This window comes from Cyprinus carpio, chromosome A21 (genome assembly GCF_018340385.1).
Source record: "Cyprinus carpio isolate SPL01 chromosome A21, ASM1834038v1, whole genome shotgun sequence".
In the NCBI taxonomy this organism is placed as follows: domain Eukaryota; kingdom Metazoa; phylum Chordata; class Actinopteri; order Cypriniformes; family Cyprinidae; genus Cyprinus; species Cyprinus carpio.
In genome coordinates, this window is record NC_056592.1 from 11,310,833 (window position 1) to 11,442,546 (window position 131,714).

At 36.0% G+C, this 131,714-nt stretch overlaps 11 protein-coding genes and 1 pseudogene across 14 annotated transcripts; 6 read left to right on the plus strand and 6 right to left on the minus strand.

The window, feature by feature from the left end:
- Positions 1–5,219: 5,219 nt before the first annotated feature.
- capn5b (calpain 5b) lies at positions 5,220–27,522 on the plus strand. 2 transcript variants are annotated; one of them, XM_042710848.1, is made up of 12 exons: positions 5,220–5,412; positions 12,413–12,544; positions 16,198–16,406; positions 16,518–16,710; positions 20,289–20,482; positions 22,890–22,967; positions 23,955–24,150; positions 24,249–24,371; positions 24,555–24,751; positions 25,250–25,371; positions 26,905–27,041; positions 27,215–27,522. In XM_042710848.1, the coding sequence occupies exons 1-12, from the start codon at positions 5,248–5,250 to the stop codon at positions 27,395–27,397; spliced, it is 1,929 nt and encodes a 642-aa protein (XP_042566782.1). In that variant the 5' UTR covers positions 5,220–5,247; the 3' UTR covers positions 27,398–27,522. The 2 variants fall into 2 exon arrangements, with proteins under 2 accessions (XP_042566782.1, XP_042566783.1); XM_042710849.1 differs by having other exon boundaries at positions 16,198–16,405; positions 16,517–16,710; positions 26,905–27,052; positions 27,215–27,377.
- On the minus strand, positions 14,229–15,224 carry ompb (olfactory marker protein b). Its single transcript, XM_019092117.2, has one exon. The coding sequence runs from the start codon at positions 15,216–15,218 to the stop codon at positions 14,757–14,759; it is 462 nt and encodes a 153-aa protein (XP_018947662.2). The 5' UTR covers positions 15,219–15,224; the 3' UTR covers positions 14,229–14,756.
- A 12,995-nt stretch (positions 27,523–40,517) lies between the features above and the next one.
- myo7ab (myosin VIIAb) lies at positions 40,518–66,849 on the plus strand. The gene is given in 47 exon segments (XM_042711447.1): positions 40,518–40,532; positions 40,956–41,069; positions 41,233–41,385; positions 43,520–43,704; positions 43,834–43,955; positions 45,060–45,202; positions 45,291–45,404; positions 46,056–46,209; positions 46,310–46,386; positions 48,049–48,168; positions 48,268–48,410; positions 48,542–48,752; positions 48,881–49,016; positions 49,413–49,519; positions 49,889–49,930; positions 52,684–52,821; positions 53,294–53,452; positions 53,647–53,739; positions 53,828–53,922; positions 54,010–54,094; positions 54,180–54,398; positions 54,468–54,785; positions 54,872–55,072; positions 55,208–55,387; positions 55,947–56,074; positions 56,173–56,326; positions 56,459–56,578; positions 56,679–56,852; positions 57,262–57,487; positions 57,579–57,751; positions 58,973–59,090; positions 59,964–60,090; positions 60,188–60,357; positions 60,532–60,722; positions 61,088–61,209; positions 61,571–61,615; positions 61,617–61,723; positions 61,828–61,981; positions 62,642–63,023; positions 64,097–64,210; positions 64,396–64,483; positions 64,567–64,673; positions 64,765–64,950; positions 65,028–65,135; positions 65,263–65,367; positions 65,503–65,622; positions 65,766–66,849. Coding segments are annotated over 47 exon segments (6,636 nt in total). The 3' UTR covers positions 65,859–66,849.
- A 121-nt stretch (positions 66,850–66,970) lies between these two features.
- Positions 66,971–75,044, minus strand: gdpd4b (glycerophosphodiester phosphodiesterase domain containing 4b). Its single transcript, XM_042710851.1, is given in 16 exon segments — positions 66,971–67,738; positions 68,788–68,867; positions 68,997–69,079; positions 69,161–69,308; positions 70,118–70,275; positions 70,431–70,655; positions 70,742–70,892; positions 71,001–71,083; positions 71,938–72,083; positions 72,214–72,307; positions 72,383–72,481; positions 72,574–72,633; positions 72,835–72,928; positions 73,150–73,219; positions 73,483–73,749; positions 74,439–75,044. Coding segments are annotated over 15 exon segments (1,803 nt in total). The 5' UTR covers positions 73,730–73,749; positions 74,439–75,044; the 3' UTR covers positions 66,971–67,673.
- A 1,282-nt stretch (positions 75,045–76,326) lies between these two features.
- On the plus strand, positions 76,327–81,737 carry nadk2 (NAD kinase 2, mitochondrial). Of its 2 annotated transcripts, none has more exons than XM_019092113.2 (12): positions 76,327–76,580; positions 78,142–78,230; positions 78,321–78,409; positions 78,532–78,613; positions 78,691–78,774; positions 79,274–79,410; positions 80,218–80,305; positions 80,452–80,595; positions 80,695–80,750; positions 80,873–80,926; positions 81,182–81,305; positions 81,584–81,737. In XM_019092113.2, the coding sequence occupies exons 1-12, from the start codon at positions 76,341–76,343 to the stop codon at positions 81,717–81,719; spliced, it is 1,323 nt and encodes a 440-aa protein (XP_018947658.2). In that variant the 5' UTR covers positions 76,327–76,340; the 3' UTR covers positions 81,720–81,737. The 2 variants fall into 2 exon arrangements, with proteins under 2 accessions (XP_018947658.2, XP_018947659.2); XM_019092114.2 differs by having other exon boundaries at positions 80,500–80,595.
- A 1,187-nt stretch (positions 81,738–82,924) lies between these two features.
- skp2 (S-phase kinase-associated protein 2, E3 ubiquitin protein ligase) lies at positions 82,925–88,883 on the minus strand. Of its 2 annotated transcripts, none has more exons than XM_019092116.2 (10): positions 88,726–88,883; positions 87,717–87,952; positions 86,567–86,678; positions 86,317–86,460; positions 86,078–86,212; positions 85,669–85,767; positions 83,658–83,785; positions 83,519–83,570; positions 83,318–83,425; positions 82,925–83,230 (listed from the first exon to the last, which is right to left on the minus strand). In XM_019092116.2, exons 1-10 carry the CDS (start codon positions 88,737–88,739, stop codon positions 83,029–83,031), a joined length of 1,230 nt encoding a protein of 409 aa, XP_018947661.2. In that variant the 5' UTR covers positions 88,740–88,883; the 3' UTR covers positions 82,925–83,028. The 2 variants fall into 2 exon arrangements, with proteins under 2 accessions (XP_018947661.2, XP_018947660.2); XM_019092115.2 differs by having other exon boundaries at positions 86,567–86,681.
- Positions 88,884–96,706: 7,823 nt separating this feature from the next.
- si:ch73-112l6.1 lies at positions 96,707–99,483 on the plus strand. Its single transcript, XM_042711448.1, has 8 exons — positions 96,707–97,118; positions 97,214–97,423; positions 97,511–97,643; positions 97,718–97,805; positions 97,987–98,246; positions 98,408–98,653; positions 98,750–99,385; positions 99,480–99,483. The coding sequence occupies exons 1-8, from the start codon at positions 96,707–96,709 to the stop codon at positions 99,481–99,483; spliced, it is 1,989 nt and encodes a 662-aa protein (XP_042567382.1).
- Positions 99,484–100,622: 1,139 nt separating this feature from the next.
- On the minus strand, positions 100,623–102,158 carry LOC122134757 (polyadenylate-binding protein 1-A-like). The gene is made up of 5 exons (XM_042711449.1): positions 102,078–102,158; positions 101,516–101,618; positions 101,143–101,273; positions 100,982–101,060; positions 100,623–100,872 (listed from the first exon to the last, which is right to left on the minus strand). The coding sequence occupies exons 1-5, from the start codon at positions 102,156–102,158 to the stop codon at positions 100,850–100,852; spliced, it is 417 nt and encodes a 138-aa protein (XP_042567383.1). The 3' UTR covers positions 100,623–100,849.
- A 58-nt stretch (positions 102,159–102,216) lies between these two features.
- LOC122134808 lies at positions 102,217–102,290 on the minus strand (annotated as a pseudogene).
- A 5,958-nt stretch (positions 102,291–108,248) lies between these two features.
- On the plus strand, positions 108,249–117,429 carry lmbrd2b (LMBR1 domain containing 2b). Its single transcript, XM_042710852.1, is given in 18 exon segments — positions 108,249–108,351; positions 109,533–109,726; positions 109,810–109,918; positions 110,032–110,134; positions 111,881–112,048; positions 112,127–112,337; positions 112,482–112,556; positions 112,663–112,776; positions 112,835–113,018; positions 113,109–113,290; positions 114,185–114,318; positions 114,431–114,536; positions 114,704–114,806; positions 114,888–114,984; positions 116,021–116,069; positions 116,154–116,268; positions 116,379–116,505; positions 117,310–117,429. Coding segments are annotated over 17 exon segments (2,115 nt in total). The 5' UTR covers positions 108,249–108,351; positions 109,533–109,552; the 3' UTR covers positions 117,374–117,429.
- Positions 117,430–119,302: 1,873 nt separating this feature from the next.
- On the plus strand, positions 119,303–121,111 carry capslb (calcyphosine-like b). Its single transcript, XM_042710853.1, has 5 exons — positions 119,303–119,379; positions 120,074–120,226; positions 120,301–120,481; positions 120,572–120,781; positions 120,982–121,111. Exons 2-5 carry the CDS (start codon positions 120,090–120,092, stop codon positions 121,084–121,086), a joined length of 633 nt encoding a protein of 210 aa, XP_042566787.1. The 5' UTR covers positions 119,303–119,379; positions 120,074–120,089; the 3' UTR covers positions 121,087–121,111.
- Positions 121,112–122,752: 1,641 nt separating this feature from the next.
- On the minus strand, positions 122,753–125,365 carry il7r (interleukin 7 receptor). The gene is made up of 8 exons (XM_019092105.2): positions 124,927–125,365; positions 124,492–124,600; positions 124,217–124,356; positions 123,999–124,138; positions 123,726–123,882; positions 123,420–123,516; positions 123,268–123,331; positions 122,753–123,171 (listed from the first exon to the last, which is right to left on the minus strand). Exons 1-8 carry the CDS (start codon positions 124,976–124,978, stop codon positions 122,833–122,835), a joined length of 1,098 nt encoding a protein of 365 aa, XP_018947650.2. The 5' UTR covers positions 124,979–125,365; the 3' UTR covers positions 122,753–122,832.
- Between the last annotated feature and the right edge of the window lie 6,349 nt (positions 125,366–131,714).

Sequence of the window (131,714 nt, forward strand, 5' to 3'; positions counted from 1 at the left end):
AGGAAAGCACTTTCCATTGTATGTCGTTAATTAGTTGTCCCCACGCCTTGCGTTTCTTATTAAGATAAGTTTGACCACCGGGATGACAGGAGCGGGCAGTCTCTTGTTCCTTAACCTTACTGTGCTTTAACCCAAAGCAGTTCATACAACATTCATCTGATGACATGTTTGTGTTTGAATGGTGAAACCTTATGGTGTAGAGCCGTCAGTGATGGGCAGTAATTTAATCTTGTTGACCTAATCAGATCAAGCATTTGTAATTAGTCTACATTACATTTTAAACTGTATTTTTTATGAATTAGCTACACATTGATGACGGTTTTGATTACTAATCTATCATTCAGGTAGCAGTAATAAATTCGTTTGTTAAATAATTTATTAATATCTTTAAGGGAGACACACAATCTATCACTGTTCAAAGCAATTTATGCTTTCCAAGAAATATACCTCCAGATTATATATAAATGTCAAAAGACCATTGTAAGTTAACTCCCTGTTATAAAATTCAACTGGTTGCTGTGTTTTAAGAAATTCTACCTGGTTGCTGTGTTTTAAGACATTCTACCTGTGGTATCTAGATGATTATTAGCTGGTCAGGTGGTTGACCAGACACCATGTTCGAAACAGCTTGACCACCTTAAACTGACCAATTAAGTTGCAAAGCCAAGTTGTTTTACCAGAATGAAAATCTGACTAGAGACCAGCAACCACCTTAAGACTTGATTTTTACTAGTCTGTCGAGTTCATTAATAATATTTCACAACATTCATCATATCCTAAAAAACATCTTCACCATCCTAAACCATTCTGGTCATTAGCTTGTTGACCAGCATGTTCTAAAAGCCAGCTTGACCATCTTAAACCGGTGTGACCAGTTGGTAGCTGGTGTGGTGTGTTTGAATTCAATTAGTTAGATGGCTTACCAGCTAATGACGATTTTTAGACCAGGTAGAAACCTGCTACTTATTTTTGTCCCAAAATAAAGCTACCATCTAAAGAGTGATCCAGCGGGGCTAATGAACTTTACTAATTTACTAATCTAACTAGTTCTATTCTGGATGACCAGCCACAGTGTTCCATAAACCAGCTTGACCAACTAGTCGCTGGTTTGTTAGTGGTCCAAATCTGTTCTCCAACTAATGGGGATCATCTTTAACTAGCTAGAAACCAGCCACCATCTTAAACTGTATTTTCTAGCATGGCTAGTAAACATTATCAGATAATTAGTCAAACTAGTTCACAATTGTTTATTGAAATGAGTGTTAATTAGATCCTAATGTATACAAATTGGTAATTTTTTTATCAAAACTTGCAATTAGTTATATAATCATAGACTGATGATGATATATATGTATATTTCTGTCGAAATAGTTCAAAATGTTTCTTGTTAGTGACACTAAAGAAAAAAACGTGTTGAGATTATATAACCTGAAGTGTAATATAAAATATTATGGTATTGATAAACGTTTTAGTCATGCAATTTGTAGCCAGTAGTAAGCTGCATTTCAGAAAGAACTCATCCAACACTGACTGCAGTGCATTTTAAATTTAGCATATTTTGTAATAGTGATGGATTCAGCAATGCATGTTTTGAGTGTTCATTGTATGTCATGGAGTGTGAGGGGTAATTCTAGGCATACTGTATGGTTGGTGAGATGACATGCTACATGTATTAATGAGGCGGCTGCAGTGACGAAGCTGGGATACCCTGAAATGGTGATTGTCAGAAAGGGGAGGGGGTTTTCATCAAACTCTTTGGTGCACTGCCTCTCTGCCTGCTTTCCAGTGCAGCTTCCTCTGTAGCACTCTCACGTTTTTCTCCATCTACTCTACCCTACTTTCTACTACCACAGTAGGAGTTTCTATAGGTAGTGCACCACAGTGGCCCTGCTATCCCGTGGGATTCATACAGTGCATTTTATTCAGGAACTCAATTTTCTGGGTCTCACTCTGTTTTTTCACATTAAGCATAATGCTTAATAGAGCAGAGACAAGAGATCATAAATTCCATCATTCCATTACAGTGCTTGTGACCTTTTATGAGCTAGTGGTATATAATTTGACTGTGAGGGAGAGTCAAAAGGCCGCTATCTGTCTGTCAACTGGCACATTACATCCGTCATTAGGCTAAAGGCATTCCACATTCATAAAACCTTATGAACAGATGCATATGGTAATCACATAATATTCTTGCTGCTTTGATCCCTCAGTTCTACTCTTTGGTTCCCTGAAGTGTGAATTCCACTTGCAAGCCTCAGCACTTCCTACCTGCTTCCTCCCATCAGGAGGTAGAGGAGAGACCAGTTTGCCTGTGTGGTGGTCTCACTGATGTCACGAATCAGTCACGAGATGAGGCCAGGCACCATCTGCCGTGCTGGCTGTCCAACTGCAGTGTTTTCATTTCCTCAGGTGCTCCAGTCAAGTGTACTCCAGTTAACCAAACCAGTCCCATACACAAGTTCTCTGTTTAAAAAGCGAGATACTATAAAGCATTTTAAAGGGAAATTACTGTTTCAGTACACATTAAGCTCAATCATGTACATTTGTGGCTTAATGTTGATTACCACAAAAATAGATTTTCACTTTTCTTAAAAAAAAAAAAGCAAAGACCTTGTTTACAATGTGGCACTTAAAATAGAAGTGAATGAGGCCAATTTGTGAACTTTTATAATCCTCACTATTTCAGTAGTATAGCCACGATTTGTGAACAATGTACATGTTAAGATGATTTTATTGTTTGTCACCATGAAAACTAAACACCATAAACCCTAAAAAAAACAACTGTAAAAATGATAACTTAACCAGCTTTTATAGCTCAAATAATATGCAAGTTTTAACACTTTCATAGGTAAGTGGCTGACCATAAGCTTTTTTTTTTTGTAATAATCATTGTTATTTTAGTATTATTTATATGTAGTATTTATTAATATTTTGAATTAACTTTTATTTTCATATTTTCTGTTTTCATTTTAATTTTCGTTTGTTTTAGTTCTTTGTACTCTTGTCATTTGTGATATTTTTTATTTCAATTTTGCTTTTATTTATAATTTTAGTACTTAATCTTTTATTTCTGTTAGTTGCCATGGCAACATTTTGTTTCATCTAATATTTATATATATATATTTTTTTTATTTCAGCTTTATTTTAATAAAGAAAACCATTTTAACAGTTTTAGTTAACTGTAACAACACTGGTGTTAATCAATGTTGTCACAAATGCTTTCAAGCTTACATTACTTACATTGAATCCAGAATATTAATAATGTATATATTATAACATCTTTATAACATAAAGACATAAACATAAACATATCGCCAATAAATGAGATGTGCAAGAATCTTCAACCCACATTTGATAACTTGATATTGCTTGACGAAATGATGAAGCGGTTATTATCTATGATTCCAATATTTACATTTTCACTGCAGAGCTGGCCGTAGAATGATATAAGCTAGAGTTTTCTGTCATTAGTGCAGAGAGAATGGACAGAAAGCTGAAGACATAATTAATCTTTCTGAAGGCCTGTGGAGATTGATAATTCACCACAGCTTAACTTGCTCAGTTCTCAAAACTAGCCTCTAAGAGATCTGTGATTGACAGACTGCCCATGCATTTCAGAAAACACGTCGGAAATGAGCAGAGAAATAGACAGAAAGATCCTTTTCTGTAGATCTGGACAGATACATAGTGCTGTAAGCAGCATCTCTGGATAAGATGTTCTCAAGTTTCGCTCATCTGAACTACTTTCAAACTCTTGAATAGCTCTTATAGACTCATTCAGTCAAAAAAAGGTATTCCCAAGTCAATTGAAGAGGGGTGCTAAACCGACACACTCATCCCAGTAGGCATTGCTTTTACACTACCAGTCTCTGAGATGAATAAAGCCCTGTAATGATATGTTCCACTTCAATCTGGATTTGAAGCAAAGTGTCACAGCAGCGCCGAGTCACAGTGACATGGTTGGTCTGCAGGTACGGTTCCTGCCGCGTGACTTCATCTCCTCCTGCCAGGCAGAGTAAATGTGTGCTATAGATTATCAATACTAGAGGGACGCGTTCCTTCCGATATCTAAAAGAAAGCAGTTGTATTGTGATTATATATCTTTTGTTTGTCTATTCTAATTGCATTTTTAGACTCTCTGTCTCATGGAGTCTGGCCAGGTGCACACTTTTGACTTTGTTTGGTCCATTTTGTAGCTTACACTGACCTAGAAATGCCCACTTAGACAGGAAAAAACAAAACAACATCTGACCGAAATGCAAAGTGACCAGCTAAAGTTTGTTTTATTTTATTTGACATTTAGGGTATACATTAATGTCCAAAATTTTGAAGATTTTTTTTTAAGAATATACTCACCAAGGCTGCATTTATATGATCAAATATTAAATTAAATTAAATTAAATTTATGCATTTAGCAGACGCTTTTATCCAAAGCGACTTACAGTGCATTCAGACTATCAATTTTTACCATGTGTATCAATTTATCATGTGTTCCCGGGGAATCGAACCCCCAACCTTGCGCTTCGTAATGCAATGCTCTACCACTTGAGCTACAGGAACACTATATGCAGTAAAAACAATAATATTGTAAAATATGATCACAATTTTCAATAGTTGTTTAACATAGTATAAAATTTTATTTATTTCTGATATGGAAAAGCTCAATTTTCAGCTGTCATTCCTTTAGTTTTCAGTGTCATATGATCCTTCAGAAATCATTCTAATATAGTGATTTGGTGATCAGTTGAATAATAATTTGGGGATCAATTAAATAACAAACCAACATGGGAAAATGAATGCAAATAATGTCACTGCAGTCAACTTTTTTTTTTTCGATTGTAAATATCTACTTAGCTTAGCCACTAAGTACCCCAAACAAAATATTTGATGCGGCATATCTATCAAACATTTCCATCTTAATAAAACTTTCGCTCCCACATCTCCAGAAATCATTTCATTTTGGAACTGGTTGTATTTCACGTTTTTATGAGCAATATGCTTGAATCAAATAATGAACGAACACAAAGTTAGAAAGTCATGCACGCATGCACACAAATGTTCCTGTTGAAGAAGGTGATGAGATCTTTACCTGAGTTGACAGGAGCAAGAGAGCCTTGTACTGTGTCTGCACTGCATCTGTCTCACATTGTCAAATCTCTCTCTCTCTCTCTCTCTCTCTCTCTCTCTCTCTCTCTCTCTCTCTCTCTCTCTCTCTCTCACTCTCGTTGTCCCTCTGTAGGTTGAAAGATGTTCTCCTCTGTGAAGGCCTATGAGGGGCAGCATTACTCCAACCTCAAGAGGCAGTGTCTACAGAGTGGACGTCTGTTTGAGGACCCACTGTTCCCAGCCATAGATGACACCCTCTTCTACCAGGGTAACAGGATCGGCCGTGTGCACTGGAAAAGACCCGGGGTCAGTGCTCAGAACTAAAGTCTCACGGTTCTTCATTTAGCAGATGGCATAGAGAATGGGATATGCAGTAGGTCTGCACTGCTTGATTGGAAAGAGGTTGATTTTACTTTGTTAAACCTTTAAAACAGAACCTTAAAGATTAACACATTCAGTTTCTTTTAAAGTTAATCTATTTACATTTCATGTTAAGTCAGCTGTGTTTGTATAGTGGTTTATACAATGCATATTGTTTCAAAGAAACTTTACAGAAAATCGTTTCTTTGAAAAACCCTCAATACAAATAATTTCTATTACAAATAAATGCTGTTCTTTTGAACTTTCTGTTCATCAAAGTATCCTGAAAACAAGTTGAGAAATGCTAGTACTGCTTAAAGATTGCTGAAATAACTAATAATTACTTATAAATGGCCATCCATACCAATAAATATAGGTCCTTTAGTTTTGTCTTATAGTCTAGATGCTCAGCAAGATGCTGAGAAATTTGATGTATATATCAATATATATATATTAGCACAATAGATGTGCTAAAAATTGGATCCTGCTTGTTACCAATCAATATATACGTTGATCAGTAACATAGTGTTGGTAATTCATCATTAGTCTAATCAATAATCAGTGTTACTGTCAAGCCAAGACATACGGAAAGGTCAGTCTAAAGCATTCATCCATCACTGGATGACACCCCTTACCAAAAAGAAGTATACTTCAAGTTTATTTTATTAAGTATACTTAGGTTTACTTTTTTTATTAGGTATACTTTATGTAGTAAGTATACAAATATCAGTGTACTAGTAGTATACTTGTAAGTGTACTATTTCAATACTCCTTGGGACTAAATTGGCCCAATTTCTAGTATAAAAAAGCATACTTTTAAGTACACTTTAAGTATAACAGTAGTAAACTTTAAGTACACAACTAGTTTACATTTATGTTTTTAGTTTGTACTGCAACTATACTAAAAGTGAACTTATAGGTATACTTAAAAATTAAGAAATAAACAACATTTTGAACAAAAAGCTGAGAAGACTATGAATTGGATTCAGAATGATACTCAAAACGTAAATAGAGTCGATCAACACCCCAAAGCTCTTCATGGGTCGACAGTTTATTCCATAACATTACACAGTTTTGATGCTGTTTTATGTCTGATGATCTTGTTAGATTACACGTGGAAGCATCTGATGTTTTAGTTTCTTCTTCGCTTGTGTTTTGGAAATTCTGTACAGAAGATGTGTAATAACAATAAAAACATGGATTCCCGGAGCACATGATTAGCTCAAATATATTTAGACTTTTTCTAAGTATAAGTCAAGTATACTTAAATGTAATTTTAAATATATATTTCTGAGAAGTATACAAAGCACATTTCTGAAATGTACATTAAAAGTAGACTGAAAGTATAATAATAGAAATAGTAATAGTGCACTACAATAAATGGCTTTTTCGTAAGGGACAGAAATTCCAAAATAAATTAAATCATCAGACATGTTTTTCCGCTTTTTTGACTTTGTTTTTCTGAAAATCATTAGACAGGGTTGTCCGCGTACTTTTTTGGCCATATAATGTCAATGTTAGTTCACAAGGACACATTAGATTTGTGAAACCTCATTGGCTGAGGGGAAAAAGACATCAACAGACATCTTGAAGCATCATGATGGTTTCCTGCACTTCATTACTCTTTTCTGAGTTAATGATACATTGCAGCTTCCTAAAAACTATCTGTAACAATTCAAATCCCAGGGATGCTGTGTGATACTTTCCCCCTCCGAGCCCGTCTCGCCCAGGGGCATACTAAGTGTCAAGCCTGTCCAAATCAATTATTCCTTTCTTTCTCTCACTCACTCACTCACTCACTCCTGGAACAATGCCCGACCCAGAATCTCATTCGCACACACTTGTTCAAACACACCAGTGAAGTGTTCCAGTCCGGGCCACCTGAATTGCAAACACAGCAGCTCCTGTCGTCATTAATTCATGCTATAATTGAGGTGGACACTACAATTGGTTCTGTCTGTACTGCAGTTCAACACTGCAAAGCTAAAATCACCACCTTCTTAATGCTCACAGGAGCAGCAGCGGAGAATGTGGGAATATAGGGATCAAGTGCAGACAGTGCTAATACACATTCATTGTGTTGTAGAGATAATTAAGACTATAGAGACTGAATAATGATGCCCAGGCTGTCTCTTCTATCTGAATTCATGCTTTTTTAGATTGCTAAATGGGATTGTGAGGAATATTTAGGACTTTTAAGATTTGATGAGCTTGTTTTTATCTGATTGCTTTAGTTTATTATAGTTTTAAGTTTTGTTTTTCTAGCTATCCCTGCACTATCTATCTATCATGCTTTTTTTTTCATTTCTGTTCCTGACACTTTTAATTTTATTATTATCCCATTGCTGGACTTTAATGTCAACATAAAATATTATTCACAGCCCATTATGTGATGTGATGTATTTCAGAGTTTATATGCTATTATTACTGTAACCATTAATAAATTAATGTTAACAAACATTAAATTACTGCATAAAATACTACCATACAAAAGTTTGGGGTTAGTAAAATTGTTTCATATTTCTGAAAGAATACTGTCATTTTACCAAGTACAGTAAACTGTGATACTGTGAAATATTACAATTAAAAAAAAATATATAAATATATATATATATATATATATATATATATATATATATATATATATATATATATATATATTAAATATACTTTAAAATGTAATTTATTCCTGTGATGCAAAGTTACATTTTCAGAAGCCATTACTTCAGTTCTTATATGCTGATTTGCTGCTAAAGATACATTTCTTATTATCAATGTTGAAAACCTTTGTGCTGCCTAATATTTATGTGGAAATCATGATCAATTTTTTCTAGGATTCTTTGAAAGAAATTTCAAAGGAGCAGCATTTTACAGATGTCTTTACTATCACTTTTGATCAATTTAATGCATCTCTGCTTTATAAGAGTATTCAAAAAAATTATACTGACCCAAAAACGTCTGAACAATAGAAAGACTTCATAGCTATTTGACATAAACTAATAGCCTGCATGGGCTATGTGTATTAAAGTGGTTCCACAGAGGGGGTTGTTACATTTTGATAAAAGATTTCAAAAAATAGCATTATTTTTCTTTGGAAAAACATACACTGATGAATCAGCAGGAACATGAATTATGAAAGTAAGCGGGGCCAATTTTGATTCATTGTTGGCTTTAAATCACTCACCATCAAAGAGATCCTGATTTGGCACATTGACATGTCGTTTGTTGTACCTGAACTGTAAAAATGAAATGCTCCTGACTCCATCCATGTTTGACGTGAATGAAGACATTGCCACAAATCACTCTGACTGAGTGAACGCCATTATGAGCTTTAATGCAGTTCACTGCAGCTGCTTCATATTTCACTGCCCCCCACCCCCCCCCCCCCCCAACTTGGGTCCTTGGTCGTGCTTTTTTAACCACTTACCATCCCTCACTCCCACCCACTTCCTTCCATTTCTTGCCACCTCTGCTCTCCAAAGAGAAGAAAGACTGTGTTTTATGAGTTGAAGCTGCTGGAATGGGGTGATAGACTGTCATTTATCCAGACTGTGGGCTCATTGGTGTCTGGACTGAGCTGAGTTTGTGTTCAATGATTCTGTGATTGGTGTGGTGGTCTGATCTGTCTTATCTGTCAAAGCCGGCCAAGACAGACTCATATTAGCCTGTGAACCCTCAATACATGAGATAATGCGAAAGAAACACATACACATGAAAGCTTCTAGCCCCAGGAGAGGGTTGCCCCTTGGATTCCATTTTGGGCTGTGATTAAAAAGTGTGTGTTTGTGTGTGTGTGTGTGTGTGTGTGTGTGTGTGTGTGTGTGTGTGTGTGTGTGTGTGTGTGTGTGTGTGTGTGTGTGTGTGTGTGTGTGTGTGTGTGTGTCTGTGTGAGTGTCTGTGTGTGTGTTCACAGAGGTAGCTGGAATGCTGAGCGTCTCCAGCTGGATCTTCTGCAGTGAGGGGCTGCTGGTGAATTCTGGCTCCAGCCCCTAGATGTGGCTCCAGCTGGATCTTCTGCAGTGAGGGGCTGCTGCTCAAACACACACACACACACAATACTCCATAGTAGTGACTAACCCACAAATTCTGCTTTGAAGACAGCATTCACACACAAACAATATATTTTCTTTCTCTGTGTCATCGTCTTTGTCTCAGCGTCCTTTGTTCCATGAGCGAACAGGGTAGACAATGGACTTGTGAAGGATGTTAAGATATTATGTCCACTTTCAGGCTTTCTAGCTGTGAAGGTAATCACAAAAACCTTTAAATGCTCATCAAATATAGGTTGATGTATTGCACTCTGGAGACAAACGGTAGTGTTTTTCCTGCTCCTGAGACAAGAGGAGCCCATTAAGGTTTTTTATCGTTTAGTCTTATTTGAAGTAGCCTTTGGTGAGCTGCCTATATAGGAACAATTTAAAAGCATCATACCCTGTTTTTGAACCCTGTTTATTATTTAAATAAAATATTTTGAATTAGATTTATATATATATATATATATATATATATATATATATTATATATATATATATATATATATATATATATATATATAGTCAATTTTTATTTTATTTTTAGTAATTTTGTTTTGTCTAATTTTTATAAGGTTTTGTTTTTTTAATATTCCTTTTTAACTTTCATAGATTTTTGTTTCAGTTTTAATTAATTAAAACTAATTTGAGTACTTAAACTTTATTTCATTTATTTGCTAATGCAACATTAGAAATTTTTCTAATGTTTTTCATCAAATTTTTATATTTTATTTTATTTCAGCTTTATTTCAATTACCAATAATAATTTTAGTTAGATTTTTAGTTAACAACAATGTATTCAGAATCATTATGTTGCCTTCTATTTTTGGACAAGTGAGCATTATATGTATAATGTATGGATGAGCTTGGTGGGAAAAAAAAATCTGTCCAATCAAAATCGATATAAAATGTTGAAAAAAATTGTTATAAATCATTCAGTACTGGAAAAATTGATGAAAACAGTAAGAATGATTAATGAGTCTTATTTTTTATTTTTATTTTTTTACCTGGTATTTATGTCAGTCATGTATTTTTATGCCTTTTGTGAAGCCAATGATGGCATTAGCTTAGCAGCTAAATATGACTAAATATGTCATATCGTGTTTTATGAGGTTTATTTTAGTTTGGATGTTTCCTTAGAAAACAGCAGTCTATGTAGAGAGTAGACAGCAAGGCAGCTCATTTGGTTTAGAGCTGTATACATTTGCACTCATGCTTTTTGTTTGTGTCTCTTTCTTTATGAGTTTTGCTCAGCTGCACACACAAATGCCATCTTATCAGACAAGTGTTTTATTGATTAAACTGATGTCAGAGCGCTTTTGAAGCTTTTAAATAGATTTGCTAGATTCGTTGCTGCTCACTTGTAAATCAAAAATCTAAATCATAAAGAACTGTCAGAAATGAGAAGGCAGCAATGAATCACGTTACCGTGGATTGATATTTAATCCCAATCAATGAAACCCAAAATGACCTGGCATTGCTCTTAGAGGGACGACGGCGCCTTCAGCCAACTCACCACACCGAACCAAATCTGTATTCCTGTCTGTTTGAGTCAAACTATGACTGAATAACATAATGTAATGAATGACAGAGTGGTAATATCAAAGCGTCCTGTGATTGTAGAAAGGTTTTTATGCAGACCACAAACAAAAACAGAGTTGTAGTGTCACCATCTGGGTTTCCTGGCTCTGGAATAGAAAAGAGTGTCTACCGTATGCTGTGTTTGTACGTGTTTCACCTCGTGAATTTGACATCATTGCACTCCGTTCTCACACACCGTGGGAGCAAGATGAAATATCTCATCTCTAGTGGTATGTGTGAGTTGTTGAAAGGGTGAAAGATGCCCAGCGCTGAAAGAATGAAATGTAGCGCGTGTGAGTGCAGGGCTGGATGTGTGCCGGATAGCAAGGAGAGTCCTCGCCTGCTGAGCTGTGGAAAGGATTTCGGATAGCACAATGTGAAAGACAAATGAGTGTTGTGAGAGCGAGTAAATTCGGACTGTGAGAACATGTATTTTATACCTCCAGAGACTAACTGAACCAGCAGGGGTGTCGTGCTCAAATGGTTTTCAAGGGGATCTTGGCTCAATTTGTACCATAGGCGAGATGAGACATGACCACTAGAAACACACACACACAAAAACACTTTTTAATAACTTTGTAATTCTTAAAGTGTGAGACTTGTTAGACTAGCAGCTATGTTTAGGTAAAAATGTAGATTTCAATTACACTCTTAATGGTGATTCTTAAAATCCAAGACCAAAATAAATTATCAGGTTTCTGAACTGCATGCAAGAAGAAAAATCAATGTGTCTACTGCAAAATAATGGCAAGAAGACAAGTCTTTCTATTAAGCATTTAGCCTTTTCCAGGGCTCATTTGTGGCGACTCCTTTGAGAGATGAAAATGAGCTATAGTCTGTGAGTCGCTACAATCCCCTCAGCTTCTGTCACTGTGCCCAGTGTATGTCAGCTGTTTAAAGAGACCCAGACTTTTATGTTTAGGTCACTCAAAATCTCTGGCTACCCATTGTTTCTGGGCTATGTGGTTTTGACAAGGTCGGTGTAGAGGTGTGCTAGATGCTGTCAGAGCAAAGGAGAGTCATTTGATTTATAACAGCTTTCAGAACTGTACTGCTTCATCTAGATTCATAACTATTATTAAATTAATTAAAGAGCCTGTGCCCTGCTTCTGTCTCTAACACTTTTTCAAGTACTGTGTTTTTCTCCTCATTTCATTAATCAAAATAAAGCAAAATGTACTATATATTTTGATCAAAGTACTATGTTTTTGGACATGTTTGCTGCAGTCTTTCATAAAAGCTGTATTTGTTTATCCCAGGTGCTTTGCCGTTCACACTGTGCTTTTCTTCTCACCAGTTTCTTACTCTTAATTCTCTCTCTATTTCTCCATCAGGAGCTGTGTGATGATCCTCACTTGTTTGTGGATGGGATCAGTGCCCATGACCTGCACCAAGGGCAGCTGGGAAACTGCTGGTTTGTGGCGGCCTGCACCAGCCTAGCTTCCCGAGAGTCACTGTGGCAGAAAGTAAGTTATTATAGATTCCAAACATATATAAAAAAAAAATAAAATCATAACTCAAATACAAAGTACAAAACACTGCGTAGATGGAAAGAATTCAGTGCAGAAGGCAGATACCATAATATCCGTTGAAATACTCAGCACTGATTAATATGCAAGATAAAGAGAGCGTCCTTGAATTTGGAGGCTATTATTAGTCTTGTGATCTTGACAAAACAGAAAATATCAAAAACATGATCAATATCATTATTTTGTTATTATAATATAATTATATGTATGTAATAATAATAATGCTATATGATATACCAAGATAATACATTTACATTATTTACATTATTGTACCATACATATCATTCAATTAATATTTAATTAACTGTACAAAATAAATGTGTATATGTAATTTATTTTATTATTTGTTTGATCGACAACCAAAATTTGTTTATCATATATGTCAAACTAATAATAAAATGAATTACAAACGTACCTTTTATGTTTAATTGATGAATTTTGAATAAAATTCAATAGTGATATTTCAAATTGGTTTTAAATGACTATTCCTTGATATTATTAATTTGATTTTTATATTTTTCAGTATTTATTTATTAATGTATTTTTATAAAATATCAATTAGTGTACATTTTGTACACTTTAGTGTAAGTTTTATTTTTTACTGTTGATTCAAAATTTATAATTATATTGTATACTGTATAATTCTAGCATATATAAATATAGAATAGTTATAGAATTCATTAAATTATATACTATGTCATTTTATGGCTGAATGATCTGTCCAATAGGAATAGGTTTTGCACAAAAAAAAGTTTTGCCTACATACTTTTCCCTTGCTACTCTAAGCTTGCAGACGTCTCCCACAAGTCCTGCGTTGTGGGATTTAAACCTGCATATTCTTGCATATTTTGTCAGAATATCTTTTTGTTATCTTACATATTGAGTGTGTTAAAGTGTGAGGATGAGCTAAGCGGTCTCTCTGAGCTCTATTAGCAGCTGTGAGTGGCATCCTACCATAGAATCTGTGTGCTCTACTAGGAACCATACCTGATGATGGTTAAACAGGGGAGAGGTCCACTCATGCATGTACACTCGCATACCTTGAAAGCCTTTATTTAGCTTAAATTTTAAGCTTTGTTCCCCCTGCACGGTTAATGGTTTCTGAGCTGTTATTTAGCATAAATGTTAAGCTTCTGTCTCCCTGCATCCTCCCCAGGGTGTGAAGTGTTTTCCCCTGCCTGGGGAAACATTTCCTCTCCCATAGAAACACACATCATCATGTAGGGCTTTCCCATGTGACTCCTCTCCCCCATCCTATCATTTGTTTTCCTGACAAGGTCGGGCATTGATAAATGAAGGTGTGCGTGCTACTATCCTTGCCCCATGTCTTTGCAGCAACATTTTATCACACCCAATCACATGCACCCAGCATAGATACATACACAAGGGCAGTGGTTATCAACCAGGGGGTCACAAAATGACTTATCAAAATGAATCATTTAAAATAAGACAAACCATGCATTCAAATAAGCTAAAACAACTAACAACCCCAACTGTTTTTTCTTTGAAGAACCAGAATTCCTAAAGTTTACAAAAACCTGGATATATGAGCTAGTCTGATTTTAAAAATGTGATTTCCAGACCTGGAAAGTCATGAAAAAAAAAAAACTCCATGGGCATTTGTATATATTTTATTAATATACATTGTTGTATTTATTACCAAGCTCAAAAATAGTTTATCAGGTAGAAATTGTGAGTAAAATATATATTTTTTTCAATTTCTATTTGTATTCCTCATCCATAAAATCAACATGGGCTTCGAATATTATTGTGGATATTAAGGAGCCTTGAAATGAAAAAGATTGAGAACCACTGCTCAAGGGCACTGCCATCACACCTCAGTACAGTTATTTGCATCAGTTATTTAAAGAATTAATAACTACAACCACTAAAAGCACAAGTTTGCATTATTCATGAATCATTTTGATCTTAATTAATAGTATGATTTATGTGGGTTAGCTCCATTAAAGTCTCATCACTGTCAGAAAAACAGCTAAACATGAACAATCAGACAAATAAATCTCATCAAATTGCATAAACCATTTAAGACTTGGTCATAACTTTACAAAATCTAATTTTATAGGTCTTTAGGAACATAATTTTAAACTACTAGGACTGAACAGAAAGCCGTCGTACCCTTCAGGTTCTCTCACTTCTGGAACTCTATGGAGCACTCAATGTTCTCCGGACTCAAGCCGTCTTCAAAGGCGAACACAAAATACATCACCTTGCGAACCTTGGCCAGCTCGGCTATCCTCTCGCCGAACTCCTGAGCATCAGCCTCGTAGCAGTGAATAAAATCATCATCTGTGCTTTTCCAGAAGAACCCGGTTGGTTCGAGGAGCTGGCGGGTCATGAGGTGGGTGAGGTCGGGCGTCCAGAGCTGGGAGGTGGCGATGATGTTGAGGCGCCCAGGTGCGGACATACGGATGTTCCAGCGGGTGAAATGCAGGTCCTGTTCGGAGAAGTCCAGACGGTAGACATGCTCATTGGACTTCAGTAGACGCTCTCCATCTTGGCGTTTCTGGCCTCGCTGCTGCAGAAACTGTACTCGCAGACGCATCATCTCTGTCATCTGTATATCTGGGTTGAACGTCAGCTCAAGAGACATGTTCCTAACTAATATGTCCTGAAAACTCACATCATACACCTTCTTACCTCCTTTTTCTTCTCTTGTCTGAACGGATTAGGGTTGTTATTTATCGTGTGACCTACTCTTGGCTCTGCTGATGTCTTCTGCGGTATGAGTGCCACAGTGAGACCTTGTGCTCTGAAACCAACTTATTTCACAGTGGGGATTTCTGTTTAGATGTTTGTTGCTCTGGGCAACAGCAGTGCTGGGCTCTCCAAGAGGGAATTTGAGACATCTGTGTTTGCTACATGTGTTTGTTTCACATTCACCTGTCAATAGAGTTTACTCACAACTGATTCTGTTAGAGGTGAACAGAACTGTGGGTCGGCTCGTCACCTGCAGTCAGCATCACAATGTGTACCTGAGCCCAGATAATGGACCTGCTCATCTTGGAACAATTACCACAGAGGTGTACTTGAAATCTAATCTCTGTTCTATCCCAGAGGACTCGCTCAGGATAAAAGAGATGTAGTTGTTCTATACAGCTTCAAAATCACCCTGGTGTCCTTCTCACAACTGTCTTTAACATTCAGGAAATGCTGCATCTGCCTGTATTTATGAACATTTAAATTGATAAGCAATGACATGAACCTGATCCACTAAATATTACACAATATTGGAAACTCATCTTGTTTAGTGATCATTTTTAATGGTGTTTTTGTTTGTATTTTTTTGTATTTTCTTTTGATGAAAATATCCTTTACATTTTATCATGTCATTAATTTTAGTTCATATTTATTTGACTAAAATGGCAAATGACAAGAAATAAAGTAAAATGAGAATGTGATCAAATATTTTTGTCAACAAAACTAATATTTAGTTGATGATAATGTAAAAATGGGGAAAAAAATCAAAATATTAACATACAAAAACTAATAAAAACCACAAATGCACATAACAAAATTACAAAAATGAATATAAAAAGGTGACACCACATGTCACTTATGTCTCTTTCTAGGTTATCCCAGACTGGAAGGAGCAGGAATGGGATCCAGAGAAGGCAGACTCTTATGCAGGAATATTCCACTTCCGCTTCTGGCGGTTTGGGGATTGGGTGGACGTGGTGATCGATGACCGTCTCCCCACAGTGGATAACCAGCTGGTGTACTGCCATTCAAATGATAGCAACGAGTTCTGGAGTGCCCTTGTGGAAAAAGCCTATGCCAAGTAAGCAGTTCAGGCAGCAGACAAATTCAAAAGGTCTATACAGAGATAAACATTCAAGTAGTGTTACAGTATAACATAGTGATGCTATAAGTTCTTTCTCTATACCAATCAAGTGTATGGCTGCTATGAGGCCCTGGATGGTGGAAACACAGCTGACGCCCTGGTGGACTTTACTGGCGGCGTGTCAGAACCCATGGACCTTCTGGAGGGCCAGTTTGCTCAGGATGAAGTCGCCAGAAACCAACTCTTTGAGAGAGTGCTCAAGGTCCATAATCGAGATGGCCTTATCAGCTGCTCTATCAGGGTGAGAAGGACACAATATACAATACATACAATCTGCACAAGTACGAAAGTTACATTTGATTTTATTTTGTATTTTAATTTAGTTTTTAACTTTAGTTTTTTCTATTTTTTATTATTTTATCTGCATTTTGTTATATATATACACATAAATTACATTTTCATTTTTGTTTATTTTACTTTTTAATTTTTTATTATTTTCTTTTACTTTATTTTAGTATATTTTAGTACAGTATACTTTATATTTTTATTTTTAGATTTACTCCTATGTTTATACACTGTAAAAGCACATATTGTACATATTATTGATCAGCATTTTTCTCACGTCTGTCAAAATTTGTATTCAGACACTCATCCATCTATTAATCCAGCCATCCATCATTTTTTTCTGCCTCCATTTATTTTCTTTCATAAGACTGTACCTTCCCAGACTCAAAGCAATTTTTGATTGTGTGTGACTTGCTTATCAATGGTCTGTGAAACCTTTCATCCATGGTAAAAAAAACTAAAAAAAAAAAAAAAAACTAAAGTTTTTAAATATCTTCATAGCTAGATTTTTTTCTTCACTAGAATATCAAATAAAATGCCTCTCAGTCCACAAAGAGAACTCCATTGAGTGTTCAGCAACATTCAGAAATTCATTTGAACAGCATCATCTGATATGACAGACAGGTCTGTGATGTGAGCAGGTTGTCTGGGGATCAAAACAGAAACAGCTTTATCAAGTTTCACCATAACCTAAAGTGCATATTCCAGGTTAGAGACCCCAGTGAGTCGATGTATAGATAAATAATCTAGGAACTAGATTTTCTTTAAACTATACTTTAAAATACGCTATTAAGGCTTCTGGAGTCGTTTTTGTGAGACAATTTTACTTCCGCATCTGAAAACCCCCAAAACAACAAGAAATAAAAAAACAAGAAGTACTGCTCACAATAAAAAAACAAATGATCACAATGACAGTTCGGACGCTGAGGAAATTTTAAGTGTTTATTTACACTTATGACGGACCACAGATACAATTATGAGCCTGCTATGCGTCCAAGAAAGCAGGGATAGGCCAGGATTAGACAGAAAATCAGGTTGAGTGAGACAAATTGAGTTGTGTGAGGAGAACAAGGCAGGTGTCTTGGTGAGAGACCAGTGTTAGCTTACAAATATACACACGTTAGCTAATGTGTATATATGTATGTGTATATGTAATCAAGCAATAGCAAAGCTAGTATTGGTCATCTATGAGTATTGATACTTACCAGTAACAGAAACTAATAAGCGTTGATCAGGCGTGTCACACCTCTAACGTTACGTGGTTTCTCATCACTGCAGGAGAGAGAGATAAACACGTTTTTGTTTCATTATGTGTGGGAAATGTGAGGCCATGGTCACAGCTGAGGAAAGTCAATGCTGCAGGGAGTTAGATGCATACTGGGTCTTAGTGGAGAATGTGACCCCCACACTTGCTGTGCACCATCTGACTCTGCACCCAGGCTTTGAGTCTTGCTGTCTGAACCCTTATGTGCTACAGACAGCCTGTATGCACTTCATACAGGAGCATGCACCTCTCCAGGCCAGCAGACACATGTATGTTTAGGGCAAAGATCATTTATTATTCTGAGCTAAATACTTGTATTTATAAATACATAGTAAATTAAAGATTTGAATATTAAAAACATCTGAATTTTTTTTTTTTCCATTTACAAGCTGCTTATATTTAGGTCACAGATTTCTATACAAGTGCACAAGTGAGTTTTGCAACAGGAATACTACAAAAGAAGTAGCAAAAGTCAAAGCGCTAGGATTTGAACTTGTACTGCCAGAACTGAGAGGTTGTAAGTGCTGACTTGACGATGTGCAGCGAAACTGAAGTAAAGTGCAAAAGTAAATATGTCGTAAACATTTGTGTATGTCATTTTCTTTGTGTGAATGTCCTTTTACACATTTGTAACTATTAATCTACAACTTCCAATCATTGTCTGTGTGTGCAAATTGAAAGATTCAGTTTTTCACATCAGAGCTGTGTGTAAATTTCAGCTTACGAATACGAATGTTAATATGACAAGTTCTCACATCGAGATTTTCAACCTAGTTTAGCTACTGATTTACCTCCATACAGAAGATGCAGTCTAGTAGAGGTGGTTAATAACAGCTGGCCTTCACTGCTTCAGATCTTCACACTCATTACTTGCAATGTCTACGAAAGCCTTGTAAACACACCACATGACAAAAAACAAACAAAAAAACAAGTACGTTAGATGTGCAAACAATGTCACTAAGCTATAACTAGACTTGATGATTATAATATTTTCAAACTGAGGTTAACCTACCAGCTATGCCTTCTCATATGGTAACATTTTTACACGGTATGTAACGTTATTGCTGATGCTTACAAGCTAGCTGTGGTGCTTTACAACAACCTATACACATCTCGTTGTGTCTCATTATTTGAATAATTATGTTCACTGATTTGGTAGGTAGCAAATCTTTAAAAACAAGACTGACGGTGCACAGTTGATGTTTTTTGTGAAGCAGCATCTCTGACGGATCCGTGAGCATCACGTCTCCCGCCAGCGGCCGAGCCACAGGCGAACTGGGACCTGGTGAAGGTGCCGTGTGCATCAGCTCTGGGTCTCACTCACTTCTTGCTTCGGTATCCCATGTTGAAGTGCATCATATCGCCGGGATGATAATCCTCTGGTGTAAAGTGATCGCTAAATTACACACCATCGTGTTTCTCGAAGCAGATGCATTAGTGAAGTCCCATCTCCTCACCTGTACAAACGCACACAGGCCTGGAAGATACCGTCCTATTTCTTGTTAGGAAACCTGTGGACTCGATGTCCTGACAGGCTGGAGTTAGTGCAACCTCCACAAACACAATGATTTACCATGACGATGATAAATTGAAATAAAAATAACTACCGAAAACACACTGACTCACACCTGCTCAAAGCAGAGCTCAGCACACGACTCCCTCTCATGACGCAATGTGCCGCAATGTTAGAATAAAAGTGGCTTTTGAGAACTGTTTTTCTTCTAAATTTTTGCCCTCACGTCTTGTAAAACATTTACAAATCCTGCATTAACGGTTCATATGGTATTTTCATACGAGGTTATATATTAATTAGAATTTTTTTTAACCTGCAATATGCACTTTAAGGGCTTTTTTCCAAATGTGGAGGGTAAATGAAACATTGATTTATAAATGTTCTGTTAGATACTCAACAAAGTCCTTTCATGTCCAAGTTCAGTCACTCTCTGTCCGTTCTTACAACCTAGTCGCAATTATATCGACACAATAATTCTTGTCACGGAGCCTACACTCCTATGCATATTGTCAGCTTCATTTGCACAGCAAGCCCTTTGTTCATTGGAGTGTGATAAATGGGCGTGGCTTGTCTCCTACTGATTAACATCACCATATTTCACTGTACCATGAAAAAACAGCCCATGTCTTTATAATTGATAATTCACAGACAGTGCATGTGCATGCATTCTAATCAGGGATAAAGATTATTATGCTTTTGGATAGACTTTAAATTTGGTGTTCAGCAATCTAGCTGAAATTTGACCTTCGGTATATAGGCAACCACACTAGAGGACATGGAGGCAAGACTGGACTGTGGGTTAGTGAAAGGCCATGCCTATGCGGTGACCGACGTTCGCAAGGTCCGTCTGGGACATGGCCTTCTGGCGTATTTCAAGTCAGAAAAGCTACACATGATTCGCATGAGGAACCCCTGGGGTGAAAAGGAGTGGAGTGGGCCATGGAGCGATAGGTGAGACTGCCCCCTCTTGGATTGGAGGTATTACAGACTCTATAGCAGGGGTATCCAGTCCTGAGGATTTTAGTTCCAACACACTCGCCTAGAAGTGCTTGATTAGTTGGTTCAGGTGTGTTTAATTAGGGTTGGAGCTAAACTCTGCAGGACAGTGCCCCTCCAGGATCTGCATTCCATGTGACCAGTAATGTAAATTAGAGAACTGTGAATATGTAGATGTGTTGTTAAAGTATTTAAATATTAATTAATAATCTCATGGGGTACTTCGGGAAAACATTAAATAAAAAAAAATTGCCTGTCAAAAGGTTTGTGAATAATTAGAAAGAAACTTAATTATTTTTACATTTTTTTATGATAGGACATGATGGGAGATAAGTGAGCTAATGCCTACTGATTAGACTGTTAGTCCAAATCTGATTTTTGTGCACATCCATTAATAATATCATAATAATCAACAATAAAAAACAAAAAAAAAAACAAAAACAAAAACAAAACTCATTAAAGGGATAGTTCACCCAAAAATTAAAATTCTGTCACAGCCTCATGTTGTTCCAAACCTGTAAGACCTTTGTTCATCTTCAGAACACAAATTAAGATATTTATGAAATCATTGAGCTTTCTGACCCTCCATAGACAACAAGGGAACTACCACTTTAAGTTTCAGTTCTGTTGAAATGACTTTATTCAACAATTTCTCTCCTTACAGGTCAGTTTCTGCCACCATTTACAAGAGTACCAATGAATGGTAGCGAAGACTGACACGGAAGATAATTTTTTTTTATTTATTTATTTTTTAATAAAGTCTTTTTTTTCTTTGCACACAAAAAGCATTTGCGTAGCTTCATAACATTATGGTTGAAGCACTGATGTCACATGGCCAATTTAACGATGTCCTAACTACCTTTCTAGGCCTTGAACATGGTTAGTTGCCTTGCTGTCTATGCAGAGTCAGAGTTTCTCGGATTTCATCCAAAATATCTTAATTTGTGTCCAAATATGAATGAAGGTCTTACGGGTTTGGAACAACATGAGGGTGAGTAATTAATGACAAAGTTTTCATTTTTCAACTATCCGATTTTATAATACAATTTTGTTTAACCTGCACTTCCCAAAAACACATTGTTTCTGCACCAACTGTCAGCATGTTTCCTACAACAATGTCTGACATTTTTATATTTTAAGTGACAAAAAAAATAAATGTTAGAGCGGTCAGACTGAATCAGATTTTCAAAAATGTCATTTGAATCAGTGTTTGCAGAAACAAGGTTGTGTTGTTGTGAAGTGCAGGTCGAGATAAAAATAACAATATACTGCTAGTCAGCACAGTTTACACACCTCTTTAAATTTTGAGACTGGTGGAGACACATTTTTTTGGTGTAGGAATAGAAATGCAACTTCATTGACATAGAAAACAATGCAGATATTCCAGAAAACGAAAGAGGGACACACCCAATCGTATCTGAACCGTTGCGATACACAGTGTGGACAGTCAGTCATTTAGATTCCAATGCACAGTAATCGGATTTGAACTGACAGTGTGAAAGTAAGCCCTAGTTGCAAGCCAGACTCAAACCCAAATTTCCAAATGAGCACCAAAAATTAAGTGTGTTGAAGCACTTGCTACTGTATATTACGTCATAGCGTTATAATCAGACACTTTTTGCAACACTCAATTCTTTATAATCTCTTCAAAAACAAGAGTGAAAGCACATACAGAAATTATTTGTCCTTTTGCCTTATCTAGCTTCCTGCAGTGTAGTGCTATACATCCTCAGAAACTAGAGAAAACCATTTCTTTCCTTCCTCTTGAGATGATTTCAGTATAAATAACACATAGCCAAAGTGTCTATTCTTATCGCTGACTGGTGTGAAATTGAGATATCAAGCCAGGCAGGCTGGTATAAAATAGGAAGCTGTTGTGATTGAAACGCAGAGGTCTGAGGGTGTTAAGACATCCACCTCCTTTCATTTAAATAACTGTGCTCTTGTTTGATGACACCTACCCTAAATATCCACCACTGCAGGGAGCAACATAATATTAAAATGGGGCTGTGTAATTACAGAGAGAAAAATCTTGAAAATCCTTCTCATCAGTCTTTGTTCAAGCGCTACAACAGGCATGGTTATATTGGGCTCTGAATTATTTACTAGCCAGCCAGAAGACTCTTATTGAGGTGAAAGCAATCTTTCTTCATATTTCTGCTTGATGCATTATTTATTCAAGGCTTGATTAGAAATATCATACTTGGAGAAGTGCTCTAAATCTTTCACAAAATTCTAGGAAATCTTAGTTGATGGTTATGGACGCAGGCTGTTGTCAGTGAGTATAGTCGTGTGTGTCGTGTGTGAATGTTTATTTCTCTCAGTCTGATGTACGATGAGTAATCACTGCTCTGTTTTGTAGCTCAGAAGAGTGGAAGAAAGTGAGCAAGAGTGAAAGAGAGAAACTGGGCGTCACTGTTCAGGATGATGGAGAGTTTTGGTGAGGCTCGCTATACTCTTACCTTCTAGATCAGTCTAGATCATAGTGTCTTTTAACAAATGGGTTCCAAAAGTCTGAGACTACTAGTGAAAATTCTTATTATATGAAAAATAACTAATATATGCAATAACTAATCTTAATTACTTGAAGTATTGGTTAAAGCATAAACAATTTTTACACAATTTATTAATCTAGATAATTTATCAATATATTTTTTATTCATTATATTATATTATATTATATTATATTATATTATATTATATTATATTATATTATATTATATTATATTATTGGTATATTATAGTATATTATATATTAAACACTTTGCAGTTAATTTGCAATTTGCATTTATCTAAAACATTAACATTAGTTACTCCATTACATATGATGGACTAACAATGAACAATTTTTTGCTTTTATTAATCTAGGTTAATGTTAATTTATTTGTAAATATATGTTCATTTTTACTCTTTTTTTAACACTGCATTTGTAAATCTATGTTAATGTCAATTAAGAAACATACTATTGTAAATTAATGTTTGCATATGATACAGTAATGTTAACTAAAACACCTTGTAATGATAGTAATGTATAAGTATATATGGAAATTATGCTATATTAATACAGAAAATATTGTAAAGAATACTTCTCATTGTTAGTTCATGATATATAATGCAATGACTAATGTTAACAAATTGAACTGCTTTGTAAAGTAATACCTTCAAGGGTTAAATTGTTAAAAATTTTGTAAAAAGCAGATCAACTGAACAAAAAAATTTGAGAATATCTTAGTGTTTGTTGTTACCCTGTTTTGCTTCAAAACCTTTATTTCTGTGTTTAAATCCGATTTTATCCCAGGTTTAAATCAGATTTTATCCTGAAATCCCAGGTTTTGTACTATTGTATCCCAATGCATCTGATAAACACCTAAATTCTCCATTTATCATAAACTTTTGTTCCCCAACTGGCTGTAAACTGCTTCACCAGGATGAACTTTGAGGATTTCTGTCACTACTTCACCGACCTGATCCTGTGTCGACTGATAAACACATCTTACTTGAGCATTCATAAGACATGGGAAGAGGAGGTGATGAGGGGCTCCTGGATCCACCGAGGCGACCCGCTCCGCAACCGCGCCGGAGGCTGCATTAACCATAAAGCCACATTTCTGCAAAATCCACAGGTCAGTGTGCCTGTGTGCATCTGCCTTTTTAAAATGTTGTTCTTGTCGTGGAGGCACTTGGGTCTTCATTGGAGTTTAATGCATGTTACCGCCCACAGTATGTTTTTGATGTGAGAAAAGTGGAAGACGAGGTGCTGATCTGCCTGCAGCAAAAAGAACGCAGAGCTACTCCTAAGGAGGGCAAAGGCGAGAACCTGGCAATTGGATTTGACATCCATAGGGTACAAATTTACTTTACAACACAATACAAACCTTCACATCTGCCTGTAGATAAAGCCAATGATATAAGAACTAAAAATATAAGTACTGAATGGTATCCTGTTAGTCGATGTTCCTGTCTTGATCAAGCAGCTTTTCTACAACCAGGTGGAGTTGAATAGGAAATACAGCTTTTCTACAACCAGGTGGAGTTGAATAGGAAATACAGAATGCACTCAGCCCAGCAGAAGGTCGCAGGGTCGATCTACATCAATTCTCGCTGTGTCTTTCTGAGGAAGGAGCTAAAGGAGGGACGTTACGTCATCATCCCCACAACCTTTGACCCAGGTCAACAAGGAGAGTTCCTGCTCAGAGTCTTCACTGATGTGCCTTCAGACTGCAAGTAAATTAGCTTCCAGAAAAGAATAGACCGACCTGCACCCCACTTTCCTATTAACCCTTCATCACATTCTTGGCTTCTTTCATGTATGGTTTTTATTGAAAGGGACATGTACCTGGCAATGTTATTTTAGCAGGGATGTTATTTATTTATGGTAAATTAAGTTTTATTTATTTTTTATATTTTTTTTATTTTTCATCTAATATTAATTTTTGATTTTAATATTTTACTGTTATATTAGATAGTGCTAAAAATGCATATTTGCCATCACAGATATAAATTACATTTTAAAATATATTCAAATTGAAAATATTTTCTACTTTAATTTGCAATATTTCACAAGATTACAAGTTTTTCATCTAATATTAGTATTTTTAGCTTTATTTCAGTTAACAGTAAAATTGTAGTAGTGTTAGATTTATTTTCGTTAACAGTAACAACATTGGTACCTGGACAGAAACTGTTATCTGGCTGATATCATTCCTGCTTGTGTTTCCTTAGTGAACTAACTCTGGACGAGCCTCCTCAGACTTGCTGGACTGGGATGTGTGGTTACCCTCAGCTGGTCACCCAGGTGCATGTGTTAAGCGCCGACGGCCTGCAGGGCCAAGATGCCAATGGAGGTATGTCTACTATTCCCATATACATAACAGATATATAGCAGTGTGTGTTCAGATGAACAAAAATCAATAGCTGAAGACCAACACTATTAATCTACAGTGATAGAAGTTGAATTTATGATTTCTCCTTTTAAAAATAATCTTGCTTCTGGATGTGATTATAATAATAACAACATTCATTGTCCTTTGTTACACCTCAGTACTCTGGTTTTAGATTCTTTAATTCTCTAGTGTCAGTTTGTTTCAAATATTACAACTCACAACTCTAGTCTTATATTAACACCTCAATTACACTATATTTAATAACACCATCTAAACAAATAGAAACACTATAATACTGAAAAAAAAACAAATAAAAAAAAACATAAAAAAAAAATAACAAAACATGCAAAGATAGTCTACCAAGATTAAATCCAAAACAATTCCAAAGATATGACAGTGAATCTCTAATGACATGTTGAACGAATAAATGAATGGAGGGAGTTTTATGGAGGTTAGTTGTTTTTTGTTTTGTTTTGTTTTTTTGATGATGATGAATGAAAGGTGTTGGTTTGAAATCAGAGTTCAGTTTGTTTGGTTCTTCAGAGAAAACTGGCGTTTTTTCCACCTGAGTTGTTACTTAGCTACAGTGGTAAACAGGTGGTATTCACAGTGGTGATGTAAACATACAGTAATGATGGGAGAACTGGGTGAAACTGAACTCGGGTTCAGAGCGAGCTATTTTTTATTTCCACTTTGACTGTTTTCAGTGCATTTGCATTGTATATGTTTCTTTATGGTGGACTACAAAAACCATTTTTGTCCTTATTCATCTGTAGAACAAGACATTTATTCTAGAATTATTTTCAGAGAATATATATCAAATATAAATATATATTTATACACTAATGTTCAAAAATGTGGGGTCAGTAAGACATTTTTATTCGGTGCATTATTGATTGAAAGTGGTGGTAATGTTACAAAAGGTTTCATTTAACTGTTTTTTTATTATTATTATTTATTATTTTTTTTACTTTCAATTCATCTAATAATTCTGAAAAAATGTATCTCAGTGTCCGCAAAAATATTAAGCATCACAACTGCTTTCAATGTTGAAAATTAAAAAAATGAATGACTTTTCTCAAGCACCAAATCAGCCTATTAGAATACTTTCTGAAGGGTCAGGTGACACTGAAGACTGGAGTAATGCCTGCCTGCTGAAAATTCAGCTTTGCCATAACAGAAATAAATTACATTTTAAAATATATTCAAATAGAAATAGTTATTTTAAATTGTAATAATATGTACCGATATTACTGTTTTACAGTGTTTTTGATCAAATAAATGCAGCCTTGGTTAGCATAAGAATAAAGAATAACACTTACATCAAACAGAAATATCTTGTTAAAAGTTGTTTAAATATTTTTTTTTTGCTAGATAACAAAATTACTGATTACGAAAATATTTTTGCAGTGTGTCATTGGTAGAGATAGCATATATATGCTTTGAACGCTGTGATATAAAGTGTCTTGCTGTCTCGTGTCTTTTTTTCTTTAGCCTCTGACCCATATGTGATCATCACCTGTGAAGGGGAAAAAGTTCGCTCCCCTGTGCACAAAGACACACGCTGCCCCAAATTTGACATTAAAGGAATATTCTACCGCAAAAAGCCAAAGGAAGGCATTCACATCGAGGTGAGTTGGAAGTATGTAATTACATCTCTTCCTCTTTCAGTCTTTTCCACAAACTGCTACAGATCTCCTTCCCTGTACTGGTATGTACACTGATCTGTTCCTCTCACCTTATTTCTGTTTTTCTTCTCTATTTTTACTGCTTAACCCTTCTGACTGCTCTATGACGAACTCAGATCTACAATAAGAATGTGATTGTTGACACCTTCCTGGGTCAGGTGACCCTCTTTAGTGACCCTAACGACCGCCAAGAGCAGCACACGGTCTACCTTAAAGACAAGGGTAGTCGCCAAGACAACAACCTTCCAGGCACACTGACTGTACGCCTGATCACCTGCACCACTTTAAACAACATCTGATCATGCATGCCGCCACTTCACTCTCTCTCTGCTTGTGTTCCTCGTTCACCCACAATGCCTTTAGCCCTGATTCTACTGATTTTTTTTCAATGAACGGTTAGTTCAAAATGTAATTCTGTCACCATATCATGCAAAACCAAAAAATCTCCAATTATAATTAACATTAAAGAAAACATCAAAAAATTAACTAAAAGGTAAAGACCACATCCATAAAGCCCATAAAGATATAGTTCACCCAAAAATGAACATTCTGTCATCATTTACTAAGGCTGATGGAGCAATTTTGCCTGGCAACTTTTGTTGAGCAATGTTACTTGGGCACTTTCCCATTGAGAATGGGTTAATAAATAATTATCTGGATTGATTTAGATTGGTCGTGGGCCCTGTGTCGTCACCTGGTTGCCCATTGATGGCAAATCTTTGCCCAAAGTATATGTTCCAAACCCGTATGAGGCAATATACTTCAATAAAACTCAGATCAGCCTAAAGTTGTTCCAAACCCGTATGAGGTACTATTCTTCTGTTAAACTCAAAAGAAGATATTTTGAAGAATGTTCACAACCAAACAGTTGATGGTAGCCATTGACCAAAATATCATTCTTCTTTTGTGTTCAACAGAAGAAAGTAGTTTGTACAGATTTGGAACAATCGGAGGGTTAATAAATGATGACAACATTACACTCAAACAGAAGAAGCAACTAGTTTGTACCTTATTTGGAACAATCGGAGGGTTAATAAATGATGACAGAATTTTCAGTTATCGGTGAACTATCCCTTTTATTAAAATAGTCGATATGGTATTTTTCAAATCTTTTGAAGCCATGTGAGGCATAGACCTTAGTCAGAGTAGCACTACATTTAATCTTTGACAGGAAAGAAAGCAAGGTTGTGAGCGATAGAGGTACAGTGCGTTACTGTTGTTTAACATCATACCGATTGTTCAGCTGACAAAACGTCTTTCTGAAAAGCTTTCAGTAGACAAAAACTCCATAAAACTGTTTTAAAGTTGTGAGTTGTGAAAATGATTATGAACATGTATACATGCCATTGTAAAGCCTTGTTTTCATCCATGTTAAATTCAGTATGGTGTCTAGTCTGACTAATGTCTATAGACTGAAATGTAAGTCTTTATTCAGTGATAATCTTCCACTCCAATGAGCTTTGATCTTAAGAACTCCTGTGACTGGATTGAATCAGCGAGTTGAACTTGTTCATTTTGATACATGAACGAATCGTTCATCTTTTGAACCTGTTCTTTTTAGTGAACCGTTTGATCTGATTCACAAATCAGTTTTTGAGTTCTAACTGAATGACTACTGATCCATGATTCATTCATTCACTTTTCCATGGTTCTCAATTTAACGGTTCACTGGAGTGGAAGATTATAGGTGAATAATGAAATTATTTCAGTATCATTTAAATTCAGAAGATTTCAAATAAGTTATATGGACCACTTTTATGATGTTTGGAGCTTGACAGACTGTTGTATGAAAAATAACTGCATTAAGATTCCAACATTATTCTTTCATGTTCCACGGCAAGTGTGCAACATGATGATGAGTAAATAATTGCAAATTTTTAATTTCTGGATAAACTATTATATTAATTCCCACCAATCGTGATCTGAAATTGTAATAAAGGGCTATGCATTGTGTTTGCATGAGCAGCTGAAGTGGTCTAAGGTAGAAGTAGGTCCTTTAGGAGTGCTAGTCACATTATCGGCCATGTCTCGTCTGCCAGAACACTGAATGCAGCCCAGCCCTGAGAAATGATTCAAATTAGATTTTTCCCTTGTCTCTCTTTCTATCCCTTTTCTCCTCCACACACTCAGTCATCAAATATTCAGTCAGTGTCAACAAATGTGCCCGTTCACACAGTTTCTCTCAAGATGCACAGTGACATGGAGGTCCACCTGATTACAGAGACCTTGACTTTAGCAAGACCTGATCAGCTCTCATTTAGCTGAAAGATTTCAGTGACCAGTGGGCCGCAGCAGGCACCTCTTTGGATTCTCCAGGTCACGTCGCTTAGCAACAGGAGTCTGGAATAGAGCCTGCTGGAGTGTGAAGACTCCACTAGACCCACAATACCAAAAGCGCACCTGGACTCTCTGCCATGCCATTCTTTGTCTGAAAACATTGATGGGCATTATAAAAATGCCAGGAAGTATGATAAGCATTTTACATTTTTTGTGTGTGTGTGTGTGTGTGTGTGTGTGTGTGTGTGTTACCATATATCCCTACATCTCTACAAAGTTATATTTAAAAACCATACCAAATAATAAATATTAAACATTTTTCCAAAAAAATAAAACAAAAATTTATAATACATTTATCCTGACAGCTATAAACAGTGTTTTAAACTGTCATCGCTATGATTTTTCTATTACAAAAAACAATAATTTTTCCTAATAATTAATATTAGCTTTAGTTAAACAGCTGTTTCTATCATTAGAAACAAACGGCACTATTTAGGTTTTTAGTAATATTTTCAAGTAGCATTTAGCCTTGATTTAATTTTAATTTCAGTTTAAGTAATTTTGTTATTTGCTTTTTTCATTTTTTTTTTTATTATTTGAATATATTTCTGTTTATTTATGTTCTATTTTTTTATTTTTTTTACATGTTTTATTTCAATTAATAACAAGGCAACATTTCTCATTTTCTCTCAAATTCTTTAGTTTTTCTTCTTATATTTTTACATTTTATTTTATTTTAGCTTTCAAACCATAAAAAGTTATTTAAAAGTTTTAAGAACAATTACAACTCTGCTTCAACCCACTAATAGAAGTTGTTCCATTGTCCTCACAATACCGAGAAATTATGTGGAAATAATTGTACAAATAACAAAAAAATTATGACAAATTAGAAGTATATGCTAGTATTGTATTGGCTGCCATTTTTACAAGTCATCGTAAAACATGAAATGGAGAAACCTTAAGCTAAAAATGTTTGCTTTTATTCACAACATGAGAGTTAACGTTTAAGTTTGACTCATTGTGTGACCAAAAGGTCAAATATATCCAAGCCTTTTTATATAACAGTGTTTATTAAATTTACATCTGTTTTTAGACCCTTTGAGTTAAAACAAGTATCAAATCAGGCCAAAATGAGCTTGTATTGTATTCACGAGCATGTATCCCTATATTGTTATTGTAGTTGTCTGGTCACCCTAGTGTGTATGAGTGTGTGTGATCCACACTCAAAGTAACCTATGGACCATTAAAGGTTTTGCATGTTTAAATAAAAGGGAATACTCTACCAGTGCTAGCGGTGCTCAAAGGATGAAGAGCAGGCCTTTGGACCCACAAAAATCTCTGGGTTTACCTCACTCTTGCTCTGAGGAACACGAGACTGTAAAACAAGGATTTGTCTGTGTCTTAATGACTTTCTAGTCAGACTCCTGCCAAACAGCATGTGCCATTGTTTGAGATACGCAACAACTGCTGCACGATTGCATCAACAGATATTCTGTACTTAAGAGAAGGTCCCTCATTTTTCTCTTTCAACTTCTCTTGACGATGAAGAACTACACTTTAACTACAGACACATGGTGACTATCTTCACCAGCATTGTGTCCTTTCCAATGGCTAGTTGTGCTGTTCCACAAGAGACTGCTACAGAACTCTTTGTGCACTACAATGTCTTTGTTTATGCTTTTAATCACTATAAGTGAGTTTTGGAAAACAGAAATAAGTCCACATCCGTCATTTATCATGGTTGGATATGTTTTAGCATCCTCTCATGTGTCTTTTTATTTGAATGACTGCTACACTGCTGTGATTTCTGCACTGTTTTGAGATGAAAATTTGAGGATTTATTCCTTCACAACTCATGTTTGCAAATTTCAGTTCATATTAATTTATTTTGTATTGAGTCTGAAGTATTATTTTTGTTACCTTGTGTAAAGTTTCTTCAATAATCTGTCTGAAACAAATGTGAAGGCCAAATGGTTCAAGACTTACAGTACCATGAGCCTGTTTGGCGTTTTTAATATTTTGTCAAAAACGTAGCATAAGAATCTCAAACATTAGGTTATAATAACTAATGTTTATAAAGTTTGTAATTTTTATAAAGTTGAGCCACTGATCCAAATGAGTATGGAAACTCAAACATATATAACAAATTAAAACAAAACAAAATAGGAAGAAGAAAAAATGAAGCATGACAAAAAGTGTTATATACCAGGTTTGTACAAATGTTGTGCCAATCAGAGAAACAATTTTGGATGACAAGACCACGCTCAAACCCCGATGGATTATCCTTTGGCAAAATGTGGTACATCAGAGACAAACTGATTTTATTCAAGCATGAATGAAGCTTTTTCTTTAGCTCCATTACATTTCAGTTTTTATAAAACCAGATTCAATTGGAAATTCACAACAATGGCCCAGTCATTGTTTTACATCATGTGTACCTCCACAGGCCAGATTATGATGGGTAAACAGGAGATTTAGCGAGGAAAATTTATTGTATTTATACTGATAGTATAAATTCAAACAGCAGAGATTTCAAATTAAGTATTAGGCAGCAATTTTGCTCAAATGTGTATTTTTCCCCCATATATTTATTTTCCTGAAGTCTAACACTGTGGCTCTGTGGCGCTATCAAAACATTGCTCTGTTTGTTTGAGCAATCCCACCAGCAACACTGGCTTAACCAATGGGATGTGTGTGGGGCGGGGCTATCTGTTTATCTGACCAATAGCAGACGAGGGGCTTGTTCTGGAATTTGTGCAGTTCTGTTAAAGGTGCTGTATGTAAGATTTTGACTCTGCTAAAGCATAAAAATACCATAATATGTTTGCAGATATTTAAGAAACATGCTAAGTTAACATACTTGTTTATCTGAAAAACAATGCTACAGTCAGTTATTCTCCTTTGAAAATGTGCGTTCTGGGCCGGAATGTCTATAGTTGTTTTAGTTTGTGAAACCCGCCCATTGGTGGTTTACCCAATTGTATTTTGGCATCCCGGGTTGCCAGTTGGCGGAAAACACAGCTTATTTCATTTCATCCATCGTCAAGTGCGCTCATTCCTGTTTGCGTCATCAATCTGGCAACCTGCGTCTGAGGAGGAGAGGCCGTATGAAAAATAACCCTCTCCAATATTATGAATTTGGGCTGCAATACCTAGTTCAACCACTCGGTGTCAATCCTACATACAGCACCTTTAAGTAATGTGTATAGAAATTACACACCTTATACCTTTTAATCTGACTAAACAAACTAATAAATAGCCTTAAGTCTCTTTAGCTATTAACTTTGTTTCATCGAAAGCTTAAATTTATTTCTACGTTTCTCATCGAAAGCATCCAAATCTTCATTTATAGTTTCATATGCATTTACTGTGTTTTGTTTTTATATTTGTTTAGGGAATGCTGTGAAAGATGCCAGTGTGCCAGTACAGTTGGAGCCATATGCATTTCCTTTTTTTTTCTTTTCTATTTTGCCAAATAACATTAGTGGCCAATGGCATATAATAAGAACTGTTGAAATTCAAAGTGTACGTTTTTATTTTTTCTAATGTATACTGACACAACACTTTTCCTTTAATAATTACACAAACAATCTTTAGTTCCCTGGCCATATGACAGAACAACAGCGTTTAAATTAGAAGGTCCTGGTTCACTCAGATTGTAGTGCATGCTTCAGATCAAATAGAGGAACCTTTGCCATGTCGTGTCAAGTTGATCTTGATGCTGTTTCCAAGTGCAAGTGTAATTTTACATTGCATGTGGGTTTGTGTTTGTTTAAAAACAGGATTTATACACAGTAAGAATTTATACAGTAACTTATACACTGTTTGCACAGCTAATGCAATGTACTTATGAAGGATACATAAACATATTTGCAGAGATTGCCCAGTTTCACTCTCTTGCATAATTTATTCACAATCTCAACATTTAATATACCTATACAGACTTAAATCACAATGCAAACACAATTCCAATTAAACACCTCTGAATCACTGGCATTGTTTTGACTCATACGATTACGTGAATGACGTTCCTGAGTGTCTCTGTTGGCCGTTATTTGCTCTTTGTGATGTTACTGGCTCTTTGGCCTTGACTGCTGCATGTACTTTGGCTGAGTGAACCTCTTTTCTTCAAAACACACCGTCACAAATGCTATCATGCCATGTTGGACTTTCTCTAGGCATCTTAATAGAGCACAGCCTTAATAACCAGTGAATGCTTGTGGAACGAGTGAATCCTATCGCTCTTTGTCATTTCTTGACATGGGTCAAACGTCCAGAGAATGAGCTTGTGATACTCTTGTATTTTTTCTGCTGATGTTGAACTTGAAACTGATGTATATATACACATAAACAGAAATATATAAAATATCTTGCATGGTATCATTCTATGAAACATAGCTGATATTATCTTTATAACAACTATCTTTTATCAGCATTTTATACTCCTTTGTTTACTGTTTTATATCTAGCCATTGAATCTTGTGTTCAAAAAAACAAACAGACAGACAGACACAGACATATATACTATATCTTTACTGATTGTAGGTTTTCTGTATTTTATCTCTGTTTAAATGTGTTTTATTTTGCGTCCAAGTCTATCCTGGGTTACACTGTGGTTATTTGATATACTTATTTGAAGAACTTATTTTTTTCTTTTGTATTTTGTCAACTTGTGGCATGACTTTAAAATAAAAAAATAAAATTGAGTTGTTTCAAAAATCTCAATGATTTATACCAAAAATCTTTATTCTTTAAATGAAATAAATTTTTTCTTTTGATGTTTTTTTTCACCTCACTGATCCACTATTCCAGTTAATTTGGTCAAATTACATTTTATTTGAGTAATTTATTGAATTTTTATTATTATTATTATTTATTTATTTATTTTGGTTTGGTTTTGTGCAATGGGATGTTTGATGATGTGAAGAAGAGTTTCATTTTCTCACCTCACTGATGCTCCACTTTTCAAATTAACTTGTTCAAATTACATTTTATTTTATTTTATTTTCCCTAACTCTATTTAATTATTTTAACTTTTTGTTTTGTTTTGATTTTTTGTTTTGACATTGCAACATGAAGGTGAGTAAATAATTAATTTAATTAATGTTTTGAGTCAGAGAAATCAATGAAAAAAGTGATAGATTGATTCTAATTTAATTCAAAGTTTAATCTGAACCTCCTAATTTTACTTCAGATTCTTTAACATGTTTCTTTGATTAGAAAACGCTCAGGAAAAATCAACATGCTACTTTAATATTAATATGTTTTTCAAACTATTAAAATAGCCTTGACTATGAGGCATTTTACTGTATTATTTACTGTATCACTTTGACTGGTTATTTATGGAGATTGTATACTTTGGATTCAAGCCATTTTCATTTAAATTTTACATTCACTGAATCAGGCACACCCAGGATCCATATTTAGATACAAAAGCTTGACCTTTTCATGTTCAGTTTTCAGAGGAGCTTGAGGCAAGAGAGAGTAACCGGAAACTAGAGACCATGTACTTCAGATGAAGTGACCAGCAGCCCTTCCCTCCCCCACAGTGACCGCCTGCTGCTAACCCCGCCTCCTTCTAAGCTGGATCAGGAGTGCCACTGAGGGACACACTGAATGCTTTCCTTCAGCATTACCCAGCATCCCACAGCAACAGGTAGCCCAGAGTAGGACGTACGTAAGAGGACAACTGCACAACTGCGTGACTGCAGAAGAGTATACTTCCTCTGATTTAATTTATACCTGTCAATCACCTGACTGCAGATCAGCTCTTGGACCTGGACGTGTGGACATAACAGCTAGAGACAGAAGGACGGAGAGATAGAGGTGTAGAGGACAGAAGAAGAAGGGAGAGCAGAACGCAAGACAAACACTTGAGTCACTGTGAAGTGAGTAAGTGTTCATACTCATGGCTTAGCCGTCCAGCACCTCATGCTCTTTTAAGGCTTTACGGAAAGCTACTTACTGCTGACTGTTTTCTGCTCTGCTGCGCTCTGTACCAGGCCTCAGGAGGAACCATTTATGCCTTCCTACAGTTAGCTGAGAGTGAGTGTTATTTTACTGTCAATAGATATTACAGACAAAATTTTAGCATAAGTAAGCAAAAAAAATAAAATCAATAAATAAATTCCAGTAAAAATATTTTAACATGTTTTAAATTAGATGGATTTACTGGAGAAGCCTAGACCTGTTTTCAGATAAATGTTATTTTATTTTATTTTATTTTATTTTATTTTATTTTATTTTATTTTATTTTATTTTATTTTATTTTTTGTTGTGTTGTTTTAATTAAAATATCTTGAATTAATTTAAGATTAATACTTTTTTTAAATTAAGTTTTTACCCCATTGGCAATTAGATTATTCTTGTTTTAATCACGAGTACAATTTAAACATTTATAACTCAAACAAGATTAAAACAAATAAATTAGATTGAAGAGATATAAAATAAAATAATATATATGTAAATATCTCACACAAGTTTGCTTCAAATAAGTTTATATTGTTGGGATATATATTATAATACTGTATATGTAAGTATATTTAAATATATTTTCTGAAAAACAAGACAAAAATAACCATTATTATTATTGATGTTGTTTTTATATTGTATTGTATTTATTTATTATTTTATTCAATTATTTTGATTTATTATTTCCTCTTCATTTTAGCAGTTTCTAAGCTTTTAAAGTTTTTTTGAGATTTATTTTAAGTGTAAAACTATATTTTATAGTCATCCTCACATGGATGTTGTGTGGATGGAAAGAAACATCTTGAAGCGAGAACTGAATTGCTTTGACGTGCTGCTGCTTTGACACAGACTCTGAGCTGACAGACACAGAGGATGTGACTGTGTTAATCTGCCTCTGGCACTCACTGAGGTGCTGGATAAAGTAGTTAAGAGTTTAAAGGGGCACAAGATTTAACACCTTTAGTGAGTCTTGGCCCAGGGCAAACGACCGCTTATGAAACAAGCCAAATAAATGGCTGACCTATAAGTCTAGAAAAACATGAGCAATATTAAGGGAACATTTTCTTTGCTTATTCAACACTTCACTGTTAAGTTATCCATTGATTTTAGGAGCAGCATATTAATTCTGTGCATCCTTATGCAGGTTGTTCTTTGTTACAGCTGGAAGTGCATTTTGGGATGTAATTATATAAAATAAACTGATCCCGTACAGTGTGAGATTAGATGTGGTTAGGTGAGAAAAGCCGGACAGTTTGTGATCTATAATCTCTTCTAATGTACTAGAATGATATAGCATGTTGTTTTCAGTTTTGGCAGATGCTTTTTCTTCTCTAAATTGCCAGTGTTAACTAAAACCTAATGTGTAGAAATTTTCTACAGAAACGTTCTCTAGTTCTTAGTTATGTTTTTCCAAATATTAAATGCTAAAAAGTGTAGTGTAGCTAGTACCTAGTTTAATTACTTAAACGTCTGGGTAGCTTGGCAGGTAACAGTTTCAAAGTAGCTTCCCTGACATTCAAAAGTGCATAGAATTTATAGCCTTGTGAATAGAATGTATTTTTGTTGGCTATCCTGGAACTTAGGAAGTCACCTTGGTTGCCTCAACCAAAAAAAAAAAAAAAAAAAAAAACAATAGGACTTTTTCTATTGGCTTTTGGTTTGTCTAGGAAAATAAGCTGCTACCAACAAAACTTTATGATTTTCACCTGTTTTGTTCATCATGATAATTTTCATAAATGAACACGACTTTTATGAGTTTAGTAGCCTAAATACAATCTCCAGTAGTGAAAAGGTAAACATTGGCTATAAACGCTGTTGCATTCTTCAGCGTAAACATCACTAACCTTCCGACGACTCTTTCAGTCTTGATTTAACTGAAAGTTTGAGTAAAAATAGTTTGCAAGAACAGGATTATAAACACAACGAAACTGTGAATGTGGACTAGTGAGTAGATACTAGAGTTTATCCATTCAGAGTGATGACTTGTTAGCAACCTCCTTTTTTAAGACAAGTAAAAGCTTTAAAAAAGTGGGTATTATTGATGTGTTTATGTTTGTATGTATTTATGTAGAATAAAATGCAAAAATATGATGAGCTTATATTAACCACAGACATTATTTCAGCCATTATTTGACCAAAAATCCATTTAAAAACCTCTTTGATTTCAGGACGATAGAACCAAACGTGCTAAAATTCAGAAGCAGGTAGGAATGGACACAAGTCGGTATTCCTGTGAATAATCTCAGAAATAATTTCTGACTCATATCTATAGGCATTGTACAACTTTTCTGAATTTGTTATTTCTTGAAAAAAATCACATTTTTAAAAACAAAATTGGCCTTTATACTGTATTATGCTTAATCTAAGTGATTAGCATCCATGCTAATCTTCTTATTGAGTGTGCCATGAGGAAACACATGCCTCAGTCTCACTCCCCAATCTACATTCTCACATCTAACCTGATAATAGTGACATGGGCCTATCAAACTCTAAAAATAGATCCGGGAGGCAGCTAAGCCAGGTATTTTTTATGATGTCTGCTCATGACGCAGGTGAAGTTGTAATCAGTTATGCAGTGTTAAAAAGACAAGGAAATGATTCAGCTGGAATATTCAAACCACACGTTGCTTAGTGGCGACTGGTGAGCTTATCCGGAGGAATCTGTGTAAGCTCCTAAAGACTCCCTCTCCCTCCCGCTGCTCACCTGACTACACTGCGCCACATGGGTGCTGCTCTGCTTAACCTTATGGAGTCTGGAGCATTGAATCAGATATTTTATTACGTAATATAGTCATATATAATATTTTAAAGGAATAGTCTGTGTCCAGGTCAGATCGACAGCATTTTTGGCTTAATGTTAATTACCACTATATATACACGTGTGTGTGTGTGTGTGTGTGTGTGTGTGTGTGTGTGTGTGTGTGTGTGTGTGTGTGTGTGTGTGTGTGTGTGTGTGTGTGTGTATTTGACCTGGCCCTCATTTTCTTTGAATAAAGCAAAAATCAAGGATGCTGCAAGCTACTTGCAATGGAAGTGAATAGGGCCCATTTTTAGATGATTTAAAAGCAGAAATATGAAGCTTATCTTTTTCTAAAGCACTTAAGTATTCTGTTAAAACTTGTGTGTTATTAGCACTGTAAAGCCATTTAAATAAATTTTTGCTGTCATTTTAGGTTTTTAGGGGTCATAATATTGCATTCTCATAGCAACAAAGCTGTAAAATTGGATATAAATTTACACTAAAAAATACACTAAATTCAAATTAAACCTCATTTTTTATGTCTTGTTATGATGAGTATTCACTTTCATTGTAATTGTTTTACTGTGAACCCCATTCTTTTCTTCTTCTTAAAAGAAAAGGAAGTATATATTTCAATTAATTTCTGTGAAAATCAGCATTATGCCACAAATGCTGTAGATTGACCTTAACTTGAAATAAGACATAGAATATATTTCTTTAATGCAAGTTTGTTCATTGATCCTAAGAGGGCTCAAAGATCAACAAGGGCTTGAAGTTCTGAGGTTTTGAGATCTGATTATTCCTAGTGATCAGATATTTGAAAAGCATTAAGAGGCACACAAAACACTGCCAATTAAAGGGAAAAGGAATACGGTTATTCTTGAACATTGGCACTTAATCATTGTGGTGAAAACTTTAGACATGAGTGTGGAGTTGAAAGTGCAAATTGTTCCTTTGACCTACTCAGCAGGCCAATTAGTAGAGTCTCATTTAAGCTGTCTGTCTGCTCTCCTGACGGCTCTTTCAGTGATGTTACAATAGGGACAGTTATTATGTCATTGCCTCTCAATCATATAAACCTTCAATCCATTAGCTTCTTCTTGTCATTATAAGTGACTAACTCCAGACCACAGTCTATTAGCCTTTAAATCAGTGAGGCAATCTCATTTTGTTGTGGGTTTCCTGCACTGTGCTTCATGCTGGTTGTAATGACATATAGTGTGTAAGGACTTGAGGAGGCTCTGCCTGAATAGAACTATTGTTGGATCTGCTTCCACAGCTGTGTAATTATCCTCAGTAGCACAGGGTGTTATACATACATCAAGTATATTTTTGGTATCAGGAAGTTGCTTTAAGCAACTACAAGAGGTATGTTATATAAAAGGCATTCTGAATGATATCCTGTAGTACTGATAATGTCTTTCTAACTACCACGGTGTGGACAGTCTCAATCTTATCTTAAAATAAAACCTGATTTGTGGTTTTCATTGCAGGATGGGATGCCACAATGGCTGATCTAGAATCCTCAACTGTACTTGATTGATTATTTTCTGTGATGCAGAATTTGCTCAGGGTATCATGTAGCGCTTAAAGGAAAGTACCTTTCCAGTGTTGAGGATCAGTAAGATTTGTTATTTTTATGTATTTATTTTGTTCGTTTGAAAGAAATTAATGCTTTTATTCAGCAAGGATGCATTTAATTGAGTGAAAGTGACAGTGACAACAACAACATTGTTAGAAAAAAATATATTTTTCAAATAAATTCTGTTCTTTTGAACAGTAAGTAATACAATTTCTGTTGGCCTTTATGTATTGTATGTTTGGTCTAGTCTGTCTGGTTCAATGTCTACTTTGTAGTTTGACCCACATTGTTAATAGAATTAGCTACTCTGTGCTCTGCAAATTTATAGATGTTTTTGGTCTTTAATATTTTGGGGATTAGTAGATCCATACTAGTAAAGCTATATTGTGAAAATGATCCTTCATTATAATTTTAAATATGCCCCAACATGGGTCATTTTAAAATTTATGATGCAGTGAGAATCTCTGAACAGATTCTAGAAAATGTGTCTTCAGAGTGCACTTATGCTATTCTGATACAGGCTCACAGGTTCTTGCTTTTATTAAAAAGATTAAAAAAGATATCTTTTTAAATAATTGATTGCAAAGTCCTAGGGTGTGGAATGTGCTGTCACGTACAGCCGGTTTCTTTCCTATAGATATATTTCTTCACTTCATAGAGTACAGCAGGGTTATTTGACCTTTGCTTTGATCTTTTTTAATTTGATCTAACTTTACATTTAACTCTTAATGATTTCTTTTTCGCTCCTTTTCTTTATTTTATCCTGTATAGGTCCCTCACATGGTGACTTCTAATGTGAAAACTCTTAACCAGAAACATGGTCATTCTGCAACAGGTAAGGTTTCTTCTCATGTTCTTGCTCAATGTTCATCTTTTTACTTTACTTGTTCACCCAAAAATTCAAATGTTGTCATCATTTATTCACTCTCCACTTGTTCCAAACCTGTTTGAGTTTCTTTCTTTCTTTCTTTCTTTCTTTCTTTTGTTAAACACAAAAGAAAATATTTTGAAGAATGTTGGTAACCAAACAGTTGACGGTAGCCATTGACTTCCATTATATGGAAAATAATACCATGGAAGTCAGTGGTTACAATCAGCTGTTTGGTTACCAACATTCTTCAAAATATCTTCTTTTGTGTTCAACAGAAGATAGTACCTCAAAGAGGTTTATGTGTAAATGAGTAAATGAAGACAGAATTTTCATTTTTGGCTGAACTCTCCATTTAAATTATTGTTTTTGCAGTTTTTCCAATGACAACGATTTGGTTTTTGATTGGTTGTCCCATAGGGGGACTATGTCTGGTTGGACCACAGAACAGGCCGTGAGTTTGACGTCCCTTTTGGCGCCGTGGTCAAACTCTGTGACTCTGGCCATATCCAGGTCTTGGATGATGAAGGAAAGGTGGGTCTTTTAGTGTGTACCACTCATAATAGCTCCCAACTTATGAGAAAAGACCAGTTAGTGAACTATACATGCCCTTTCTCTACCAATCAGAATGGAGGTTTAATTGAATGTTGAATTTTATATCAGTTTTATTAGTAATAGTCTGTATTTTCCCATGTAGGAGCACCGGATTTCTCTTCAGAATGCAACAAACATCAAGCCCATGCATCCAACCTCCATTCATGGGGTGGAGGACATGATCCATCTCGGGGACCTGAATGAAGCTGGTATCCTCAGAAATCTCCTGATCCGTTACAACGACAGGGTTATATATGTAAGCATGACCTTTAGCATTTCTCTGTCTGGTGACATTCATTTTATTACTGTGGAACTGCATGGGAAACTTCATGATTGGGCTCAAAAATCATAATAATTATTTTATCAAATATTGTGATCGCAATTCCAAATAGAAAACAGTTAACATCTCACATTGCATCACAAATTGCAACATTTAGACCAAACAGACTATTGCATAATGTTAACCAAAGGTCATATTTAGGGCTTATTTGATCAAATTCAACTCAATGTTTTTCTCACTGAAAAATTACAGTAGATTATAGAAGTAAAATGGGTCGAAAACAGCAAAATGCTGACTTTAAAATGCAGTTGACATTCTTTTGTTGCTGCTTAGCATTAATTCTAAGCATCTGAAATATTATTATTATTTTTTTAAAGATTTTATGCTTTAAAGCTTGTTCACTCAGAAAAATAGACTGTCGTTAGAGCATTGGCATTGATTTATGACTACAATGTATGGAGACCAAAACATTTTACCTTCATTGTAGCATTTGCAGAATGTGAAATCAGGGCATGTGTTTTCATTCTGTAAAAAGATTGCAAGAAACGAATGAATGATTTGTTTTGGTCCTTAGATGGTATATCTTTTTTGCTCATTGTTTTTGTTTCAGGCTCCAGATCAAATTGGCTTTGTGAAATGTGACCTTTTCTTTGTTTCATCAATGAATCCCCTTTAGCCATTCTCACCACTAGAATACCAAATGTAATGCATTGTAACTTTGTCATAGGCTTTTAAAATAATGCTTGAATCAGTTCAATCACCCAGCATAGGCAAAATGTCCTATTGTAGGGTCATTCCTCTTTTCATGAGGTACACCATTGCTATGATTCATTTGTACGGAAATGTGTTTAGTGCACTTAGCTGCTTGGATTTATTTACTTTTTGCTTATCTAACCAGAATGTCAGAGGTTTTCAATCTTCAGTTTCTTGTCACTTGCTCTTTCTTGATGATATAAAGCACATCAGCACTAATGATTAGTGAATTGGAAGGTCTGACTGATTCATAAAGGCCCACCAGTTGTCAACCACAATGCTTAAACTGTTCTTTGTTTAAATTTGTGTTTTTATGGGATGAAATATATATATATGTGTGTGTGTGTGTGTGTGTGTGTGTGTGTGTGTGTGTGTGTGTGTGTGTGTGTGTGTGTGTGTGTGTGTGTGTGTGTCAGTGGTGTTATTTAACTAAGCATAAGAGCTGAAACAAAGAAATTCTGTCATGGTATCAGTTTGGCAGTTTGAAAGAGGAACAGGAAAGCAATGATGTTGTCTCTATGAATGACATAGCATGTTAGATGCAAATATCACAGATGATTATACAATGTTAAAAAACCAATAGAGTTAATCTTTAAACTTACTTTATAATACTTGCATCTGCCTGTATAGTACAGTATTTTAACTGTTCAGTGTTGTTTTCGGAAAAAAAGGGGGAAAAAAAGTTGTCAGCCACTGGCATATTTTTTATCATTTTCTCAAAACAAAATTCATGGCCCACAGAATATTTTGTGATATGAATACCTGAACATGCATTTTGTCAAATCTACTGATTTTAAACAAAAGAAAACGTTTTATTCTAGCTTTGTGCATTCTTTTTTTATCAACACTTGAATGTGGGCAAGTTTCATAAAAAAGCAACATTTTGAACAAAGAGAAAATCACATTTTTGTAAAAGACTATATCTGGATCTGATTCAGAATGATGATCAAATCATAGATGGAGTAGATCTCTTCCATCAACACCCCCAAAGTTTGCACAGTCCCAGAAATGACTTTTTTGAGTCAATTGTGACTTCAGTAATGACTCTAAACAATTCACTGACAGAGTCAGATTCAAACCACAAACTAGTTCAAGACTGTTTTGTGAATATTTATTAAAAAGAACAGACTCATAAAGGAACAGACACATAAGGTCATTAGTTTGTTAATCAGACATCATGGGTTGCACTGTGTTCATTGTTACATCAGCTCCTTACGAGATAATGAAACTGTGTGTTTACACATTCGTAATTAAAAAATTATATATTATCACAAATGATTTAAAATTCATACCAGTCCATCCACAAGTCTGGAGCCCTGTAACCACTCAATTATGTGTTTATAATAACGTATTTCAGACGTACACAGGATCAATCCTGATAGCAGTAAATCCATACCAGCTCCTGCCCATCTACACACCTGATCACATCCGCCTCTACACAAACAAAAAGATAGGAGAGATGCCACCACACATCTTTGGCATTGCAGACAACTGCTACTTCAGTATGCAAAGAAATAACAAGGACCAGTGCTGTATTATCAGGTAAACCACAGCCTCTAAATGTTTAGGGTAAGTTTAAGAGTTGTTGTTTGTTTGTTTTGTTTTGTTTTTTTGCCCCAGTGTAATTCACTGATTGCTGCCCATAACTCTGTTGACTATGTGCATGTTCAGTGGTGAGTCTGGAGCTGGGAAGACGGAGAGCACCAAGCTTATCTTACAGTTCCTGGCAGCTATCAGCGGCCAACACTCCTGGATTGAGCAGCAGGTCCTGGAGGCCAACCCTATTTTAGAAGGTCAGGAGAATCATCTCTAAACCCAGTGACATAAACCCTACCTGTCTAACACTGATCTAGTGATTGCCAGTGGTAGTTTCAGTGCCAGCTCACATCGTAGTCCCGTGATCCGCTCTTGGGAAAGGATTGTTCACACTGAATGTGATTTGGAGTGACAAAGCAACTGGACATCATCAATTTTTAATAAGGGTTGCGATTTTCTTTGATTTCAAGTGCCTCAATCACTCAGTTGATTTCAGTCGCTCTCAGTGTGAATGAGGCTTCACACTTCCTCCTCTTGTACCATATCAGTACTTATGGATTCATGCCCAGCTTCTCATATGCATAAGCCTAATGAGCAAGCTTCAGGCTTTGAGCCAGAACTCAGGCTGTTTGTTTATCAAAATGTGTTGATAAACTAACAAACACTTGTGCCATTTGTTAATTTAAACTATACTATGAAAGCAGGGTGGTTATGCCAGTCAGAATAGAAATTAATATTCCTTAAAAATTTAATTCCTAGATTTGAATTGAGCAGGAAAATATCTTTTATAATTACAATTTTAATTTAAGGAAGTAAAAATAAAAAGTTAAGTAAATTTAATGCAATATAAATAATTTTTAAGAAAACAATATTCATTAATAAAATAATAATAATAATAATAATAATCAGTATATAATAATATTCCATTTCATTTTTATATACAAATTAAAGATATCAGTTATCATTCATACAGTATATGTGATATGTCCAAAAGCATTACATTATATCAGTAACTGATGTTTGAAATTTAAAATGAAAGAAAATTGTGCAAAATTAATATACATCTCTTAATTTTTTATTTACATAAATTTCTTTCATTTTATACAGCTGATGACATAATTAACTGTTTTGACAGCATAGAACTTTATTTATAGAAATTAGAAAAATGTATTCTGTATTCTCAATTCAAACTCCAACTCTTGATTTGAAAAAAAAAGTCCTTGAATTCAGAAATTTGTTAAACCATGTATGAAAGACAGCAGTGGGGCTTTGTAACTACAGCAAATGCTTTGCTGTTCTTTCTTCTATGTCTTTAATTAATGTCTAAAACCCTGGGATTGAGATTTGTTCTGTTCCCACAGCATTTGGTAATGCCAAGACCATACGCAATGACAACTCCAGCCGGTTTGGAAAATACATAGACATTCACTTCAACAAGCGAGGAGCTATCGAGGGGGCAAAGATCGAGCAGTACCTGCTGGAGAAATCAAGAGTTTGCAGACAGGTGTGAGAGGATCAGCAGAACATGTCTCACTCTGAGTCTCTTTATCATGCTATTGATTGTGGTGATGTCAGTGATACTGTCTTTGTAGGCAGCTGATGAGAGGAACTACCATATATTCTACTGTATGCTGGCAGGCATGAGCCCTGATCAGAAGACTAAACTAGGCCTGGGCCTGGCCACAGACTACAATTATCTTACTATGGTGAGGGCCTGTGTTTTTATCAGCACATACTAATGCATTTTCTTGTACGTTATGAAAGCATTTGAATAGGCACTTTCCATTACAGAAATAATTCACCCAACAATGAAAATTTTCATGTAATCCTGAACCTGTATGACTTACTTTCTTCTGTGGAACACAAAATGTAATTATTCTGAACAATATTCAAAAAACTGGATCTGTTGTGCTTCAGTGACAAAATAGATGGCATAAAATTGTCATAAACGTAAATGGTCCATATAAATTGTGCACTATATTCCAAGTCTTCTGAAGTCATATTGACTACTTTAAGATACTTTTATTGCGCTTTTAGTCATTTTGGAGCTTGACAGCGCCAACTCCCATTCACCTTCATTATGTGGAAACAAGCAGCCAAGACATTCTTCAAAATTTGTCCTTTTGTGTTTCATTGAAGAAAATAAATCATACAGGTTTGGAACAAGAGTCAGTCATATAGGTTTCAAAGAGTAAGTGATAACTGATAATTTTTGAGTGAACTGTTCTGATAATTTAAAAAGAAAACATATCTTGCTTGTTGATATCCATCTAATGGCAGTAGAGGAACAAAGAGAGTGTGTAAAAGGCTTGCGTGTGTTTGTCCGCTCTGTCCTTCTCTCTTGGCCTGTCATAAAGGGAAACTGTACAGTCTGTGATGGGAGGAATGATATGAAGGAGTACTCCAGCATTCTGTCAGCCATGAAGGTCCTGATGTTTACTGACACTGAAAACTGGGAGATCTCCAAACTGCTGGCTGCCATCCTGCATATGGGCAACCTGCGCTTTGAAGGTGGATAGTGTTAATGGAAGATGTTATTATTAATAACTGTTCACCCACAAGAGCTGACAGATGAAATAAATTGCACATATCATTTGTGTTTCCCCAACAGCTCGAACACTGAAGAACCTGGATACCTGTGTGGTGGTTGGCTCACCTGCCCTGGCCAAAGCAGCCACGCTGTTAGAGGTGAGGTGCATGTGAACGCACGAGAGAGATTTAAGGTCACATGAAGTGGCATTTGAAATGCACTTTTTTATTTCTGTTATCTAATTTGTTTGAGTGAAATGCTCATTTCCACCTTACTGTGAAAAAAATAAAAAGGTAACTACAAATGTATGTGACTATTTCTCATTATAAGTAATAGTATTATTATCTGGTTTCCATAGAAACAGGATATTTGAGCCTGAGACTTTATTTTTAAGCTTTGAAATGAATTGAATGAATGCTACGCCTACGTCCCAAGTCATCCACTGGAACCACTCTCATGAACGTGCGTATGACAGTTAGCAAAAGCTAGAGATTACAGCTTATAAAGTTTTAAAAATTGATATTTTTTTTCACAAGCGCATTGCTTTGCTTCAGATTGCGTTTATTAATATCCCAGAGCCGTGTGGAGCACTTTTTATGATGAATGGAGGCACTTTATTGGACTTCAAAATTTCAATACCCATTCTCTGCCATTATAAAACTCGAAAGAACCAGGACATTTTTTTAATATAAATCTGATTGTATTCATTTGAAAGAAGAAAGTCATTACACCTAGGATGGCTTGAGGGTTTAATCATGGGATAATTTTCATTTTTGGGTGAACTATCCCTTTAAAATTAACCAATAGACCACACAACCTAGGTAAAGTCAGGTAACATTCACTGAATAATTTTCCACTGAAGAATTCTGTCAAGAATAACGAATATGAATAAAGTAAAAGGTCATTGCTCTACATTAACCCTATACACATCTCTTAGGTTTGGTTTAATCCCATTTTTGCGTCCATTTATTGCCATCTCAAAGCTGCTGTCACTTGAAGGGGTTTGTTTCTGCTGTCTTGTTCAGATTCATCTCTCTCATTAGCTCTGTGGTACTGCGTTATCTGTGTAGTTGAGGGAGGGGAGTTCCAGATAAATGTAGTCATTACATAACATCACACTCTAATTCTAATATCATAAACCAAGACAATTCCACACAGACACCATTCCGTCAACACTCCCCTCCCACACCACTCTGCTGTCAGTCTTAACAATTTCAATGTCTTTCTGCATATTTTCACTGTCCACAATCTTTCTTATGTTTTCAGTTTGATTTAAATGGTTACTCAATGCTGTATTTCAAAACCATTTTCTTTGCTTACGTCTGCCCTCTGGTGGCAAGATATAAAACATCACAAGCATAATCAGAAGGGACATTTGAGAATCAATACACTTTTCAATGAGCCATATTTTAATTACACTGTAAAAGATATTTAGTGGCTTATTGCTTGCAAAATGTATGTTTCTCTTAAAAGTTCTGTAGATTTACAAATATGATTTTCAATACTATAATAAATTAACGATGAATACTTAATAATATATTATGTGGGCTCAATTAGATTTCATTGCAATGAATGAATTGGTCATTATAAAGAGCTGAATTCAACCCTTTTAGTCAGGTTTGCTAATACATAAAATTTCCTAATATGCGATAATTTTTCACATATATGCTGTGCCACCATTTTTTTTATAAATATATATATTAATATTGTAGTATAACTACAAATCAACTTTGAATATAACATAATTTTGATGTAGCCTACATATCATAATATATTTACTTTTGGTCAGCTGTCAATGAACTATGTTGTTCTTTCTTCAGGTGGACCCTCAGGACGTCATGACATGTCTGACCACACGTACACTGATCACCAGGGGTGAAAGTGTGTCCACCCCTCTCAGCGTGGAGCAGGGGCTGGATGTCCGTGACGCCTTTGTCAAGGTGAGATTATTCACAATCAATAAATGGCCCAGTTTTGATTCTCAATTTGTCACAGAAGTCATCAATATCCACTAAGTGGGCAATTTCTGTCTCCATCAGGGAATCTATGGCAGGTTATTTGTGTGGATAGTGGATAAAATCAATGCCGCCATCTACAGGGCTCCTTCCACAGAAAACAAGACTGTTCGCAGGTCTATAGGCCTGCTCGACATCTTCGGCTTTGAGAATTTCACTATTAACAGGTGAGTACTAGTAAACAGAAAACTCCAGATTGTTTTAATTTTTAGCAAATACAATCAGTCAGCATCAGATCTTGCACCTAAAAGGCATTTTATGGTCACACTGGTACTAATCTTGTTCATTCCTGCTGTAGTTTTGAGCAACTGTGCATCAACTTTGCAAACGAGAACCTGCAGCAATTCTTCGTTCACCACGTTTTCAAGCTGGAGCAGGAGGAGTACAACCTGGAAGATATCAACTGGCAGCACATCGAGTTCACTGACAACCAGGATGCCTTGGATATGATTGCCATCAAACCTATGAATATCATTTCCCTTATTGATGAGGAGAGCAAGTTCCCAAAGGTAAAGTGTGAGTTTTGTTAATGCGCTGTGCATTTGGACTGTCTATCTTGCATCATTTTTTATTCATCAGTTGAACAGAGGATATCTAGCCATGTTGTGTGTTCATGACTGTGTGCTGTGTTTCGTAGGGAACAGATGCTACCATGCTGAACAAGCTAAACTCCCAGCACAAACTTAATACCAACTACATCCCTCCTAAGCACAGTCACGAGACCCAGTTTGGCATTCAGCACTTTGCTGGAGTGGTGCACTATGAAACTAAAGGTACACATTACTGAATTGAACAGTTAATAATAATAATAATAATAATAATAATAATAATACTGTAGTGTACTGTATAATATTATACAATATAATTATTTCCTTATTTACCCCTTTTCAGTCTCTAATTTCAACTCAAATCAACATTTAATGTCAACTTTTTTCTTATTTACTAAATAGTTGTGTAATAAGCAGAATAATATACAATCAGTCTGTCATTATTGCATCATAAAGCCCTATCAGTATTACAATCAATTTTGCAATAAAAACCACATCAACAACAAACAACATGTACTTTATCCCATATTCATCATAATAAAAATGTTCATACAATAAGAATGACAATATTTATGTTTCCATTGAAAAGTTAACATAATCTCCTCCTGGTTCATTGTTCAGGTTTCCTGGAGAAAAACCGGGACAGCCTCCACAGTGACATCATCCAACTCGTGCACTCATCCAAAAACAAGTTCATCAAGCAGATCTTCCAAGCTGATGTTGCTATGGTGATGCCCTTTTCCAATACCGAATCCATATTTGCTCAGCATTAATATGCTCACGACATGCCAGCGAGGCCGCAGATCTCTGAGGGCCAAATGCTGGCCATGCAGGTTTATGTAAGGGTTGCATATTAAAAGCAAAGACGTGTGCTAGTATAATTGCCCTTGGAAAAACACACAGTGAACTGCTACAAATGAGAGTCTTTAACATGACTGTGTGTAACCCTGCTGCTGTAACTCACTCTCTCTCTCTGTGGTGATGTCAGCCCTAATCTTTCTTGGCTGATCCTCAACAGACTTGACTCAATTCTGTCTCTCTCTCTCTCTTCTATCCTCACTCTGTCCCTCAATCTTTTACCTTATTTCTGGCCTCAGTTTCTGTGTGGCTATTTGGAGCCCACTGCATCCCTTCAAAAGGTAATCAACGGCATGGTCTGTGTCCCTCTCAGACTCCTATTGAACCACATTTTCTCAATAGTCCCTTACTAAAACTCATTCCTGTGGTTTTCTTCTCCTTTGGAAATGGGTTCTGTTGAAGTAGTCGGTAAGGGCACGCTGACAGAATAATTTAATAGCTCCAACAGCGGCATTATTCTCCAGATGAATTGAGGAAAAAACATTAGTCATCACAGACAGATTCTGTTTCAAGTTAGATATGGCTTGTTCTCATTGGTGTTCTTTCTTCTTTTTTTTTTTTTGCGAGAGAGAAATTAAGTTTACTCTTTTTCCTGGCGCTGAGTATAGATTGAAGAATGGAGAAACTACTGGATTACTTTTTTCTTCACAATGCCTTCTTAAAGCAATTGCATGTAAGGGTAGGGAATTACAGCAAGAGAGGGGTAGATAGAGAAGGATACAAATAACCAATAAAGATCCCCAAGAAGTATGTTGAGAGAGGAAGTATGAAAGAATGACATTTATAAGGGGTGGAAAAGAAAGAAGAAAAGATTGGCCACACAGAACGGTGAATTTGTGTCTTAAAAAGTCTTAAATTGTACAAGTAAGTCTTAATTATGATTTCAAGAGGTCTTAAATTTGGCGACGGAAAGACCAGAATTGCGATATGGCTGAATGTGACGATTAAACTTCTAAAGACTAATAAACACAAGCGCTGCATGTTCAAAGTCCGGTGCTGCCTGCTTTGTGTTCTGCTGTTACTGGGGAAACAGTTATATTTCTACCAAACGCTCCACCTGCTGGCAAAGAATAAATGAGCATTTTCAATAAAACTGATGTTTTGTTCAGATTTCAGACCAATGCAAAAATCGACCCATGTTTTTACCCTGCAAACATGCAGAGCTTTAAATGTGAACTGGTGGATCGATAAGAAGACAATGCATTATAAATATCTAAACATAGGGGTGTGGTATTTTCTGCGATAATATCGTAATTGTTGTTTTAATGATGTGCAATTTAATATTATGAGTTTATCGTGAAAAGCACACACAAAACACACCTACAGAGTGCACGCATACATTAGGTGATTGTTTAGTAGGCTAGACTAGTGCGCATGCGCATTTAGAGTGCATTCTTTGCATGCATTAATCACTCTATTTAAAGGCATTTAGCATTATCACATGATTTAAGATAGGGGCAGAAAATTTTTTTCTTCAAAAGTAAGCATGATTACAAATATGATATTGATTTTATACAACAGTTCAATAAACAAGTAGTTAATATTAAGAGACTTACGTTTTAGACACCATATTTCCTGTTTTTGCTCTATTTCTCCAACAAAAATAATTTCAAACACAGCCACAACGCATTAATCTCCCTAAATGAATCACCCGAAATGATTCGACTCAATCCCAACTACTCATTTATTAACAGTGACCGGTTTTAACTCACATTTAAAGTGATAGTTCACCTAAAAATTACAATTCTGTCATCATTTACTTACCCTCATGTCGTTCCAAACCTGTATGAGTTGCTTTCTTATGTTGAACATAAAAGAAGATATTTTGAAGATTGCTGGGAATCAAACATCAATCATAGTAGGAAAAGAAATACTATGGAAGTCAATAGGAACCACCAACTGTTTGATTATCAGCGATCTTCAAAATATCTTCTTTTATGTTCAACATAAGAAAGCAACTCATACAGGTTTGGAACGACATGAGGCTAAGTAAATGATGACAGAATTTTCATTTTTGGGTGAACTATCCCCTATACCTTTTCATTTTTTTATAATTTCAAACATCGGTTTTCAATGTTTTATGTTTAAAATATCAAAACATTATTCATGCATTTGTAATTGCAGGTTAAAGTATTTAATGTTCCTTTAGAGCTGCATTAAACAGTGTGTATATCCATCTAGACAACACTTCTAATGCAGCTTCTGTGTTTCCTCTGCATTGCAAAGATATGTTTTGTTGATACTGATTTAATTTGCTTGGTAACAACCCAAATGCAAAGATGGTGTACACTTTTAGAAAAAAAAATGGCTTAAAGGTAAAAATGACCATAAAACTTGTTGGAAATTATTAATTTCTATTAGTGCTGTGAACTGACCACACAGAATATGAAGAATATCAAAAAAAATCAGGAGTCAGCTGTCCATGTTAGTCCTAAAGATATCAGCACAATAACACAAATAAAATATCGTCTAATTATCGTTATCGATAAAGTCCCAGAATATTATGGAGATATAATTTTTCGTCAATATCGCACACCCCTAATTTATGTTATTTAATTAAATGATTTAATAATTTATTCATAAAAATTGTTTAAATTAATATAATAATTAATACTTTTGACTCATCCATTTTCTTAACAGTTGTTTAAAGGCTGAAATGTAAAGTTTAGCATTTTATAAAACTTTGTTTTTGTAAAATCTTAGCTGAACTGTAAATTATGCTTTTTACAGTAATTTTACAGTTTAATATGGTACTATAGACATTGCCCTACACCGCTCATATGGTATTCATTTTATTTGTGCACAACTTAAAAAAGGTCTTAAAAAGTCTTACATTTGAGCTTAAAAATCCTCCAGAAACCCTGGATGTGTATAGTATGGGTATTGGTTGTAGTTTTGTGTGATGTGCATTTGTGATGTGTGTTTGTGTGTATGTGGCAGCAGTGATCCTCTCTTGTGAGTTTAACTTATATTTATTTGATCTTAATGGAAGAATTTATCTGGTTTTTTGGGGGGGTTTTTTTGTCTTTTGTAGGGAATGGAGACAAGGAAGCGTTCCCTGACTCTGAGCAGTCAGTTTAAGCGCTCACTCGAGCTGCTCATGAAGACACTGAGTGTGTGTCAGCCTTTCTTTGTGCGCTGTATCAAACCCAATGAGCTCAAAAAGCCCATGGTGAGTAAAACAGTGTTTTTGTGTGTGTATCTAGAATGGATAAATGGATGGATTTATTCATTCATTAAATAGTTTATTTAACACAATCCTACATAAGACAAGTGGTATTGAGAAAGGATGGATGGGTGGATTTATTTATTTATTTCACTTGTAAAAATCTAAAAGTATTTTTGTCTTGTTTTCCAGTCAAATTATCAACAAATTATGAAAACTTTACATTTAAAAGTAAAATTGAATAAGATATCAAGGCTTGTTTGCAGAGAATATGTTTATGAAATCTTTCTAGTTGAATTGTGTTAGATATATGCTTAAAATTTACAAAAATCTTAATAAATATTAAAAAAATTTATAAATCAATAAAAAACAAAAAAACATCTATAACATAAGAATAAATGATAATAAACTGAATGTAAAAAAATAAAAATAAAAGTGCAACTTGACTGAATACCAGCCCTCATTCTCTCCTCTGCAGATGTTTGATAGAGGACTGTGTGTCAGGCAGTTACGCTACTCTGGGATGATGGAGACCATCCGCATACGCAGAGCTGGATATCCCATACGCTACACATTCGCTGAGTTTGTGGACCGTTATCGGGTTCTTATGCCTGGGGTCAAACCAGCCTACAAACAGGTGAGTCTAAAGCATTACTGTGTTAATGCAGTTAACAGATGTGATGTGCAGGTCTGGAGTATGTTGTTTGCTTGACAGCTCTTTTCAGAGCTTTTTTTCTGTGCGCTCTTGTAGAATGGCCATCTGGTGATTTTTTTGACAAGTGCTGGCAATTTGCTGTAAGGAGGCAGCTCTGAATCTGTGTCCTCTTACAGGAAGATCTGCGAGGGACCTCTCAGCACATTGTTGCATCAGTTCTGCAGAGAGATGATGACTGGCAGATAGGAAAGACAAAAATCTTTCTGAAGGTTAGCCACAAATAAAAAAAAAAATTCAAAGATTTTGCTTTGTTTTAAATTTGTGACAAATTGTATACTTGGCCTATAATTGCTTTAGGATCATCATGACATGCAGCTGGAAACTGAAAGAGATAAAGTCTTCACTGACAAGGTCATTTTCATCCAGAAGACTGTGAGAGGTCTGAAAGAGAGGTACGGGGAAAAGAAGAAGAGCAGATAATAAAGAAGAAGAAGAAAAACATCTAAATCTGACGTGTATCTCTTTCTTTTGTTTTCCAGAGCTAAATTCCTAAAGGTTAAAAAGGCTGTGACATTAATCCAGCGAATATGGAGAGGCTACATCTCTCGAAAGCACTACACTGTGGTGAGTTGGCATGCAGTCGGTAAAATTTAAGCAGACATAACCTGATCTGAGATTTTGTTTCATTGTAATTATGCCTTCATTCCAGATGCGTCTAGGTTTCTTGCGGCTCCAGGCCTTGTATAGGTCACGGAAGTTGTACCTTGCGTACCAAGCATCCAGGACACGCATCACTCTGCTCCAGGCCTGGTGCCGTGGCTTCCTGTTGCGGCGGACGTTCTCAAAGCGCTTCCATGCGGTGCTGACAATCCAGGCTTATGCACGAGGAATGATAGCACGTAGATTGTGCAATCGTCTCAGAATGAAGGTAAATCTACATTATATTTATCTATCTATCCACTCATCCATTCATTGTTCTCTCTCTCTCTCTGTTTAGAGGGAGCGACGGTTAGAAGCCGAGCGGCAGTGTCTGGCTGAAGAGGAGCGTCTGAAGAACCAGATGACTGCACGCAGGGCTCGAGCAGAAGCAGAGAGGAAGCACCAGGAGCTTCTGGCACAGCTCGACCAAGAGCAGAAGGAGAGAGAGCAGGCAGAGCGGGATGAGACACGAAGGAAAAAGGAGCTTCTGGAGCAGATGGAGAGAGAAAAACAGGAGCCAGTCAACGACTCTGACATGGTGGACAAGATGTTCGGATTCCTGGGCAGCGCCAACTCTCTTCCCAACCTGGAGGGCGAAGCACCAGAAGGGTTTGAGGTGCAGGACTTGATGTCTATTAATCTCTGTAACTTACCTTGCCTGGCTTTCACATTATCTTAGTTTGATTTTGGTTGCTGTGACAGGATCTCGAGAAAGTTCCAAAACAGTTTGAGGAAGTCATTGATGAACCTCTTCCACTTCCTGATGATGAAGAGGAAGACTTATCAGAGTATACGTTTGCAAAGTTTGCTGCAACCTACTTCCAGGGAAATGCCACACATACGTATATACGGCGGCCACTGAAACAACCTCTGCTGTTTCATGAGGATGAAGGAGATCAGCTAGTAAGCTTGTATTTATTTCGCTTTTTGCATTTATAATAATAATATAGATTATTATAAGTGTTATTGTTTACAGGTTTACTGTTTAATATTTACGCTGGTTTGTTCATATCATATTATGGTTTTTTATGTCTGTAGGCTGCCCTGGCTGTGTGGATCACTGTTTTGAGGTTTATGGGAGATCTCCCTGAACCCAAATATCATATCAGCATTAGTGACGGCAGTGAGAATATTCCAGTTATGACTAAAATCTATGAGACATTAGGGAAGAGGACCTACAAAAGTGAGCTGCAGGCCCTGCAGGTGGAACAAGAGATGAGACAAATTATCTAGACTATTAAATAAAAATGAGTATTAATCATTTCTACATATTATAATACATTGTAAAAAAAAATAACAATTTCATATTATGAACAAACATTGTATTGTACGCAACAGTGTATTTTTAAATTAACATTAACCTAGACTAGTAAATACTGTGAAAAAAAAAAATCATTTAATGACACACAACCAAAAATCATATAAAAAAAAAACCATATTAAAAAGTTACACCATCAAATACAACAAAGAAATTTCCTACATTTTCCACAGATCCACTACTGATGTCATCCAGAAGAGGAACACTGCACAACATAATCTCCCTCACATCAAAAAAAAAAACAAAAACAAAAAACAAAGAATATAACTGTAACAGTTGTGCTATTTAATATTTTTGTGAAAACCATGATACTGTACTTTTTTCAGAATCCTTTGATTAATAGGAAGGTAAAAGAATAATATGTATTTGAAATAAAAATATTATAAATGTCTACTGTAACTATTAATCAGTATAATTTATCTTTGTTGAATAAAAGTAAACTATTCCTGCCCCTGTTAGGTGACCAGACGGCTAACCGACAGCAATTACAGTCTCCAGGGAAACAGCATGCTGGAAGACCGACCCACCTCCAATTTAGAAAAGCTCCACTTTATCATTGGCAATGGCATATTACGCCCTGCTCTCAGGTCAGTACAGGGCAAATGCATTATAGTTGGTATACTAGAATTGTTGAATGTGCATTTCATCTGAATTATATTGTATCTGGGTTTGTTTCCTCTGTCAGAGATGAGATCTACTGTCAAATCTGTAAACAGCTGAGCCAGAATACATCCAAAAGCAGCCACGCCCGCGGCTGGATCCTGCTATCCCTCTGTTCTGCCTTCCTCCCTCCTAAAAAAAAATCAAATCAAAAAAAAAAAAAAAACTTTTTCTAGCTAGTCAGCAGGAAATAAGATCTCAAGCAATTTTAATGATCCTAATGATCCTAAACCAAAAAAATTAATATGTATCATTCAAATCTGGCCTAACTCTTTATCCCCTTTTCATGTCTTTATCTGAAATCTGCTTAGTATCTGCGGACATTCATTAACAGCGGCCCGTCTGGTTATGCGCCTTATTGTGAGGAGAGACTGAGGAGAACATTTGCGAATAAGACAAGGACTCAGCCTCCTTCTTGGCTTGAGCTGCAGGTATTTTAGGACCCACAAAAGCCATAAGATTCCACATTTAGGAAAAAACATTGGAAAATATGAATTAATTGGCTGGATCTCTCTTTCTTTCCTCCTCCAGGCCACTAAATCTAAGAAACCCATCATGTTGCCAGTGACCTTCATGGACGGCACTACAAAGACCCTGCTCACTGACTCTGCCACCACAGCTGAAGAGCTCTGCAATGCTCTGTCAGACAAAATCGCCCTGAAGGATCGCTTTGGCTTCTCCTTATACATTGCTCTTTTTGATAAGGTATGTTAATAAATATATTTTAATATATTGTACAATGTAATGTATTCCTGTGATGGCAAAGCTGAGTTTATGGCAGCCATTATTCCAGTTTTCAGTGTCACATGATCCTTCAGAAGTCATTCTAATTTGCTGATTTGGTCTCAAGAAAAAATATTATTATCAATGTTGAAAACCGTTTTTAATTTAATAGAACGTTCAAAACAACAGCACATATTTGAAATAGAAATCTTTTGTGACATACAGTATTAAATGTCTTTACTGTCACTTTTGATCAATTTAATGCATCCTTGCTAAATAGATGTCTTAATTTCTTTAAAAAAAAAAAAATACAACCCCAAACCTTTGATCAGTACATATCCTTATTTAATTCTGTTCAGTTTAAGACCCTCAAAATGTGCATCCTCCTCAGGTGTCATCACTAGGCAGTGGAAAGGATCATGTGATGGATGCCGTGTCACAGTGTGAGCAGTATGCTAAAGAGCAGGGCGCTCAGGAGCGCAACGCCCCCTGGAGGCTGTTCTTCAGGAAGGAAATCTTCATGCCCTGGCACAACCCTGCCGAGGACAGCGTGGCCACTAACCTCATCTACCAACAAATTGTGCGTGGGGTAAAATTCGGGGAGTACCGCTGCTATATTAAAAAAACTACACAAAACAAATTTAAGATAAACAACTAGATAAAAAACGACCTACGTTAACCAGGTGTATGCTTGTGCTCTATTATTTTAGGAGGAGGACCTGGCCGAGCTGGCCTCTCAGCAGTACTATGTGGACTATGGGTCAGAAGTCCTACCAGACCGTCTTCTGAGTCTTATTCCATCCTACATACCAGACAGAGAAATTACTCCATCCAAGACAGTGGAAAAATGGGCCCAAATGATCATAGCAACTCACATAAAGGTACACAAATGTAGTTTTTGTTGAGTTATTAATATTTTATTTAATATAAAATTATAATTGTATATTATTGTATATCATATTTTATATACATTTTATATTGTTATATTAATAGTCTATTATTATATTATATTGTATTGTATATTTTTTGTTGTAGGATTTAAATATGTAGTTTATATATATTACATTTTAGTAATTAAGTAAATAACAATATAAAAAAAATTAACATCCACATTAGAGACAATAAAAAAAAACAACAAATAACTATAGATAGAATTAATAAAAAAAAAAAAAAATAAAATAAAATCCTAAAATTTTTAGAAAATGGAAAATGAAAAAAATAAAATAAAAAAAAAAAATTTAAAAAAAAAAAATATTTTAATAATAAGCCCATGAAAAAAGAAATGGAAAATGAAAAAAATAAAATAAAAACATAAAAATTATAGAAAAAAACATAAAAAAGAAATGGAAAATGAAAAAAATAAAATAAAATCCTAAAATTTTTAGACACAAATGTCACTATTTTCAGAGAATGGGTTCACATTTACATGATAGAACAGCACATATAACTGAACAAATCTATTTGATCTATTTTAACTAAATGTAAAGTCACACATACAAACACATATCTATACCTATGTCTTCATTACTGTGTCAGGCTGTGTCTGCTTGACCTTGTGGTATGTTCTCAAGGACGGCAGTCTCGTTATCTTGGAGCAGTACCTGTATCTCCACCTAGCACTAATATAATCTCATAGCTATGATTAACTCTCCGGGGTGACCTTCACACCACCCAGCACCTGCACCTACAGTCTGCTGAAATAGAATGCAATCACAGGCCCCTGAATATTTAAGACAGATCTTTCTGCCTCACTTAGTGGTCATTGTCTTGTTATGGATTTGTAGTTTAGGTCAGCACTCTGTGCTAGCTGTTAACAGATGATGGACTGAACGGGTTGACATTTGATTGACGGTTCCTGTGGGAACATTGATCACATGTTCCTTCTCTCAAGAGTGAAGGCCGTATCCTCCTACCTTTTATAGGCTAAAGTGATGGACATGAATGTTTAATAATGCTGGAGATCAGTTTTATGGATCATCATAGCAGAGTGGTAATGCATGAGTTTGATAAATTTTATGCTTATAACCAGGTGACGAGAGCAAAGGTAATCAGCGATATTGTGTTACTCTGAGACCAAGATATTGATGATTGCATCTCCACAGGGAATCTACACGCAGAAGAGGTTTGACTCGCAGAGAGTGAAGGAAGAGGTGGTGGATTTTGCTCGATTTAAGTGGCCTTTGCTTTTTTCCCGCTTTTATGAGGCCTTCAAATTCTCAGGTAAGACTTACAGGGAAAAGTCAGTGAGTTGAATGGATCAGTGAGAATTTTGAACATATTATATTATATTATATTATATTATATTATATTATATTATATTATATTATATTATTAGTTTTTTTTTTTTTTTTTTGCATTTTCAAAAAAACCAGAATTTACTCAGTGTATTAAAATGAAATGTTAAAATAATTAAAAAGAAATATATTTAAAAAGTATAAAAAATAAGTTTATTCAAACATAATATTACATGATTGAAATAATTTAATTTAGGGTTTTAAAATAACAATAAATAACTTGTGGTAGTTGAAGGTTGTTATTTTGAATTGGGAACAATAATTAAACAATTAGCCAGTGAGGGAAAAAAAACACTGTTTTGGCTTGCTAATCTGAACAGTTAGTCGGTCTCCAATATCTATGGTGATTACAGCCCTGGTTTAAGGTAGGAAAATGCTCAAAATTAACACAAAATGGTGATATAATATTATATATATTAAAAATGGTAAATGCAATAAAAATAAAAAAAAATAAAAAAAGTGGGATTTTTGGTTGGAATATATATAGTAGTTATATGTTCTCTATATATATCTATTATATATATATATAGTTTTTGAAACTTTACAACTTTAATCAATTTTAAATAAATAAATCATAAATACCGTTTATATGATACTTTTATATGGCATTTTTGAAAATTATCAAATAAAAAAAAAAACAAAGACAAAAATATCATATGAGCCATTCATTGTAATTGCATAGAACAAAGTGAATAATATGTTATGAGTTATTCTGTAAATCATATAAAAAAATAGCAAGACATACTAATCAGATTGGGTGTGATAAAACTCTCAGGCCACTGTTTCTGTTCATTTGCAGGGCCTAGTCTCCCAAAGAATGATGTTATAGTGGCAGTGAACTGGACCGGAGTCTACTTTGTGGATGAGCAGGAGCAGGTCCTTCTAGACCTTTCTTTCCCAGAGATCACTGCAGTCTCCAGCAGCAGGTGCAGTAGCACATCCATCCTAACCCACTTCATATGCTTTAAGTGTTCTCTATATTGTAATTTAACTAGTTTTGGTCAATCTAACACATGTATGCAGAGGTGGAAAGCTGCAGGGACAGAGCTTCACTCTGGCCACTATTAAAGGAGATGAGTACACCTTCACATCCAACAATGCCGAAGACATCCGTGACCTAGTTGTCACCTTCCTAGAGGGCCTGCGCTCTAGGTCAAAGTTTGTGGTGGCCCTGGTGGACAGCTATTACCCTGGTGAGCACATGTGGACAGCAGTTCAGTTTAAAAGTGCAAAGGAAACAAAGGACATAACCATTACATTTGATCCAGCCCCAAACAGACTTTGGGTCAAGACAAGAAGGTCCAGCATTATCAATGAAACATCTAAAAGATGAACAAAAAGGCTTTTGTTTCTCTTTGTTTTTGCAGCTGGACATGACTCTTCTTTCCTGAGATACTCAAAGGGAGATCTGATCTTTCTGGATGAGCACACAGGAGAGCAGGTCCTGAATTCAGGCTGGGCTCACGGGGTCAATGATAGAACCAAAAAAAGAGGAGACTTCCCTGCAGACAGCGTCTATGTGCTGCCCACCATCACCAGGCCACAGTATGATATTGTGGTGAGAGAATTTTCATCCATAAAACTTTGTGCCTTATCATTATATACTCCTATACGGTTCATAGTAGTACCTTAGTGGTACATATTCCTGCTCTAAGGTGCTAATTGTGCACAAAGCTGTCCACTGATACTCTAAAGTGCTTGTTATGCACAAAATTGTCCCTTTATGGGTTACAAGCTGTTGTACCCCCAAAGGTACAATTTTTGCACATTTAATTCTGACAATGTATTGTATTCACCTTGAAAAATAATTTGTTCATGGTCAAAACACAAGCATTTGTACCAAAATGTGCCACTTACTCACACTCAAGAAACACCTGAGATATCGAATAGTAACTCTAACCTTCTAATTTCTGTTTCTTACAGTCATTGATTACCATGTCCCCAGACCAGCGTAAGGACTCCATCAGTTTGTCCCATAGAATCACTGACAGTGGGGAGAAGGTTCAGCCGTACACTCTAGAGGAGTTCTCTTATGATCACTTCAGGTGTTTGAACCTTCTTCAGGACCTTTCCTCCCTTTGTTGTGTCCGAATGGAAAACTACTGTTTTAGAGAGGAGAAAAGGAAGTTTAGTGCAAAAAAAAAGGTTTACTTCTAGAGGGGAGGAGGGCCTTACCAGCCAATCAGCAACAACATCTGACCAATAACATTCAAGGAATAATTAAACCTAAACCCGTATATTTATTATAAAAAACCACAACAATAACATTTCCTCAAACAATATCTTTATTACAAACATCTATCATAAAACTCTACATCACCATTTTTCATTATGATAAGAATAATAACTTTTTTTATTATTAAAATCTATATTCATTACATTTCCTGGTATCTTTCCATCATCTAGACCGCCTTCCAAGAGCACACTGAGTCGTGTGATCATCAAGGAGGGGGAAGGATAAACTGTGGTGTTGCACCAGAGAACCTCTCAAACAGCCTTTGCTGAAAAAAGTCCTCAATCATGAAGAGCTGTCCCAGGATGCCCTCCAGGCCTTTATTGATATCCTCTACATCTAATAGTGTTACCTTTATAAAATTTTGACAGTTAATAGTGTTAACTCTATAACTGCAGTTCCCTCATTTTGGCCCTTGACTCTGTCATACCTATCATGAAGTACATGGGCGACTACCCCTCGAAGAGGAGCCGTTCAGTCAATGAGCTCACTGATCAGATCTTTGAGGAAGCTTTAAAGGCTGAACCTCTGAAGGATGAAATCTTCTGTCAGATCATCAAGCAACTGACCGAGAATCATGTGAAGTAGGTTTTTCCCAGTTACTGATACAGTATATATTCTAAACAATAATATATAACTAATACTATAAAATTATGTTTTTATATTATTTTTAAGTAAAAGTAACAAAAATATTTTGAATAATAATAATAATAATAATATATTACTTATACTATAATATTAAATTATATTAATTTAAATATATATATTCTTTTATTATATATAATATATTATTTTATATTATAAATTATATATACAACAAATTATGTATACAACAGCTATTTTTGTTATCATTATTATTAATCATTATTATTTTTAAAGCATTTTTACAAATATTTAAAAATGTTATATCTTCTTACTATTAACAATTGTAAGATGTTAATATCATTTTTTTAAAAAAATGTTTCTTTGTAGAAAAAGGTAATTTTTGCATGATTTGGTTTTAAATTTTATCTTTAATATACATGCAAATGTTTTGATAAATTATGATTCTGCGTGACAATGTTTGCTCACAGGTTACAAACAGACAATGAATGAGACCTATTATTGTGAAAACACTCTTAAATCTGTATCAGTCTGTCCCCTAGTGGTCAGCCAAACCAAAACTGACCAAAACTGCTTTACTTTTACAATGTTAAAATCATTGTTGACTAATGAGTCGGCTGACAGCTGTTCTGTGTTTTCAGATACAGTGAGGAGAAGGGTTGGGAGCTTCTCTGGCTCTGCACTGGGCTTTTTCCTCCCAGTAACATGTTGCTTCCTCATGTCCAAAAGTTCCTGCAATCCAAGAAACATCAACCAATCACTCCCATAACTCACACAGAAACATAAAAAAACCCATCTCCAACGATCCAAAAATAAACAAACCAACCATCTCCAATGTTTCACTGAATTCCTTTAAAACATTTTTTGCTCACGGACAGAAATGGATCCAGAAAGTATCCTCCTCACCTTGTAGAAGTGGAGGCCATTCAACACAAAACTACCCAGATCTTTCACAAAGTGTACTTCCCTGATGACACTGACAAGTTAACCCTTCTCATCATCTACGAGAAAACAGACAGAATTGTACGTTATATCCAGCCTCCTGTGGGGTAATATTCTCTCTCTCTCATGCCTGTGTTTATTTATGCTTGAGGAAACAGAGAGAATGCCTCTGTAGTGCTCTGACCTCATTTGAATCCTCAGTTAAGCACAGAGTTATGTGGTGCTTCTGAAGAAAACGGTAGAAGAGAGATGAAGTCTGAATATATTCTAGACTCCAGAGATTCATTTCCTTTTTGGTTTAAATATAGCTGAAATCTGGCCTGCAGTGTTTGTTTTTTTTCCTCTCTCTTTTTTTTTGTTATATAAAATAATACATACAAATGAGGTAGACATGGAATGCAATTGACAATGCAATATAACAAACACCAAATACATATGTATATAGATCAGTGAATTGTAGATAATAACATTAAATTGTAGAAGAAAGGGTGCAATATTAATGTACTGTAATATTCTGAATGTATTAAAAAATGTAATTGTTTACTATATAATATTTATTTTCCTAATATATTAAACATAAAATCCAGAATTTTATTTGATCATGTTTATGATATAAAAAAGAAAAAGGAAATATAAATAGATCATCTGTTTATGTTTAATTTAAACTGTTATGGCAATATAATTTGTCAAAAAAAAAATGTTATGGCAATATAATTTGTCAAAAAAAAATAATAAGTAAAAAAAAAACAAAATTTTATTTAAAAAATAAATAAAATTTAAAATATAAGCAAATAAAAGTTTAGATTTTATTTTTTAATAATTTTTATTTATTAATTTTACTTTATTTAGTTTTTATTATTTTAGTACTTAAACTAAACTAATCAAGTTTTAAATTTAAAATAAAAAAAAAAATTTTTTTACATATTTTAAAATTTTTAATAAAGTTTTTTTTACATATTTTAATATATTTTATTCATAAAAATTTTTTGTTTTAGTAATGAAAACATTGTTTTACTTGATTTACACAAGTGGTCTCAGGCTTTTTGCATCCTGCTGTTTGTATACATGCTAAAATGAACTCCCCACATAACACACTGACTGGCATCTAATAGTGTCTTTTTTCAAATATCCTTTATGTATTTATTTATTTATAGGCTTTTGAAGTTGAATCGAGCACAAAAGCCAAAGATTTCTGTCTGAACATCGCTGGCAGAATGATGCTCCAGTCTTCTGAAGGCTTCAGCTTGTTTGTCAAAATATCTGACAAGGTGAGGCTACATAGCTGTCAAATGTCTGTTCGTATTTGATGAAGGTGTTCTGTGTGAGTTTATGACGCACTAAATATCTCAAAGGTGATTTTTAGGTTACAGCCTTCCCTGGGACTACATGTCCTGTAGTCAGTTATTTGTCATTGTGTGTATTTTAATGTAAGACGTCTTATTTAACGTTTCAGGTGATCAGTGTGCCAGAAGGAGATTTCTTCTTTGACTTTGTTCGACATCTGACAGACTGGATCAAAAAAGCCAGAGTTGTGAAAGATGGTGATTATGTGTATTGTTCATTAAAATGATCAATACATTGAGTGTAAACATGAGGGTTCTTAATGATTCTGTTGTTTCTGTAGGCACAGTGCCTTCACTGACCTACCAAGTGTTTTTCATGAAGAAACTGTGGACCAACACCATTCCAGGCAAAGATCCCATGGCCGACTCCATTTTCCATTACTTCCAGGTTGAAAACTCTCTCTTTGTACTCAAGCTCTTTTTTTTTAAACACTTTGTGTGATGCTCTAGCTACTTCCATTTTCCTAAACTTTCTTCAGGAGCTCCCAAAGTATCTGCGTGGCTACCACAAGTGCTCTCTTGAAGAGGTGTTCCAGCTGGCTGCGCTCATTTACAGAGTGAGGTTTGAAGAGGACAAATCACAGTTTCATAACTTCACCAAGATGCTGAAGGAGCTGCTTCCTCAGGACATGATACATCAGCTGTCGCCCGACGACTGGAAACGGGTGAGTGAGCAACACTAGTCCTGCTTCTTCCATTCATTCATGAGGAGTTCATGTTATGTGTCTTTGTTTCTTCTCAGCCTGTCGTTACGTACTTCAATAAACATGCAGGGAAATCTCGAGAGGAAGCCAAAAAAACATTTACAAAAATCATACACAAGTATCCTACTTTTTTAAAATCAATTCAAGTAAGTCAAAACAAGATTCAAAAAACAATAAGCAAAATTCAAAAAACTAAATACTGAGCAAACAAAATGACCACATCCTCGATTTCTTCTTTTCTACAAAACCAAACACCCAAACCAAATTTCAAAGATGTCCTATTTTCTCCCACAGCAATCCTCAGATCCAAATTTCCCAGAGGTCCTCTTGATAGCAATCAACAAGCATGGTGTTACTCTCATTGACCCAAAAACAAAGGTATGCTTACACAGAACAATCAAATCAAAGACACCTTCTCCCTCTTTTGAGTCAAAAACTCAAAAACTTTTATTAGGCCCTGTGTTTAAAAAGCTTTGAATATCATTTGAATGGCATTTGCTCATCTGTCCACAGGACATATTTGGCACACACCCCTTCACCAAAATCTCTAACTGGAGTAGTGGACATACCTATTTCCACATTACCATTGGTAACCTGGTTAGAGGCAGCAAACTGCTGTGCGAGACTTCACTGGTGAGTCACCCCGTGGTGGTATCAGATGGTAATACCATGGTACTTTGGTGATGCAGATGCACCAGCTATTCCTTTATAAAAGACATGCAATCATACTTTGCTGTGTGGCTCACTTTAACAACTGACTTTACGTACTATTCCAGGGATACAAGATGGACGATCTTCTCACGTCTTACATCAGTCAGATGTTGACGACCATGACCAAGCAGCGCAGTTCACGTGTAAATAATAAGTAACATGAAAGGCTTGTAATAGCGCACTGTTTATTTATAAGCACACAGACTCAGTTCTTACTACATCCTAGATTCATAATTTTGATACATGAAGATAAACTGAATCTGCTTTTAGTGTCGTTACTTTTTCATGCTGGAGCCTTGATTGTAAATTGTGAGTTCAGTTTATTTTCTAGCATTTCTCAGTCTTTTAATGTCAATGAAGAACATGATAAATTTACAGTCAAAAACACTTGTTGCCTTTAAGTTTTAGGCCCTTGTATGGTTTTACTCTGATACCAAATTGAAAAAAAAAATGTCTATTAAGTCAGATCAAGTTCATGATTTCAGTTATTTAATTTGTGAATGATTTGCACATCTCATTTTGCCAATTAAATGCATTATAAAGATATGGAAATGTTGCAGAATTTGGTTTTGCTCCTTAGCCTAAAGAATTATAAAAGAAGATTCTCATCCTGGTCATTTTTTGACCTCTAGGTCACCACTTATTGAACTGATTGATACATTAATGAATTTACTAACGAAATGATAACAAAATTTAATTCAGTCTAAAAATATATCCTCTTAATTTTTCTGAATAGTATTATTTTATTACCTTTGTAAATGCTTGACCAGGTATTTCAGAGATGCATATTAGAAAGTGTCTTATAAATTAAATGATCAGTTACATGACAACAATCATTATAATTTATACACAAGATTGGACATTGTCCAAGTATTTATTCTTTTTTTTTTTTTTTTTTTTTAGAATGTATTTATGTATTGCTAGATTGTAATTCTGGTCATTCCAATTTTCTTGTGTTGGAAGCTGCTGTTTGTAAATAAAACAATAACATATGAGATAGCTTGGCAATTTTAATGAGATTCGTGACATGCTATATTATTGATCAATGATTCACAATCATATGATCAATCACTTGACAATTAGATCATTTGAATGGAACATCTGGGACATTTCCCATTTTTAGTTCAAGTTTTTCAACTAATAATTATATTTTATTTTGCTTTATTTCAATTAACAAAAAATATTTTTAATGGGTTTACTTAATAACAACACAATTTGTAGTTTGTGTAAGGTTTTGTAGTTTCTTGCAAATCTCAGTGTAAAACAATATTTCAGACAGAAGATTTATTCAAGTAATAAAAATAACAAGATTGTAACAGTATTAACATTTGAAGATAAAGTATCAAAATAATGAAGAAAAAAAAAACATGAGTTAAACATATTGCAATAACCAAAAAATGATTTCACTGAATGATCTTCTGAGGATTAACTATGATACTGAATTAGACGTGTATTAAATTAGAACAAGACAAAAAGGACAAAACGTTAGCATAAAAATGATTTATGACCTCTTGGATTCTTACACTATTGTCTGGGAGTAATAATTCAGCCAAAACCATGGCATGGATTTTAAATACCAATTAAGATGAAACAAAACCAATGGATCCACCAATATTTCAGAGAAGAAAACATCAGTTTCATCAACATGACAAATATTTCCATTCATGCTTGAAATGGAAACCTTTACAGTAGCATTTATAAAACCTGGGGCTTGCAAAAGGCCATAATTCAAATGAGGTGCAAGATCAGTCACTAGAACTTAACATTTGTTAACTGTATGTATCCCATCATATCACGTGAAGACAGCCTGCTTGTCTGTTATTTTGTGACCAAACACTTACAATTTATAAAATGTAAGGGTGATTTCAATGTACCACATACACAGTGGTTTATACTGGCTTAACTGAACATCAGTTACAGTTTTTTTTTAATATAAGGGGTTAAATATGAACCAGAAAATTTCGTCAGGCACTTCAAAGAGATGGATCTTGCTTGTCAGAGGCACTCATGTTGGATAAAGACCACACATCATTCATCTCTGTTCATGGAAACATGATCAGCGTTATGGTCTTGAAGATTCAGATTAAAGGAATCGTTCACCCAAAAATGAAAATCTACTCACCCTGAACCAATCCAGAATCCTGATTTGGGGCAATTTAGCATTAGCTCACTTGCTCATCAATAGATCCTTTGCAGTGAATGGGTGCCGTCAGAATGAGAGTACAAACAGCTGGACAAGTAATACACACGACTACAGTCCATCAATTAATATCCTGTGAAGTGAAAAGCTGTGTGTTTGACACAAATCCATAATTTTAACCATTGCTTTTGGCTAAAAATCCATAATATTGCATCTTCCAGTGAAAATGTCATCTCCTCTGAATGTTTTTACGAGCGAAAACAGTTCTAAACAAATATGTTAGTGGATTTTGAAGTGAGAGGACAACAGGGGATTGACTTTTTCACTGTAGAAAGCACTATTATGGATTATTGATTCATATTTTGTCAGGAGTAAAGATTTAAAGGTAAAATGCCTTAATGATGGAGTTGTGTCTTACAAACATGTGGCCCTATTATACCATTTTTAAGGTTCCTAATATTGTTTTGTGAGTCTCCTACAATAGGTTTACATTCATGCAAGGTCAAAAACGCTTTCGTTTTCTCAAAAAATGCATTTAATATCACCTCGTTTTCCAATGATTCTCAAACGATTTGTTCAAAGCCTTCTAAGATTCAATCTCTCTAAATCCCTCCTTTCTGTGAGCTTACTCTGCTCTGATTGGTCAGATGGCCCAGTCTGTTGTGATTGGTCTACCGCGTACAGCGTGTCAGAAATGATACTCCCATTGCTATAGTTCTGTATTTTGAATGCTCGATAGAAAATATAAACATGCATTATTTATCATAACTGAGCCATCTTCAAGAACCTATTCACTGCAGAGGATCCATTGGCGAGCAAGTGATTGACGAGTATTTTGAATTCGAGTATTTTTGAAATTTACAGCAATTATTCATTTTTGTGTGAACTATTCAAATAATAATTCAATCATTTGACTTGGGTGGTTTAAAAGATTAAATGCCTCTTACCTGTCCTGAACTGTCTGTAGGACCCATTCTCAATTACTGAACTGCTGTCCACACTGAGAGCCAACTCACGCTCCCTCCACCTGCAATTACAGTACATCACCATTAACAGCCTACACAGTGTCTTTTGTATGGACTACAGAGGGATCTCAGACCGCAGCTACATATTAACTGTCCCAGTGAGATGTGGTAAATTCTGTGCATAGACTCACCAGTGAAACACAAAGATAATCATGACAAGAATAAGGGAAGTGATGTCAGTAATAGTCCACATAAGCCTGTACTCATCCGGTGTCTGTGAGAAACAGAGGAAAACCAAAGGAAAAAAAATACAGAATGAAAAAATCCCTGAGAACTGTAGATGTGTGCTATTTACCATGAGAAAGAGCGGTCTTTGCAGGTTTTTGAGGATGTGAACAGCATTAGTGGCGACAGAATGAGCCCCTGCGCACCAGGCAAGAGAATACAGCCATGGCTCGCTGATCACGTACAGGTTGGTGCTGATGTTAGCAGCAGCGTATTTTCTGTAATCAATAAAAATTCAGACACAATTTATCCCAATGAATGATATATATATATATTCAAAGGTGTGTGTATATATAAATATATATATTTATATACACAGTGTATATATATATATATATATATATATATATATATATATATATATACAGTCAAACCAAAAATTGATTCAGACGCCTTCAACATTTCACACATTATCACAGTTTATTCATTATAATCTAGAAAATGGTAATAAAATATGACAAGAACTCAGAGTTAAACTGTGTCAGAACAAATTCATCATGATAATGTCAGATAACACTTAAGCAAAACATGGTCAGGTCAAAGTGTCTGAATCATTTTTGGTCCCAATTTTTTTTTATCAGTTTTACCGGTAGTCCACTGTATGAAGGATTTTTGGGTATAATATGTCATAGTTTATTTTTTATTTTTGCTATCCTCACTTACATAAATGAACTATAGTCTCCTGCACCCACTAGTAAAAAAATATAAAAAATTACATCTGGTGTCTAAATAATTTTTTTTTGTCTGTATATATAGGATGCATTTAGATTAATATTGTGAAATATTACTGAGTATTACACAATTTAATTTATTATTATAAATTTACTTTCAATTTTGATTTATTTTTATCAATTTAATACATCCTTGCTTATACAGTTTATTAATTGTGCAAATATAAAAATGCACATACAGTATGCATAAATGGTTCTAATGGTAATTTAATAATTTAGATAATTATTTGAATATTTTATTTCATGCTCCATTCCATAATTTTGTATATATATAATTTTAGCTCATCTACTGGAACCTGATTTCTTTCTCTGACATGAAGCTGTAATGGATGTTGAGTCTGGATATGTGTCTGAGCTGAAGGTCCTCCACTGGTGCTAGATCCGCTGTTATCTGCTGTAACTCTGGGTCGATTTCTTGTACAAACTCTCTGAGCTCTGGAGGCAACCACAATACCTAGTAAAAACACAACAGACATGTATAATATATAATTTATAGAAACTTCATAAAGACCACAGTGTACACAATAGAGTAACTTTATTTAGGAAAAGACTCTTAGATTGTTTTATTTATCAGAGTAAACCCCAAAATGTAACAGTGTAATGACACACCTGACTGGAGTGAATGGATGACTCGTTTTGGATGACATCTAGGGTGCGGGATATCCAGGCATCTCTATAAGGGTGACCCCTGGGTGGCCGATACAGATCAAAGATCACTAGTTTCCCATATTGAGCAGCCAGATCCAGGAAGTCCCTCAGTGTGCATACAGACTGATTCTGAGCTTGCAAACGCTCATCTGGGCTCAGAGATGAAGCTGTTCCAAAGGGGTCTTGCTGAGTGGGAAATAATAATAAAAAAATTTGTTCTTTAATGTAAGATATCAATTTTTCAGGAGTAAAAGAGCATCCTGAAGACTTACAGAGAAGAACCAGGATCCAGCATTGAGATTCTGCAGTTCTCTCCACGTAAACATGGCAGGTGAGGTGTGTGTCCAGTTTGGGAACACGTCTTTTACATTAGTTGTCCTGCGTAGGTTCTTATCGTGCATGAGGAAAGGAACTCCATCATAACTGCAGCAAAAGACAAAACAATGTTATTGAGGACTTTTTGGTCAAATATAGTTGCATTATTAATAAAATAGGCTTGCTTTGGAGCTTCTTTGGAGTAAAAGAAGTGACCTGATAGTTACATCAGTCTCCAGTCCGTCAGCTCCAGCTGCCAATGCCTTCTCAAAAGACATGAAGGTGTTTTCAGGGGCAAGCTGAGAGAAGATACAACAAAGGGGTTGCTTATTTTCAGTCTGCACATGGCACATTGCATGTTTGATAAATTATGTACTGCTGCAGTATCGATATAATTGTTTGAGAAATATTAATCTAGGGGTCAAATTATCACATTAAGCCAAGTCACTACAGGCAAAAACATTGTTTTTCATGCACTGGTCAATTTTAAGATTTTGGGTTATTTGGCATTTCATAATGTGATTTTTTTTTTCATACTAGTGGAAATAAGTGTAAAGTGTTTATTTTATTGCACTTTATCTATTTGCATTTGTAGGATTCAATTACAATAAATATCTTTAATTTTGTTTTCTCAAAATTAGTTTTTTTTTCATGCATTGAGACATAAATCCCCAAATAAACCAGGCTTTTATTTTTTTATTTTTTTTTTTACTCCTGTGTATTTTATTATATAATTTTCCTGATTTTATACAACACTTCACTCCTAACACAAAACACAATTTCTGCTAACTGTTGACAGTATTTTCTGATTTATGAAGCAATAAAAGGAGAAATCCAAAATCCCTATTATAAAATTCTCTAACAAAACGAAACAAGAATTTTGAACTTGGCTCCAGTGTTCAGATTTCTGTTCTGGAAATGTATGTTAATTAGTGCATATTTAATAAGATATTTCTTAATTTGCATATTTAAACAACATTTCAGAAAACCAAAAATGTTTGCAATCCAAGTATGGTAACATCTAGTTATTTTTTATCCTATTCACCTGGGGTGCCTTGCCTAAACTAGAAAGTATATTATTAACATAGAAAAAAACATTCATATTCAAAGGTTGGTGTTTGAACCTGAAAAGCCTAAGAATAATGACGTGTACCATTGGTGCTCCCCTGTGTCCAATTAAAGCAGGAGCTGATCCCAGACTGCTCCGCTCTTTAATGCAGGGGGAGTACATGCCCAGAGGAACCAAGAACAGAGTCACTAGAACAGTTATGTACAGCACTGTGATGGCCATCCCTCTCACTGAAACAAACACAGGCAGAGAATTCACCATAAAAATATGCACTTTCTGTGATATAAGATGCATAATGGTAGATAAGGATATTTCCTTTTGGATATTGGAAATATATTATACCTAAAAACTCATCCTTACCTCTCGGAAGAAAACGGAAGACATGCAAGGCTATTGGCCAAGATAATAGAGTCATTAAAACTACACCACCTATGTGTAGATATGGAGCAGTTACCTGACAAATGGGAAAGGAGAACATTAAATATCACAGTTATGTGCTCCAATATTAATATTATGATAGGAAACATGCCTGAAAAGATAAAAGTACAGTCATCCACTCCTTGCTCCATAAATCTGTGAGAACAGATGAGGCCACAATGGAGAGAATCAAAGTCACTGAGATCCCGATCTATCAAAAGATATGACCATCGATTTAAAAGTGTAAACCATAAAGTCTAAGACTTTTAGTTTGTTACATAGACAAGATGTGGATGAAATTACCTTGTGACACCAATGTAAATATAACCTCTGGCCTTCTGAGAGAAGACAAACTGCCAGCAGCTGTGAATGTAAACATATTTCTTACCAGCAAATTATCAGATGGACCTTTTAGTAACTTATGGAGACTTTAAGCAAAAAACAAAACAAAAAAAAAACATTGACAACTGTGATACAATAGGTACATTTAATGTCACAATGGAGAACATTAAACTCAGTCATTCAAACAGTGGTTATGAAAATGACTTTTCTTAAAGCACATACCAGCAGACCAGCAACATAAGTGAACAAAAAAACAGCAAGAATCAACAAAACTATGGACCATGGAAACCAGAAGCCCAGATTACCAAAATTAAACCTGGAGGCAAAGCAGAAGAAATATTACTTTAGTGTATTCCAGCTAAGTTACCTAAGTTGAGAGATCTCTAAAAAATGTATATGTGCCATTGTCAATCTGCCTATTGAACTATTAAAGAAATGTTACGAGTTGGAAAACAACTTTGTTTAAACAAAATAACAGTAATGAATAATGGAAGTCAATAAAATATCTAAAATGTATCTTTTATGTATGACACAAACCAGTCAAAGTCATTGTAGTCATTCCGAGCTTCACTCCAGAAGTACAGGAACACCAGACTGAGACAAAAGACTCCAGCTACAAGATCAAAAACACCAAACCCAATATACAACACAAAAAAAACTTAATCACTATCAAGCCATTATACAACACATAAATAACCACATAAATACAATCGCATTTTCAACCTGACCTAAATATTACTAGAATAATCACACAAGGGCATGTAAGGACAGAAAACCTCATACAGTAGTAGGGAATTTTTGTGAAGTACTCTTTTTGCATCAAAATTTCCTCTTACTGTGACAACGCATATTTGATTTGATCAAGTTAACTTGCTTAAGTTAACAGCTTAATTTTAAATGATCCCAGCATGTGCATTATAAGGTACAACGAGAGCACCTTCGAGCAGCAGCAGTGTCCAGGCTGAGCATGTGTGAGCTGGTAACACCTCCACTGGCAGCCATAGAGTCCAGCTAGACAGGAGACAAAGGGCCGGTGCTCATAACGCTGTAGCAGCCTCTGCCGTGCCATTGCCAGCTTACCCAACTTCAGGGTTGGCTCGGTCTGTGTTGCGCCCATAAGCGAAATTAATGAGGGCTCTGTCAATGTATAAATAAAATAAGTACTTTCATCCCTTAATAATTTTACAGTTTATGTTTAAAGCATTGAGATGATGTCACTAATAATCAGTGTTTTATATTATAAAATGTCACTGTGTAATATTGTCTTTGTACAATTGTCCAATTTTAATTAAATTTCATTATACAACACTTGGCTATGACTCTCAAAGAATATATATATATATATATATATATATATATATATATATATATATATATATATATATATATATATATATATGTAATCTAATATGTAATATTATAATGATGGAACTGTACTAAATAATTAATCTATAATATAAATAATAATTGCTATTCGTTCACTTTGGCAGAGAGTTACCTCCTGTTTTCCGGGCAGCGGTCAGCATTTGTATTTTTCAGTGTTTTTTTTTTTTTCTCAGCAAGGCTCATTGCATAATAATGCCTTAATCAACATTTGACTGAAAAGAAGTAGATTACAAAAACTGAAGACACCAAGTTTTCAGCCTTTAAACAAAAAAAGTATTCATAACGCGAAGCACAAATGTCCCACATCACTTTCAGCCCACAGAAAGGACATCAGGGTGACACTAGCCGACAAACTTGTTTACATAATCGCTTTTCACAGTATGGTAATTGTGCCAAAATTTTCTCTGTGGGAGCAAAGGATAAGTAGCTCAATATCTCACCGAACAACTGAAGCCGGTTCCTCACGTCAGAACCAAGTCTGTCCGTGTGCTGTCCGCTTCTCTTTCTCAAGTGAAAGGAAATACCTCCTGTAGCTTCTTCACTGATCTATTCCGATCGACCTGCCGTGTGGCGCTGCAGTTATGGGTAACGAGAGCGTGAAAAATACCGAGTTCTAGATTAAATGTTCTCTGCTTGGGTTTGTGTCTCTGCGCTACTGAATAGTGTTATTGTGCGTCATTGTCTGTTAAATGTAATTGAATTTGCATAACAAGAGGGGCCTCTTTGCACTTTCAGTGCACGTATATTTTTATTGCTTGTTCACGTCTTGACGAAAACTGCGGGAAACTACTGATATATGATGTATGGAGACACATTTTGAATTAATTGAAAATCGATATGACCAATCATTTTTTTTATAAACAAATATATTGGTCTATTAAACTGTAAATCGAATGCAACGTAAGTTTACAACAAAGCACAGTGGAGTCCTAAATAAAATTCCAGAATAAAAAAAACAGTTAGCCTATTTGCGCATACTGTAGGCTAAGTCACTGTCAGATGCGACAGGCTACTGGAAGAAGGGACTTTTTTAAAGAGGGTAGGGTTATAAACTATCTTGCTTCAGAGTTCAATGTAGTTCACCGTTGTTGGCAAGAACTCTTGTCCATCCGTTTGGGCAGTTATCCATGGTACCACTATTTCTCCACCATCAAGAAGTTTTTAGAATGAGAAAGCTGACATTCCTGAACTTTCCGTCCTCCTACATTATTTTACACTTTGCACTTCCAAGCAAGGAAGAAGATACAACAAGAAGAGACAATTAATTGAACGCACAATCCCCAATTACACTTTTTTTCTGAGCTTAAACAATAAACATGAAATAATATGATGTACATAAAAAAAAAACTAGGGGATACAATACAAAACTGTGAGTTCAATATTAATTATAACTGCTATAATAAACAGTAGGCTACTCTTTTCAAGAACTTATGTTACATGTCATTAAACTTTTTATATAATTTTTTTAGTGTCAACAACTATGAAAAAGCCAGTGTTACAGCAATATTATGGTTTTCAGTTATTGCAATTATTTTTTTTTAATGGTAAGGCTATTTAGAAACCTTAGGGTAACTTGTTGAGATATTCTCCATAAGACTTCTGTAAGCCAGTACAGAATGGGCACACTAGCGCAAAAAAACTCTATCCAAAGCCACGCCCACCGAGTCAGCGCTACGTGCTTTAAAGATGGCGGCATGTGTGAGTGTGGGATCTGATGTTTTTATTAGCCTCAAGTTTGTGATTTGAAGTAACGTAACTGTAGTTAAGCAGACGCTAAACGCCAGGTTTCCGTACATCGCTTAAACTCGCGCTCTCCGTCGTTCAGATGCCCGAGGGCAGATAGACGGGGGATGTGATCGGTCACCGCGCTTGGAGAGGCAGAGTACACTTAAAGGCATCCATCACAAAACCTTAAACAAATACGACAATCACCTACAACACCACGTACACATAGAAAGATAAACTTCATCCAACACTATGTAGCCAGCGGGTGATAACCTCTGTGCTTCAGACACCGGATATAGTCAGATCAGTCATAGCCGCTTTATGTTTAGAAAGTAAGATTAGGTGCTTTGCTAGCAGGTGAACTGTCAGTCACTGAATACTGCTGGTTAGTTACTTTAACAACTTACAATCCCGTAGATAAATCAGTCTTGTGTGTTTAGTGCAGTTTACATTGCTTTTATTTACTTTGTTATGCACCTGCAGCATATACAAGACTCAAACCCCCTTTAACTAAAACAATTCATGTAGTTAAACAACTTAATGACTCACATTATTCATCCAATAATACATTTAGTTATTACAATTCAATCCCCACCTTTATATTTTGCGGTAGTAGAATGCTATCCCGAGCTTTAAGCAAATCCCTCTCCTGTGGAAATCCACTAGTGTCGGGTTTCACTGGGAGCTATTGTAGTCGTCTGTGTTTTCATCAGAGCGCCGTGTGTAAAGTTGCTTCGCAAGCTGAACGTGGCTTCAAACCGGCGAAGGTGGCTGTTGTGACCAAAACCACACGATATGAATTCGAGCAGCAGAGATATCGCTATGCGGGACTGTCAGAGGAGGACTTTAAACAGCTGGTAAGCAGACATTTGTGATGAGGTGAATACACCTGTTTATCAGACACACCGCTTTATCTTGTTAGTGCTTCTCAGGCAGGTGCTGTATAAAAATAGACGTAAGGTCTCTTAAGGTAATGTTAACCACAGGCTTTTACTTTACTTATAAATACATGTTATTATTATTATTTTACTTAGAAATTTAAACCCGCTAAATATGCTAATCTAAATAAGGTTGCCCTACAAATTAACGTCACAGTTCTATACATTCCGCATTAACACATTGTTCTTTATTGTCATAAATTTAATAAACATTTAAGAAATGTGTATTAACATTTAAAAAAAAAAAAAAAAAACCCTTGCAAAATGTTCATTCAAAATCTACCCGCTGGCGATGGTGTAATATAATATTTGCATGGTGAAATGTGACATACCCACTTTTCCAGCAGCCTTGATTTGGGAATTAATTTTCCGCATAGGGATTTACAAAAAAAAAAAAAAAAAAAAAAATCCCATAAAGCATCGCAAATAGCATTTACATAAAAACAATGCAGAAATATTGAATTATTGGCATATTTGACGTTTACTGCAAAATATGCATATACATATTTTAGGTCATTTGAGTGCGTATGAAAACTGACTGCTGAGTTCAGAACCGCCCACTAGCATTCTACTCTTGCTATTTTTACATCTTTCAGTGGCAGAAAAAGTAAGAGTAGTACACTTTTGTGCATTTCCAAATTCGGCATATATCATTTGTTATGCTTTATGGGAGTGGATGGGCACTAAAGGGTTATTTTGGCGCACTTTTGCTTGTTGCGATTTTCTGAACGTTGGAGATGCAGAATTATGGGTAATGTATTTTTTACCACAGTTAATCGTGATTATTAAATTAAGTTGAAATATTGCAGACTGACGGCTTCAGCAAAAGCAAATACTATCGGTTAACAACCTCATACCTCACAGTAGATCTGTCCTTATAGGATTACAAATTATCTTTAAAATTAATTCCCATATGGAGAAAATGAATGGGAATTTACTTTGTGAAACCTGATCGTTACACTCTATTCTGTGTAATGTGGTTATGTTTATAAATTGTGAGTGCAAATTCCCTCCTTCCACACCTTCTCTTGCTTCACTCCTCCCTCTATCTATATTTGGATTTACTTACTTGAATATTAGAAAAACATAAACACCTTCATAAAAATTATATCTTTATATATCTGGATGTATTGAAGAGTTAACTTTGTAAACTACAATTTTATCTAATACTTTTGACGTCACTACTGTTTTTTTTTTACCTTACTGACTGACACTAAACTGACAGTGTTATATAGGAAAATGTATATTTCTTAATAAAAGGAGTCAGTTAATATTTGATCTTCCCTTTCTGCTGGTACTATTGTCAGTTCAATTCAGCAGCAAGCAAAATGGGCTTAAGTATTTAAAAGGCCACCAACAATGCCTGCAGCTAAATTTGACAAAAGTCCAACAAACCCCATTATACACAATATGAAAAGACAGTGTTAAGAAGCAATCCACTGTTTATGATATTTAATATGTCTTCAAATTGTCATTACAGCTTGCACTGAAAGGATCCAGTTACATTGGGCTTCTGGAGAGACACAATATACACACCATCAATGTTGGACAGATTGTGGACAGCCTACAGTAAGATGATGATCAGAAATAGAAACTCTGACATTATTTTTTTATTATTTTCAAACAGTTTTCAAAACCATCCATCTTTCATTTTTGTAGGAAAGAAGGCATTGAGGTGCGAATTGTCAAAAGAGGAGAGTATGATGAGGACACAGTACGATGGGCCGATGCCATCATCTCTGCCGGAGGTAAAGCTCAGGATTTGCCTTTAATGCTTGATAGTTTTAATTGTGCTCCAGTTGACACATGAGAAATTTCATGAATTTGTTTTCTCTTTTGGTAAATTCTAATAGACTTGTTTATTTCTTAGGTGATGGCACCATGCTACTAGTTGCCAGTAAAGTGTATGATAAGAACAAACCTGTATTGGGGGTCAATACAGACCCAGAAAGGTAATATAAAAAATACCCTATCATAAGTTTGTCTCTTATTTATTTTATAAATATATAATATAGCTGTGTTTTTGTAGGTCAGAAGGTCACCTGTGTTTACCTGTGCACTATACACATGCCTTTTCAGAGGCCTTACAGAAACTCAGGAAGGGTGAGTTCAGGTGGGTACCTCTTGTTTACTGTAGCTTATGCTCGACACTAATCCAGTTTGCACTCAGTTGTTTTCTTCTACACCTCTTCTAGTTCAAGAAGTTTTAGTTCAAGTGAGCAATTCTTATTAAAAATATAATTGATATAGACTATGCACCCCACAGGAAAGCTAATGTTAGCTAATTACTGTTTCTCATGGGACAAGGATTGGTCTTCCTATTGGGGGAGGTGCTTTCTAGTTTAGAAAGCCAAATCCCCCATTAAGCCGTGTTAAAGCTAGTGATTGATCCAGCCTTACCTTACCATAGTGGAGAAAAGTAACATGCAACATTTGAGCGTTTAAGTGCTGCTATTTAGCAAGATTGAACCTGACTAAGCTGCTAAGGCCTGCCTGTTTTTTTGGGTCCCCTTTTTATTCTTATCATCATTCTACCTGCTTTTTTTGTTTCTATGATGTACCCCCTCTCTTTTTTTTTCTTCTGTTTTTTAAAAAGTAACTGTCTCCGTTAGGTGGCAGTGGCGTCAGCGCATCCGTATGAACTTGGAGGGCACCGGGATCAACCCGACTCCAGTGGACCTGCATGAGCTGCAGCTGAGCCTCGAGCAGCACAGCAAGGCGCACCGCATCACCACAGAAACTCAGAGCAGTACGACGTACAGATTGCTATCCCAACAGATCATTCCTCTAATCCGCACTTCTAATTTTTGCAAATACTGTCCAGAAATTACCAGGATACATTTCATAGCAAAATCAAAAGAGAAAGGATTATTACTGTATTACAGTAAATTAGTTATTTTTTGCAGTGCAATAACAGGACATTTTGAAAAGGAAATAAATATAAATTAATATATATTATATATAATTACATTAATTATAAAATATTATATATTAAATAAAATATATAAAATATGCTGTGCTGATTTTCATTACTGTATTTCAGTATTGAGTAAGATTTTATTATTTCAATGAAAGAATTACATTTTTGTACACATAAATATATTTTGTACAAATATAATGAAATATTAAATTAACAGAGTGAAAAATTGGTTATTTATATATATATATATATATATATATATATAAATCATTTTAATTTCTGTTTTATTTTCTGTTTAATTCAATGTCTTGATTTCATTAGTTTTAGTTTTCTTCAGATTTTTTGATTTTTAGTATTTTGTCTGCTGGCATTTTCTTGTTTAATGCAGGTGACATGTTTCATAATAATTTTATAACATAACATAACATATTTTTTTAAAAATGTTTTTTACTTCATTCTGGAGGTATTTTCCCAGTTTTGTATTTATATTTCAGTTAAAGAAAAGTTGTGTGGAAAAGCAGTAATAACACTCCACCCTGATTTTATTACTTTGTTAGATTTTGCTCTGAACACGTTTGTGTCATCTTTTGTTCCAGGAGGCACAAAGATAAAAACGCTATCATGTTTTTGTGACAGGTAGGACACACAACAGTCCTGAAAGGCCTCACCTACTGCCTGTCCGAGGGCTCAATGAGATCTTCATTGGGGAGTCCCTGTCCTCCAGGTATATGTCCCTGCCCACCATTCTGTATATAAAGAACCAGTCGCCACAAAAGAACACACCTTTCTCATCAACAACCACCCCTCCCTTCAAACCCCACCATGCATCCCCCCCATCTCCCCTTACTTGTGGATTTCTGTTTGCCACAGGTTGAAGTATAAATCCTTCAAACCTCATCTTACCCTCTCGCTTCATAGGGCTTCATACTATGAAATCTCCATCGATGACGGGCCGTGGGAGAAGCAGAAGAGCTCAGGGCTTAGCATTTGCACTGGAACTGGATCTAAAGCCTGGTGAGTCAGAGCAGTGCTTAACTGAAGTGATCTTACAACACCTCATAAAAATGTCAAGAGATGTAAGAGTTACCAAATCATTTTTCTTCCTTCATCCAGGTCCTACAATATTAATAAACTCGTGGAGCAGGCAGTGGAGGATGTCCTTAGAATAGGTTAGAAACACAAAAACAAAAGTTAACATATTAAACACATTCTCCATTACATACTGTTCTATGACAGAACAGTTTATAATCGTCTGCTTCTACAAGCATGATCTTTCTTTTCTGTACCTTAGGTAAATTAAAAACAGGTTTGGATGTTCCTCTAAATCGGGAGTTCATTGAGAGTGGTGAGTTCAAAGTACATTTTTGTTTTTGTTTATACAAGTATAAATAGTGTCAAATTAACTTTTTAAAATTCTGTTTAAATTTAGAGAATTTTAATTAATATTCTGCAATTTAAATAAATGGCTCCCATTTTGTGTTCAGTGACTGAAATATATCATTTGTGTTTTAAAATGACTTTTTGTCATTGTTGTAATAGTTTAAATGTATAAAATCAATATTCTGCACATTAAATAACTGGTCTCTATTTTTGTGTTCAGTGACTGAAACATACAACGAATCCCTGATCTTTGACCCAGAGGAGGACAAACTTTTCTTCAGTATAAGGGAGCCGATAGTCAACAGAGTATTTTCCAATAGCCGACAAAGAGGTTTTGCCAAAAAGTGAGTTCCATCTTCTTACAACTGTCTGGTAAATGATTGAATAAGAATTAATAATAACATGGTTTATTGGTTTACAAAAACATTTTTATCATTTCAAATTGTGTAACTTAATATGAATGTTCTGTGAACAAACCTGAACGTTTTGAATCATAAATGCTGTAAAGTCTTTGTTTATTGTTAATTCATAATACCTAATGCATTAACCGTTTCTCCATATGTTTTTGACTAAACAAGACTGCAAGATGAAAACGCTGTGCTCATGTTTTTGTTTTGGGTAGGGTTTGTGTCCGCTCAAGGTGCTGGGATGCCTGCATGGTGGTGGATGGTGGGACGTCCTTCGAGTTTAATGATGGTGCCATTGCTACAATCACCTTAAATGAGGAGGACCTGTTGCGAACTGTCATTCTTGATTAAATCCTTTGATACACCAAACTCTTATTTATTGAGGACTAAATAATTGTCTTTTAAACCAGACTTTGAGATGGATTGTAGGTTCTTTAAGCACTGAGTTTTAAGGGAGGATGGGATTTGCAGATGAGATACATTTATAGATATCAGGATTTCACATTTCTGTAGTCTGTGCTTAAATGACCCTCTTGGTTGCAGCCTTCAGAAATTAACAAAATACTTTCCTCCGAAGATACGCCAGCATTATATTGTCACATCACTATATCAGCCGTCAGTGTTTTAGAAATGTGATGGATGCAAGTGTTTAAGCACATGTATTCAAAGTTAACTGAATACTGTTGTGCCAAACATGCACAGAAGTATTTTGTAAATGTAAAAAATAAAACATTTCTGAAACTGCAACCTGAGAAGTTCTTTATATTTAAATGTTTTTGAAGAACACAATAGAGCAAAAGTTTGGATGTGGTGTCAAACACTCAGGTCACTGGTTTAAAACAGGGAAACAAAATTTTAAAACAACATTTTCATTACCCATATTGTAATATATATAGTAATAAATAAAATAATAAACAAATCAGAAAATCAGAAAATGTAAACAAAACACAAATGTAAAAATTCACATGGGGATGGCTTTAAATAAAACAATACATTTATTAACAATTCAGACAATGTAAACAATTCATTAAAATACACATCTAGCAAAAAGAAAAAAATTAAAAAAATCAACATTAACAACCATTAAAAAAAATCACAAAAATTTAATACATCCACAATATTTTCTCTGCCCTGAAAGCACCCGTTTTAATGCTTCTGTATATTCAAATTATTTGGGAACATTTTAAGATTACCATAAAACCATTGTCTTATTACTAAACTAGATAATCCTTTGATAATCCTAGAGTGAAACTGGAAATGTACTTGATCATGGCAGGAAAACAGATCGAGTGACAAACAGAACCTACCATTATATTCTAGAATGGTAATTAGATTACCATAATCATATACAAAATTATAGCTACTGGTACCAAACATTTAAAGTCACTCTTCATCTTTTGTACTGTGATAAACGTTGTGATCTTTGCTGCAATGTAACAAGAACGCCACTCAATTCAAGATTGTCAGGAACTCCAACACAATTGTCATCTTCACTAAATTGAAACTATTACAATATAAAACGAGGACTTACCAGTGATGTTAAAGACATTTTTTTAAAAATCACAAAAAAATTCTAATAGGGCAAACTTAAGAGATATGGACTATTGTAAAAGCTATTTTACAATTTGGTTTACCCTGTAATCATCCTTGGTTAAAAACATCAGTGTTTGTACACAAGTCGACAGTGCATTCCCCAAAGTGTGCGATCCTTTCTTGATGCTGAGGTGGGACGTGCCACAGTGGAGAAAGGCTGTGTGTTGATCTGTATGTGCGGTAGACCTTTACAAAGAATAGGCAGGTAGCTGTCCTGTATGAGCCCGAAGACCTCCAGGGTCTGCAAATTTAGAAACTTTTCAAAGTCACTGTAAAGAAAAGAGAAGGAATATTTAGTGTTTGTGAGCAGGGACTGTTTGCTCGTCTCTGCTTTCTGAATTCAACAAATCTCTTACATGAGTGACGCTGGGTGGATCTGATAACAGCGGCTCACTGCCAGATGTCTCAAGGAGGAAAGTTGCTGCAGGACTGGGAAACTGTCTGTTGTCACAAGCACACTATCACTGTAAAGATAAAGCACATAACCGAATGTGAACCTCCAGCTGTTTGCTATTAGGCACCTGATCCACGATCATCTTTCCAAATTATGAACTCGCCTTAAATCTAGATTTGTAATGTTCGGACATCGTTTTACTACAGCTTTAACATCTGAAACACACAAAAAAGCATAAATTGTTGTTGCATGAAATGGTTAAAAATGCATTTACATAATGCTGAACTCCTTGCTTTCCTTACCCTCCATGGTGAGGTTTTGTCTGTAACCGCTGATGTTCAGGTGAGAGATGCTGGAGGGAATGTTGTTAGCAATGGCTTGAACATGGAGATTACTGAAGTCACACCATGACACATTCATTTCTTCAATTCTGGGGAGAGAAAGAAAATTATGGGCTTTAAAAGGGGTTATATTTGTAAAATACTTGATGTACTTTGAAAAGATACAGTCTCACTTTATATTATGTGATAGTATGGCCAAGTATGGTGACCCATACTCCGAATTTGTGCTCTGCATTTAACCCAAGCACACACACACAGCAGCATTAATCAATATTGCCACCGCTCCAGAAGAGAATTCTGTACAACCCCTCACTAACCAAAGACTCCAACAGAAGAGAGCACTTTACAATGCCCCACATGTATTACATCCCTCCCGGACCGGAGACTCGAACCCGCAATAAGTCCGGTTACAAGTCCGTCTCTCTAACAAATCAGGCCACAACTGCCCCATGTGTCTTTGACTTCCATGTAGTACTCACGTCAAATAAAATACATTTTCAGTACAATGTACTTGTGTTCATGTTGTTTTGTAAAACACTTTTGCTGCTATTGAGGTGGGATGTATTTACAGAAATTAAGTGCATGTAACTGCATGCAGATATTAAAAATAATAGTGTAAAAACACAATAAGTGCACTGTATCAAATGCTTAATTTGAAATGTGACTACACAGTATTTAAAAGGTACTTAAAGGGTTAGTTCACCCGAAAATTAGGCTGCATTTTACTCACCCCCGGGGCATCCTAGGTGTATATGACTTTCTTCTTTCAGACGAATCCAGTCGGAGTTATATTAAAAATGGTCTTTGCTCTTTCAAGCTCTATCGTTGCAGTCAGCGGGTGTTTGCATTGCTTCAGTCCAAAAGAGGTGAAATAAAAAGCGCCCTTCCATTAATAAAAAAAAAAAAAAAAAAAAAAAAAAGGGTCTCACACAGCTCCAGGAGGTAAATAAAGGCCTCCTATAGCGAATCGATGCCTTTTTGTAAGAAAAATATCCATATTTAAAACATAATAATCACTTTAATCTAGCTTGTGCTCACTGTTGTAAATGGAAGCAGTTCTGGGTGGATGATGTATGAATTCAGCTTTGCGCCACACAGAAGTAACGCACATGGAAACGCTATGCTAAAGTAAGGAAGCTTTGCTTCTTTTGATCCCGTTAACAAACATTGGTTTTCACAAGAGCATACGCAACGCTGACCTCACACGTCATCCACCCGGAAATTCTTCTGTGTACAACTGTTGGCAAAAACTAGATTAAAGTGATTATTACGTTTTGAATATGGATATTTTTCTTACAAAAAGGCATCGATTCGCTATAGGAGACCTCTGTTCACCCCTGGAGCTGTGTGAGACACTTTTTTTTTTTTAATGGAAGGATGCTTTTTATTTCATGTCTTTTGGACTGAAGCAACACATAAAACTAACACTACAACTATAAAACTTGAAATCTGTGTTTAAAAACAATATATATTTTTGGGTGAACTAACCCTTTAATGACTGCAAAAATAAGTTCTGACATTTCTGATGATGAATCCATGCATATCAAGCATAATAATTAAGAAATTATTTGTCTTTGGATGTACACTAACATTTAAAAGTTGGGAAGATTTTGTGCTTTTGAAAGTCTTGAATACCAAACAAAGCAAAAACAATAAAATCAAATGCAGTAAAAACAGTAAAGTTGTAAAATATTATTACAATTAAAAAGAACTGAGTTCTACTTGAAAATATTTTAAAATGTAATTTATTTTTAAGATTGCAAAGCTGAATTTTCAGCAACCATTACACTAGCCTTCAGCATCACATGATCCTTCAGAAATCATTCTAATATGTTAATTTGGTGCTCAAGAAACGTTGCTTATTATCAAGGTTCAAAACAGACATGCTGCTTAATATTTCTATGGAAACAGTGTAACCTTTTCCCCTCAGGACCACAAATTTTTTATCTTTTGGTATACAAGTTAACCTTACCGGGTGCAAGATTTCAGCATCTCAGCCAGAGATTCAGGAGAAAAGCCAGAACAGCCACACAAATTCAGTCGGACGATTTCAGTATTTTGAGCCAGAGAACTGCAAAACAGCAAAATACAGGTTCACGGTCTTCATATGTTCATATTTAAATTTGCAAAAAAAAATACAGAGTTAAATCTGCAGCTTTACATGTCAAGGATTCTACGTAAGTGTTACCAGTGGCTAATAACACTACAAAAATAACTGCAATTATAAAATACATAAATAGAAATAAATTGACACAAACACTAAATGCTGTTTGATTTGTTGTGATTAAAACCCCTTTTGATTGGTGCATGTGTACTGCTAAATAATAATAATAAAAAAAAAACACTTAAACTTTTAAAATGTCTTTTAGACTATAACTTACTGAATTATGCTATCAGAGAGCACCAGTCCTTCAAGACTGAGATTCTGTAGATGTCTGCAGCGTGACAGGATGTCTTCGAGAACAGACGTCTCCACTGTGCAGTTTGATAAATCCAGATGCTGGACACGAAGTTTCCTGTAATTCAAAATGCACTAAATTTACAAACGCAAGACACCAACAACAGCAGCACTTACAAAACATGACTTTGTCGTGGCACTGTGAAAACACACATTACTCACAGTGCACTTTTAAAGCTGGGCTGGCCAATGCAGGTGTGTGGACAGCGCAGCCTCAAGGCTCCAGCTGAGAGAACCTGCCCAAGCTCAGCATCTAACTGAGCCTTTCCCACCAGGTCCACACTGTGCCACAGAGATTCATCAAACCTACAGATGCACAGATAGTTTTGACTTATTATATGCAACACAGGTCAGTGATCAGTGGTCTTCCAAACTTCCAACTTTGTAATGAAAAAGTGTATGAATAACTTACGCTAAACAATGCCAGCGCTTGCAAACCCGTGATGTCCGGAGGAGATCTTGCAGTGAGAGACAAGACAGGATTCCCAGCAATAGCTCATCAGGCAGACTGTCCCAACACAAGCCTGCTGAGGGACAAACAAGTTAACAAATTAGTCTCTACTATCCAAACAATTACAAGTAATAAATAATATAAAATATTAATATAAAAACAGTAAGTGGCCACCAAAGTGGAAGTTTACAAGGTAGGTATCCACCCAAAGTGGAAGAAACAGTAAGTGGCCATATAATATAATAGTGGATATATATATCATATTACATAGGTATATATATATATAAATACTGTACAAAATCTCCAATCAGATATATAGTACTGTATTAAACCTTTATAGCTTTTCCTATGAAATAAGCAGAAATCTCTATTACTTTAATTATAAGGTTCACAGAAACTTTAGACAAAAATAAAAAGAAAATCTGTTTTGTTTTGTATCATTTGATGCTTCAGGCTTTTATGGCTCATACAGTTTAATATAGTTAGAATATGGATTTCACACTTGAATTATATTCAGAGGCCTAAAATGAAAAAACTAATTTATGCAATTTGGTGCAGATGTTATTTATATTGCAAAAAGAAATGTTATATAAAATTCTTGCAAGGTAAAACAATAAGATTTTTTATAAATGACTACTTTCACAAAATACATATATAGTAACAAGTGGTATTTATATCTTCCAATAATACGACTTGGTAAGATGACATTTAGAAGCATAGTTTTATGATCAAAGCTCTGTCGTTTTTATTGTGGGGCAAAACAACGCAATACAATAATAATTGAGAGATGTAGAAATAAACGGTTCTTAAAAGCATAATTTAACATAAAAATCATATTCAAATAAAAATAATGTAAAAAAAAGTAAAAAAAAGTAAACTAAAGTTGCTTCCGACTATTAAAATATTGACAACTTTTTGAAATAATACTAACAGAGTTATGTTAACTTGAAATAAATTAAGTTATAGATAAGTAATTATTACCAAATTGTACAGCAATAAGACAAAACCTGAAGGTGGGGATTTTTACAATTAAACTGGTATCATGATAGAAATGCATGCATCAAACATAATACAGAAGGTTTTATGGGGTTAAATTTCTCAAGTCACAAACCTGACGATTCTCTTCTTTTCCTGGGACGTCTGGCAAGAACAAATGCGTTCTCTTCATTTTCTTTCCCTTTTGCAGAAGTCAGGATCTTTTTGTGTGGGGGTGACCACTGCTGGATGAGCTCGTTCGGAGTGTTCTCGGTGTCTAGACCCCCGCTGCAGGAGGGCCGCCTTTTCCATTTACTCCTCTGAGGCCTGCACAGGGATCCCTCCAAATTCTCACTCAGTTCTTGAAGCGGTCTACATAAAAACAAGAAAAACGTTAAGCAACAGCAACACCACCATTGTGTGTTGTTATAAAGAAATATAAAAGGTATAACAGCAGAAAGCAATATGAAACAATAAACGCGAATCTCGCAAACCTAAGTTTATACAGTCCTTATTATATAAGTTCAACATAAAACCATATTAGAAAAAGCATAACTTCAAAATATTGCATAATATGCAATATCTAATAACACACTGACACAACTGTTTTTGATTGTTTCTAAACTGTAAACTGCGAGATCACTTCCACAACTTCTGTGATGCCCGCCATTTGTCGCAAGCTACCTCTACATCAAAAATATCTTCCATACTAACTTATGTTTCCGAAAAACGAAACTATATATGAACTAATGCCACCATTAAAAAGATTTACGAAACTTGCTAAATTTAGATTTGCTTATATAAATGCATGATTAGTGAAACAAAAATTGTCCTCGCGCGTAACACAAACTATGGCGCGCGCCAACAGCACATTCGACTAACGTTAAATGCATTTTTAAAAAAGCATCCTGCAGATCTATGCACAACCGATCTAACGTCATGTTTTAACAAATAAGTTTATTATCATCCTCAGAATTTTTTATAATACACCAAAAAGTTATAGAACTTACAAAACGCACCAAAGTGGAGGGAGAATCCTAAGGTAACGTTAGCCTAACTTATACCGAAACACTCACATCACAATTTTAGGGAAACACGAGAAAAATACAATAATTGAAATTTAGCAAATAAAAAGAGCATATTACCTTTCATTTGACATCCTGACTTTGTACTGGTATTCGAACTATTCACTTCTCCAAACTTCCAGATGCAGCAAGGCTTCTGTTGTCCTGCGCGCAGGCTGGCGGCGCATTTAAACCTGCCTCTTGACCGCCTGTCCTGCTGCGATGCCATTGGCTCCAATGTAGGCCGCCGGAAATGATGCATTTCTGACAGAGTAAAGGAAGGGGTATCGACTTGCCGCCCTCTACTGTGGAGGACTTAACACCAGAAGGTTCTTTACACACCAAAACATGGACATGACAAGACATGCAAAAATTTAAGGGTTAGTTCACCCAAAAATGAAAATTCTGTCATTAATTACTCACCTTCATGTCGTTTCAAACCCGTAAGACCTTCGTTCATCTTCGGAACACAAACTAAGATATTTTTTGATGGAATCTGAGAGCTGTCTGACCCTGCATAGACAGCAACACAACTGAAATGTTCCCAAGTCCAGAAACGTAGCAAGGAGATGTGTAAAATAATCCATGTGACATCCGTTGTTCATCCGCAATTATACGAAGCTACAAGAATACATTTTGTGTGCAAAAGAAAAAAAATAACAAATTTATTCAACAATTTGTCTCCTCCGCATCATAATATTAAACAGCATTCTTGTAGCTTCGCATAATTGCGGATGAACCACTGATGTCACATTATTTTACACATCTCCTTGCTACGTTTCTGGACTTGGGAACATTTCAGTTGTGTTGCTGTCTATGCAGGGTCAGACAGCTCTCAGATTCCATCAAAAATATCTTAATTTGTGTTCTGAAGATGAACGAAGGTCTCACGGGTTTGAAACGACATGAGGGTGAGTAATTAATGACAGAATTTTCATTTTTGGGTGAACTAACCCTTTAAGGTACTTTCATCCCAAACGTAAAATTCAAAATGCATTATAATAAAATAAACAATATGTACTTGATGCACCAAACCATACAATACATGCAGGCCTTAACATTTATTTACCAGTAAAATAATGGTTGACATTACTTGGAAAGATAAAATACAACAGATAAAATACAATCATGCCTCAAACATGATTTTTTATAGCTGCTGTGCTAAGAAGTGGGTAACTAAATAGACCAATTTCTGTATTTGCCAAAAGTTATGACGTTTTTCTGTGGGCAGAGCCTATCTGGCAGCAGAAAATTAAAAGTTTAAAGTAGTAGTCTATGGAAACCATGGAATAAAAGAATAATATAGGGTAATTTTGAGTTTATATTTCAAAATTCTGACTTTTTGGTTTTTTTACAATTCTGAAATTATATCTTACAATTATTATTTTAAAAAAAAATCAACTCATTCTTTTTTTTTCCCCTTGATTCAGAATCATGAGTTTACATGCCCCACGTCTGGCTTTTTCTCAGAATTGACAAACTCGCAATTGAGTTAAATCAAGTTATAAAGTCTTCTTAACTAGGAGATATAAATTTGCATTTGCGAGAAAAAGTCAGAATTGTGAGATAAAATAAGTAAACGTTATGTAACATGTTTTAGGTTTGCATAAGAGGCTATGCTGTAACTGTAGGGCTAATACAATATGTCCCCTATGAACTGCATATGTGAATATTATGTAGACCTATTGTTAAATTCTATATTATATATTGATATAAATCAAATTTATGCTTTAAACGTAGGGTAAATCATAGCAGGTTTCATCCATAGTCTGTCTATCTAAAAGTCTGTGTTAAGCTTCAAATGGATTCTTTTGATGACAGTATTCTATAAAAATTTATCTGCATTCCGATTCTGACATCTAAAGGCACTACAATATATTTTTTCTCTTATTCCATGAATTTTACCCATTTCCATCCACTGCCACCACAATGCAAGTGACGTACAGTAACTGTGACATCTACTCCAAATTGGTCTATTGCCAAAAGAATCCAAGTAGTCCTTATATAGCAACTTGTAACCAACTCAGAGAGAGAGAGAGAGAGAGAGAGAGAGAAATGCATTATCCATGCACTTTACCACAGTAGTGTAATCCTTAGAGTTCGCTGCCTAGAAACCTGTGGCTTTGCATGTGACATCTGCAAAGGCTTTGTTCTACTGCACCAGTCCTTCCTGCTGATAAAGCCTAAACATAGTGCACATGTAACAGAACATGAGCAAGCAAGGCCGTTCTCCACATTTGGAGTCCGCACATCTGTACCAGCTGCAGAACCAGTAATGTGACCTAAAAGAAGATCATAGACCATTCTCTGTCTGTTTACAAAGAAAAAAAAAAAATCAACTTTGCATGCATCATAGAGACACCACAAAATGATTATGTCACTATAACAAATAAAACTGAGATTTTGCTAATCTAGTCTGATATACTTTGAAAACCTTGACTGCATTCTTTTAAGATCTTAGAATTATGATAATGTCAAGAATGTTCTATTGCTGGTCTTTCTGTGTTTGATATGCATGGAAACGTATTCTCTCTCCTTCCCTGTTGTCCTTCTTATTTTCCTTTTTGGAGGGTCTGAACAATTTGATTTGAGCTGCTTTGGTGTGAATATTTGGCCCAAACATACCTTTGACTCTCCTGAATTCGCAACACAAACATGAAATTGATAGTTATTTTGCTTTTTAATAAAATCATATGCTAAAATTAGAAATAATTGAATAAACAATAATAAACAATACTCAATATGCAGACAACTGGTTGAAATAGAGTCTCAGCAATAATAAACAATACTCAATATGCAGACAACTGGTCATGAATTTATAAAATCAATACAATACAATACTCAATATGCAGACAACTGGTCATGAATGTGTAAAATGACGTTTAGATTTATCAAATGGTTAACAAATAATGACATCCAGTCGTATTTACATCTTTAAGTCCTATTTAGTTTTGCAATACAGTTGCACCGCCAACTCGTCGTTGTGTGGGGCAAACCTAAAATCTGACAGGTGACGCTCTCTTTGGTGACGCTGCTCGAAGAGGAGCGTTTGTCCTGCACACAGCACAGCTGATTCTCTGAATTATGAAGCAGCATACGATAACATTTATTTACTAACACCTTTTTTTGTGTGGTAGGAAATTAAAATGCGTGTTTTAATTCTTGTTTCGCTCTGCGTTTCCAGGTAACGTTACAAACGAAAAACACGAGCCAAAGAAAACGACGCAAATTTGGCACCCAAGCTATGCGAAAACAACACATAAGTAAGGTAAGTCAACTTCAATTATTTAACATGTTCGTATTTTTTTCTATATAATTATTTCGAATTGAATTCGTGTCGAAATCTGCTGGTTTGACTCGAAAGGAGCGAAGAGTTACCATTACCGATGCTAACACATTAACAACTCTCGGATTAAATACGGGTAGATTAAATAAACTAAAGAAACATCAGGATGATAAATGCAATCATTGCGAATACTTACAATATTTTTTTTTTGTTTGGAAAGAGCCGTCTCTATCCCTATTACTTCTTTAAAGCCGAGCTGAAAGTGTAAATTCTGCAGTGAGCCGAGCCGCTCTAATGCGAGAGTGCCAGTGCAATGCTGCCATCTAGCGGCGGACTTGCGCACTGCAGGCTTTTTCGCTTGATACAGTGTAAAATATGAAATATTACTGTAAATTAATAATTCATAATTCATAATTAATAAAAATGAGGAACGCTTCACGAATTTGCGTGTCATCCTTGCGCCCCGTGCGAGCCGATCTTCGGTTCCACTTCTGTTCCACTGTTCCACTTTTCCTGCATCCTGATTGGCCCGTCGTCTGGCTCGTCATTGGTCGGAGCTCTGTTCCACTTAGCGAGCTTCCCGATATGGTCATGGCGAGTAGCCTGCCGTTGGTCCTTCGCGAATGTTCCACTTTTTTCCAGCAGCCCGATTGGCTTGTGGGCGGGACCACCTTGCATTAGAGGCGCGTGCGACATCAGTACCATTCATTGCTTTTTTGAATGTGATCGATCGGTGATTCATAATTATTATCATCACTTGGAGACATCCGTTCATTTCAAATTTGAAAAGGTAAGAGGTAATTAAGTTTTGCTTAATTTTCGGTGTGGTTCGTCTGTACTGTAAGTTACCTGTGTGAAGTGATGTAAACTCATATACCAAATTTTTTTACCACAACATGATTCTACCCATAGACAGTAAAACTATCGTGTTTAAAATATCAATGCCGTAGTATAGCGTCGGTAGTTTCGTGGTTATTGTGTTATTTAACGTGTTTTCACCAGTGCTTAGTTACATAGTTGGTATAGAACTGTAGTTACTGTAGTAAAGCCATGGTAATATTTCGCAGGGCTGTGGTCGTCTCTTCGTAAGGTTTGATGTGCTTCGAATTATTGTTTTGAAATAAATGCATAATGTTATCTGCATACTTAAAGCATAACTCATATATACTTAAAGCAGAAGTATAAATAATGAATGCTTAAAGCAGAAGTATAAATAATGAAAATAACTGATTGCCAAAAATAATGAATTAAATACCTTAACCAACATATTCCTTATATATATTTTGATGGTTTAATCAAAACTTGTAGGGTCATTAAAAGCGAATATTGTGCAAATGTCCCCTTGGACATCACTTTTGGGCATTACTGTAAATCTGACAAGTGTATTTGTGTGTTTGAACAGCGCTGTGTAAGTTGATTTTTTTTCTTTTGTGTCTTGTAGAAGATGGATTACAGTGTCCAGTTCCGCAGGGAGGCCTCTGGTGAGCTCACCCTTAAACCCTCTCCTGAGGCAGTGGCTCTTGCTACTGCCTACAGGAAAAATCCCACCCCGGGACGCTCGTGGCCTGCTTCAAGGGTGAAGGAGGAGGCCATCGCTCGTGTGGCAGCAGCGGGAGGTGACACATCCAGTCACCATCTTGTGCTGAGTGAAAGCGCCCTGCAGTTTGGCCAGTACCGGGGGAAACCCTTAAAATGGTTGCTTTCCAGTGATGTTGGTTACGCAGCCATGGTGCTGGCCGTGCATCAGCGGGAGCGTGAGGGCGGCGACACCACCCAGTCTGCTGTCATGGGCAACAAGTACGCATTGCTGTGGTATGCCAGCCTGTATTCCTGACATGGTGGCTGCCATCAGCGAGCGCCGGGTCAGAGAGGGCACTGGCACACCAGCCCAGGAAGATCGGGTGCTTGTTGGGTTTGGCAACTTTGCCACCATGTCCTTTAAGGACCTTTATGAGGCGACAGACCGCGACAGAAAAGGGTATGGGTTCACATCTCTAACAGACGATGCAGACAGTAGAGACTGTGTAGTGTTGGGGTTTGAGCTAATTCTGTGTCCCTCCATTTCAGCTTCATCAAGTGGGTGAGGAAGCAGACAGCCAGACCGGGTACAAAGATGGAAACTCTGCAGAAGTACATTCGGAGAAGAGACGCTGAGATGCTGTCAGAATCAGCGCCTCCAGGCATGAATCTAACTCAACTTTGTTTTGTTTTTGTAGGGTTTATATTATAATTCTTGCATTATCTTAACACTGTTATTGAACTGAATCTGGACCTGAGCTGAGCTGATAGTCTTTTTAGACATGCTTTAAAGCAGAATTTGAATCTGTTTCATGTTTAATGACTTCTGCAGTATTTTTGCATACTTTAAAGCCGTTTTGAAACAATCTGTATTGTGTTATGCACTATATAAATAAATGGGACTTAACACTGTTCGTTCATCCTGATATTAACAGTGGCCGCCTCCAGCTCAGCTTCTGCAGAGGAACCATCTGATGAAGATCTGCTTGCTGCAGCGGCACATGTAGATGTTCGTGGTGAGCATTACCTTCTCTTTAATGGGATTACATTTGTAGTTTAATAAAAGAATACCGTGCTTTTGTACATTACATAACCTGTGTTTTGTTATTATGTATTATCAGCCTTCAGTTGGATGGTTTTGGAAACAGTAAGGTAGGAGGTGTACTACACCTTCTGGTCGTGTGGGCTAAAGTGGCTTTCTTTGTCCTTTTTCTGCATTTAGTAAAATTTAATGTCATCTTTTTACACTTGGCTTTTTTTGTACATTACATAACCTGTTTTGTTATTATGTATTATCAGCCTTCAGTTGGATGGTTTTGGAAACAGTAAGGTAGGAGGTGTACTAGACCTTCTGGTCGTGCCGGCCTAACGTGGCTTTCTTTGTCCTTTGACATCTATTTACACTTTATGGCTTTTTTCCAACACCGCTGCGATTTTTGCACCCTGCTCAGCTTTGAGCATCTGTCTTTTTATCACCGCACATTTATGTTTGACATCATCTTTTTGTCAATTGCATGGTTTTCAATCTTTAAATGGGTGGCTACAGCTACAATCACTAATCTTAACATACTACTAATGTTAAATAGTAGTACTAATATCTAGCAGTAGTTGTAGTAATTGTATTAATCTTGTAATAGTAAATGACACTGATGGCGCCACTTCTATGTATCTCATTTCTTTTCCTTTTATGCCACGCAGCTGATGTGACTCAACCATCCAGTCAGCCAGAACCTCTGCCCTCTGCAACGAGAGCTGCTGCACCAGAACAGCGGCCTCTGTCCACAGAAGAAGTAACTAAAATGCTCGAATGGTTAATCAAAAATCAGCAGCCGAAAAAAACACCAACATGATTTCTCTTTTTCTTGCCCTTTCAGCTGTTGCTGCCTGAAGGCTGGAGACAGACCCTGCCCAAAGAGCAGCATTTGTGGGTCAGCAAGGCTCTTTTCACCAGAGACAAGTCTGGGAGGCTGGCGCTGACCAAAAAACTTGCGTCTCTGGTGGCATCCTCCTGGCCCCCCGTCCTCTGTATACACAAGCCTCCTTCATCACCTGACAGCTTTTGATCATGCCAGGCTGTTCCTGTGGGTCCCTTACCGCTTGTGGTCATACCGGCTGCTGTGCTCACAGCCCAACTGTCGCCGTCTTGGCTTCCCGCTGACAGCATGCGGAATGTACAAGACCGTCAGGAGGGTCTTGGATGTCAGCGGCTGGTACTTCATGGCTACAGAGTACCTTGAATGCCGGTCCTGCAAAAAAAAGCTGGCAGGCTGGTCACAGGATATTCTGAACCAGCTCGATCCTGTGCACAGGGAAATGTTTTTCTGCGGTGTTGACCTACAGGTTGGCACACTGTTTTGTTTTTTTGTTTGAAGTTTTTTAACATGAGAAAATGTCTTTCATGCTCATCTGATATTGATCTGTTGTCTTTATTTTTTTGTATCATGCAGGTTGTCGTGTGATAAGGAGGTTGTGAGGTGGATGCGGGGGCGCTCATTGGGGAACAGTTCGACTTCAGTGTACCGGAACCTGTGTGTCAGGCACAGAGAGCATTGGATTGCCCCAGACAACCCATTTTCTCTCTGTGATTGGGAAGTTCCCAGACTATGCCACAGACCCAAGCAGTCTCACTGCCCAGCTGCCTCAGATGGTACCTGTGCCTTGTCCAGGATAGCTGCTGTCAGTTTATGCCAAAGATGTACTGACACGGCTGCCGGAACTAAAGGCCAGGGTGACTTCTATTTATGGAACCATCCTGAAAATGGATTCCACTAAAAAGGTAAGGTAACATCACCATTAGTAGAGATAGGTGCAGGCTACATCACCCTTTTTTTTCCTTAAATTAAATTATAATTTTTTCAGTGTAAAAAACTGACAGGTCTTTCCACGTTAATAATTATTTTCATCCTATTTCAGGTCACTAAGAAACTGGCTGGGGAGGCTGCTGGCACAGCGGCATGGGTCACAGATGTGGGAAACGAGTTTGGGCAGGTCCCTCGTGTGTGTCCTCACTGAGGCAGAGGGTGACGGCCTGCTTCCCATGTGCTCTGGACTCGTGGAGCGCTACCGGAGAGCTGGAGAAGCTCCTCCCCAAGTCCTCTATGTGGACCGTGACTGTTGCTCTGCCACAGGGAAAGGAAAGGCGGCAGCAATGTTTAGTGAGTGGGACCAGCTGCTTGTCAGGCTGGACGTGTGGGCACTTCATGCGGAGGTTTGCCAGTAGTAGTGACCACAGACAGCCACCCGCTTTATGGCCCCTTCATGAAACGCCTCACCGCTTGCATCTTCGAATGGGATGCTTCGGATGTGGAGAGGCTAAAGGAGGCCAAGCGGTCGACAGGCTGCCAGCCCACCCCTAAAGAACTGGCAAAGCATTGCCGCCGCCGCACTCGAGGGGCCCAGGAGACAGAGCAGCTCACTGAGAAGCTGCTTAAAGACTTTGGTGGAGCTACGGACACCATGGGCATCAAGCTCCTTGACCAGGAGAGGATGCGGGAGATCTGGCGGACCCAGCAGCGCCACATGCAGTGCATCCAGGACCCGCCAGGTGTACAGCTGTACAGGAAGACGGGACAGGTGACCAAGGATGGGGTCATTCTACCCGTGTACAGCTGTGCACGTGGCTCGACATCTCTGGAGTCGTTCCACCTGCACTTGAATCGCTTCGTGCCAGGTTTGCATTACTCAAAAATACCGTTTGTTGTTTATTTGTGTGTTTGCACTCTATATGTTTTTTTTTCATGGTGATTATTTCTGATTTGCATTTAGGTACAAGTGCAAATGCATTGCATTTTCAAATGTACCTGTTGGAAGGACTGGTGCAGTGGAACGAGGCACGTGGGGTCGCTGCAGTTGAAGGTGCCAGCAGGGAGGAGATCTGCTATGGCGGCCAGATGCTGCAGTACTGTAATGCACTGAGCCAGCAGCTTCTGGGTCTGAAACTGGCTCAGGATTACACCAGCCCCGGTGAATATACAGGTATCGTTCACGCAGACATTCTACTTTAGTTGTTTTTCACCCATGTATTATCAAAACATCTACGTGATACACTCTGTATTTCTACAGGAGAGCTCTTTGGTGTGGAATATTTGTATTCACAAACCAGCAGAGCATTTGAGGAAGACCTAGGTGTAGATCCTGACATTCCAGATGGGATTCGGGATGAAGACCTGCAGGGTGATCTGGAGGGTGATGAGGGGTTTGAGGATCTGTGCCTTGATGAGTCCACTGAATTTTTGGAACTCGAGGGCAATGACCTGCACCCCCCCTCAGGAACAGACAGTGGCCCTACAACCTCCTGGTCAGCCCCTCATCATCAGCACCAGAGTCTTCCTCTCCTGCCTTGGCCACTCAGAGCCAGGTAAATGAATACCCATAAACACACTGTGTACACTGAGATTTTATGGTGTGTGTGATGAAATTGATATTTCATTTGGGGTTTATTTAGTAATAATAAATGGCTGACTGAAAAATCCTTTAATTTTGGTAAGTTTATTTGACATTGATAACAGAGCAGTTTATTAATTTCTTTTCATGTACAGATGGAAAGTGTGGGACCAGATGGCCAAGCTGGTTATGACCACGTCATTAGGCTGGCCGACAGTCTGGTTGACCTGCGCCATCAGGGGTTTGTCACTCAGGGTAAGGTGGATGAGATTGTCATTCTGTGGAACAACCTGTCAGATCATGACAAGGGCACTCTCATCTATCCCCCCCGCCACCGTGACAGAGTCCTGAAGGGTCGCTTCAAGGTCAGCCATTCAAAGACCAGTGTGACCCCTGGAACTGAAAGTCTGAAGAGGTATTGTTTATTTTTCGGACTTTGTTAGTTATTATCATTTGATTTTCTTGAAAGTTCTTTGTATCTTGGCTATAATCATAACCAGTCTCGTAACCAATATTATCCACTTGTTTGACTGCTATCTGTCAAATAGTCTGATTAACTGTACTTCCTCCTTGCAGATGCTTCCTTGGTAAAGGTGGACCAGCTCAGTGGCCCAGCACAAGCCGGGTAGTGGAAGCCATCTGCCTGGCTCTATGCCGAATTTACCCTGCCGGTCAGACCATCGCCGGAGTCCGGGTAAACCGATGGGCTGCCATCCTAAGGGATTACAGGAGGATCCGAGACATAGTCCTGGGCAGCCCCGGAATCATGGCTCAGACAAAACTAAAACTGTTTGAGCTAAACCAGCTTACTATCTCCCAGTGGTAGGTTCAGTAATTAATTGTTTGTGTTTGTGTCTGTTTTCATATTCATAGTTATTTTTACAGGCATATACTTATTTTTGTATTTTCTGTATATAGGCACAATGCCCGAATAAAGAGTCAGGAGAGGGAGGTCTTGCAGCAGGACATTGAGCCTTTTACTGCTCCTTTGGTGGCCCCTGAACAGCTCCCACCGGTACTGCCAAAACTACCGGAAGCAATCCTGCATGGACACTCATCCTTTGAGTTTAAAATACCACAGGATGCTTCTGGACAGGCAGCATCGCGTTCTCGAGGCCAGCTTCCTCCAGGGGGTCAAGTCTCTTCTGCCTCTGCGTCTGTACCTGCTGCTGCTGCACATACATCTACCACAGCTACCGCAGCACCTGCCACACTCATACCTGTTGGTACAGTGCTCATACCTGTTGTGGGAGCACCTGTACCAGTTGCAGCAGCAGACGAGAAGAGGGTGCCCAGGACCACAGCGTGGCGACGAAAGAAGCTGGTAGAGGCAGCCGCTGCAGCTGCAGCTCAAGGTTTGGCCACTAGGAAGAGAAAATCACCTCAGCAGTTCCTCTGCCAAAAGTGTTGGCAGCCTAAGACTAAAGAATTTGGTCACAGCCAGTTCAGGGGTGTCCACTTTTGTGCAAAGGTTTCTGGGAAGACAGTGGCACAGTGGATGGAGGAGGTCAAGAAAGGAGAGATAAAAATAATCAAGGACACAATTAATATATCGTTAAGATTTTGTTTTGTTTTAGTTCATATATGTATATACAAATAAACATATGTTTCCTTTTTCTAATGTCTGTGTACATTTCTGCTTTATTAGATAATTGTCCAGAACTTATAGTATACCAAGAATGAGTGACTCAAAAAGAATCTTTGAAAAATATTTCATGTATAATTCATGTATTTTACAATACCACAGTAATTTAGTTGCATACGAGAGATAAAGAACCTGTTTTAAATTAATTTAAAAGCACTTCCAAAAGCATCCTGCTTATACATATACATATGGTTGTTTTAATATTTTTTTGAAAACTACAGTGATGATTTCTTATTTAATTTCACTTTCAGTTACATTTATTGAAATACTCATGGATAGGGAGGATTGGAAATGAAAACTACATTTAATAGAAGTCAAAGTAGTTTAAATAAAAAAATTTTTTTTTTTAAATATGAACAAAATACTATCTAAATATAACATTATACAATACTAATTTAAATCAACAATCGGTTTAATATATTTTAAAATAATTTATTATACATTTAAATATATCCTTTATGCATATCGTATGAACAAGAAATTTTATGAAATTGACATTAAAACGTTTTTTTTGTGATTTATTTTTTTTAAGATTGATAATATTTAACATTTAGGATTAATAAGGATTAGTATGAAAGCATCTTTACAAAAACAATAAACTGCCTCATATAGTGTAAAATATAAGTTTCCTCAATGCCATTGATACATATGATATAAACAATAAATCAGGTAATTGACCAAGAATAATTAAATGAAAACTAAAAATTGTAAAACATTATATTGTAAATAAAAATTATATGTATTACATATATAAACCAATAATAATATCAATAATATTAATAAAAAATATCAATAAAGTGTGTTTATGTTTACATATCTGCTCTAGTAGACTTTGGAGTATCTCAAGTTAACAGCAGACCACAGCACTCAATTTAATTCAGCAGATATTTTCTATGCATACAACTGAAATTGTTAAATTGTATTCATGCAAAACCATGATAAAACCTTGATATTCAGCACAAAACAATTAACCATACATTATACAATTAAAAGCTTTCTATGCTGGATTGTATATTTCAGGAAACTAAACAATTTAATACACATTTATTAACTTTTATTTTAATAAAAGCTCTGTAAAGTCCTTGCAAATGTGTACCTGTCACAAAACTTAAAAACTCACTGTAAAAAAAGACACTCAAAAAACTCTTTTTGCATGTCCATTAAGACAGGATCATTTTTATTGCACACAGAAATTTCAAAAAATATTTTTTAGCCTTTTTTTTGTCATTTTACTTTTTTTTTTTTTTAATAAACAAAATCAGAACAAACTTAACACTGTGGAGCGCAAAAGGACATTTGCAGTGTGTGAATCATGCATTAAATAGCATAACTCTGAAGTGCGGTTTTCTTTTCCCCGTTCTCTGGAACAACTCTCACAGTCCTTCAGTGTGCATGCCTGCAAAAATTAAATGAAGTTGGTCAACATTTGTGTGTGACAATTGCATTTACTATTAATTGGCATTGTACACGATTTATATTAAGATAGAAGAATGCAAGCAGATTACCTGTCTTACAGAACTCCATTACTTTTGCAGACACTTCCTTGGCTTGATGAGCCTGAAGCACAGCTACAGCCTCTTCAACCTACACAGTACAGAAAAGCACAATGATCAAACAAAATCTGGTCTTAGACTGATTGTTGAGTAAATGTTTTGAGCCGGTGAACCTTGGAGTGCAGGGACTCTGGAGCCTCCAGCATGTGCAGTAGTTCAGAGTTGTCGATCTCCAGCAGCATGCCTGTGATCTTTCCCGCAAGAGTCGGATGCAAGGCCTGGATAAGTGGATACAGCCGCTCGCCTGCATGGGATGCAACAGTTTGGTCGTTTTCATGTTATGATGTAGTACATAGATTGTGTGCTTTATTCCAAGCCTCCTGAAGCCATATGATAACTATCTGCTGCTTCACACTAAACAGACACTGTAAAGTGTTGCCACTACACCCTCTACTGAAGAGTATTATTAATTTAGCAGGTGGTATAACATGATTCAAACTGCTCACAACTTTAACTTTTAAGTGACCGAGTGTGTGCAACCCATACCCAGGAGTTGTTTCTGCTCTTTTAATGGTGCAGCCGCCAGCATGGAGGCAGTAAGGGGCTCCTGGCCTCTCACATGAACCGCCGGCTCTGTATTCTGTACTACCTAAAGAAACAGTAAAAGAAAGACTGTTATATTTCTCTATTTAAATGCTCCTAAGTGTCATCACATTGCAATGATCTTAAACTATTTCATGAAGTTGTCAGTTTTTGTTGCTTTTCTGTTGATAAAAGATTGATAAAACTAACATTTAGGATTAGTATGAAAGCAGTTAAAAAAAAACAATTTCATGCAATTAAACTAAACTATTTAAATATAACAATACTTTTTAATAATATTTTACATTTAATATGTACATACAAATAATAATAAAATTTTCTTATCTAAAATAAAAATCACATTATAAACACATTATATGACAGTGGCTACTTAATACCCCATATTTATACCCAATAAGCACATGTCAACTTATTACCAAAATCACACAGACCCGCCTCATGCAAATCTCAGGCAGCCTACTAGGCCCGCCTACTGAATTGTTCCACTATTGTGTGATTTCTTTACTTTAAGCAGCATGAGCACCTTACCACCCAACAGGTGGCCCCGTTGGAGTTTTGGGGTCGCTACCATGAAGTTCAGGGTCATGGAAGGCTCCCAGGGGCCCCTGGCGGCACAGGGTGGCCACAGAGAAGATCCATTGGGTTCCTTTGCGCAGGGGCCATGCTAATCTTCTCTGTATCGTTCCAATTTTAGTATATGTGCTGCCGAAGCAAGCACGAACAGAGAGCTCGGACGAGGGCTAGATATACCAGTGACTCCCAGCTATGTTTCTCATTGATGGTAGGTGGATAAATTACTTATTCTGCTCACAATGTATCAATTGTGACTGTAAAACATGCTGAACTAAACCTGTAAACCTTTAAACCCAGGAAATTTTAAAACCAGTAGTTTTGTGTAGGTTTAACCTGCTATTCTCTGAGCTGTAGACCATTTGCTCATGTCTTCTAGCTGTGATTGGACTGCTCGGTATGACGCTGAGGAGCTCTTGGCCACGTCACGCACCCTCCCCCACAGACAGCACACAACTTCCCTCGGGGACAAAGGGCGGCCGCCTTTACAGAAGAGCATAAAGGGCTGAAAGACCTGGAAACTCTCCTTTCAGAACAACAGAGGCCGTGAGAACACAGTGACACTCAAAGCTCAAAAAGTTCAGTTCAGAACAGCCACGGGAAATATTCAGTCTGAGGTCCAGATCAATACCTGCCTCTGCTCAAAATCATGTGCAATCTAACATCTTCATGTAGGCCTATAATGTAGTTACAAAATACTTTGTGAAGCTTAAAAAAGCATTTTAAAATGTCTTTAGCTTTAGCTGAGATGTGTTACAATATATCTTATCTATATATTTTTCTAGAATATTTCCAATAATTTGTCCTTTTTTCCTAACAGTTTTGATCTGCAAAGCCGAATGTAGCCAAGTTGTTTATCCTACAGGTTTTATGAATAAAGCCCTCAGCATTATGCCAGTGGTAGTAAGATCAAAAATCTAACAATAAAAGTACTTTAAAAAAAATATATTTAAACAAAAGTTATTTTAAAAAGTAATAATCAAATGTAACAATATTTCACAACATTCCTGTTTTTAATGTATTTCTGCCTTATTATTAGTATTAAATGGCAATCAAAAGACACTCACTATTACAAAAATAGCCACATAATTATATACTCCCAGCTTTTACAACACATTAACTTATGTTTTTATAGTCTGCGCTTTCATGATACTTTTGCATCTTTTTTAAGCTTGAAGCTGGTAAGCGCTCAATGCCATTATATGGACGAAAAAAATCTCCCCTTGTGGTCTGAAATAGAAAAAAAGGACATGTGTCATTAGAACGACTCTAAGTTTGTAATACAACATTTGTACACTAGAGGGAGCTTAATGTCTGTAAATGTGTTAAATGTTAAACACATTACAGTTTCTCAGGTTTAATTGCCTTTTTAAGGGCCATTTTGGACACAGCTCTACTCTGAAAAATACTGTAAAAAATCAGTCTTTTTGTAAGAGTACTAAACCGTTTTCTACAAATATGTTTTCTTACTGTGAACGTGACGGGGAGGGGAACGTTGGTGGAATGGTGACGCGATGTCTAGCAGGGCCGTCGCTAGTGGGGGGGACCCCCTGGAGATTTCACCCGACTGCCCGAGACCAGCATAAAAAGACGGCCTTGCGCGTCGTCACGAGTCTTGCCAATTTAAGCATTCAAACACAAGACGCGGAAAAACTCAACTGAGAGTTCGCGCGCCGAGCTCTACACGACTCTACGTTATTATTAAGACTCGAAAACAATTATGAAGTATTTTATGACGAATAAATCTTTCAGTGAGTAAAACTGTCTGTGTTTATAGCATTATAGTCTACACAATATTATTAGCCTATATTTAAATTAATTTCTAAATGATTATTATTTAAAAATTATTGTTCCTGGATCAGTAAGATACTCTTGTAACAAAGTAACGGTGGCTGGGACAGATTTTAAGTATCAATTCTGCTTAAAAAGATGCAATCTAATTCTGTTTACATGAAATAAGCCTGCTCTCAAGCAGGTTTAAGTTTACGGACCTGTTGCTGAGACAGCAACTCTGGGATGAGCTTAGAAGAACCAACCAATCCAAGATCATGCCAAACAGCCAACAATCAAATCCAGATAACTGAGTTAGCGACATACGAAGAACCGGCCCCAGGACATCTACAAACATGAAAAAACATTGTTTAATTTGTTTATTTGTGCTATTTACACAATTTCAACTTTGCAAGCTCGTCTAAAAGGTAGTGACACATGACGTGGGGGAATCTAAAATATGTGTGTTCGCTTGATTATTTTATTGTTTAAGAGGTTTTGTGCAGGTTTTAGTACTGTGTTTTTAATTGCACTCGACAAAGTGGCGCCAAACCACGTACGGTATTTTTCCTTAGACGTACATAAAAAGGTATTGCCAGTGACTAATTATTTCATTGTTTAAGGTAGGTTTGTAAATTTACAGCCATTTGGGTACAGTCAGACATTTTCCACTGATACGGTTTCTTACTGTAAATGAGAACATGAGGGGATGAATGATCAGGTCTGTTTTGTCTAACGCTCTGTCATCACTTTCAAGAAATGAGAAAGTCACAGCTACTTTTTAAATTGAGAGAAAGTTGTAAAACCATAATACTCCTTAGATTAAATGTTTTGTTTTGTTATGTAAAACTGAAACATGCTGATGATTCTAGGGCCCCCCCAGCTTTTTGGCCCCGGACCACAGTTTTGTTCAGGGAGGCCGAAGAGCTGTAAAAGAAGTCTTGTAGAACCTTAACAAGTTTTATAGGTATTTTGAGCAACATTAAATGTAGTCATTTTAAATCAAGAAACAGTAAGATGTTAAATAACCTCATGTTACAAGAGTTCTGACGTGATGGATCCTGCTCCTTCTATAAAAAGATTGAAGAGCTAATTTTCCACAAAAAATTGTTTTGTGGTGTAGTATAACACAATAATAATGTATTGATTTTTATATTAGAGATGGACCATATAATTTACACAAAATGTTATACCATTCTGAGGTTTGAATCCAATGGCTGACCCAAATTGAAGAGAATTCTGGGTCCATCCCAGGTCCGTATGGAATTGATTCACACAGACACAGGCCATCACCTGTCACAAGTACATTGACAACTGATTGTTTTATTCAGTGTTTAAAGGATTTTTTTTATTACTTTGAGCCGACTGCCTCAAAGGGATAGTTCACCAAAAAATTTTAATTACCCCATGATTTACACACCCTCAATCCATCCGAGGTGTACATGACTGTTCAGATATTTAAAAAGACCTTCTGAAGTGAATCGATGCTTTTGTGTAAGAAAAACAGTTCTGGACCCCTGTGTAACATTGGTCTGATTTGGGAGTGTATCTGTTTTCCCAGGGTTAACTCTTTGTTCATGTGTTACCATAACCCTGGGACTCTTTGTCATGTGTTCATTACTTTCCATATAAATCTGGTGAACCATAAGAACTGGGGAACAAAAGAAAGATTCCTTGATGTTAAAGATTTAGGTGAAACAAAGGTCGCCTGGAACAAAATCTTGCACATGTGATAATTCTCCAGGCCATGAAGGCTGCAAATGGGATCATGGTGTTTACCACAGTGATATACATGGTACATAAATACAGTGACTTTGCAGGGGAAGTTGTTTGACTTTAGCTGTGGTAAATGGAGTTACTTCTGTATTCCCAGGGTTCTGTGTTATACAGTTTCAATGGTCCTTTTTCAAAAAATCCTGAGATCATAATTCACACAAATAACACATTATTTTTGGTCATGCAAAGCTGAAATGAAGTGGTTCAGATGCTGATGGAATGATTCAAGGGATCCTACCCCACGAATGAGCCCTCCTCTGGTCACCTCTCCAAACTTTTTGTAAAGCTGTACACCTGGAGGATCCTAGATACACAAAAGATGGCATTGTTGGGCTTGCCAGATTTCCTCCATCCTCTCCTGGTCCAACAGTTTGTTGCCCATGATGTCTGTAACCTCCATGAAGTCTTTGAACAGCTGCTGAATGAGCTGCTTGGCCACCTGAGGCTCAAGTGTCTGGTGGCAGCAGTGCCTTACTAACTCTTTGGCAGTGAGCTTGCTGGATGCTTTAACATCATCTTTTTTCCTAACCCCCATTTTTTTGCCTCCTTTTAAACCTTAAACCCCATAGCATCCCACTCAAAGATACAGGAGAAGAGCCGTCCCATGAAGGGGCCGTACAGCGGGTGGCTTTCTGAAGTGACACATGCTGTAAACCGCATCATAAACTGCCACGCATCCAGTCTGACGACCAACTGGTCCCACTCATGGAACATGGCTCCCACATTGCACATAATACACATCAACATCTCTGTGCAAAGTTTTATAAATGAGGCTCCAGGTCTTCGAGCCGATCACATGACTAAAAGCTATCAATTGCGGGAAGCTGCCTCCTTGTCATCTCTGACTAATAACAAGAAACAGAGCAATGACTAGGCTGCTATGTGACAAGGTGTACAGTAATATAATTTATAAGCTATCGACCCCCCCCCCAAAAAACAAGCGTTTAAGGTTTTTTTTTTTTTTTTTGACGCTATTTGGGCAAAAGAAACAACATTTATGAGACAGTTGTTGTCAGATTTCATTGGTGATTTCAAATATGAAATTGAATCAAGCTTGGCTAACAGGTTTTGGAATAGGGGTGTTTCAAAGAAGGCCGCTGAGTGAAATGACTTTGCTGTAGGCTAGAGCAATGGGCATGTCGAAATGGAGGGGGCATGGATAAAGGTCTTTCTTCTAACTGGTTAGGGGTAGGGTTAGGGGTACCCTGGTTTTGGATCCCTCCTAATCTTTAAACGTTGTGGTGGCCTGTAATAAGTTACCTACCAAACTCTCAAATTTTAATAAACAAGCTCTAGAATCCTGGTAGATTGCTTTTAAACATAATTCCTCCCTGCACACGTGTATTATTTGGAGCAATAAAAAATATTGTGTGGTAACAAATCACTTTTTCATTGAATGGGTGAATCAAATTGATCCTGGATTGTTAAATTCTTCAAAGCTCATCCTGGAGTTACTGTCAAAAAAAAACACGGTTGCACATTTTCTTTAACAATTAGATCTTTTATGTAATTTTACTCCGCCAGGGGTTCTCAATCTGAATTTTCATCAACGTCAAAAGGTCAGAAATAATCGTTATTACAAAACTTTTTTTAATAAACATGCTTATAACTTTATATAACAGTTCAACTTTATATTAACTAAATTAATAAAGCAGTTCTCATTTACATATTTTCTGTTTCTAAAAATGTTACTTCAATGTAACCAGCCTCTTCTACTGAATTGCTAAAATCTTGAATTATAACTGCAATGCGCTGTTATGCAGTGAATTATATTTATTTTATATATCATGCAGCACAATCGTCCGTCTGTGTAAGAAACTGTGCATATTTAAATGTCAAATCATCTCAGATGTATAATGTATTAAGCAAGATCCGAAGAACAGACCGCAGAAATCTACCTTTGCAGCCAGACGTTGTTTTTGGTTTTATTGTTATTCCTGATCTCATGTTTTCCTTGTTAAATCATGGAAGAGCTGTACTTGTAAATACTGCAAGTAATCATTGTTTGGGCAGCGATGCAGAGAAGGGCCACAGTGTTTACCTGACATGGTTTCATACCGTTCACTTCTGCTCAAGCTAAACACCCTCTTGTTTTTATCAGGTGATACCTTTATGGGTGATGGACATTTTTAAACACATGGCTCCCTCTTCAGGACTGGCTTTGCCTTCGCAGAATAAAAAAGTACTTATTTTTCCCCCAGCAGCTTTTTTGATTACACATTTAAGTCGTATAAGTCTACATTTTTGCAACATATACGTTATTTATATTTTCTTTGTTATAATGTACTATTTTTGGTAGGCCTAGTAATTTTTCTATACCGTGCATTTTTTCTAGGCAGCATCAGTACTTTTTCTGCAGGCCATTTTAATGAAAATCAAAGAATCATTTTACAATAATTCACTTTTTTAGAACTTATTTACAGCTAGGACACTGAAGGCGTTATCTTACACATAAACTATATAAATAAAGCATCTGCCCCAAAAAGACTAAACATCTTAAATAGCGCATTTTAACTTTCCTTTTTTGCTGATAAAACTATTTTATATTGAATATCAGGTTATTTGCACTCATACACCAGAAGAAAATAGGCCGCCGCCCATAAGACGCGTCAGAGCCGTGACGTTTGTTTTCTGGAAATCAGTGAAATGTGGATTTCCTCCAGGTAATTTTTATCATCACGCACTGCTCTAGATTTTTCTTTACTTTGGGACTGAATCAGGATATATATATGTATATTTCGTCTCATATTTCTCTGCAGCAGATCTGAGGTAAGGCGAATTCATTGGATCCCATGATTCAAAGCAAAACATGGACACAGCCCTCATGATCAGCTGGAGTGGAGACTTTGCTTGACAGATTTGTTTGCGAAGAAAGCAAGCGTTATCCTTAAACAGTTGTGTAGCTATAAATAGGAATGACTTGCACGTAATGTATTAGGTTTGTATGTGTATGCTTTATGTTAGCGATGTCGGATTCGTGAATGAATCATTCTTTTGAATCGGATCTTTTTTATGACTTGGTTAAAACGCGATTCGAAACTAACGTTAGTCGGGCTGCATTAAAGCATTATTATGAGCATGGTGCAAATGGTCTCTACACAGTTTACGATGCTCAATTCTCGTTAATTCCAGTGTTAGTAACAGAAATGCGTTTACGACTTCGAGTCGCATTATGAAGCTCAAAAGAACCTCTGTCTGAAAAGAACGATTCGCAGAAATAATCCCATCACTGCTTCCCATTAAACTAAGTTGATACAGCCGTATATGAATCAAGAAATTATACATAATTAGTCCTAACGATCAAACGAGGAGGTTCTCTGAAATGCATAATCTGCTGTCAGCTGTCATGAATTGTTTGAATACCCCAGTCACATACATATTTTAATAAGGGGCCTTGAGGCCACATATGATTTGTAACCATATAAAACGCTCCGTTTGTTTCAAACACTTTAGTCGAATCAATTAATAAAAAAAAGTCTGTTACCCATTCAAATCGTTAACTTAAAGTATTTGAAATAATGCACACAGTATCATAACAGTAAACAATCTGCTTAAATACAGTTTACATAATTGTTTATAGATTATGTATATTTGTACTGCCTAGAGAGTAGATTTTAAATTGTTTTGGATTTTTTGGTAACTTAGTGTTTTCCTTAATTATTATTTTTTTTTCTCAAAATAGTTTTATGCAGAAATTTAGGTGAAGCATGAGAAAGTACAGGCTACTGTCTATTAAAACATAAGGGAGGAGTTCTTTGAAATCCCCCACCCAACTTTCATTTCATGTGGTTTTTAACCATTTCTTGTTGGATGTCTTTTGGTCTTTGTCTTTCTATGTTTGCAGTTAGGAGTGCGGTGTGCACTATGAGCGGCGCGGCGCTGGGAATAGAGATAGTGGTTGTCTTTTTCCTGGCTCTCTTCCTCCTGCATCGCTATGGCGACTTCAAGAAGCAGCAGCGCATGGTTCTCTTTGGCACACTGCTGGCTTGGTATTTATGCTTTCTCATCGTCTTCATTCTTCCTCTGGATGTCAGCACGGTTAGTGTGGCTCCCACTCAATAGAAGTGTCCAGTGCAGTTCATTCCTGATGCAACTTGGTAACTTGTGCAATTGATTTTCAGACAATCTACAAGCAGTGTTTAATTGATCATGAAGCACATGCCCAGACGCCCTCAGTGAGCCCTGTCCTTTCAAACCAGACCACTCCAAATACCTCCATCTCACCCAGTAAAAAGTAAACCTATGAATTCACCTGCAGCCCATATATTCAGTTAGTCCTGTTATGACTGAGCACAAAACTCTTATATTTCATGTTTGTGAACATATACTCTGTCCCTATTTCCAAAACACCCAACATGTGTGCTATAAACCATGGAGCTACATTCCAGATGGCATCATGCCTGTGTTCTGGAGGGTTGTTTATTGGACCTCACAGTGTCTTACATGGTGAGAAAGCTATGTCCTTTTCAAACTTGATAATGTCGTCTTAAATCTTCATGGTAATTATTTGTCACTGTTACTACACAAATCTGTTGTAGGGCTGCAAGATAAATTGTGGGAAAACCCTGAAATTGCTACATGGTTTTTCAAAAAGAGATATCATGAAGATGCACCAACAACAGAAACGAAGCTTTAAAGGATTAGTTCACTTTCAAATTAAAATTTCCTGATAATTTACTCACCCCCATGTCATCCAAGATGTTTATGTATTTCTTTCTTCATTTGAAAAGAAATTAATGTTTTTGAAGGAAACATTCCAGGACCATATAATGTACTTCAAAACTACAAAATCACAGCATCATCAAAGCTCCAAAAACCAAAAAACAAAAACAATAAGATTACTAAGGTACCAAACTAGCGAAACGATTGGTCATTTAAAAAAAAAAAAAAAAAAAACCTTTATATGCTTTATAAACACTTTTCTCTCACTTCTGCCGACTGTAAAAACCAGAAGCCGTTTTGGCGAATGACGTAGAAGGTATTGGTCGCGCGTGCACCTCTGGTAAATGTAGGAGAAAAGGAAACAACATTTCCTTACTTTAGCAAAGGAAAACCAGTCTCCTCTTGACATATCAAAATCATCGGACATTTTCCTTAATAAATCCTCATTTTGTGCTTCTAATTCCTTAACGGCGTTTTGTTTTGTTCCCTCTTTGCGTTCGTCACTAATCACGCAACGCCGACGTGCTACGTCATCCACCGGAGCGGCTTCTGGTTTTGACAGTCGGCAGAAGTGAGAGAAAAGTGTTTATAAAGCATATACATTTCATTTTTTATTTTTTTAAATGACCAATCGTTTCGCTAGATAAGAATCTACTACATGCTGGAATGTTTTCATCAAAAACCTTAATTTCTTTTCAAAATGTAATTTTGACCTTCAAAATTTGGAGTTCATGACGTCTACTACATGCTGGAATGTTTTCATCAAAAACCTTAATTTCTTTTCGACTGAAGAAAGAAATACATAAACATCTTGGATGACATGGAGATGAGTAAATCATCGGGAAATTTTAATTTGAAACTGAACTAATCCTTTAAGGGCTCCTGGATTTCCCACAAAATAAAAACTTGATGATTTAATGTTTGAAAATGAAGCAATTTAGACAATTAGTATTGTAATTTTACATTTGTAAGTTAAAATAAAATGATTGTTATTTATATTCATTATTAATATAATGATTATTAATAGTTTTATTATTATTTTCCTTTAATTTATTTTACACTGAAATATTATACTAGTAATATTTCTTATTTTGTTTAATAATAATACTAATATTTAATAATAATGCCACAGACCCTCAAGTAAAGCACCCCTTCCAAAAAATTTAACTTAAATCTAAAAATAATAATATTGAAGCTCATTGTCCTTTATAAAGATCTTTATTTAAACTGAGAATAATAGTAAGTTTGATCATTTAAAAAATATATATATATTTTAAAATTGGCTGTTTTAAATGTTTGTATTGCAAATTGTATTAAAGCCAATTGACATTACTGACATATTTTCAAAATATAAGGAAAATATTTCTTGTAATTTTAGATGTGTAAACCTAAAGAGAAAAATGTTCAGTTCATTTCAAATTTATTTGTATAGCACTTTTCACCGTATTTTATTTTTTTTACTTTGATTTAAATAATGCATAAATAACTATGCTGTAAGAATAGTGATTAATAACATTGTTTATCTTCCAAGCTCCTTCTGCCATTCATGCAGTCGTATGCTCGTTCTGGAGGATTCTCCATTACTGGAAAGATCAAGACGGCCCTCATTGAGAATGCAATCTATTATGGCACATACCTTCTCATCTTCGGCTCTCTTCTCATCTACGTGGCTGTGCATCCTCAGTGGCACCTCTCCTGGTCTGTAAACCAATCCAGAATATTCTCCCATCGTTGTCACAAAATTCTGTTCATACTGACTCTTCTGTTCTGTATCAGGTATGAGCTGCAAACCATCGGCATCACTGCGGCCAACACTTGGGGTCTGTTTCTTCTAGTGTTGCTGTTGGGCTACGGCCTGGTCGAGATCCCTCGCTCGTACTGGGAGGCCTCGCGCCAGGGACACCTCCTCATCAAGACTTACTTCAAAGCGGCCAAGCTCATGACAGAGAAGGCAGATTCAGAGGAGAACCTAGAAGATGTCATGGAGGTGAAAGCCATGTGTGTTTATATACTGCAAACAAACAACCGTTCACGCTATATGAGCACAGATGAGCTGGTTTTTGCAAGGTAATGCCAGATCTGAGTCCATTCAGCCAACATTGTGTCTTAGATGTTTGTATTTTTATCATAGGAAGTGAGAAAAATCAACGAATCAATCAAATATAATCATCCATTGAGGAAGAACGTGGACACCATTCTCCGAAAGGTGAGAGGACAACATGATAACATGCTTCAGGTTCATTTTTATGCATTTATGTGATTTGAAGTAATCATGCCACTCTTTTTAATAGAAATCTGCTAATTGTTTTTAGTGTCCAGTTGAATATCAGGAGAAAATGGGCAGGAACATTGACGACTATGAGGATTTTGATGATAAACATAACACATATCCCACTGAAAGAAGCCTTTCGAAACTACACAAGCAGGTACTGATCAAGTTTTCTGAATTTTGCTCTGGAATAATACTAACAGCTGGTTTCTTAGGTGATCTACGCAGTCCAGCGGCACAATCGTACACGCGTTCAGTGGCAGATATTGCTGGAACAGGCTTTCCACCTTGAAGACGTTGCCAAGAATGAAACCAGCACCTCTCGACAGTTTGTTCACAGCTTTGCCCCTCCAGAACCTGTAGGCTGGTTCAGACGCTACATTTATACTCCCTCAGTAGGTAGGTGCTCTAATAGATGTGGATATGAACAAATTTCAACAAAGACCCAGCCTTTACACTGCCTTTACTGTCTTTTGCTTCCTTCATCAGAGTGGTACTGGGAGTGTTTGCTAAAGCAGTGGTTTTACCGTATACTGTCTGTGGTTCTGGCGCTCTTTTCGGTGGCTGTGGTTTGGTCCGAGTGCACTTTCTTCAGTACTCGTCCCGTTCTGTCACTCTTTGCTGTGTTTATCCAGCTTGCTGAGAGAGATTACAACTACCTGTACATTGAGGTGAGTCTGCCTGAGTTTAGGGATCTAATCTAGGAAAATCTGTGATTAAGTGATACATTCTTTTTGGTTCTTTTTGGTTCCTGGTCTTTACTGAGTGTTTTCTATTTTTATATATTTTATCATTTGTAATTTATTCCTGTGATGGCAAAGCTAAATTATCAGCAGCCATTACTCCAGTCTTCAGTGTAACATGATCCTTCAGAAATCATTATGATTTGGTACTCAAGAAACATTTCTTATTATTATTTTCAGTGTTGAAATCAGTTTTTATGGATACATGCGATACATTTTCTTTCAGGATTCTTTTTTTGAAATAGAAATATTTTGTAATCATAAAAAATGTAATTATAAAAGTTTGTACTGTTTCTTTTGATCAATTTAATGCTTCGTCCTTCCACCGTCTATATATTTTTTAACACTATGCATATATGTATTTTCGTACACTTTATATAAAGTAGATGTAAACAGTTTGAAAATACAATTTCTACTTACCTTGTTATTAAATAGTCATTTCATTTACTTTTTATTTTTAATTGTATATATTACTTGTATTAATTGTATATTTTTATTCAATTTAGTTATAGTTAATATATATATATATATATATATATATATATATCGATATATATATATTATCTCCAAGACATATTTGGACATATTTCTGTTACTCTATCTGTGCACTGGAAGCTTCTGTCACAAAGACTGTTTGCTTGTATGTGTAAGAATACTTGGCAATAAAGCTCACACTGGTTCTGATTAAGTCATTTATTTTATTCACTTTGTGTCAATAAGGTTACTGACTCCTGCCACAGACCAAAACTTATATCAAACAAACACACATTGACATCATTTCCATCAGATGGCGTGCTTCATTACCATCATTTTGTCCTGTAGATGGCGTGCTTCATTACCATCTTTTTCCTCTGCACCTGCGTCTACTCAACTGTGTTTCGCATCCGAGTCTTCAACTACTACTACCTGGCCTCACATCACCAAACCGACGCTTACAGCCTGCAGTTCAGTGGCATGTATGTTTCACAGATAGCAGGATTCAGTGTATTAAACTGAATTGTATTGTTAGTGAACTCTACACTCGTTTTTTCTCTGATAAACCACAAAAGCCTATGTGTTGTTTACTAGGCTTTTTTGCCGCTTGACTCCCCCACTTTGTCTAAACTTCCTGGGACTGATTCACATGGATTCTGCCATATCCCACCAAGCAAAGGAGCAGACGGCATACACCTCTGTGAGTCTTTAGCATTATTTGAAATGTACAGAATTATTTTAATATGTGAGACTCTTATAGTACCGCTGAGCATATGTTTAGAGCAGCAAGGCTTCAGTGGCCCAGAGTCCCATTTTGAAATGTCTCATTACTATTAAACATTAAAGGAACCTTCTGTAATGTTGTAGATCATGGGTTCTATGCGCGTCCTATCCTTCATTGCCAACGGCTTCTACATCTATTACCCCATGCTGATCGTCATTCTCTGCATTGCTACATACTTCAGGTTAGTCCAATATTTTCTATAAATCATCAGACAAAAGAGTTTCATGATGGTAGTATGTGTCAAATTTCATGTCGTAGTTTCTGACTGATTTTAAATCATTTCTTATCTGTCTTTCCACAAGTTCACTGAACACAACGAAATTACATCAGACCACATAAAACAAAACAAACACCTACAAAAAAGATAAATGCAAATAACTCCTGCACAGAGGTGATTTTTTTTTTATATTTGTAGATTAAAATAAACGATAACTAGAATATGAAATAATTATATAATTAAAGGGTTAGTTCACCCAGAAATGAAAATTAGCCCATAAATTACTCACCCTCAAGTCATCCTAGGTGTATATGACTTTCTTCTTTCAGACGAACCAGTCAGAGTCATATAAAAAATGGTCTTTGATCTTTCAAGCTGTTTAATGGCACTAAAAAAATAAAAATCGCCCATCCTTAATAAAAAGTGTCTCAAACAGCTCCAGGAGGTGAACAAAGTCCTCCTGTAGTGAATCGATGTGTTTTTGTAAGAATAATAACCATATTTAAATTGTAATAATCACTTTAATCTAGCTTGCACTCACTGTTGTACCCGGAAGCAGCCCCGGGCGGATGACGTATGAGGTTGGCTTTTTTTATGGATGGGTGCTTTTTATTTAACTTCTTTTGGACTGATGCACTGCAACACCCGCTGAGTGCCATTAAACAGCTTGAAAGATCAAAGACAATTTTTATTATAACTCCAACTGAATTCGTCTGAAAGAAGAAACTCATATACACCTAGGATGACTTGAGGGTGAGTAATTTATGGGCTAATTTTCATTTTTGGGTGAACTTTAAATGTTATTCTTTACATGTTGTAAAAAAAAAAAGTACTCACAGGCCTAATTTATACTTATCTACAAGACTCATTTTAAAACAGTTAAGCAAAAACCTTTTTAAGACCATGAGAAAAAATTCATGTCAAGCAAATCTGTTTGAATGGTAGAATGGAAATAAGGTAAAGCCATCTCCTGTGGTTGCTATGGTGAGATGAGATACAGAAATAAATAGTGTTTCAGACAGAAATCACTAAAACCCAATTCCACAACACTACTATCTTCAGCAGAAACAAACTCAATACGTAAGACAGTTAGTAATAACAAAGACATCATTTAACTAATTTCATCCTGTATTAAACTATTACATCAATCTGACTTATTTGGTTTTGTTTTTTTTATTCTTGCAGAAAGAAGAAAACGCCAAAGAATAGAAGATGGGGAGAGCAGGCGAAGAGTGAGTTATAAATACTACAGAGTAATATATACATATAATTACTCTGATACATATTATAGTTATATGATTATACATGTATGACAGGAATGGAGAGAGCGTTATGCACAACGAGATGAGATTGCTGCCAGAAACCGGACTTCCATGTCTGAGATGAAGGAAACCAACTACGGCGAAACCCTAAATTCAAACACAAACCGGCGTATGTTTAATGCCCAATAAGACATGTGTCCTGTAGTTTTCCTATAGAGTATTTGTTCAGTGAATTTTGCAAAGAGGCAGTCATATTTATCCCTTCATTTTTATACACAGAGGCCAAGTACACCCGTAGTAGCAGCCAGACAGGACGAGACAGCATTGAGTTGTTGCAGGACGCGGAGCCTTTGGACTTTATTGATGAAACACTCAACGATGACCCTTTGCAATCTGAACCTGGCAGGTTAGTTTGAGTTTGAGTGCTGCAGTAGTAAAACATTTTTGTAGGCCATCAGAAAACTTAGTTTCACCCTTGTCCCCTCGACAAATTGGCTTTTGTATTATTGCAGAAAATAAGTTGATTTTATGTCATATGTGACCCTGGACCACAAAACCAGTCATAAGTAGCACAGGTATATTTGTAGCAATAGCCAACAATATTATACATTTTTCTTTTATGCCAGAAGTCATTAGGATATTAAGTAAAGATCATGTTCTGTGAAGATATTTTGTAAATTTCCTACCATAAATATCAAAACTTAACTTTTCTATTAGTAATATGCATTGCTAAGAACTTCATTTGGACAACTTTAAAGGCGATTTTCTCAATATTTAATTTTTTGCACCCTCAGATTCCATATTTTCAAATAGTTGTATCTCTGCCAAATATTGTCCTATCTTAACAAACCATACATCAATGGAAAGCTTATTTATAAATAAATTAATATTATTAATAAATAAAACAAACAGATGATGTATAAATCTCAATTTAAAAAAAAATACCATTATGACTGGTTTTGTGGTCCAGGGTCACATATAATACAATTAAAAAATTTCTTGAACTTGTGTCAACCACAGCATTATTACAGGCATTTAACAAAAAACCCAGTGCTTCAGGATGATGAAACCAGAGGTGCTAAATTGCAAACTCGTTTCTGGGTTTTGGCCAACAAAAATCATCTTCCCCGCTTCACTCGATTGTCATGAGGTTTTTTTTCTTTTTCCTCTGCACCGCACGCACTCACTCCTTCGTTTCCTTCCCCCACAGACATACCGGTGGAAGGTACCTCTCAATGTCTTCTTCTCGAAGCCGAATCTTTGATGATGTTTGATGTTTCTCACTTTGGACAAAAACACTGTCATGAGAAAATAAGCCGAATTTTACCTCTAAAACACTCATCTCTACAGGTGTGGTCTGTCCCTCTCATTTTAAACATCTTCAACTTCCTGTATCCTGTAATGCAGTGTAGTCATCTGCATGCGTCCTGATAAACACACAAACACATAAAAAAACACACTCGTTTTGAAGTGCAAATAACTCATACTCCCACATTATACAAACTGCAAATCAATAAATATGCGTTTCAATAAACAAGAATTGAGTCAAAGTTAATGCTGAACAGTGGAGCACTGAGTCATAAAAGGTACTACAGATGGGGAAGATTTAGATCAACACACTGTTTCTCATCATTTACTGCTGATAGGTATCAGGTAATGTGAACTGTAATAATGAACTGACTTCAATGTGGCCAATTTGTGTTAATTGTTATTGTGAAATAGATTTTATGGGTCTAGATATAGGCTGTCTTACAGAATACTGTGCATATTTTTTTTTTTTTTACACTTAATTGTTTTGATATAGAGCCAGAGATACTGTTTTTATGATTGAGGGTTTAGAAATCTGCAGTTAAAATTCTTAAAATTCCATCTATGAAATTATTCTTTTAACTTTTTTCACGAATGAAGAAAATATATTAACTTTAAGTCTATTATTTATTTTCAGACATTTAATTTGGTACAAAACTGTGTTATTTATATCTTTTGGATTTATATCTTCTGTGTTCTTATTTCAGATTGCTGTTACTCAGCTGTTAGTAACTTATTTATAATGAAGTTATATTTGTTACATTATTTTAGCTCTAGTCTTGTGGATGGATGTCTGATAGGCCATTTTTGATTTGCACTGGCATTTATGTCACTTATTCAGAATCGGCAAGGCTGTTAAAATAGCTTTAAGGACACATTCTGTTGTGTCAGGTTTAATGGATTACAAAAAGTACTTATGTGCTGTTTTTTTCCAGACATATAAGCACCACTTTATCACAAGGCACAGTTTTCTTATAGAAAACAGACCGTCAGTATATGAATGTCTTGAAGGAATCTGGTTAGCAACTACATAAGTTTCTAAAACAAGGCTAGTGAGTGCATGGCAAGATGTGAGGGAATCACATTTTTTAACACAAAATTCAATCAAGAATATCTTTGCATGGTATTCTACTAAATAGGCTGAGGAGTCTCGTTTCTCACAGGAATTTCTGTATCACCCACTACAAACATAGTTAACACTAAACTCAACATAAAAGCTAAAAATAACAATCACATTTTTATAATTATTGTTTTCTTTTGTTTTGCTTTTATCATATTTCAAGTTTAAATAAGAAGGGCCTTGTTTTGTGTGTTTTTTTCATACCTTTTGCTTTGCTGATAGTTATTCATATCCACTGTGTATTTATGAAGATTTTGTTGCCAATGAGGTGTAATCTTTTTGATATGGGCAGTCCTCAGTAGTGTATTGATGAAGAAGGCCAACTGGAATCTAATGCTGGAATCTGTTGATTTGTATATTTGGTATAAGTGAATTGTGGCATTCCAAATAGACACATGTAATCTTGCAATTATTAATAAATGATTGATTAAATTGTATTTACTTCTGTCCGTTAATATTGTGTATTTAAAGTTCATATTTATGGTTTTATTACCTTTCAGGAGCGTTCTATTGTGTTTGTCTCCAAACAAATAATGTTCCTAAACAAACTAACAACGTATAACTCAAAAACAACAACCATTGTTTCATATTCAAAATTCTGTTTAGCTGTTGTTTTTGTACCGTCTGGCTGTTAAACAACAACCAGTAAACTTGAACGACATAGGAAGGTCAAACATCGCGTTCTAATAGACTGTATGGTTCTAATCGCCTGAAGCGAACGCGAGAATGACCAATCAAAAACAACAACTCGTCACTATGGAAACACTGAACGCTAAAACAGGAAAAGCCAAACAACTAAGGAAATCCAGGTGGTTTCAACAAATTAATCATCGTTTTGTTTCACTTCTCTACGTGAGTATGCAGCGAATAGATTATTACGGATAAATGAAGCCTTTATTTTTTGCCTAAATTTCCTTTTTCCTAAATAAAACAATTTAAAAACAATTCGCTTTCTCACTCCATATTTGACCACACATCGAAAAAAAACACCACGATTAGAATTACTCAGCCATAGCTCATAGGTAATAACTGTATTAAAGGTGAATTACTATAATATAATTACAATGCATGCCGTTTTATGAGCTCATATTCAGAGACTACATGGAGTAATTTTAGTTTTAGAATACATTTTGTCACACCATATCATTTAAAAATGAGCTAGTGAAAAAAAAAAAGGTGAAAAACTTCAAAGGTATGGCAACCAGTTACAGGACCTTTGACTTTCATTACACGTTCATATACATTTTAACAATTTCCTTAAACACATCAGGCATCAACTACATAACAGAGGGTTTCATAGTCATTCCATACAGTAGAACAACCATTTTTTGTTTCCTAAAGAATCTTTCAGTAAACCGTTTTTAAAAGAGTGAAAAAAGCATTTCAAAATTCTAAATAAGCTTTTTCTACTTTACAGAACCTTTTGTGCAATTGAAAGGTTCCATGGATGTTAAAGGTTCTTTATGGATGCCAATAAAGAACCTTTATTTTTAAGCGTTGCCAAATAAACAGATAAAAGCCTAAAAATCACTCTTGTCACCTTCAGATCAGATAGGTGTAGGATGGCAGGTACATCGCGGCATGACCGAGAGATGGCAATCGGTGCCAAGAAGCAGCTGGCAAATTGTTCAGACCCCATTGAGCGTCTGAGGCTACAGTGTTTGGCTCGAGGGTCTGCAGGAATCAAGGGACTGGGCAGGTACAGTATGCATTGTAAGTGTTGCTTTATATAGATTGAAGTGCAGATATTTAACTACAGTCTGATGTTCTCAGGACTTTTAGGATCATGGATGATGATAACAGTCGCACACTGGACATGAAAGAGTTCCTGAAAGGCCTGAGTGATTACGGTGTGCTCATTGAGAAAGAAGAGGCTATGAACCTTTTTCAACAATTTGACAGGGACGGCAGTGGATTAATTGTATTTCATTTCAGGCAGATCACTCTTAGGCAAGTTTATTGTTAATTTCATTTTTTTGATTCCTGCGACCACTGACTCGCCAGTTTAGTGCTCATGTTGTTATTTTCATTCATGTGACTGCAGCCACCCATGTCTAATGCCAGAAAGGATGTGATGCTACAGGCATTCAAAAAGCTGGATAAGACCGGAGATGGTGTGATTACAATCGAGGATCTGAGAGGAGTATACAATGTCAAACATCACCCCAAATATCGAAACGGTGAGTGGACCGAAGACCAAGTATTCCGCAAATTCCTGGACAGCTTTGACTCTCCGGATGACAAGGATGGGAAGGTATGAAGATGCTGAAAAACATTCTTTTTTTATCTAAAACATGCAGTACCAAGCATAACAGTGTATTAATAGTACACAGACTGTCTGTAGAATAAGTTCTTTGGTTTTAAGCATACACAATCACAAAGTTCCCCCGATGCCACCATTAAAAAGTCATTTTCTGAACTATTCTCTTTCATCATCCTGTTTTCACACATCAGGTCACAAAAGAGGAGTTTTTGAACTACTACTCCGGCGTGAGCACATCCATTGACACAGATATCTACTTTATTGTAATGATGAAAAATGCATGGAAGCTTGACTAAACTTCTAAAACATCTATTTTTGGGTAAAGACAACTCAACTTTCAGCAAAAGTATGTCTTGACCCTGTCATGACCCTGTTAAACATTTCATAATATTTATTATTTAATTATTAACTTTAATATATATATATTAAAGTTTATAAAAAGTATATACACACATTTTGAGCACATGAGAGCTTAAAAGAAACTGGCACAGTTTTGACAAGGCTGAATCTAAAATAAGGTGGCAAGTGTTTACCTTTGGTGTCTAACAACTATTAACGTTGGGTTTTTGGGAATCTACCACACATGATCAAAAAAATCAACCAATTACTTATTGCACACAGTGTTTCTCACTCAAGACAAGCAGCTGCACTAGTAAATGTATTGTTTTATTCCAGAATCAGGCACACCATCAAACAAACGCAGGTGGTGTGGTATTATGATTGTGTGCATTCTCTTTATGTGGCTATTGAAAGCTGTCTTTGCACCTGCTCAGATCCCTGTGAGAAACACTCAAAAACTCAAACACAAATTATGTTCGTAATTAATTCACTCCAAAATTCTTCTCTTTCTTTCTGGGTTGGGTTTATCCTTCTGCCTGGCTGGTTTTGGTGATGAGGTGTCTCTGAAAGGGCTACCAGTTTGTTTTATAAGACTATTTTCTCTTTTCCATTTACAGGTGACAAAAGATGAATTCTGGAACTATTACAGTTTTAATGATGAAGACTGCGTGGAAGTTATGAGGAGTTTTAAGGATATTAAGAATGAATCTGGAAAAAGAAGATTCCTAAATTCTGTGTAAAATATCTGAGTTTATAGATTTAGGGATAAATTCTGTGTAAAATCAAATAATAGAAGTTGTATCAGTGGTAACTGATGTTTGCTATTTTACAAAATGTGACTAATTTAATAAATGTTTTATAATGGTTATAAAAAAAGTCTTGTAATTCATATTTATTTATGCATGTTATTGCAGAGGCTATTTTACAAAATGTGACTAATTTAATAAATGTTTTATAATGGTTATAAAAATTAAAAGCCTCTTCAGATTAAATGTAAAACATATTCTACGGTTATGCTTGTTTTTTATACATTCCTTTATTACACATCTACAAAACAAACATAACTATATATATATATATATAGGCTACAACTGAATTGTATTACAAAACTATCATTACGAGCAGTTGTTTTTTTAATATACACAGAAAATATTTATTCTAATCATTATAAATAAATCCTAGAATTATCGAAAAAGTGCCACTTGAACTGTGTTTGAAAGTTGTGCGTGAGGTTAACAGAACCTCTGTTAACCTCTCAGCTTTCCTCAGGTATATTTACAGATGAAAATATACATGGATAAATGTCTTGCAGAGGATACTGAGGCTAGCAGCAGTTACATGAGGTTTGAGTATATGTGTGATGACTTCAGAAATGCGGATTTCTCTATTTCAGATCACACTTAATGCCTGTGTTTCTGAAACATTCAGAAGGAAATTGGCTACCAAAATGGAGACCACAGCTGTGCACGATGCTTGGTTGAAAACGAAACCTGTGGATGACTGCAGTGATATGTACAAACTTGGTTAACATCAGAGCTACAAACCGGACATGACTAGTGACGTGTAAAAGCGCCTCATACATATAAAACAGGCTTATTGGGTTATTAAATGCATCATAAACAATCTCAGTTAACCTTTTATCAAATACAAACCAAGGGTCTGTAAAATCACAAGTGAACTGGAATTGACTTAAGACAGTCTCTTCATTGCGTATTGAAAAGGCTGGACATAGTGACATAGGCTTCATCTTTACATTCTCGTCGAGGGGCTGTTGTGCTCTGAGTGCTGCCGTTTTCTCTTTCTTTCAACAAATCTGGTTCGTCTAACAGTCTAATTTTAAGGTTAGACTGATCTCTTGGAAGCCATTCATCTGCTTTCATGTCCATTTCACTCAGTGATGTGCTTGAGGAACTGGCTTGACTGTAGCGCTGCTCATCCAGGTCATCTTGAAGCTCAGGGCCAGATGGCTTTTCATCGACGTAATCCACACGGTGTATGAAGACATCGCTGAATATCTCAGGACTGAAAGTGAAAGGAAGACCCTGAAAACGAAAAAAAAAAAAAAGTCAGTATGAGGATGCTGAGTGTCCCGTGTTTAATCTCAATGAAGCAACAACACACATGATAAATTGAATTACCCTGTGCATTTGTGCAAGAGTTGCCTTCGGGTGTGGGATGTTTGGTGTAATGTAGTCTTTTATGCTGGGTGAGAAAACAAATAGTACAGGTTTAAAAAAAATAATGAAATAGCTTCTTGTGTGTGTGTGGTCAAATGAGGTAAAACACTCACTTTGTTCTCCATCGCAAGGTCCCCAAAACAATGATGAGCACCAGAACGACAAAGAAGGTGATGATGCAACCAGCCTTTGAAAGGTCAAAATTATTTTCTGTGGTAGTAATTGTAGAACTTGTCATCATTTCCAGCATCACAATTTACAAACATGATTAATAATGGTTAAAATGTTATTCCACATTTTTTTAAATCCTAAACCAATCCAAAAAAGGGCCAACAAGGAGTGTTTATCATACTAAACATAGCATAACAGTAGTATCTTCTCGTGTAACAGACATCTGATCTCCAGTCAGATCCACTCACTTTTCATAGTGAAACTGGCATTTGAACTCCACTCACTCCAGCTGCCATCAAAAAACTCCACAGGTTTTGCTCTAACACGTGTATAGTAAAGACCATCTCCACCAAGTCTTTCCCTGCTGATACTGAAGTTCTGATATGTTATAGTAAGGCTCATGGGCTGCAGAGAAAGAAAACATAGGTTTCATTTGCTAAATTCACGTTTATTTGTTAAATGTTAAACTCAAAATTATTTTTAGGGAAAATCAAGTCTAACAAACAAATAATGAGAAACACCTCCTCGAGTTTGTCCCCCCAGATTTCCAGTTCGAATTTAGGTTTCCTAACATAATCATGACTGAATTCAAACCAAATGAAAACGTCTTCTGTGTCTTCCATGTAAGTGGCGAGCTTCATTTCAGGAGCTGGGATTTTGACTGCAAAGGCAAAGACATGTTAGAAAGACTGACAGACAGGAAACAGACAAAGATAGCTAGATAGCTAGACAGACTTGCCAATTTTTGACAGTTTGATAGTTTCAAAAATCTCGTCTCTTATTTGTAGCGTGTATTCTCCTAAAACGCCCAAATCCTGAAAGGTAATTTCTCCTGGTCCAAAAGTAGCTTTTTTACACTCTTTAATACCTTCCGTTTTGCTAAACAGAAAAAAAAAAAAAATGTTATTTCCAGTTTAGTCAACATCATGGCTTTAATCAAGCATTGTTTCACATGATATCCAAACACTCTAGTGACAGACACGGTTTTTATTCATTTCCAGTCAGAGTAAATACCAGAGTCTCGTGAATACTTCCTCAGCGGGTTCGTAGTTGAGCGAGCAGGTCAGGTTACTTTGTTTGAGGGTCAAAGTGGATGTGCAGGTCACATCTTTATCAGACCCATCTATAAGGTACCAAGAGGAAAAAAACAAACTGTCTATTTTTTCTAGTCACCGTTAAGTCTCCACCTTATGTTAGTGTGCTTCACTGAAAACTAGCCTGAATGGTTTCACATGAATTTACCCCCATAGGCATATATCTCTTTATGATCATACTCATGTCACTAGATAGCTACAGTCCAGCAGCATTTACAGTCATTATACAGGAGTGCTCGCCAGCGAATAACCACTCCCATTGAAAACATATTAAAAAAAGTTAAAATAATAATAATAATAATAATCTATGGATTCTCCGTTTATTATTTACAGTCTAAAATCTCAAATTACTCACCATCATCTCCACTCTCAGACAGAACCAAAGGACAGAAAACAACTAAGAGCATCCATAAAACACCCGCATCTCTGATCCAGCAGTACAGGCATAGATCACTCACGTCTTCATTACTCACACACTAGTGACAAATGACAGCTCACAGTGGTACTTTCAGAGGACAGACTGAGAGAGAGAGAGAGAGAGTGAGACTGAGAGAGCGCGTCTCATTTCTTATTTGTTTCCTTTCCTTGCTTCCTTTCCACGTATCTTAACTTCACCCCGCTTTATGGAAACAGATTTGTGCCTTTAATTTTGAACGCAGCTTCTCAAGAAACTAATGAAAATCTAAACAAAATTAATAAAACGTATAGGGAAAAATCCTTGACTTCGTATTTAAATACACTGCATGCTTTGCTAACTGGTTTTCTCTTCTTTCTTTCGCTGATCTGGATTTCAAATGCTTGGCAGAATTGTCTTATTTATGCTCTCTGGGCTTTAGTTCGCCTTTCTGATGAAAATCCCTCATGGAGGCGGGGCCAGCAGCGGTGGGTTCTCATTGGCTGACGAGTTTTTGATTGACAGCTTCTTAACCTGGACGTGAAGACATAAGTGTTGTGTTGTTTCGGCTTTCTATCTCATTTTAGTGACATAAAGATCTGAGTTTTTTATTATTGATATTATTGTTTGTATTTAACCTATACTGCTACTTAGTCTACATAAGCTTTGAGAGATCAAACGCGAGAGAAAATTAAAGTCTAGGAAGGTTTGATTGGTAGGCTTTAGACTTTCAAGGGTATTACATTTACACAAAGAATATTTTTGCTGATAATTGTTTTTATCTTGAGGATAGTTTTATTTAGTTGAACATTATTGTCTAATATTTAAAATAGGAAATACATATTTGAAAAATCACTGACACGGTTTTAATTGTGACTTTTACAAAAATACGACATTATTCAGTTATACTGACATTATTGTCACTACAGTATATGCACAGGTGAAAGTGAAAGTCTTGGATCAGTTATGTTGTGACAGGAAAAACTAGAACCCACAAAACACATGTAAAGCACAGTATGCTCATAATATACAGAAAGAGTATATAATATACAGAATATGTCTATCCTTTGAGTAGTTCCTGTTACAGTATCAGTAACACAGTAGTGACTGGGTACATTATGTGGTACTGGAGTGTAATATTACCAAAAAGTGACCAGCAAAAATGTTTCTCTTATCGTTTACTCACTTTAATGCCATCCCCAATCATCTCTGTGAGTCCATATAATGCAAGTGCATTGTAACTCAAATTTACATAGGCTACATGTTTCAAGTAACTTCAACGGTAAATTTGTCAACTTGAGCAGGACCCAGACTTTCACTTTGTACAAGAGGTGACTCAACACAGCACCAAAACTTTTTAGCATACAAATGTTTAAAAAAGTCCTTACAATCACATATGAAACTTACATGACAGGCTAAGCCAAATTAGACATTTTTAACATGACTATATGAAGAAACAAACACAGCAAGGGCATATTAGCCAAATAACCAAGGGAAGATAAATTTGTGACAGAATACTGTAATTTAATTCGACGTGGTCTTTGACATCAGCAACAAAAGGCATAGGAAGGGTTTTGGTGTCCTATATAGGTTTATATAATTAATCCGACAGTTTTCTTGCTTCTATCTGCAACCGGATTTGAACAAACCTGAGACACATTTTCGGATTGCAACCCAGTTGAGGACCACCACTCTTTACTATACGTAACAGCTGTTATAGCAGTTACATCAAGACAAAAATCTTAAAACAGAACAAACACCACTTTATTAATGAAACAAAACGTTGAGAACAACAGACAGAGGTTGTGGGTTTGACTGAAACTGTTGCAAACATTTTGGTTGTTGGAATGAAACTGATGCCTGAAAAAGGGAGACATGCTTCCTTCCTCTTGTTAAATAAAGAGAAATAAAGCGTGTAACAACAACAAAAAAAACTGTAATATTTGTTTATACTAGAACATATAAGAGATTAAAATTGATTTAGTTCAATGCATGAAATTTTTTTATAGTTATTATAATCATTATTATTAAGTATTATTGTTAATATTTAGACAATATTTCCAGTAACATTACCAAAAATGTTTTGCCATGTTTCTTTGGCATTGCTTACAGACAATTCGCAAGAACAGCAGGTACAGATTAAATAAAAAATAAAAAAGTCCCCTATCAGCATATACCTTCAATCTAAAAAACAAAAACAAGTGGTAACCTATTACAACCCACTTCCTGTCGCCTCCAGCAAATGAGTTTACGTAAAAATGAGGCCAGCACATCGTCAGCCTAAGCTGCTTTCTCTTCTCCTGTAAACAAAGTGTTCAAGTCACAGGCAAAACTGGATTAATGTTTACAAGAGAATGACACAGAAGGTTGATATTAAAAGTCATATAAATTGAGCCTGCCATAAAAAACCACTGCAGATTGTACTTTTAAAAATATCTTGAACATTTAAAAGCATCTGAAACTTGCATGAACTAATGACTGATTTCAATTAGAAGTCTTGCAGGTACACAACAATATTTAATCATTTGGTGTTGTCTATATTAGTGTGATTGTGTTGTGGAGAGACTGTGGTTACCCAGCTGTAAATCTAAATAGTTCCTCTACCTACAAAGGACACTGGCCTTTGGTTATGATTCATGAAGTGTCACATGAAAAAAAAAAAAAAAAAAAAAAAAAAAAGATTCAAAGATTTTCTTAAAAATTAAAGTTTCAACCTTCCAAAAATCACAGTGCTACATGAGCAATACTAGATCTTCACAGAATGACTCTACAAGTGTTTCTGTCTGCCAATAAGAGAAAACTTTTACAACTGATCATTGTTGATACACATTGGTGATTCGGATTTTGACCCATCGAATAACCACATAAACGGATGTGGTGTGGCAACACTGATAACCCTTGAAAAATCAGCATTATGTGTTATAACTGGCAGAAAACGTGCTTTCTCTGTTAATCAGTCTGGTAATTCAGATCTTCTCCTCCTTATGCGGACAAAGGTCATTTGTGACCAGTTTATTTCAATGCTAATGCTGAAGCATTTCATTTGAAGGCTACAAATTTTTGGTCAAATCCACCTAAAAGCATCTAATCTTTTAAAATAATAATAATAATAATAAAACCTGTGTAAAAATGTAAACAGTAGAACAATTCTTAATTCTTAACATAAACCTTTATGAAACAGCAAAAATAAAAAAGTAACAATTCTAAATATATATATATATATATATATATATATATATATATATATATATATATATATATATACAGACACACATAGTCTATTATTGCAACAATAATAAAAAAAAAAAAACACTTTTTAAGAATACAAACACACACAGTGGAGATCAAAATTTCAGAACAACTCATAAATGCTTGACTTTTATTTATTTTTAATTTTTTTATGAAATATTGTTTACCAGCATGTTTTACAAAATAACCAAGGCACTTCACTAAAAACCTTTATTTTGTGGAAAACAGTGACCGACGTTAGAGAACAACAACAGCCACTGTAGCACAAAAGAAGATTACAACAGCTGTCAAAAACGAACTGCTTGAAATGACTGCAGGACATCACTACTTTTACAGTTACTGTCATTTAGTCTTTATTGCAACTATAGCCATGGTCTTTCCTACATCATGATGCCAGATCAGAAGTTATATGACAAAAATGTGTACAAAGACAGAAAAGTCCCATGTTGTGAAGAGATTTCTAGGCCTAGGATGGTGCAGCATCAGTGTGAGGAGGAGGGTTCAGGGTTGCTAGTGTAAGTACTCTCGAATGCGTCCGTGGGCGACTACTGCGGTTAACACACTGTAGCTCAGCAATGTTAACGTGAGAACAAGAAAGGAGAGAAAGCACACATACGTTTCAGCTCAGTCATTTGTGTTTTCCGCAGAAACAGTGAGACATCTTTTCCTTCTGTTGGTGCCGATAACCAGAGAGGTTAATAAGTCACCACGTGGCATTATTGGAGCAGAGTAACGTGGTGCAAAAAGATGTGACTAGCACTTTGAGTTGCATTGTAAGAGCCCCTTCCCCCTCCCCTCCGAAACCACACTCTATCGCAGTAGGCCCCTATCACACAAAACCATCTCACAACAACAGCATCGGTGGTTTCTCTGCATACAGTAGTATGTACCCTATTACCCTACAATCTACTATAACATACCATACAATTCTATTAATTCCAATGCACCTCCACTTTTCTCTCCTTTATCTTTGGTTGAGGTCGGGATCTTTGAGCTCCTATAAAAACCCCTGAAATGCAAGCAGGTGGTACGGAGGGAGGAGATGAGCAGCATTCTGTGGGAGACAATCACTTTATGAATGCACAAACTCATGTTTTTATTGACTACAGAAGATTTCAAACATGAGTGTATTCAACAACTGCATGCAGGTCTAAGGGTTTTTCATTTTGAAAATTCTGTATTATTGTCTTTTGGTTTATTGTGTTTAAGATGTTTTGGCTGTTGGTTGTGGTAGGCTATTTGTATCCACCAAATTTGTTGTGGTTCTACAAAAAAGTGAAAACTGGACCAAAACAAAAAAGAAAAAGCGGATACGGTTGGACAGGGCTTGTTAGCACTGGGCTCATATGTATGGGAAAAAGTGCACAGCCACATTCACAATAAAAAAAAAAGAAACAGATTGAAAGCGAACGTGACTAACAAAAAAAAAAGATGAACAGATTAAAAGATCTAATGAATTAATGTGAATCATATTCATATGTGGACAACAGGGACAAAATATTGACTTTCATTTTGATTCATAATCTTGAGAATAGTATGCACTCTGCATGTTAATAAATATAATATATATTATAAAACTGAATCTTACTACAGTAGATGCTGCTCATACAGCGTTTGAACTGATATACGATAAATAATACAGCTTTTGAAGTTAAAAACAACACTTTTGTTGTTAAAGTAATAAGGAGGACCCTGCTGCTTATAACTAATAACGTCCCTTAGCCGTGAACTTTATTCACAAGACTTCACTTAGTATTATTAACTGTAACGGATGGTATAAAGGATGTGTTCATGTGCGTGTTTTATCTTAGTTATAATTAAATGAAGTAGTGTGATATTTTGGTGCATAAAAATAAAGCTCGAATAAACTGCAGTTAAAGTTTATCCGACAGTGGTGGTGTGGTCTGCTTTAAAAAGTGTGAGTTTCGTGCTACAAATAGCATGCATAAATGTGAGAGAGTGCAAAAACCTACTTATTGTTTGAGTGTCACTGAAAAAAAGACTAGTTATATGAAATATATACATCTATTCTAACTTCGATGTATCAGGTGTTTAAAAGCAATAATTAAGACAAAGGCGTGTAATTTTTCAGTGCTTTGCTCTGACTCAACTCTAGATAAAATGTTACAAATATGGTCGGTAGAGGGCAGTATAAAAATAAAAAGAACATTATTTTGTGTATTTGGTGTAATGAAATGTGTTTATGCGGTTAATGGTTCAAAAAACACATTATTTTCCACATACTGTACATGATTGTTTCTCCTCTATGCCCCGCCTTCCGAAACGCATCGATTTTTAAAAAGCTTATCGGTCTGAAAAGCGAGGTGTACGCTGATTGGCCAACTATCCAGTGCGTTGTGATTGGTCGAATGCCTCAAGCGTGTGACGGAAATGTTAGGCCCCTTGTCATACTTTGATGCGTGTCCCGGTAAGAACACCGGCGAGATGAGACTAAACCAATAAAACCCATTAAAAAAAGGAGCCATTTGTTGCATCCAGTGGGGACATAATTACGGATTATAATGACTTATAATGTGTTTTTACGTTGCGTTGCATCGCGCAGCATAAACATAAACACATGTCTGCATTTGTGATCGGAGAAAGACAAACAAGTGCTACTCTACACTGCTCAATATGCAAAAATTAATACTTACAGTCTATGAGTCAGAACACAGGGGCCGTGTTTAAACGAGGCGTTTTAGGAGGGCGTTAACTTTTATAAAGAATATCTCTTTGCATTTGAGACTTAAGTCTTTGTAACTTTACAGATCTTCTTTATGCACCAAGAGCTTGTAACACTCCAAAGAGAAAGGAAAACTTGAAATCGCATCATATGACCCCTTTAAACCATAAAAACCAAGGGACTGTGGCACGAAAAGTCATTATGGTCAATGAAAAATGAATAGTCAAAAAATATACAATATATATTTACAAAATAATACAAGAATATAACTACGAAAATTGACAGTTTTTACTTTATTGGCATTGAAAGCACTATTTCCATCCAGAAAATGCAATACATGAGAATTTGACAGCTAAGTATACATTTTGAAACCTAAAACTTAAAGATAAATTTCCTCTTTGAAACAAAATACAGTATCCTGAATTGACATGATGCACTATTCTTGAGGAACAGCCCATTCTGTCAGCAACGTACAAAATGAGGGGAAAATTGTTGAGATTGTATAAAATTAAGTAAACAGTGCGTAGTTATTGCTATTTGATTGCACTTAATCATTTACAGAGCTGTGCAAAAGTATTAAGTAAATTGTGATAATTGCTTTCATTAAATAGTAACCTGGTAGTTTTGAGAATGTCTTTTCTGTACACCATAAAACTCATCTCAGTGTATATGATGCCTCATAAGAAACGTTTCTTCATTATACAGTACTTGCATATGCCTTCCAGCACATTCTAGATTCCACCAACAATCGCAGGATTATTTATATTGACAGAATATTAAATATCCCAGGCCAAACTCCTCTGATCATCCTCGTCCT

Bases quoted from the DNA above. Each gene is read 5' to 3' on its own strand.
- capn5b (XM_042710848.1), top strand. From the start codon at position 5,248: ATGTTCTCCTCTGTGAAGGCCTATGAGGGGCAGCATTACTCCAACCTC. The intron at 5,413-12,412 runs GTCAGTGCTCAG...TTTCTCCATCAG, and splicing joins TGCACTGGAAAAGACCCGGG to GAGCTGTGTGATGATCCTCA. The intron at 12,545-16,197 runs GTAAGTTATTAT...GTCTCTTTCTAG, and splicing joins GAGAGTCACTGTGGCAGAAA to GTTATCCCAGACTGGAAGGA.
- ompb (XM_019092117.2), bottom strand. From the start codon at position 15,218: ATGTCTCTTGAGCTGACGTTCAACCCAGATATACAGATGACAGAGATG.
- nadk2 (XM_019092113.2), top strand. From the start codon at position 76,341: ATGCTATCCCGAGCTTTAAGCAAATCCCTCTCCTGTGGAAATCCACTA. The intron at 78,410-78,531 runs GTAAAGCTCAGG...TTTATTTCTTAG, and splicing joins TGCCATCATCTCTGCCGGAG to GTGATGGCACCATGCTACTA. The intron at 78,775-79,273 runs GTGGGTACCTCT...TGTCTCCGTTAG, and splicing joins CTCAGGAAGGGTGAGTTCAG to GTGGCAGTGGCGTCAGCGCA.
- skp2 (XM_019092115.2), bottom strand. The intron at 86,682-87,716 runs GTTTGTGACTTG...TTTGTCCCTCAG, and splicing joins GAAAAGAAGAGAATCGTCAG to CAGGCTTGTGTTGGGACAGT. The intron at 83,571-83,657 runs GTAAGGAAAGCA...TGTGTGTTTCAG, and splicing joins ACAAAACCTCACCATGGAGG to ATGTTAAAGCTGTAGTAAAA.
- si:ch73-112l6.1 (XM_042711448.1), top strand. From the start codon at position 96,707: ATGAAACGCCTCACCGCTTGCATCTTCGAATGGGATGCTTCGGATGTG. The intron at 97,424-97,510 runs GTATCGTTCACG...GTATTTCTACAG, and splicing joins CAGCCCCGGTGAATATACAG to GAGAGCTCTTTGGTGTGGAA. The intron at 97,644-97,717 runs GTTTGAGGATCT...ACCCCCCCTCAG, and splicing joins GATCTGGAGGGTGATGAGGG to GAACAGACAGTGGCCCTACA.
- LOC122134757 (XM_042711449.1), bottom strand. From the start codon at position 102,158: ATGACCCTGAACTTCATGGTAGCGACCCCAAAACTCCAACGGGGCCAC. The intron at 101,619-102,077 runs GTAAAGAAATCA...CTGTTTCTTTAG, and splicing joins AGGTGCTCATGCTGCTTAAA to GTAGTACAGAATACAGAGCC. The intron at 101,274-101,515 runs GTATGGGTTGCA...CATCCCATGCAG, and splicing joins AGAGCAGAAACAACTCCTGG to GCGAGCGGCTGTATCCACTT.
- capslb (XM_042710853.1), top strand. From the start codon at position 120,090: ATGGCAGGTACATCGCGGCATGACCGAGAGATGGCAATCGGTGCCAAG. The intron at 120,227-120,300 runs GTACAGTATGCA...TGATGTTCTCAG, and splicing joins GGAATCAAGGGACTGGGCAG to GACTTTTAGGATCATGGATG. The intron at 120,482-120,571 runs GTTTATTGTTAA...ATGTGACTGCAG, and splicing joins GGCAGATCACTCTTAGGCAA to CCACCCATGTCTAATGCCAG.
- il7r (XM_019092105.2), bottom strand. From the start codon at position 124,978: ATGCTCTTAGTTGTTTTCTGTCCTTTGGTTCTGTCTGAGAGTGGAGAT. The intron at 124,357-124,491 runs GTATTTACTCTG...TTTTCTGTTTAG, and splicing joins GAAGTATTCACGAGACTCTG to CAAAACGGAAGGTATTAAAG. The intron at 124,139-124,216 runs GCAAGTCTGTCT...TTGCCTTTGCAG, and splicing joins TATCAAACTGTCAAAAATTG to TCAAAATCCCAGCTCCTGAA.